At 37.2% G+C, this 134,152-nt stretch overlaps 1 protein-coding gene and 1 pseudogene across 2 annotated transcripts; one reads left to right on the top strand and one right to left on the bottom strand.

Moving 5' to 3' along the window:
- The first annotated feature begins 12,614 nt into the window (after window positions 1-12,614).
- TFEC (transcription factor EC) lies at window positions 12,615-89,730 on the top strand. 2 transcript variants are annotated; one of them, XM_023760065.1, is made up of 7 exons: window positions 12,615-12,674; window positions 45,244-45,471; window positions 74,610-74,724; window positions 76,861-76,917; window positions 80,099-80,174; window positions 87,668-87,815; window positions 89,380-89,730. In XM_023760065.1, exons 2-7 carry the CDS (start codon window positions 45,292-45,294, stop codon window positions 89,569-89,571), a joined length of 768 nt encoding a protein of 255 aa, XP_023615833.1. In that variant the 5' UTR covers window positions 12,615-12,674; window positions 45,244-45,291; the 3' UTR covers window positions 89,572-89,730. The 2 variants fall into 2 exon arrangements, with proteins under 2 accessions (XP_023615833.1, XP_006096289.2); XM_006096227.3 differs by having other exon boundaries at window positions 89,175-89,730.
- Window positions 26,734-28,001, bottom strand: LOC102424110 (annotated as a pseudogene).
- Window positions 89,731-134,152: the final 44,422 nt, after the last annotated feature.

Here is a 134,152-nt window from a genome sequence, read left to right as displayed (position 1 = left end):
ATTCCTTTGTTTATTTCCACACCATAAAGCACTTACTGACCATAGTGAATTTCGACACCACCACATTTCTTGTCAACAAGAGTATGAGTTATCCTTAAAAGAACACTTATACCTGCTTTATTCTACTCTTAATCTTACCCCCTCTCTCCTCCTCCTTCTACTTATTACCTTACTTTGTCAGAATGTAATTTTAGCAGAGTTAAAACTAATAAACATTATAAATTAAAACAAGAAGTGTGCATTGGTAATCCTTTTGTATGCATGGACATTATTTAAACCTCTAAAAGAATAAAAGAAACCTTAAAAAAGAAAATAGTTGTACATATTTCTTTATTTTGTATCTCTGATCTTATTACTCATTCCAGTTTTCTTCCTTGAAAAATCATTGTATTGTTCTAATTCTTATAGTTTTCTCAGGAAAACTTCATGTTTGCTTGTAGCAAAATTTGAATTGGTAAAATTTCATTCTCATATTTTTATGCTCCTCTGAAAAAATGCTCCCTTTGCAGATAAATTCTGGAAGGTATGTTCAGTATAGAACAAAAATCATAATACTGATAAGCATGTGTACTCTTAAATAGAGCTTTTCTTCCAGTTTAGTTATTTTCTCCCCAAATTATGATAATCTAAATTATCACCTTTGACTGTCTATCTGCTCCCCCTCCTATTTCTGTGCCCATGCTTCATTCTTATTTGTATTTACAATAAAATAGTTGAATAAAGCTCATAGCTTCTTATTGGATGGACTGATTTGTTTCTTAGGTGACATTATAGAAGAACTGATCTTTACTAAAGAGTGATTCCCTTGAAAAGGTTGATTATTAAAAACTATTAGGAGAGTATTATAGTCATTGGTCTTAGTAATAAATATCCTAGTTCTCTCTTCTCTCAACACATGGTAGAACTGCAGGTTAATTTCCTTGGAAGAAGGCATGGTCATTGACAGCTTTGGCACATGAATGATGAATGGAACTTATGAGTATCACTTCCTGCAGAAGCTTTACGAACCTGCATACCACTCTTCTTATCCTGTTTCCCTGCCTCAGTGGCATGGAGATGGAGCCTCCAGATCCTGGGTCCCCCACTAATCCATACTGGACATGTAGAGTATGAAACAACATTTTGTTTTTAACTCTTTGTGGCTTTGGGGAGTTGTTTGTTACAACAACATATTCCATCCTCCCCTGTTTGACAGAGAGCAATTGTACAATTTTGGCAGACTGTAGAGTCTTGTCATTTTTCTAATCTCCAGGGAGCTGAAGTGTCAGTCATGGGAGATGCCATCTCATTTGGAGTATCCTAACATTGCAAAGGAAGAAGCTTTATACTTTTATATATGTTATGGATAATACATCATCTCGTTTGAGCATAGCAGTGCTCAGATTAAATGGCAGTCTCCATGGAATATTTTTGATTTATCAAATTTATGTATAATAATCCCTTCCCAATTTTAGCTATATTTTTCTGTCTTTACCTTAAAGATTCATTACCTTCAAAATGAAAATGCTTTTGGGAGGGAGAATATTTTATGTCTCATCAATCATTTATACCTTAGTGAATAAAGTGTATAATGAATTAATTATAGAGTTTTCTAAAAATAGTTTTAGATAGTGGTAAAGTGGGAGATGATATGGCATCATGGCACCTGTCTGACAAAAGGGAAAAGGACATAGATATTGCATACTAAAGACATATTTCGCCTACTCTATAAATTTCAAAAGGGCTGGCTCTTTGTTTAATACTCCAGTGTATGCCAAGATTAAATATAAGCTCTAGTGAAATCTTAAAGCCCTTGGCATCATGGAATAATTAAATTATATTAATGTCTTTAAGGTTTCTAGAGACTCCTTGTTCTTCAAAACTGAGTTGGGAACAAACTTAGGAAAGTCACTTGATTCTCTGGATTGAATTTACCCATTTCTTTTGGAACAATGATAAGTGTTGACATAGATGGATTAATGAGTTGATATTTCTTAAGTTCACTGAGGTAGATAAAGAGCATTTCGGAAGTGAAAAAGCATGAGTATTGTGATTATACATATAGTGATGTGCACATTTGATAATCTTGCACATCACTATATGCATAATGCTTGGTGTGCTTCTTGTTAAGGATATAACTTCAGTAGAATAAAACTTAAGTGCAGTTTTAAAATATATATATTTTTAAATTTGCGAATACTATACTTACTAGAGTGATAGTAAAATAGTAAAAATATAGATGTTTAAAAATGTTAGTATTTTAGTGAATGAACTCCTATAAGTTAGATGTATGTAGTTCTTTTTTAAAAAAGTTTTTAAATTGATTTTTTAGAGAGAGGGCAAGGGAGAGGGAGAAAGAGCAACATCAACATGAGGGCAAAACATCGCTCGCTGCCTCCTGAACGCCCCCTACTGGGGGTTGAGCCTGCAGTGTGCCCTGACTCAGAATCAAACCAGCAAACTGTCAGTGCATGAGAAGATGCCCAAACAACTAACTGATCCACAGCAGTCAGAGCTAGATGTATAGAGTTCTTAAATGATACTGAAATTCAAGATCATATTTGACATATAGTGTTTTTCTTAAACTACTATTTAGACAGACTCTGGAGTTAGGTAAAAACAGGGAACATTCATTTTCTAACTTCTGCACTTCCCCAAACTGGTAATGAAATCAGACTTTTGAATAATCGATATCAATTATTTGCTAAGTGACTTCTCTCTGAAAGTATAATTCATACTCATGAGTGACATAAATTATATGCTCACATCTGATTTTATTTGATTATTTCCAATGGTAACATTGATCTTGGACTTCCTGTCCAAACTTCCTGGAAGAGATATACATTTTCCTTTGGTTTACTTGATTCCTTTTTTAAAAGATAAGCTAGGGCCCTAGCCAGTTTGGCTCAGTGGATAGAGTGTCAGACTGGGGACTGAAGGGTTCCAGGTTCAATTCTGGTCAAGGGCACATGCCTGGGTTGCGGGCTCAATCCCCAGTGTGGAATGTACAGGAGGCAGCCAATCAATGATTCTATCTCACCATTGATATTTCCATTTCTTTCTCCCTCTCTCTTCCTCTCTGAAATCAATAAAAATATTAAAAAATAAAAAAATAAAAGATAAGCTAGGTTTTTTTCAGCGTTACAGGGGTGGGGAATGCCCAGCCCAAGGGCCACATAAGGCCTGAAAAATCATTTGGTCTGGCCCTGCCAAGGCATTAGGGATGAGTTAATTAAATATTTGACCAAATATAGCAGGCTATTTTTTAAGTTGATAATTTTGTATAGCCCTTGAATGATGCTATACATATTTAAATGGCCTTTACCAGAAAAAAGTTTCCTCATTCCTGGTAACATATTGGAAGTTTTTCATAAATTAATGATTGTCTTTAACTTGGCTACTTGTTGGTAAGATTAAAGGCATATTTATGGGTATATAGATTCTCAACATCCCAGGTGCAGATTATCTACACTAATAAAAGAGAAACATGCAAATTGGTGTCACTCCACTATGCCCACCAGCCAATCAGATGAGTATGCAAATTAACCCAATAAAGATGGAAGTTAATTTGCATATGCAGGTGCGGAGTGAAGACTAGATGGAAGCCAAGCGCTGCAGAAGAGAGCAAAGCTGCGGAGAAGCAAGCGGGGTGGCGGAGGCGGGAGGGAAGCAAGCGGGGCGGCAGAGGCGGGAGTGAAGCCCGCCTTGGTGGGTTTCACTCCCTTCTCTGCTTCACTCCGGCTGCAGGAAGCCCTATTCTTGCAGGAATCTTCCTGTAACAGGCCTCTAGTATATATATTCAACTGCCATTCAAAGGATTTTTTAAAATAACCCTTTTAAAAAATTATTTTTATTGTTGAGATTATTCCAGATGTCCTGATTTTTCTCCCTTTTGCCCCCCTCCACCTGGCTCCCCACTCATTGATTACAATGGCATTGTAGTATAGTTTGATATCTGGTATTGTGATTCCTAAAAGTTTGTTCTTCTTTCCCAAGATTGCTGTGGCTATTTGGCATCTTTATTGGTTCCATATACATTTTTTGGATTATATGTTCTAGATCTGAGAAATATGCCATTGGTATTTTAATAGGGATTGTGCTGAATCTATAGATTGCTTTGGGTAGCATGGACATTTTTATGATGTTAATTCTTCTAATCCATGAACACAGTATATTCTTCCACTTGTTTGTATCTTCTTCTATCTCTTTATTAAATATCCTATAGTTTTCCAAGTACAGGTTTTTTACCTCCTTGGTTAAGTTTATTCCTACGTATCTTCTTCTTATTATTATTTTGCAATGGTAAATGGGAGTGTGTTTTTTTGTTTGTTTTGTTTTGTTTAGTTTCTCCTTCTGAGAGTTCATTATTGGTGTATAAAAACGCCATCAATTTCTGAATGTTAACTTGTTTCCTGCTACTTTGCCGAATTCTTTTATTAAATCTAGTAGTTTTTTGTGGAGTCTTTAGGGTTTTCTATGTACAATATCATGCCATCTGTGAATAATGAGAGTTTTACTTTCTCCTTTCCATTTTGGATGCCTTTCATTTTTTCTTCTTGTCTGATTGCTATGGCTAGGACTTCTAGTACGATATTGAATAAGAATGGTAAAAGCAGACAACCCTTGCTTGTTCCTGTCCTTAAGGAAATGCTTTTAGTTTTTGCCCATTGAGCATGATGCTGACTACAGGTTTGTCATATATGCCCTTAATTATGTTGGGGTATTTCCTTGTATTCTCACTTTGTTGAGAGAGTTTTTCAAAAATAGGTGCTAGATTTTGTCGAAGGTGTTGCTTGTACTGCAACAACTGATATGATTATGTGATTTTTATCCTTTGTTAATGTGACGAATAATATTTATTGATTTGTGACTAGTGTACCAGCCTTGCATCCCCAGAATCAATTCCACTTGATCATGGTGTGTGATATTTTAATGTATTGCTGTATTCAATTTGGTAATATTACGTTGAGGATTTTAGCATCTATGTTCATCAGGGATATTGACCTGTAATTTTGCTTGTTTGTGGTATCTTTATCTGGTTTTGGAATTAGGGTAAAGCTGGCTTCATAAAAAGCTTGGGATTTTTTGGAAGTATTTTAGGACGATAGATGTTACTTCTTTGAATGTTTGGCAAAACTCTCCAGTGAAGCCATAAGGACTAGGAATTTTGTTTGCTGTGAGTTTTTTGATTACTGCTTTAATTTACTAGTTGTTGTCAGCCTATTCAGGTTTTCTGATGCCTCCTAATTGAGTTTTAGAAGACTGTATGTTTCCAAGAATTTGTCCATTTTACCCAGTTGTCCAGTTTGTTGACATATAGTTATTTATTGTATTTTCTTCACACCCTTTGTAATTCTGTGGTGCCAGTTGTTATATCGCTCCTCTGATCTATCTCTTCCTTACACTCCTCCAGGAGTCTTTTAAATATAGTTAGAGGTTCCTATATTGGCTGCTTATAGGTTTACCAAGGTTGTATCCTCCTCTTGAAATGACCCATTTAGTATTATGTAGTGACCTTTTTTGTCTCTTTTATGAAGTCTATTTTGTCTGATATAAGTATTGCTATCTCTTTTTTTTTCATTTCCATTTGCATGGAAAATTTTTTTACATATCTTCACTTTCATCCTGTGTGCCTTTTGTTATTTATTTGGATTATCTCTCTTTGTTTCTTGGTGAGTCTGGCTAGTGGTTCATCAATATTGTTTTCATTGATCTTTTGTGTGTGTGTGCATGGTTTTTTTTTCTCTCTATGTCATTTATTTTTGCTCTTATCTTTATTATTTCCTTCCTTCTAAATCATCTGGGCTTTTCTTTCTAATTCTTTAGTTGTAGATTAGATGGTTTATTTTAGCTTCTTTTGCAGTGTCCCATAGATTTGGGGTTGTTGTGTGTTCATTTTCATTTGTTTCCAGGATGTTTTTATATTTCTTCCTTGATCTCACTGTTAACCAATTCATTGATAGTTTAACACTACTTAGCTTCCATGTGTTTGAATGGTTTTTTTGAGTTTTTTTAAAAAATTATAGTTGATTTCTCATTTCATGCCCTGTGATGAGAAAATGCTTGATATGATTTCAATCTTTTTGAACTTACAAAATTTGCTTTTTTTGTCTTAATATGTGGTGTATGTTTGAGAATGTTTCATGTGCACTTCAGAAGCACATATATTTGGCAGCTTTGGGATGAAATGTTCTATAAATATTAATTAAATCCATCTGATCTAGTGTTTTGTTTAAAGTCACTTCAAATATATATATATATATATATATTTGAATGTATACAGCTTACCTGGTGGTCAGGGCACTCTCACATGGGAGGAGCTCTGCTCAGCCACAAGCCAGGCTGATGGCTGCCAGTACAGCGGTGGTGGTGGGAGCCTCTCCTGCCTCCTCAGCAGCGCTAAGGATGTCCGACTGCAGTTTAGGCCTGCTCCCCGCTGGCAAGTGGACATCCCCCTAGGGCTGCCGGGCTGCCAGAGGGATGTCTGATTGCCATCTTAGGCCCAATCCCCCAGGGAGCGGGCCTAAGCCAGCAGATAGTCATCCCCTGAGGGGTCCCAGACTGCGAGAGGGCACAGGCCGGGCTGAGGGACCCCCCCCCCCCCCGAGGCACAAATTTTACCTTGATCTCTTGGTTCATAGGTCGATGCTCAACCACTGAGCCATGCCAGTCAGGCTAAGGTCACTTTTTCCTTGTTGATTTTTTGTCTGGAAAGATATACCCAGTGATGTCAGTGGGGTGTTACAGTCCCCAGCTATGACTGTATCACTGTCTATCTCTTCCTTAAGCTCCCCCATGAGTCTTTTAAATATATTTAGGTGTTTCTATATTGGCTGCATATTGGTTTACTAAGGTTATATCTTCTTCTTGGAATGATCCATTTAGTATTATGTAGTGACCTTTTTTGTCTCTTTTATGGCCTTTGTTTTAAAGTCTATTTTGTCTGATATAAGTATTGCTATCTCATTTTTTTTTCATTTCCATTTGCTTGGAAAATTTTTTTACGTATCTTTACTTTCATCCTGTGTGTCTTTTGTTCTGAGGTGGGTCTCTTGTAGACAGCTTACCTGTGGGTCATATTTTCTTATCCATTCAGCTACCCTATGTCATTTCATTGGAACGTTTAATCCATTTACATAAAGGTCATTATTGATAGGTACTTATTTATGTCCATTTTCTTTTTTAAAATTTATCTTTATTGTTGAAAATATTACCAATATCCTCACATCCTCTCCCCCCGCCGTCCAACATTTACACCCTCCACTCTGCTCTAACCCCTTCCCCAGGCCTTCTGCACACTACTGTCTGTCCATGGGCTATGTATATATGCATATAAGTTCATTGGTTAATCTCTTCCCACCCCATACCCTTTCCCTCTGAAATACATCAGTTTGTTGCATGCTTCAATGTCTCTGGATCCTTTTTGTTTGTCAGTTTATTTTATTCATTAGAAATCACACCTAAGTGAGCTCATGTGATACTTCTTTTCCTGACTTATTTCATTTAGCAGCTTAGCATAATACTCTCCAGGTCCCTTCATGCTGTCTTAAAGGGTGAGATCCTTCTCTTTATTTGCAGCTGCATAGTATTCCATTGTGCAAATGTATCCCCATTTTTTAATCCATTCACCTACTGCTGGACACATGGCTGTTTCCAGATCTTAGCTATTGTAAATAATGCTGCTATGAAGATAGGAGTGCATATATTCTTTCTGATTGGTGTTTTTGGCTTCTTAGGATATATTCTTAGGATATATATTCTATCACTGGGTCAAATAGCATTTTAATTTTTTAAGGAAACTCCACATGCCATTTTCATCCTCTAAGCCTATGTTCCCCTTTCTCTATTTTTTCTTACAATAGTCCCTTTAGCATATCTTGCAATAGTTGTTTAGTAGTAATAAACTTATTTAGTCTTTTTTTGTCTGGGAAGTTCCCTATTTCACTTTCAATTTTGAATGATAGCCTTGATAGATAGAGTAGTCTTGGTTTCAGATATTTGCTTTTCATTACTTTGAATACTTCATGCCATTCCCATCTTGCCTGCAGTGTTTCTGTTGAGAAATCTGCTGACAGACTTATGGAAGCACTCTTGGAGTAACTGCCTCTATCTCTCTTGTTGCCCCAATGGTTCTCTCTTTGTCTTTAATGTTTGCCATTTAATTATGATGTGTCTCTTTGTGTTCAACTTGATTAGGACTCTCTGTGCTTCCCGAACTTGTGTGACTTTTTTCCTTCATCAGGTTAGGGAAATTTTCTTTCACGATTTCCTCAAACATCATCTCTATCTCTTACTTAACTTATTTTCCCTGGGGTACCCCTATGATGTGGATGTTGTTCTGTTTCTTGTTGTCCCATAGTTGCCTTAAATTCTTCTCATGCTTTTTAAGAGTGTTTTTTTTCTTTTTGCTGCTCTAATTTAGTGTTTTTATTTTCTACCATGTCTTCCAAATTTCTGATTCAATCCTCTGCTTCATCAAGCCTGCTTTTAATTCCTTCTAGTGTACTTGTGTTGGCAGAAATATTAGTATTCATCTTTCACTAGTTCTTATTCATGGTTTCTATGTCTTTTTTCATGATGTAGTTCCTACTATGTTCATTGTAGTTATCACTAAGTTCCTTGAGCGTCCTTATAACCATTACTCTGAACTCTATGTCTGATAAATTGCTTACCTCCATCCCATTTAGGTCTTTTTTTGAAGATTCCTCCTTTTCTTTCATTTGGAGTTTTTTTTTCTTTGTCTCCCAATTTTAGTTGTTTCTTTGTGTTTGTCTCCATGTATAGATATACCTACTATGTCTCCTATTCTTTGTGGGGTGGCCTTTTATAGTAATGTCTTGTGGGAACCAGTGATGTGGTTTCATTAAACTCTTGTGCTGGATGCTCTGGGAGGGACCCTTTTGTGGGTTATTTGGGTTTTCCTCTTGTAATTGGCTCTGAATTGTTGTTTTCCCATTCTTGGTTGGGATCTTATCTCAGGCTGGCTAACTGTGAGTCTCAATACATACCACATTGTGTGAGCTATTGTACAGGTCCTGACAGGACAAAACTAACCAGAAAACAAGTGGAAACATACAAAAGAACCAGATGACAATAGCAAAATAACCACAAAGTAGAAGAGAACAGGGAAAGGGAAAAGAGAACAAGAATAATAAGTGAAAAAGAAAGAAAAAATTAATAATAATAATACAATAAAAATAAAAAGAATACTAGGAGAGAAAAGGGGAAGAAAAATTCTTAAAAGAAAGAAGGGAGAGAAACAAATAAGAATAAAGGAAAACCATTAAAAAAGAATAGAAGAGCCCTAACTGGTTTGGCTCAGTGGATAGAGTGTTGGCCTGTGTACTGAAGGGTCTCAGGTTCAATTCTGGTCAAGGGCATGTACCTTGGTTGTGGGCACATCTCCATTAGGGGGTGTGCAGGAGGCAACTGATAGATGTTTCTCTCTCATTGATGTTACTAACTCTCTATTTCTCTCCCTTCCTCTCTGTAAAAAAATCAATAAAAAATATATAAAAAGAATAGAAGAAAGAGAAAAGAATTATGAAAAGGTAAAAAGAAAAGAAGAAAAATAAAGTGAAAGAAAGAAGAGAAAACAGTAAGTAGAATAAGAAAAGGAAAGAGGCAAATAAGAAATATGAAAGAAACAAGAAAGAAAAGAGAAAAAATAACAACAATAATAATATCCAAACAAAAAAAAAATAATAATGAAACAACAACAACAACAACAAAAAACCGACCAAGTGAAGTTTGTCTGGACAGATTTCAGTGCCTGCTTGGATTTCCCATTGTATCCTGCTCTTGTGTTGTCTGAGGCTGTTTGTATGCTGGTTTCAGAACTTCCTGGAGATATGTTTTTGCTAGCCAATGTCAGAAGTTGTCCACATTTAGCTCTTAGCACCCTGTTCAAAGCTTCAAGTGACTCACAGCATGTGGCTGCCTCCACTGGACTTGGTTGCCTATGAGAGGGGCCAAGCTGAGCTCCTAGGCTGGTTTTTTAGCATCAGGGAGAAAATGGCTACTAAAATATTGGAGGGGATGACTCAGTACAGGTATCCTGGCTGCCACCCTCTGTGTGGCTCTCCCTAACTCCTTCCGCCCCTGTCTCTCCTCTGGCAACTTCAGTATGCACTGCTCTCCCGCTACAGAAACCTATGGTGAGTGTCTGGAAAGGAAAATCCTATGTGCCAGTTCTTTAAAAAAGTAGATTTATCTCCAAGGACTCAGTTCCCTGGCTGATAGAAGCCTGGTGGCTGGTTGCTGTGTGGGTGCTGATCCCGGCTCTGGGTATCCGGACTTGGGAGCCCTTCCTGGAGTCCAGGCCTCTCTCCTCTCTGGGGGAATCCTCCCCACCATTGGCCCTTTGTTCTTGGGAGTAGGGATAGAGCCTTCTGCTTCCCGCCCTTCCTACTAGTCTAGAGGTGGTTTCTGCCCTCCCTTGTTTAAAAGTCTCCTCAGCTTGTCTTCATCTGGTATTTCAGGGTGAATATTCCCCAATTTAGTTTTAATTCCAGTTAGATTTTGGGAGGAGGTGGGAGAAAGGTCTACCCACTCTGCTGCCATCTTCTAATCCTCAACAGTGACCTTTTACCTTTGGGACTTGGATGAAAGCAATCTTAATAACAATAATGTATTATTTTTCCTTTTGGAAGGGCTAATATTCCATCTTCTCATCTGCTTTTTACTTACTCGCAGAATTACTTTTTAAGTTAATTTCCAAAGTGTGTTAGCTGCCACTTGGCAGGCAGCCATTTTTCCTATATGAACTGTTAACATTTTTTACTTAAACATTATTTAACGTAGACATTATCTATTATTGATTACCTTATTGCTCTCAAATATGTTTGACTTTAGAAAAGAAACAATCCCTTTTCTAGACATTGCTTACTTCAATATCCTATATTCTCCCAAAATCAGATGTAAGAAAATAATCCTTTGATTCTTTACATTTTTTTGTGGTTATTTTATATATAACCCATTAGATTACTATTTTTTTTTCTGTCTTTAACTAATTTAAACCATAGGTAATTTATCTTCCCACATTCTATTAGATTTTAATCTCTTTCAGGGTAATGGGAATAACTGTTTGTCTTTGTCTTCTAGTGCCTGATACATGGTAGATATTCAATAGAAGTTCATTAATAAATGAATGAATGAGTGAATGAATAAATAAATGTGGTATTAGTTTTGATGGAGAGGTTAATATGAAGGATATTAAGCCTTGTTGTTTAATATATACTGTCTACTGTGTGACAGGATCAATTCTAAGTACTTGGAGCAGAAGCCAGTCCTGCTCTGTCTGTACTTCCATTTCCCCTTACCATTTCAGCGAGTGAGATCCTGTCATCCAACAGCCTGCAAGAGAAGTTCTGTCAGAGGGCTGCCCTCAGCATGAAGGATCCACTCTGCTCATGTGTAACTTGGGCAGGATGAGTGCCTTTTTTAAAAGACAAAGGCAAGAGAAATTTGAACATAACCTTTGCATGAAACTTCAGTAATTAATATGAATGTTTTGCTTCACATATATTGTTTTTAAGTATAAGTAAAATAAGCAAATGGTGTAATTCTTACCAAGTGAAGGCAGCTTTTCACAGCACAAATTATAGTTTGGGAACGAAGTTGTATCTTTTGATTTATTAAAGTTCATGCAGATAACTACTATATAGAATGAGACCTCTTTAGTCATTTCATTTGTGAAGGCAGTGAGTTAAAAAAAAGTCCCTTAAAAATACTGGGTTATGAAAAATAATATAAATCAGACATCTTATAAGCTAAATTATATACTACATCTATATGAGAAGATAAAATATTCTTGGATAAGATACATATTTTTCTGGAGTCACACTGAGAGGAAAATTATATGTAAGGAAAATGTGATTATATGAAATATGGGGAATTTGATGGCCTTGAGTAAAAACTCAAAATGTAGTAATATTCTAAAGAAAGGTGCAATTCTTTTTTAAAAAGATATATTTTTATTGATTTCAGAGAGAAAGTGAGAGGAAGAGAGAGACTGAAACATCAATGATGAAAGAGAATCATTGATTGGCTGCCTCCTGCATGCCCCCCATTGGGGATCAAGCCTGCAACCAGGGCATGTGCCCTTGACTGGAATTGAACCTGGGACCCTTGAGTCCACAGGCCAATGCTTTCTTCACTGAGTTAGGGCGAGAAAACTGCAATGATTAAAATTGAAAATTGGTGTGGGTCAGTTTGTTAAAAAAAATGTTAAATGTGAGGCTTAACAATAAATGTGGAATCTTACGTCCATTTTTATAACAGTCATATAATTCTTGTGCATATTCTGGACAGAAATGTTACTTATGGGGCAATAATGGAATATACGAGAGCTTTTACTGTGGCCACTGCACTGTGCTAGAGTAGTTTTGTTGGAGTGCTGTTTCTCAACTTGGTAGCATACTTTAGATAAAGAAAGGAACTTCCCTTACTTGAAACTGCTGTGTCATTTCTTCTTCCTTAACTGAAATCCCAACCAAGGTTCAGGAAATGCCCTAATGAGCCACTTCTCTTTTCTCTTTCCTCCACTAACCGGATTTCAACCACTCCAAATTATTCATGATCAGTTCTTTTACTGTGGTTGTCTCTTTGGCATGGTGCTTATGTTATGGGAAGAGGGGTTATACTTTGGTGCTGTTTGTAGAAGTGATAACAGTGATAGAATCCAATCATTGCTGGTAGGTAACTAAACTAGCAAGTTAATCTTCTGTACTTTAAACAAATGTTGAAAAGGAGTCTAATCAATATCTATTTTACTTTGATATGTGTGGCTTGTTTATAATTGTGGTTTCATTTTGCATGATCAGTAGGCATCAGGATATTAGAGTAGTCAACTGTAGCTTGCTGTAATTTGGGTAAAATATACCTGAAACTCAATGTCTTATGTTAACAAGATGGAGAAATCACTGTTTTAGTTCATGATAACCAAAACAATTTCTTCTTCCAGTTTGATAATCTCAATTATTTACTAAGTTGGAACATAATTTAACATTTTATGGCATCTTATATATTATTTTATGAGTAAATGATAATTTCTGTTTATATTTTAACAATATATATTTCATTGGCTTTTAAATGTAGGAAAATATTACTGCTCATAGCAGAAATAACACCAGATAGTACTTTAGCATATGGTATTTTCCTGGGGTTAAATGTTCTTTTGGGTTTATAATGAAGATTTGGATCCAGAAAGTTTGTGTAGGAGATGTCAAGAATTCCAAAGCAATAATTGTTTACAGTAATAGTTTCTATTATAATAATGAAACTTGGAGTGGAGACTTGAAAGTTATATATTTGAATATATACACATACCTATCTGCACATATATTTTATATATATTTGTTTATATGAAAAATAATTTCATACTTTTAATATTGTCTTAAAATGTTTTATTGGAAATAGACATTTTGAGAAAAATAAACCTGAGGTAATCTTTAATTCATTTCAGGTAACATATTAGTAAGTTGCTTACTAGAAACTTTATTTAAACTTAAAGAGACTGAAAGAAACTTCACAATTCTTCCCTGCTCAGACTGTATCAACAAAGCAAAGTGAAACAGAATATGGAGTTCATTATCAAGATTATTCAGTCAGTCCTGCTTCACTTCTATTTTAGATGAATCTGAACATAGTTTTATACTTTTGAATAGCTTTTGAATTAGTACTAAATCTTTTATTATTTTGGTGGAAGCTATCTTAAAGCCAAACTTTGTGATATCCATCCTCAGAATTAAAAAATATATTTTTTTAGCTACAAAGCAAATGGGATATATATATACTTTTCATGTTTTCTATTTCTTTGGTTTTAATTATTATTATAATCATTTTTAATTTCCAGTTCCATTCCAAAGAAGTATGTATGAGTAAATTTTGTTGAACTGAAACTTGGATCTGATGTCAAAAATGAAATAAGCTGAAAAATGTTTCTTAAAAGCCAGCTTAATTTTAATGATTGTGGCACAAGTGTTTGTTATAAGTTCTAGAAAGACAAATTATGAGGCCTTTAAATATGATGCACACTTCCCGTATAAGTAAAATTTTTTGAAATTATGATAATTAACACAGTGGACATAGAAAATAAATTTGAAAACAGTGGTTTAAGTAGCTATACAGAGGAAATAAGGGAAGGAAAAACGGAAAAAAAATCTTATCCAGTAATTCCAAACAAACTAATGAAATATGTTTCAAAGGGAATGATAGCTATTGATAAAATAATGAATATATGATACATGTGGAAATGCAATCATTCAATTCTTTATAAGTCAACTTACAAATAAAATTATATGAAATCAGCTAGACATGCCAGATTCTTTATGGAGGTAAATTTAATTAATTTTATAGTAAAAAGAAAAAATAGATTAAGCAATGGAGTGAAAACAGATCCAGAAAGTTAATGTTTACAAATAGCAGATCACAATTTTTTTTTCCTATTTGGCAAAACAAAACAAATGTATAATGCAAAATATAGTTCCTGTGCAGGTTTTACTGATTATATTTATTAAGGTCAGAAAGAAGGATCTGTGAGGCATAGAGCGGATGTGTGAGCAAAGCTGAAAGAATCACACGTGTCCTCAAAAACATAACCTACCAGGGAAGAGCTTAACAGTAGTCTTGAAGAAAAAATGAATAACAAGAAACTAATGTACAGAAGTATTTCTTATTTTATAGAGTTGTGAATTACCAGCCAGTTACAGAATCTGTGGGTGGCGTGGAGGTGTTTGGCAATATATCAACATCTGGCAAATATTACTTTGCCTGTGAGACCTAGAGGATGACAGATAATTTTGTGATTCTGTTAAATTTTATTTTTGGAGCATAGAAAGCCTAGATAACTGTATCAACAAAAATAGAATAGTGTGAGAATGTATTACAGGTAGTTTATGTTAAACATTAGGAAAACTGGAGGAATCATTATTGAAAAGCTAAATAGTAAGGTAGTTTGTGGAATTTCCTCAGGTGACCTGTTTTAAGAATAGATTGGTCAAGGAGAGAAAGCCCTTCTTTCTGATTTTGTAATTGCTCTCAGGATACAGAGAGAGGTTGGGGCTAATGATTGTCACTTTTCTTTTTTCTCTCTTCAGTTATGAAAGAATAGGTGGAATTCAAAAGTAGAATTTAAAATTCTTACACAACAATTTCAAATAAAAGAAGCAAAGAGTCTAGGAAATAGAGATTGAGTTTTAATAAGGATTCCCATGCCTCCTTCATATTCACACCATGTGAGAATGTTTCAAATCTTCTCTTGCCTCTCCTGAAACACTCCTCCTCAGCCTGCGTACTAGAACAGAGTGTGGTTCACTCTCTAGCTTCTTCCACTGGCCAGAGATCCTTTCATTCCGCTCTTAGTTCCTTTCTTATTTCTTACTGTGTGAACATGTTTCCAATACAGAAGTTCATATGCACATGAACAAATTAAGTTCTGAAACATATTCAGCTTCCCTTAGATATATTTCCATCCAGATAAAAATTTGAGCCAGAACTTTCATATATATTTTGCTATATCCTTTTCTCCCTCTTGCCAAAACTCATTCTCTCCAACATCTTTTCCCACTCCCCCAAATTTAGACCAGTGCCGACTACGTTGAAAATCTGGTAGGTAATGATCTCATCAAGTGTCTTTAGGGAATTTTTCAGCAGCTAAGATGTTTACACTCTTTGCTTCTTTTGATCCTGTACAAATTCAAATGGATTTGATCCTACTGAACAATCTGAGGTCTGTAACAGTTTTGTAAGCAGCATTTTTTTTTAACATCAGACTTTAAATTCTGGTAAACTTTTAGGTTTCTTAATTAATCGTAGTCTAAGAGGCATCATCCTTTAGTTATACTCTCAAATGTTTCTCTCCACTTAATCACTTTTCCTTTTCTGTAGCTTATTATTGCCCTTCACATGTGAAAGGCACTTTTCGAATGATGGATACTTTTATCATTCCATCAGTACTATACCTACTATTATATGTTCTTTGCATAATCATATCAACCTTCTCTACTTTTTCTCTGCTCTCAAATTTTAAAACATCAATAGTTTTTATTGCAAATAAAAAAACAATTTTTTATTAGCTTTTTGAATGCTTCTTGTGGACATGTAAGTGTAGAAACAAGTCAGGGGCGGAGTCTGCCCAAATGAGATGACTGATAACCTCATCCTCTGGAGAATGTAGAAAATGTGTGATTTTGTCTTGAGCAATCACTTAGTTAATATCTATATAAGTGTACTTAAGTTTAAGGTATAAGTAGAGGCATGTACCATGTACTACACTAGATTCTGAGGATACGCTATGTAAGATATATGACCTGCCAAGGAGCAACTGCATTTCACCAATTAATCATACTGGAAAGTGCTACAAAAAGTGTATGTGAATTTGCTATTAGTCTGGAGTTTTGCAACCATCAAAATATGATGGTTTAAGTAGATATTGAAAAATAATTAGCTATTTTCTAGGCAAGAAAAGGACAAGAGAAAGACATCAAAGCAAAACTAGCATGGAGTTGTAAAAAGCGGCACATTCACTGGTCTTTGATTAGAGCTTGGGATCTTCACAAGGGGAGTAGCTTGGTCTGACTGTGTTTCAGTGGGATATCTCTGTCCATTTGGAACACACACTAGAGTCCTTAATTTTTGATTTTGTTTATAGAGTGTACCTACTGTAAGAGAGCAAGGACAAGCATGTGTCTCTGGATAGTACTTTGCAAAGCGGTTGTCCCCCTGGCAAGAACAGAAGACAAGTATTTGGCTAAAAATATGATAGAACCTATTTCATAAGAAAATCAAAGGTGATGGACTATGTCATTTTTCACTCTAGAAAGAAGTACTTAAATGGAACATGGACGACTCCCAAAGCAGTGGAACAAGCAAATATTTGCAAGTGATTTAGTCATTTCTTTGTGATTGCTTGGCTTAGTCCTGATAGAACACACTGTGAAATAGGAAGTCAGTTCAGCATTTTTAGCTTGCTAATTTGCCATGTGACTTTGAGTATGTCTCTCTCTCTCTCTCTCTCTCTCTCTCTCTCTCTCTCTCTCGTGTGTGTGTGTGTGTGTGTGTGTGTGTGTGTGTGTGTGTTTGCTGAATATTTTCAGTTAAATTAATATCTAGCATCCTGTGTGGAGAGCAAAAGACTGGGATCTGGACTGAGTGTGAAGAAAGAGTCTAGTCGTGTTAAAGTTAGGTCTGCTGTGCCCGAAGAGCAGTGCTGCATTTATTCCTGGGATACCAAACTTATATTGAATATGGGAGCTCTAAGACTGGAAATACAGCTCAGTGCCTAAAGGTAGGACCTCTCTCCTTCTTCCTATGGGATCCAGGATCTCACATTTCAGATAGATTTTCAGAGCATGAAAGATAACCATAAACTACTATTTAATATATCTGGCCTTTCTTCCCATAATACCCTCTCCTGAAAACAACCTCGAAGGATGTTACCTTAGCCCAGAGTTCTCAGAGCAAAATTAAGTATAAAATGAATTTGGGAAGTAACCTTTAATTTGTTTTTTGTTTTATTTTTCTTTATAGGTCCCCTCTGCTCTTCCATATTTTCTAAAAATGTATTGCCAATTAATTTGTTACAACATGAAACACTGGTTATATTAAGTAGTATCTAAATTCACTTATATTCAGTCCTTTTGGACACACTCAGTGAAATGCATGACAAAACTCGCTGTAGTTTTCTAAATACAAAACAGACAGCAACAACAAAATAGCAAGCAAATATACTTCAAAATACACTAGTAGGAAATAATTTACAAAATAAATGTATACACGAAAATATTAAGTCCTCTCCTGGGATACATTGGAGTCAGTAAATGCTAACTTGCTTGAGTAGCAGTCATCTTAGAAGAGTTTTAATCAGTATCAGTATCAGCTATATTACCTGAAATCTTTTCTCTGTTCTCCACCAGTTGATAATAGCTAACATTGATTGGGCTCTAGTCAGGTACTAAAAGGCTTTACATGTATCACCTCTTTTGAGTCTGACAATACCCTTGAGGCAAAAGCTGTTATCTTTATTGTTCAGAAAGGTGAGGTTTCGGAAGGATACTTAACTTCCCCAAGGTGACCAGTGAGGAAGTGATGGAGCAGGGACCTGGATCTAGGTCTGTGTGGTGCTTAAACATAGGTAAATTATGCAATCATTTTTCCTCCCACTTTTAAATTTAAACTTCATCTTTGTTGTTCTTTTTCATTCATTTTGAACCCGAGCCGATCTTTATGCCGCAGAAGGAAAACAGTTCAAGAGAGAAGGGTTAGGGAAAATCAGAAAGTGCTGCGATGCTAAAAATGGTTCCTGGGCTTATGTATGGATAATGAGGTCTTTGACTGTGTTACATTTGCAAAAATAGCAGTTGCAGAGGTAACAAGGGACCAGAATAGATGGCTCCAATTCATAAAAGAAAGGGGCAGAGTGAAGACACTCATTAATGTTGAAGCAGTAGAAGGATAACTCGTGACAAATATCAAGTAGATTTGCTTCACTTTGGTCAGAGAAAGGTCATTGATTATTTTTGGTTAAACTGGTTCACAGAGGCCAGGTCTCCACTAAAAAAGGGAATTAATTGCTTCCATTTCCCACTAATTGCCTCAACATTTCCCTTTGCTTTGTCATTGGAGATTTGGTCAGACAGGCAAAAAGTCAAAAGTCAGAGTTTGATGGAATCTACATAAAAAGGGAATCTGAGGAGACCAAATTATGGCATTTGGTGTAATAATGATAATGATAGTTAGCATTTTTTCCTGGGAGTGCTGTAGATTTTTAGAGACCTTTTCAATCTTTAATCAGACCGTAGGGCACATTTAAGAGAGTTCACTGTTTTTATTTCCATCTGGAGGATAAGGCATCACAGAGAGATGAACCAACCTAGGGCAAGTCTCCTGAGATGCTAATCCTGTAAATTGGAGTATACTCTCCTATGTTGAGTTTTAGCTGGAAGCTCGGGCTCTTCCCCGTTATCATTCATTCAAGTTTCTTCAGAGTTTTTAGGGTTTTTGTACATTATCATCACATTACAACCTCTACCAATGACTGAAAAATCAGCCAAGAAATAGTGTGGAAGGTTTTGATGTTACCACAGTTGCTTAGTTTGAAGGCTATTAATTGATGCTACAGCCATCTTCAACTAACAAGACATTTGCCCGGCTCGTGTGGTTCAGTGGTTGAGTGTCAATCTAGGAACCGAGAGAGGTCACGGTTCGATTCAGGGTCAGGGTACCTGCCAGGGTTGTGGGTTCAATTCACTGTGGGGTACATGCAGGAGGCAGCAGATACCTGATTTTCTCCTGAGTTGATGTTTCTATCTCTCTACCCCTCTCCTTTACCTTCCTCTCAAATCAATAAAAACAGTTAACAAGTTAACAAGACATTCTCCTTTGTATTTGCTGAATTAACCAGTCTTTGAAATCTTGTCCAGCTCCACCAACACCCTTTGAGATATGTGAGTTTTATATTTCATACATTTTGCTTTATTCTTTTCGAACACAAAGTGGCGATATAGATAGTGGAAAGAACATGGGCTCTGAATATGATAGATCAGTGTTCAATCATTTTGGCTTCTCTGATTTATTTGTAACACCTTCAGAGATCCGATAGACAAGTTCTGTTCAGGAAGTCACAAGACTGTAATATCAACTACTCTTCTTTCCTTGAAGAACCAGAAATATATTATTAATTTATTACAATATAGGCTCTTAGAAACATGGTAAATTAGAATGAACATGGGTTTTAAAGCAAGCTCTGCCATAACCGCTTGTTTAATCCCAGATCGCTCATGTAATGTGATTGAAACTCAGTTTCTTCATATAAACCTGATATACCTTGTTGGGTTACTAGTATATGGTTATTAAATGTGACAGTGAAGGTGAAACACCTAGCTCAATGTCTGCATAGATGGGGACCTAGAAACTAGCCACATGCTTCTTAGTGTTATTATAAATAATAAAGATATTAAATGATGACACTATTAATTGCAGCAAGACCAAACAAACATAAGATGCTGCTATAAAAGAAGTTTAGTTCTTTATAAAAATACTTCATTTGAACAAGATGCTCTCACAGTTATAGTGAACTTGAGCTGGACTCTCTTCCTGTGGTCAGATGCCTCCTACAGCAAGTCCTCCTTACCCTACCTGATTAAAAGTGCTGTGCTCACGTGAAGTCATTTAGTCATCAGGCAGTCCTAGGAATTGAGTGGTATTATTGCACTCACTGTACAGGTGAGGGCATTTACATTTTGAGAGGGAAATATTCGACTCACAGGAACATAGATTGTCAGTGAGGAGCTCAAGTTTGAAGCCATGTGGGCTAATTCCCAAACCTGCTATTTCAATTGGTGCTCTAACAATGCTTTTGAGACATCAAATTGCAATTCAAGCTTGTCATTTGTGCAAGCTGAGAAATTAAATCGCCCTCACCCTCATTTTTAAATCAAGTAAGGGGATTCTTAAAGCTAGTAAGGGGATTCTTAAAGCTTATCTTTCTTCTGACAAAAAAGGCTATTCACAGTAAGAACAGAAAAGCATTATCAACAGTGACATCTATGTCGCCAAACTCTACATTAGGTTCTTTCTAAGAGCTTTAATTTAATTTTAAAAAGTATAACTAGCCGATTCGCTTATCAGGACACATGTCTCAGTCCTCTAACCGAGAAATGCTAGGAACTGGGCATATGGGTCCTTCCTGCTCCCATGGTGCTTTGCTCTAGCCTGCCCCTCCCCCTCGCCTCCCTCTGTACTTCTCAGGCAGGTCCAGTGAACCTTTCTGCCCAGTGTTGAAGCTGAGGACCAACTCTGAAGAGAGCCCTAATTATCAAACGATTTGCTCACAACTTTTTAGACTTGTTTCTTTTAAACAATGCCACTTAATAAAACTCCTTTCAAATACATAAACAGGGCATACCTACTAAAACAGGAAGAGCGAAGATTGGTTTGACTGTTTTGATGAACTCGACTGCTCAAGTCAGTCAAAAAGTAATCACCAGTTAAGCAAACCATTTTGACAGATTCTTGGCCCACTGTGACTGCTTGTTTGACTGGCTTGCCTGTCAGGTGAAAGTGGTCAGATTGACTGGAGACAATCTATCTGGAAAATTATCTTCGGAGGACGTGGGTGTCTGTACACCAGAATTTACTTTAAATAACTTTATTTGAAATCTGTACCTATTTTCCTGGGACCAGTGAGAGAAGTTTGAAAGTGACACATTGCAGCATTTGTCTTTCTAGAGTGAGATGTCTTTCCACTTGCTAGGGCTGGCAGTATATTTATAGGCTGGAAAATAATCACACATTTCCCTGTGCACAGATAGAGTTCAATTACATTGAAACTCTACCCTAACTTGGGCAAGCACTAACAAGGCATCATATCCTCTTCCTCTTCTGAAGGGTTGACGCTAGACATATGACAGCAAATGACTTCTCAGCAATCAGGTTACCAATCCAGTCACCAATTGTGGTAAGAAAAAGTTGACCTTGCCACTAATCATAGTTCTTCTTAGAAGAAGACTTTGAGAGAAGGAAAACACCACAAAAACAGCAAACAAAACCTTTGAGGAGGTAAGAGAATCTAGTTGCCATTATTATTTGAGCTGCTTTTAAAAATCAAGCCCATGTATGTATCCATGCGTATGTTCCCCTAGGAAATTTACTTTGAAACAAGCTTCCAAGTTTGGGCAAGACAAACACACCACTATAAATATGTGGAGAATGATGTATTCACACATTTATGGGGAGAATATAATAGGCTTGTTATCTGCTGTAAGCACAGTGTTATAAGGTGTGGCCTAAGTGGTTGAGTATCCTAGTCCATTTACATTGATCATTTGAAATATCCTGTTATTGTTTGAAAGACTTTCATGTGCTGCTTTCCAACACTCCTAAAATTCTAACTTTTTCCATGAAAATGTCTTGTACATGTGCAGGACTTAGATGCTACTCTGTGTACTTTTATTAAATAAGTTCAATGGTAAGATTAGATGGAAGTTAGGGCCAGAGTATCGGTAATGAATAACAGGATGGCACTGTTCTCAAAATAGCTTGCTTAGAAGTCATAGTTTCTTTTGTGTTAGAATCACTTGATGTATCATTCTATTTTTTAAAAAATTTTTGATTAATAGCAGGAAAGAAAGCTTACTTTAGCCTTGCTTTCAAAGTTTTTGCTTTTTTGTAATTTTATGATTGTTTTAAGCAATAAGCCCTTGGACCTGAGTAAAAGAAGCAAATTACATGTCATAGTTTAAAGAATGCTAGAGAGAGTCCATCAGGGTATACACATTTAAAATTTTATATGTTCACTACATGTTAGAATCATTACTAGTAATGTTTCAACGATCATCTTGATGCTTCAAATGTTTTACACCTTAAGGATCATTTCCTTTGGCTATGAAAATGTACAAATTTACCTCTCTGGCAACAACTCATGCTGCTGCCTGTTACATTGTTCCCTGTTCAGCATTCGGTATTATCATTTAAAGACATTTTTTAATTTGAAATGGAAACAGCTTCATTTTAATAATTATTCTGATGAAAAACAAAATCTCAGTCGTGAGACCAGTGAAGATTTGAAGCCTTGTTTTGCTTTAGAGCTCTTTAACCTATGCATTATCTTCACTTTCTGAAGTGTAGAGCATAGAGAACAATGCTGCTCACGTCACTGTTGTGAGGGTTACGTGAGGCAAGACTGGGTAGTGCTCCAAGTTCTGTGCCTGACACTAAGCAAAATTTCTATACTCACCAGCAATGTATGCCATTTTTATCACTCTGATTATTAACATAGTTTTTACTTTAAAAAATATATTTTATTGATTTCAGAGAGGAAAGGAGAGGGGGAGAAAGATAGAAACATCAATGATGAGAATCATTGATTGGCTTCTTTCTGTACGCCCCCTACTGGGGATCAAGCCTACAATCCCAGTATGTGCCCTTTACCAGAATCAAACCCAGGACCCTTCAGTCCAAAGGCTGACACTCTATCCACTGAGCCAAACCAGCTAGGGCAACATAGTTTTCACTTTAAAGAGAACACCAAAACAGAGATAAGCAGACATGGATGAGTTGATTTTTAACTTTGTGATACTCTAATAACTTTAGTTATCTCCTCAGTAAAAAGTGTTAAATAGGGGATCACAATCATAAGGGATCAAATATGAGATATATGAGATCATAAAAGGGATCCATGCATAAGAAAGTGCTGTGTAAATTGTAAAATGTTGTATAAAAACACATTTTACTGTAAGTCTTATTCACTTTATTGATTATTGCCTTTGGGTTCCATGCCAGTTGTTTGCCTTCCCTATAATTTTGTGGCCGCATATTTAAAAATTCAGTTTCAATGACAGAGAAGACACACCAACTGTGACTCTGATGGTGAAAATAATGAAAATGGTGGAAGTGTTTAAAAATCAAATGATTTATGCCATGCATCACTGTCTTTAAGTCCCATGAAAGCATCATATTTCAAGTTAAGAAAATGACCACCATTTTGTCATTGTAAAATATTCTATGAACAGTAAGGAAAGGGATTACAACCATGTTTGAAGCTGCAATTTAGGAGCTAATTTGCCATGGAGAAGGGGAAGCCTGTTTAATAGACAAGTACACGTTACCAATAAACCTTTTATGGCAGAATTTTTGCCACTACCAAGAAAGTGATCAGTATTAACAAGCATGAATATTTATGACAATTTTGAATGGTTTCCTAAGGAGGAAGGTATGTGAGCAATTGAAAGGAAGAATAAAAATGTTATAAAAGTCAATGGGGCCCTAGCTTGTTTGGCTCAGTGGATAGAGCATCAGCCTATGGACTGAAGGGTCCCAGGTTCAATTCTGGCCAAGGGTACATGCCCGGGTTGCAGACTCCGTCCCCAGTGGGGGCGTGCAGGAGGCAGCCAATCAATGATTCTCTCTCATCATTGATGTTTCTATCTCTTTCTCCCTTCCTCTTTGAAATCAATAAAAATAGATTTTAAAAAGAAAGTCAATGGGGAGAGGCTGTGAAGCACCTTGTTTCCCATGGACAGGAGCCTTCAGAGGATCCAATGTTCTGGGCTGGGACCACAGCTCTCAGCCTTCCAGTTCCCTTGCTCTCTCACTATTTATACTTTCTCTTTGACATGACTGAGTCTGTTAATCCACTGACTATTCAATTTTCTCACCTTTTGGTCTTTGTTCCCTTTCACATCCAGCCTTTGCCCCACTCATTCCAGGAAGTTCTCACAAGCAGAGTCCCTTCTTGCCCCATTGTTGTCTGTCATACCTGATAATCCTTGTTCAGCGCGGCCTCTTAGCTCAGCCTCCAGGCAGCTGCCAAAGAAAACGGTCCAGGACAATATGCAGATTGAGGACTTTACAAATTAGTGATCTTCAGTGTTAGTGGGACCTTCCTCTTCTCTTCTATTCCATTTAGTAGGTTTTGTACACTTTATGTCTCTCATCCAACTTTATATCTCATCACCTCTGTCCACACCCTCAGCAGATGAATTTGCCTATAAGTTTACTGAGAAAATCTAATTTAGAAAGAAAATATTTTCAACTCCCTCCTCAGAAATCAAAAAATATCTTTATTAAAACACATTCTTTCTTTTCCCGTTTCGTAGAAAGAAGATGCTTTTGTCAAAACTAGGTCCTCTGCTTTAGATCCATTCAACACCTATTTTTCAGTCACCTACTTAATCAGTCATTCTTTCTTGCTTGTATCTACTACCTCTCTTCAATTAAATGTTACCCTGTACATGTAAACATGAAGTCTCTCTCTACACACACACACGCACACACACACACAACAAAACAAAACAACACTCCCCATGTATTGACCCCAGAGCTATCTATGATAACTTAAGTCCCCCAAGACTTCTCATTTTATGGTCAAGCATTCCAAAAATTTTAAAGCTGATTAAGAGTATAAACTCTGGAAGTACACTTCCTAGGTTCAAATCTTGGCACTACTAGCTATGTGTCCTTTGACATATTACTTACCTTCTCTTTGCTTCAGTGTTTTCATCATTGAAATTAGAATGAGAATAGTTCTTACTCCATAGGATTGTTGAGACAATTAAAAAATTAATACATGTAAAATGCTTAGAATAGTTCTTGTCATAAAGTAAGCATCCAATGTGTTGTAATCACCATTGTTGTTGTTTTTTCTCATTCACTCATTTGTTTGTTTCAAAAATATTTATTTAGAACATGTCATATACTAGGTGCTGTGAACAATAAAGGATGTCTAATTATAAGTGAAAGAGACAATTTCTTTGTCCTAAACAAGCTTAGAATGTAGTTGGTAACATAGGTAACAAATAATCACATATGAATAATTAGAACAATGTGAACACCGCAAAGGATTGAGAAATGGAAAATATTAGGAAAGGATCCATTTAAACAAAGTAGTCAGGAGACTTTATAATCAAGTCTTGAGAGATTAGAAGTCAGTCTTTCAAAGAACCCTCCAGGTGCAAGTTTCAGGCATGGAAGAAAAAGGTGTGTCTGGAGGATAAATGGGGTGGGGGGAGTGTAGTGTTCATTTTATTACATTAACTAAAAATAAAAGTCCACTGTGGCTAGACCAAGTGAGCACAAGGGAGAGTGATATGAGATGAAGTTGGATAGGCAGGGAATCACCGATCCAACTTGTAGGCCATAACAAGCAAACTGGATTTTATTCTAGATGAAATGAGAAGCAATTGAAAGATTTTAAGCAGGAGGGAAGAGAAGACATTTTATGATTCTAAAAGTCGATTCTGAAGATATATGAAGAAGAATTGAGATTCCTTTTTTTTTTTTACAGTTGCATAATATTCCATGGTGTAAATATACCCACCCCGTTTTTATCCACTCATCTGCTGATGGGCACTTGGGCTGTTTCCAGATCTTAGCTATTGTAAATTGCTCTGCTATGAACATAGGGGTGCATACATTCTTTCTGATGGTGTTTCTGGATTCTTAGGATATATTCCTAGAAGTGGGATTACTGAGTGAAATGGCAGTTCCATTTTTAGTTTTCTGAGGAAACTTAACACTGTTTTCCACAGTGGCTGCACCAGTGCACCTGGGTTCCCTTTCTCTACAGCCTCACCAGCACTCATTGTTTGTTGATTTATTAAGAAGGATCTCTTACCTTTGAGACAGCACGGAAGGACCTGGAAAGTATTATGTTAAGTGAAATAAGCCGGTCAGAGAAAGACAAATCTCACATGATCTCACTCATATATTGAATCTAATGAACAAAATAAAGTGACAAACAAAATAGACCAGAGACATGGAAGCATAGAATGGATAGAGGATCTTTAGAGGGAAGGGGGTGGGGAGAAGAGGTGGGAAGAGATCAACCAAAAAACTTATATGCATATATACATAACCCGGGGATACAGACAATAGTGGGGTGAAGGCCTAGGGAGGGGACAGGAGTAGGGAGAATGGGGGTCATGGGGAAAAAGGGAACAATAATAAAGATAAATAAATAAAAAACACATAAATGGATATTAAAACCAAAAGACAAAATGTTTTTGTTTTTTTTGTATTTTAAAATAAAATAATCTAAAATAAGAACAGTTGAGGACAGCAATGGAGGGTGCTGGAAGATCAGCAGTGGAGGACTTATAGTTAGGGATGATGGTGGTTTGGACTAGAGCTCTGATAATAACAATAAGGGTAAATTCATTTGCGATACTTCTTTTTTCTCATTGCCTTTGATCATACTTTTATTCAAAATTGTCTGTCCACAGTGATTTGACCTTTATGGAAGAAACAAATTTAAGTTTATGCCACAGGCTTCTTTTCTGTGGTGGCTATCTATTCTGCGGGCTTCTTCTCAGCTGCTGATCTCTTGGTGGCTGCAGCCTTTTTCCCACCAAAGGCTTCTGCTTCTTAATGCCAACAGCCTTCTCTCCTTTCTCCCCGACCACAGGCTTCTGGCCTGGAAACCCTTCTCATCTGATTGGCTTCCAGTGCTGCTGCTGCTCATCCACCCACAGCTTGTGGTTCTTGGCCTGGCGAAGAATGGTGTTCCGGCGCATGGTCTTTTCATACGGGTTTAGCTTCAACATGATCCTCAGGCTTTTCAGTGGATTCTTCTTCAGGACCCTGTGGTGAATCTTCTTGCGTGGTGCTCGGAGGGCTCTTTGGATCTCTGGGCTTTTCAAGATTCTGCTCAGGTCTGTACTGAGCATCTTGAGCATGGGAAGGCTGTAGTTACTCTTGATGGAGGCAGCTCCACGCCAAGTGCCAACAGCTCATCTAACTTGCGGAAAGCACTTTCAGTCCAAATGCAGAAACGGCCCACATGCCCTCCAGGTGCAAGTTTCAAAATGTTCAGTTTGCTGACATTAAGCAGAGTAATTCCAGGGATGTTTCTGAAGGCTTTGATGGCACTGTTATCCTCATTATAGATGATGCAAGGTCCCCTGCGCTGGATATGACCACAGTTTCTCATTTTGTCCTTGCCAGCTCTCATTCACTAAGAGTCATAGATCTTTTTTGTATCATTTCAGGCCTTAAGTTTCTTAAGAAGCAAAACAGCCTCCTTGGTTTTCTTGTAGCCTTCTACTATATCGTCAACCACCAAAGGAAGTTCAGGAACTTCCTCAATGCGGTGACCTTTAGACATGACCAGTGCTGGGAAGGCTGAGGCAGCAAGGGCAGAGCAGATGGCATATCGTCTCTGTGTTGTGTTTACTCTGCGGTGCCAAGAGCGCCAGGTTTTGGTTGGTGCAAACATGTGGCCCCCACGACACATATTTCCAAAAGCACCCTGGTCAGAACGATGAGTTCCACCACCTCAGACTCTGGGAATTTGAGCCACAGCTCTGCCAGGACCCCAGGACTCAGCACTGGTTCGATGCCCTGCCAATTCACTGACAGCATAGGGCTGGTCTATTGTTTTTGGCAAGTTGGTGTGAAGAAAGTTCTCAACATCTGGTCGAATGGGAGCCTTGAACACGGCAGGCAAAGTGACATTTTTTGCCAGATGTTTCCCCCTTTTCAGAGTACACAGATATCAGTGGATGGGCACACGCCATGGCGGGGAGAGGGGAAGGCCACACTCCATTTGCCATACTTTTGAGAGCTAGCATGGACAGGCCGGATAATATGTGTGGGTGAGGAAAATAAAAGATACAAGGAAGACTATCCAATTTCTGAGTTGAGAAATTGGATGAATAATGATGCCATTAACTGAAGACTGGGGAGAAACAGGTTTTGAGGGAATAGTGAGTATTTGGGCATATAATTTTTAAATTTCAAGATATTTGTGAGTAATCTTTCTATCTCTGTCTCTCTCTCTCTCTCTCCCTTTCTCTCTCTCTCTTTCCGTGTGTGTGTGTGTGTGTGTCTTCCTCTCCCTCTAATATATACAAAGCTGAACCTGCAAAGAAAGAAAATTTAGGATTTACGTTCTGTTAGTGTGTAAATTGTATTTAAGCTGTGGGAATAGATGATATCAGCCACAGTGAAAAGAAGAGAGAAGGTGCCTAGTGAGGAGTCTTGCAACACCTCCAATTCACTTCTCAAGCCACTGTATTCCAGGGTCCATCCTCATGGGCCATCTGAACAGAAATGCAGATTTGGGAGTCAGGCATGTAGGAGGTGTTTGAAATCATGAGAACAGATGCTTCCTCTGAGAGAGTGTGGAGAGAGAAGAAAACGTGCAAGTGCTGAGCTCCCCTACCCACCCCCCCACCCGCCGTCTTCTTATTTACAATTCCCAATGCCCCTCCTGTCCCTGCAGGCTGACTGCAATTCTCACCATCCTCTGAGATCATTCTCCGAGGAACACTAGTGACCCAGTTATTCCCCAGTCTGTCAGCAATGTTTTCTGCTCTTCCTCTTCCCGCATCCCTGTAGCGTTGGACTTTCTAACCACTTCTTTCTTTCTTATTTTGTCTTTGTCATGTCACTCTGTACTAATTTTTAAAATATTTTTTTTGAGATTCCTTTAGTCTTTCCTGTGTATTACATGTTGGTGTTTCTCAGAGGTCTTTACTTCCTATTTTATCCTTTTAATTTTAATCCTTCATCCTGTGTAGCTTGATCTAAAACTCTGATTCAACGACTTCTTCTAAGCTGGCAACCAAATCTGTATTTCTAAATCCACACATTTAACTGTTTACCAGATCTCTGTCCTGGGAGACACTCAGATTTCATTGAAATTATATAATCTTTTCATTAAAACTTTGCCTCAATTCCTTATTTTGGTAACTGCTATCTTCTTCACCAGTTCCCCTTTCATACTTCAGCTTCTTATGTGACCCTTTCTTCCTCTTCACTATATGTATAAATGAATCAGAAGTCATATATATATATATATATATATAATTCCTCTATATCAGGGGTAATATTTGACTTATCTTTTCAATATTAAATACTATTGACTTTACTTGGAACCTTTATTCTTCTCTCCTGAAATATTAATGAAAACTCCTAAATATACTTTTTGCACCCAGTCTGGTTTTTCCATAATTCAGTCTCCATATTGTTGCCTGAAAGATATTTCTGAAATACTAGTTGATCATGTTACCATCTTGCTAAAAGCATTTTATGGTACATCAGGACTATAAGCTTAGGGTGATATTTATTCCTCTTTATGAGCTGACTTCTGTCTAGTTTTTCATTTTCATCTGTCCTCACCTATACTTTCTTGAGATTATACTAAAAGAGAAAGAAAGAAAGAAAGAAAGAAAGAAAGAAAGAAAGAAAGAAAGAAAGAAGAGGAAGAAAGAAGAAAGAAAGAAAGAAAGAAAGAAAGAGAAAACAAGGAAGGAAGGAAGGAAGGAAGGAAGGAAGGAAGGAAGGAAGGAAGGAAGGAAGGAAGGAAGGAAGAAAGAGAAAGGAAGGAAGGAAGGAAGGAAGGAAGGAAGGAAGGAAGGAAGGAAGGAAGACGGAAAAAGAGAAAGAAAAGAACAAAGGAAGGTAGAAAGGAAGGGAAGAAGGACATTTCGCCTTTATAACTTCTTTTACTGGACTATTCTAACAGCCTTGAGAAGTTAAAGGTGTTAGATTTAGAGAACTGACCTGGTAGGATTTTCTGCAGCTATGATAGGGAAATCTCATACTGCCATGCTTTCCGTGCAGGGTGTTTCTTAAAAGCCATCAACAAAATTCTTAGTGCTACAAGAATGAGAAAATAGAACTTGGAATCAAATTAAAAAGGAGTACATACATACTAGTTTTCTATTGCTGCTGCAATAAAATTCCACAACCTCAGACTTAAAATGACGCACGTTACCTTATTTAGAGGCAGGACTCTGCAATGTTTTTCACGGAGCCAAAATCAAAGTAGCACCAGGGCTGAGTTTCTTTCTGGAGGTTCTGGGAGAGAACCTTTTCCTCGCCTTTTCCAGCTTTAGAGGCCGCCCAGTTCCTTGGCTCCCTGTTTGTCACTGTGGCATCTGCTTCCAGAACCACGTCTCCTCCTGCTCAATTCTGACCCTCTGGTCTCCCTCTAATGAGGGCCCTCCCAGATGTTACATTGGGCCCATCCAGATAATACAAAATCATCTCTCCATCTAAAACTCCTCAATTTCATCACACTCACAGAGCCCCTTTTATAATGTAAGCTCACATAGCCACAGGTGGGAGTATTACTGTGCAGACATCTTTGTTGAGGAAGGCATTATTTTAACTACCACAGAATAACTGTAAATAATTGATAAAAGTTTAACAGACTAAAATATGTTATAATACATTTTTGTTTTCTCCTTTTAGTTTTCAATAAAAAAGTCTTATTTTAATTTGTTAGTCTGCTAAAATTGTATGGAAAATAGAATCCTGGATTTTCACCTCTGAAGTTACAGTAAAATACTTTCCACATATTCCAAAGCTACACTATTACCTACCATGTTGATTTTTTTTTATTTCTCAAAAGTAATTGGCACAAGAGAAAGTTCTTATTAATAACATTTTGTTATTCCAATTCTTGCTACCTTTTTATAGGCATTTGTTCATTTCTTAAATGTATCCCTGAGAGCGAGAAGTTAAAAAATACTAAATACAATAGACATGATATTTATATAGAACAAGCCAAGCTGAAAATAATACTTTCTCCCTTCACCTCCTTCCCCATCCACCCTTTCTCTCTTGTGAAAAGGAGTTAGAGATTCTTAGGAAAGAAACACAAAGGCAACAGCAATGGTATAAGGAAACTAAAATTTCCGCTGGGAAAAGGGGCTAGGACTCTTCAGTGCACATTTAATACATACATCTAGAGACTAAAGTGGAACAAGCACCTTAAAGAAAGACGAATCTAGAGTTAATATTTTCTGATGTTAGATTTTGATTGTAGCTATGTCCCATACTATAGGGAGATCTCAGATCTTGCAGCATCTGATGGTTACCAGACAGATGAAATAAAACACAAAATAAAACAAAAAAAATCATAAGTGAATCAAGTAAAACTACATTAAAAGTGGGAGGCAACTCCAAGGTTTTTCCACCAGGGAGTACAGGTGGTTGGTTCATATTTGTATTTGAATATAGAACATTTTTTTTTCAAATAGTGGGGGATGGAGTTAAGTTTTATTTTTCTTGTGAACTAATGATAAATAACTTGCAGTTGAACCTATTTGTAATCAAAGGACAAGAAGTTGAGTTCACTTTTTGCCAGTACAATTGTGAGGAAGTCAGACAATCTGTTTGCGCTTCAGTTTCTTCATCCATAAAATGAAGATAAAAGTCCTTACTCAAATCACTGGGATGTTTGATTCAACCTGTGATTGTGGCTACTATGATTTTGCATTCTGAGCTTTCAACTAGTCCATGAGGTCCTGTGATCAGTCTTCTTGATGAATTAATGTTTCATGGCAATGTACTTTCTGTAATGATAAAAAAATTAAAGCAGATGTATGTTTTTTTTATTATAAAAGAGCATTGCTCTTCAGTGACAAGGGTAAGGTAAAACTACAACAATGATATAACTGAAGGCCTTTCCTACAAGAACGCACAATCACTTGAAGAATTTGATTAATGGAGATAATGTAATAACAGATACATTTAGAACATAGAGACCCAAAAATCATCATATTTACTAGTTAAGTAAAACAAAGAGAATATAAATTTTACATTTTCCTACTGAGAAATGAAAGTAATATCTACAAAAATTGATTGATAGACATGTACTTATGTAACAAAGCCATTTTCCTTAGTTTGTCAATCAAAATGAATAATTTCAATGTCTCATTTTCTGCTAGATCATTTTAATATTTAACTACCTAAAATACCCCCAATCATATTCTTTAGAAAATGGTTAGACTGGAATTCTGCAGTTCTAATGATGACATTTTATTATGATAAAAATGACTTCATTAATTGATGATCATATATCAACTCATAAAGTAGATAAAATATTTTAAAAGTTTTCAAGTCTAAGATAGTATAAAGCCATTTGAAGTGTTTAGAAAATTTTTGAGAAATAAACATTTATAATTCTTTTATTTTTACAAAGTTGTGTATGAATTTCAATATAAATTTAACCACATTAATTGCCCACTTTCTTTTATAAAGTCTGTATATGTTTATAATCTATTGATATTTTGCCAAATCTAACCCTTAAGATATAATTAAAAAGGAAAAATACAATGTATTAGTAACAGGATGATACAAGAGATGGCAAGAATTGTAGGGAGGTTTGATTTTTATCCCACTTGTCCTTATGAGTGGCTTTGGTTCTATTTTAGAACATGTGAATTAAAAAAAAAATGCAGTTGATGACTTTCCAAGATATTTGATTTATGACCTTTTAAAAAATTCTGTCTTGTTTCTCCTTTATTCTCTGCATCCTTGAAAGAACATTCACAACTTCATAATGAAAATAATATCAAAAGGTTACTATACCGAGGATGAAAAAATAATACATTCAAGCATTTCATGAGAGCTGTTTTAAGTTGAAAGTAACTGTAAAGTATAAAGCATCATTTAAATGTAATTGTTGATTTCTGAAGCAAAATGTCTTTTGTTTTATAAAAATAGTCAGAATAAATATTAATGCTTAAACATTATTTCAGTCAGCTAAACATCTTCATGAAAAGAAATTTAAGAAATTTTACTGAATCTAGCTTAAGTAATTAACTTGTGCATTTCCATACTTATAGGAAACAATTGAGTTGTATGAGAAACTTCTAAAAAAGCATATAAATGGTAGTATTAACTTATTTAAATGTAGCTATTAGCACCAAATGCAAATATGACTAATAACACAAAATATAATGTTATACCTGGATAATTTATTCTTAAATAATGGAACAATACATTTTTTCCATCATAGAATTGGTTTACTGACTTGGAAAGGACATGTCTTTTTTTTTTTTAATCCTCACCTGTGGATATATTTTCATTGATTTTCAGAGAGAATGGAAGAGAGAGGGAAAGACAGAGAGAAATATCGATGTGAGAGAAACACATCGATTGGTTGCCTCCTGCACATGACCTGACCAGGGCCCAAGCCAGGGAGGAGCCAGCAACCAAGGTACATGCCCTTGACTGGAATTGAACCTCGGACGCCTCTGTCCGCAGGCCAATGCTCTATCCACTGAGCAACACCAGCTAGGGCTGGAAAGGACATATCTTCATCTCATTAGTTCTTTATATATTATCAAGAAAATTTATTTAAAAATATTATGTATTAAAATTAAAATTTTAATACATAATATTTTTGGAAAATAAGCAATTATATATTTCACTAGTTAAAAATCTAGTTGTGATGACCCACTTGAGTCTTTTATTTATGATATTATAAGATTAAATGAAAAAAATATATGCAAAGCATATAGCATAGTCCTTTCTACATACATTAACCCTCAATTTTTTGGACCTTGATTTAATAGACTTTGAATTTAACAGACAAAATTTCTGGTCCATATGTCACATGTGAAAATTAACACCCTGTTAATTTTAATATGCCAAGATTTGTTTATAATGAAATTAACTAGTTACTTTTTGTTATTAATTCATTGCTATTTTAACAAATTTTAGTGAATAGGCCATATGTTGGAAAAAACATTGTAGTAATTCCCCCGACATAAATATTAGATACCTACAACTACAATCTACATATTCTACATATTTAAATCCAAGAGTGACCATTGGTAAACAATGTTCAGCAAATGATTAGTACGTGATCACACCACATCACCTGTGGAAACTGGTTCTGTTGTCCAGAGGTGTGACTTTCTGCAGCAGATTTTTTTTTAAATTTATCTTTATTGTTGAAAGTATTACTGACATCCCCTCCTGCCCCATTGGTCCCGTCCACCTGGCACCCGCCCCCTCTAGGCCTACCACACTATTCTGTGTCCATGGGTTACACATATATGCATATATGTTCTTTGGTTCATCTCTTCCCTCCCCCTTCTCTCTGAGATTCCTCTGCAGCAGTTTTAACCGCCCCCGCCCCCAATGTTCCCACATGCACTGAACCATGCCCCAGCCCTGTGCATTTATTTACTGGAGGTGACTGGTAAATGCACACACTTACTGGGCTTTTCAGTATAAATTTACAGCAATGCATATAGAAAACTGTTCTGTGAAATTAAACTTTTCATACGTACTTAACTTTTTTAGACAGTGAAATGTCTTATTTAGTAGACTATTCTTTTTTTAAATTTACCTTCATTGCTGAAAGTATTACAGATGTCCTCCTTTTTCACCCCAATGACCCCTTCTAGTATTTACCTGACAATGTAACACACACAAACTTCAAATAAGCATTTTGCAAAATGTGTGAAACTAGTCAATGGAACCTAGGGGAAAATAGAGTTTAGAATCACAATAGATTTTCCTTAATGTAATTAGAACTTGGGAGTCTCCCCTGCTTTGTTCCAGGCCTCTCCTCTTACAATTTTGTACATCCTCTAATTATCATCTCATCAGTTATCACCTAAGTATAGATGTTACATAAATTGCATCCATAGCCCATACCTTACTTCTGATTTCCAGACCCAGCTGACCACCTTTGAAACATCACAAACTCAATGTATTCAAAATCAAACTTATGATTCTATCCCTAAGTCCCAGTCTTCTACATGGGCAAAACTATCCATTCAGCAACTTAAGCCAAAAAACTCAGGTATCATTTCTTAATCAATTTCTAACATCCGTGGAAACCAGCTACTTGTTTCCATGTGACCACTTTACCCTGATCACATGGACCTAGGACAAGCAGCTCTTGTTTCTTTCCTGGACTTTATCATTTTACACCCCTAACATTCACCCAACCAAACTACTATGACCCCTTCCTTATGATAAAGAAAAATAAGTTACCTTTCTGTACTTAAAGAATTTTATAGTCTTGTCCTACTGGCTTACCCACTTCCTAGCACATCATAATCTCTCTGCTCTAGTCCCATTATTTCCTTTCAGTGCGTTTTTCTCATCTTGCTTCCTCCCACCAGGGTTTTGCACACGCTGCTCCACTTCCCTGGAATGCTTTTCTATACTCTCCCTCTTGTTGCTTCCTGTCATACTCCAGATTCAGCCCTATCGTTCCTTCCTCAGGAAACTTACCCCTGACTTCTGTCTAATCTTTCTCTACATGCTCATACTTCCTATCATGTGTAGCACTTGAACATTTACAGTCATTTGAGTGATTGTTTGATTAAAAATCTGTCTCTTTCACCTCTCCATGAGCTATGTGAGGAGAGAGATTTTGCTCACCATGCTTGACTTTGCTCACCATAATTACCAACCCAAGTGGCTAGCAAATAGAGACATGCATATATTTGTTAAGCAAATGAACTAGTAAAATTAGTAACAGAGACTGACTTTTTTGCAGAAAATGACTATTATTTGAATGATTTGTTCCCATTTTTATCTAGGTCTTTCTGCTTGATTTTGTGAGAACTTTTGATGTCATCGGGTTTATTACATTGTGTTATAATTATATGTTTAATTATCTCTATCTCCTAATAGATTGTGAACTCTTTGAAGACTGGATTATGTCTGTTGTGTTCATAATTTTATTCCCAAAGTTTAAACAGTAACATAAAACCTAATGTGTGGTAGGCACTCAAAAATATTTATAGAATTAATGAATGCTAAATCTGTGAATACAATGTCAATATATTTTAAAGCATCGTGGCTTAAGATTTTTGTATGTTTCATATTAACTTATTCTGGTTATTGATGATGTTGCCAGTTGACATTAGTATGTGCATGGCTCTTGTATTATTTTGAGGCCAACATGAGCTGGTCAGTCTCGATGTGATTCTTGATTGATGTCTATGGTTCAAAAACTCCAAATATACATGCTCTTCCAAAACAGATTAGACTAAATAAACCACAGTTACTGCTGCTTTATCTAATTCTTTTAGAGGTATAAAATGGTAATTTTACTGAGATACTAACATAAACAAAACAATACAGTAGATGGAATTGGATTAATTATAAGAGATTACAAGGGAAGCTTAGACTTTCTAGTGCAAATATGAGTGCTTGTGGAGTGCAAGCATTTTTACTGCTAGAACACTATTGAATTAGGAAAACTCTGATCAGTAACATTCATGCCTCCTAAAGTCTTTTAAGTGTGTCCTCAGAGACACACTGTTGGAATTATCCACATTCAAATGACTGGGACTGAAGGAATATATTAGAATCATATTTTATATTAGTATCTTTCAAATAGTTTTGGATTATATAATACTCAACTGAAATATGCTGACATTTACTCAGAAGCTAAGTAAAACTTTTGATGAACTGGGCCGTACTTTGTTCAGTTGTTATATCTCAATCAGACAAGCTCGACTTTATAATTTTAGTTTTAGTCAAGATGAGATTTATGGGTATATAAATATCCAAAGACTACTGTGAAGAAAGTGAGAGTTGAAGAAATGAGTTATTAATCTTTACTACAGAACCTTAACAAATGTCATATAGCTTTTATAAGTAGATACCTAGGAGGTAGTAGATTCATAAGCCCCCCAAAATAGATTTCCTCTTATAAAGCTCTGATACTTGGAACATAATTAATAGTTACCTATTACTCACTTGTGAAGTCAAAGCTTTTACTTCATTTATTAAATTCAAGCTTTAGTACAAAATTAACAAAATTAAATACTGTCACAGTGAATGGGGATGTCTTCCTTGTGTGTGTGTGTGTGTGTGTGTGTGTGTGTGTGTGTGTGTGTGTTTGGTGACAATGAGTATGTTTTTATTCACTATCACCTGGTAAAATATTTACAAGAAATGTATTTCTGGCTGAATATATTTCTTTCTGTCCTTGCAGATAGCTATACATGCTTACTAGGTAGGTGCCCATGTTTGCTTGATTAATTTGTTTGACTAGTAAATTAATGGTGATAAAGAGTCTTGTTACTGAGCTAATTTCTTATATGATGTTTGTCATCACTTTTTAGTATTGAGTTTTAAAAGACTAGTACCCTGAAGGTGTTTCATCTCCTCCCAGGCTCCGTGAACTCTGTTTAGATAAGTGGTCTCCAGGTGGATGGTGACACATGGGTCACAGACCTGCTTTCGGTAGAGGCATGACTTTCCCAGAGGACTGGCTCTAACAAAGAGCAAACTCTCATTGTTTGCTGAGTGACTGTTGAAAGAATTAGCTGAGGGAGGGCTTTTACCATTATCTTATGTTTTCTTTATCAAAAGATAACATTTTAATAATTATCTTTATTGTTGAAAATATTACAGATGTCCCCCCATTTTCCCCCATTGGTTCCCTCCATCCTGCACCCACTCCTCCCAGGCCTTCACCACACTATTGTCTGTGTCCATGGGTTATGCACAAATGCATATAAGTTCCCCAGTTAATCTCTCCCCACCCACCTCCTACCCCTGCCTTCCCTCTGAGATTCATCAGTCTGTTCCATGCTTCTATGTTTCTGGATCTATTTTGTTCATCAGTTTATTTTGTTCATTGGATTCCACATATGAGTGAGATCATGTGATACTTATATTTCTCCTTTTGGCTTACTTTTTTTATGCTAAAAGGTAGCATTTTTAAAGAAGTTAAAATATATACAAGCTTTAATGAATATAAACACATAGCAATATTTAAGGAGCTATGATACAACTGGTAAATATGACATGTACACCTTATACACAGGGTTTGTGGAGTCCTCTAAAGGTTGTTTTTTTTCTTGTTTGACTATTTCTAAAATTTCCTTGTACAATATACTCTCCCTGTTGTGATCCACTGGATGGATTCTGAAACCCATATAAGAATTAGGTCAAAAGATGATAGTGTAGAACAGTGACAAATAAATTGGGGGATGATTCATGTATCTAAGAGCATAAGTTGAAAACCACTGTGTGAAGATGAGGATGACTGGACATGGGGACTTTGAGAGTCTTTCCAGTTGGCACTGCGTGGCTGGCTCACATTCCTTCTCAGCTCTTCCACCCAGCGGGACATTTTAAATCCAAATGCAAATAGGACCACCTGATATTTTGTTAGTATTAATTAATTTCTAACTACATATTTGCTAATTTGTAGAGTTGAAAACTTCCAAGACTGATCTTAACTTTGAGAGGAAAAAAAAGACACCAGGGATTTGATACTCTAAATCATCTTCTGTTGTTTAAACTGCTAATGTCAGAGAATGAGATCCCACTTTTCTCTATGGTATTAGGATGCTTTTGCATGAATTTCCTTCAACTCTCCCCAAAAAGCAAAATTCCTGTATCTAGTGTAGTTCAAAAAGCAAGACTAGAAAAGGGGAAAAAGTAGAGATCATAGATACATATATTTTGTGCTTGTGATTCCCCAATTATTTGTTTTCTACAACCATGACAATGCTTTTTTCTCTTCCTTTCTGAACAACTCCTTTCCTTTAGCTCATTGTACTTGCAGGAATTTGTGTGATTCTAATCATTTTTTAGTTCTATTTTTACTGTTGACACTATTACAACAGATGTCCCCCATTTTCCTTCCCTTTCACCTTCTCTTCCCAGCCTGTCCCCCTTCCCTCTGGTCATCACCACACTATTGTCTGTGTCTATGGGTTTACATATATGTTCTTTGGCTAATCTCTTCACCATTTCCATCCAATCCCAGACTCCTGCCTCCCCTCTGACAGCTGTTAGTCTGTTTCCATGTATCCATGCCTCTCTTTCTATATTGTCCATTATTTTATTTTGTTCATTAAATTCCATATATAAGTGAGATCATATGGTATTTGTTTTTCTCTGACTGTCTTCTTTCACTTAGCATAATAATCTCCAGGTCCATCCATGATATTGCAAAAGGTAAGATTTCTTTCTTTTTTATGGCTGCATAGTATTCTGTTGTGTAAATGTACCATAGCCTTTTTATCTACTCATCTACTGATGAACTCTTGAGCCATTTCCAGGTCTTAAATATTGTAAATAACGCTGCTATGAACATAGGGGTTCATATATTCTTTCTGAGTGGTGTTTTGGAATTCTTAAGATAAATACCTAGAAGTGGGATCACTGGGTCAAAAGGCAGTTCCATTTTTAATTTGTTGAGGAAACTTCATACTGTTTTCCACAGTGGCTGCACCAGTCTGCATTTCCATCAGCAGTGCACTAGGATTCCCTTTTCTCCACATCCTTGCTAGCACTTGTTGTTTGTTGATTTATTGAAGATAACCATTCTGGAAGGTATGAAATGATATGTCATTATGGTTTTAATTTGCATTTCTCTGATGATTAGTGACATTGAACATTTTTTCATATGTCTATTGGCCATCTGTATGTCCTCTTTGGAGAAACATCTATGCATGTCCTTTGCCCATTTTTTAAAATCCTCACTTGAGGAGATGTTTCCATTGATTTCAGAGAGAGAGGAAGGGAAAAAGAGAGAGAGACAGAGATAGAGAGAGACAGAAACACATAGAGAGAATCATAGATTTGAGAGAGAAACAACAATCAGTTGCCTCACGTATGCCCCCAAACCAGGGATCAAATCTGCAACCTAGGCATGTGCTCTGACAAGGAATCAAACACACAACATTTTGGTGCATGGGACGATGCTCCAACCGACTGAGCCACCCAGCCATGACACCTTTGCCCATTTTTTTTTTAGTTGGGTTGGTTGTCTTTCTGGTGTTGAGTTGTGTAAGTTCTTTATATACAGGGTATCTCAAAAAAGGCATACACATTTTAACAGCTGATAGATCAAATTTGAAAGTGAAAAGTATTTTAACAAAAACTGCCTTTATAATTATTCAAAGTATGTATATACATTTTTGGGGAAACCCTATAGTTTAGAAATCAACTCCTCATTAGATATATCATTGAAAATATGTTCTCCCATACAGTGGCTTCCCTTTTCATTTTGTAGATCGTTTCTTTTGCTGTGCAGAAGCTTTTTAGTTTGACGCAGTCCCATTTTTTTTAATTGGTTTGTTTTGTTTCTCTTTCCCTAGGAGATATAGCAACAAAAATATTGCTATGAAAGATGTCTGAGATTTTACTGCCTAGGTTTTCTTCTAGGATTTTTATGGTTCTGTGACTTACATTTAAGTCTTTTATACATTTTGAATTTATTCTTGTGCATGGTGTAAGTTGGTGGTCTACTTTCATTTTTTTTGCATGTGCATGTTCAATTTTCCAAACACCTTTATTGAAGAGATTGTCTTTCCTCCATTGTATTCTCTTGTCTCATTTGTCAAACATTAATTGACCATAAAGGCATCAGTTTATTTCTGGGTTCTCTGTTTTGTTCCATTGATCTATACTTAATTTTAAAAAATACTTCAGATTACTCAGTAAGCACAGTTTTGGGTTCTCTTATTAATGGGTCTAAGCAATTTTATAGCTCATTAATACATATATTTCTTTTTAATAAATTTATTGGGGTGACATTGGTTAATAAGATTATATACATTTAAAGTCTACAATATTGTAATACATCATCTGTATATTGCATTGTGAGCTTATAAATTTAATCCCCTTCCATCATCCTACTAATATATTGACTCCCTTTACTGTCTTCAACCATTCCCACCCCCTTCACCTCTGGTAACCACAATACCTATATTTGTGATTTTTTAAAAAAGACCTACATCTCTCTTAGAATATGGGAATTTGACTACATTTGAAACAGATTTCTTTAAAAATTTTTAAGTTAAGTTTTATATTTTTATAACTTCAAATAATGGAACTTAAAAAAACACATACCACACAATTCTATCTAAAGCCTAGTTTGAGATAATTTATGTATCCAAATATGGAGTCTTCAGGATAATTGGCTTTGAAAACACTACTCTGCCTTTGTAAGTGCTATCAAAGTTTCAGTCAGATCAGTACCAAATTATATATTTGGGCTTTTTACTCGAGCTGATTCATATTATTCTGTGGGCCTTTGATCAAAAATAAATATAGTGGATGTTATAGTGCATGGCCTAGATTTTCCCCTGCATGACTGTCCTGCCTCTGATTAAAGCACATGGAGCTGACATTTTGTACAAAACAATGGTCAAATATCTGTAATATCATAAGTTCTACTATATATATATATATATATATATATATATATATATATATATATATATGGTCCTTTTTCTTGGCTGCCAGGATGCTCATGAGTAAATTTTATATTAAATTACAATATTAATCTTCAGCCTACATTTTCTGGTGCAACTACCTCTCACAAACATTCACAGCTTCTATTTATTTACAATATTTCAACAAACAGGGATACTATAAATAAAAAATATATTTTAAGTGAAATAAAACAGATTTCTATACATAGAGAAAACCTTGGACTTAAACTGACCATTATTATATTTAGTTTCCAGTAGCAAAGTGATAATATTGAGACATAATGCATAGTTCTGGAGGTATGATTTACTTATTGTTTTCAATAGCAAAATTTCCCTATATGTAGATGGTCTTAATCTCTTTCACAGGTTAATGAATCAAATCACAACATATAGCTGCTTCAGCTTGCTAGATTAAGACTGTTACTCTGATAATGGTTTATCTGTTTCTGTTGTGGATTCCCAAAGCTCTCTAATGTCACTAAAGTTAATCATACACTCTACTTTGTTGACCCATTCATTCAATAATTCATTGAATACATGCAGTTTACATATTTTAAGAAGCCTATTGTGCGGCCCTATTTGGTTTGGCTCAGTGGATAGAGAGTCAGCCTGTGGACTGAGGGGTCCCAGGTTTGATTCTGGTCAAGGGCACATGCAGAAAGTAGCTGATCAATGATTTCTCTCATTATTGATGTTTCTATCTCTCTCTCCCTCTCTCATTATTGATGTTTCTATCTCTCTCTCCCTCTCCCTTCCTCTCTAAAATCAGTACAAACATAAAAAAGAAAAAAGAATCTGGGTTGTGTGTAGGAAATATGACAATATAGCAGCCAGCAAAGTAAACACAGTGCTAGCATTGGAGATCATGTATTTTTCTTTCCTGTCTAGACCATGCCTAGACTGCAAGGTCTTTGAAGGCAGACACTGCAACTATCTCCTTTCTACCTTCAGTGTACCATTCCGTACACACATTCTGGGCACTGAAAACATATTTCTTAAAAATTTTTTTTAAAAAATTTATTGATTTGAAAGAGAGAGATAGACTTTTTTTGTTTCACTTATTTATATATTCATTGGTGGATTCTTCTATGTGCCCTGTCTGGGGAATGAACCTGCAAACTTGGTGTACTGGGACAACACTCCAACCAACGGAGCTCCTGGGCTAGGGCAGAAAACGTATTTTTTACATAAGTGAATAAATGAACAATGGCAACCTATAGTTTCATTCACTTCATCCAGACAAATACTGGGACCTTCAGTGAAACAGCTCTAATACATAGTTTTATAGTTGTATCCTTAGATCCCAGGCAATGTAAAATTATTTTTAAATTGGCTCATATGATTGAACTGATGTTTTACGCTTAGTTGTGTCATTGTTCTGATATCAGTCCATGATTAGAAAACATAGAAATTTTTCTGGGCAGTAGCTTCATTCCATTCCATTGATTCTTTGTCTACTCTACTGAGCTTTTAGACTCTTCTGCTTCGTTTACAGGTGTTACATGGATTGGGTCCAAGTTAGTCTTCACTTTTGCCTGCTAAACATTTGGAATTCCTTAAGTAACCAATAATTTAGGCAGAATTAGAGTTGGTTCCATTTTATACTTTATTTTCTCTCTGTATAGAGTGGTCTAAAGAGGACATGGCAGTCTTGCTCTGAGAAAGGAAGGTATTTCTATGAGTTCCTTTTCACGACTTTGTGACTTCCAATGTCCTTTATTGTTTCATTTTTATATTTTGCATTTGAGATTTCCTTCTTTTCTCCTTATGCAAGACCATCTCCTTCCAACACCTGATTTATAACCGTTTTATCTTTTAATTAGTTTTTTATAACCACTTCTTTGTGTGGCATTTTAAATTTGTTGTATACATTACTGAGCCAATAAGTGTAATGTTTAAGATGACAGGGTCTGGATTCTGGCTTCATCCCTTTCTTGAGGAGTGGTAACATGTAGTCACTTTATCTCTAAGTCTCGGTGGCTTCATCTACATGCTGCAAGGGAACCTATCTCCTAAGGCTCTCCCAAGGATTAAATGAATGTGGGTAAATTGCTTAGCACAGTGGTTGGTAACTATTGCATATTATTGTCATTATTATTGCTTTTGTTGTAGTTGATATTAATAGTGCCTTAGATGGAAAACGTCTAGGGCCCTGGGATCACCTCTGTGACTTCTCTTGTGGTCCTGATGTAACACAAATGCAAGCACTCTAATGAAACTTTCCTAGCCAGTGGATGAAAAGTGAAAAATGAATTAGTTAATGCTATAAGTTCTGATTCAACATACTTTTTTTTAGAAGAGATATTTTCCATTTGTAGATATACAATGTACTCTAGCATTTAGTTACATTGTGTAAGAGATTCAGATTTGTGAATATGAAAATAGTACTTATAATGTATATTTCATAAATGCATCTAGATGAAGAAGAATAAACTTAAAACTGTAGGATAATCTAAACAGCTACCCTAAAAAATTACCCATGACATTTTAATGCAATGTTATTTTACCAGCACAAATTTAAAGTTCATAATAATATAATTAGTAACATGTAAAATCTTTATTACCAATCTTAATCTTTTGTTATATGACTGAAAATTATTTTATGGCAGTACAATTAAAATAATGCTAAAAATGTCAGCATAACAAAATTAAACTAAAGTAACTACTACAATATGGTACCCCAAACCAGCTAATTTAAATGCAAAATACTTCATAAATGCTATTTATCTGAATTAATGCATATTAAGGGCTTTAAGGAGTAGTTTGTGTAACTGAAATAAACAAAAAATAAGCACTGTGCAGCCATCTTTACTATTGTTTAACATGAGGGAAATATTAATTAGGTCTATAATAGGCCACTTGAGGAAAATGTATCCACATCACAGCTTAGTTAATATAAAGAGGGCTGGCAGGCTTTCCTGAGCTTTTAAGAGGAAAGCTTGAAATGCTTAAAGTTGTCCTCATACAAATAATGGTATGTTGTTAACTATGACAGCTAGACTCAAGATGCTCAGAATATTAAGTCTGTGATTTGAAAAAGGAGTTTCAAAATATTAGACCATTTTTTCTGTCATTCAGAATGACTCTCCCAAAGTTTTGTTTTTATAAAGTGGGAATATGGAAGGGTTTAAAAATAAGATTATTAAAAAATTTAAATATGCCTGGTATAGAAACTAAAAAATATAGAAAAGTGAAAATAATCACCTAGATTTTCACCACCCATAAAATACTACACTTAATATTTAGTATATATATTTCTTGTTTCTGCTCCTTCCTGGGTAATTTAAAAAATTAAATAAAAAATAGTTGTTATTATATCCTATAGAATATTTATATTTGTAATGTAAAGGAATCTAATGAAATACAAAAATCACTAATAATAATGAATCAACTGTACTTTCCTTGTATTATTTCAACCTTTCTTTTTGAGACCCTCAAAAAGTAATGCTAGTTATATGTTTATTCCCAATTTTGTTTTATTTGCATGTAATTTTGAGGGTTATTCTTAAAAACATGGCTAGCATTTAAACGATTTTAGTAAACTTTGAACCATAAATTTGAGAGAAACTAGATGTTATAGTGTGTTTATTGCCATCTATAATAATAAAAGCGTAAGATGCAAATAGTCTGAACGGCCAAACAGCGAAACAACTATCTGGACGACCTTCTGGATGACTCTCCAGATGAGCCGGGGCTGTGAGGGCCTACTCTTACACAATTTCGTGCATTGGGCGCCTAGTAATTCGATTATTGAGAATGGAACTTTGAAATGCCAGATGATGGTACACATAGCAGTTGTTTGTTTTATATTTTGTAGGTCCCCACACACCTGGAAAGTCCTGCCAGACATCAAGTAAAACCCTCCATGACCCTTGACCATCAGATCCTCAATCAGACTATTAAACGGTCCCACCCTTCAACGCAAAGCAGTGCGCTTGTGGTACAGCATGCACACCCGTCCCCGGAGAGTGACCCAGGCATCACTGGAAATCCACTCACCACGTTGCTAACTCTTAGGAAAGAAGATGACAATGTGGAATGGCATGTATGTCTAACAGCTGCTATGAAAATATATAATGAGTGTTTTTTTTAAGTATTCAAAGAAATTGAGGTTGACATTTTGATAGTAAAAATTCCAAATACAAATTCACTTAACAAAAGAGGTGTCTTAATTCATTAATTTGTAATAATTAGTTATGCACATTAATTATGCATAATGCAATATAAAATTTATGTCAATACTCATTTCAGATATGTATCAATATAAGTCAAAATAATCTCTAATATATGTTAAGAATATTTAGCTTTGGGGGGGCATGGAAAGATCTTTGCTATAAAGTGGAAAAAATGAAAATATTTTCTTTTTTAATAAAAGAGATTTCCCTCAGCTGAGAATCAAGCACAGTCCTTCACAAGTAGAGTATTCAGTAACCACTGAAAGACTTATGGGTCCATTGCACATACTGGAACCTAGACTCTTACCACTTTACTGATAATAAGCCAAAGTTTATTCTGGAGTTATTTGGCTTTTATTAATATAAACAACCTATACTTAGACTCTGTATGATAACCATTTAAAAATGTATTTTTTTCTTAAGTTTCAGGTATACAGCATAGTGATTAGACAATTATATAATTTAAAGTGTCCCTCCTCCCCCCAATATTTTCAGTACCCACCTGGCACCATATATACATAGTTATTATTGACTATACTCCCTATGCTGTGACTATTTTGTGACTATCCATTTGCACTTTTTGATCCCCTTAATATTTCACCCAATACCCCACCCCACCTCCTCTATGGCTACCATCAGTTTGTTCTCCATATCTATGAGTCTGTTTCTTTTGTGTTTGTTCATTTGTTTTGTCCTGTGAAATAATATGATATTTACATTTGTCTGCCTAACTTATTTCACTTAGCATAATACCCTCTAGGTCCATCCATTCTGTGGTAAATGGTAAGACTTCATTCTTTTATTAGTAGTCCAGTAATATTCTATTAATATTCATGTACTATTACTTCTATAGCCAATCTCTACTGATGGGCACTTGTGTTGCTTCCATATCTTGGTTATTGTAAATAATGCTGTTATGAACATAGAGGTGCATATGTTCTTCCTTTCTTTCTTTCTTTCTTCCTCCCTCCCTCCCTCCCTCCCTCCCTCCCTCCCTCCCTCCCTCCCTCCCTTCCTTCCTTCCTTCCTTCCTTCCTTCCTTCCTTCCTTCCTTCCTTCCTTCTTTTTTAATAAATGATGCATCTGTAATTTAAACCAGAATTTGCTAATAGATAGATAGATATTGTACATATGTGAGATAATATGTACAGATATATAGGCAATATATCTATATCTGTTTGCTTATTATTTTTTAAATTTAAATTGTTTATTGTTTAAAGTATTACATGAGTCATCTTTTCCCCCCCAATGACCTCTCCCTGGCTCCTCCCATCCCCCAGCACATGCCCTCATCTCCCTACTGTCTGTGTCCATTGGTTATGCTCATATGCATGCATACAAGTCCTTTGGTTGATCTCTTACACCCTTACCATCTGCCTTCCCTCATAGGTTGGACAGTCTGTTCAATGCTTCTATGTCTCTGGTTCTATTTTTGTTCACCAGTTTATGTTCATTATATGTTCTTTCAAATTAGTGTTTTGATTCCTTCAGATAAATTTCCAGAAGAGGAATTGCTGGGTCATAAGGCAGTTCCATTTTTAATTTTTTGAGGTAACTCCATACTGCTTTCCACAATGGCTGCACCAATGTATTCTCACCAATGGTGCATGAGGGTTCCCTTTTGTCATATAATTGCCAGCACTGGCTGTTTGTTGCTTTATTAATGACTAGAGGCCCAGCGCACAAAATTAGTACATGGGGGAGGGGTGTGTGTGTCCCTCAGCCCAGCCTGCACCCTCTCCAATCTGGGACATCCCCTCTCACAATCTAGGACTGCTGGGTCCCAACTGCTCACCTGCCTGCCTGCCTGATTGCCCCTAACCACTTCTGCCTGCCAGCCTGATCACCCCCTAACCACTCCCCTGCCAGCCTGATAGACGCCTAACTGCTTCCTTGCTGGCCTGGTCACCCTTAACTGCCCTCCTCTGCCGGCCATCTTGTGGTGGCCATTTTGTGTCCTCATGGGGGCAGCCATCTTGTGTGTTGGAGTGATGGTCAATTTGTATATTACCTCTTTATTATATAGGACTAGTGGCCCGGTGCATGAAATTCATGCATGGGGGGAGGGGGGGAGGGTGTTCCTCAGCTCGGCCTGCACCCTCTCCAATCTGGGACCCCTTGGGGGATGTTTTCAGGCTGGCCACACCCTCTTCAGTGTGGGGGTTCCCACTGGGGTGCCTGGCCAGCCTGGGTAAGGGGCTGAGGGCCATTTTCAGGCTGGCCATGCCTGCCCCCAACTGACTACCACTGATGGCCTGCTCACCCCGAATTGCCCCGCCCTCCCCCTCCGGCCTGATCACACCCAACGGCCCCCCCAACAGCCTGATCACCCACAACTGCCATCTCCTCTTGGCCTCTAACCGCCTCTACCTCAGCCCCGCCACCATGGCTTTGTCCAGAAGAAAGTCTGGAAGGTCTCCTGGAAGGACTCCTAGTCTAATTAGCATATTACCCTTTTATTAGTATAGATAGAGGCCTGGTGCATGGGTGGGGGCTGGCTGGTTTGCCCTGAAGGGTATCCCGGATCAGGTGGGGGTCCAAACTGGGGAAGGTGCCAGCCTGGGCATGGGGCTGGGGCAGTTTGCAGGCCAGCCACACCCCCATGGGTGAGGGTCCCCACTGGGGGGGCATGGCCAGCTTGGGTGAGGGGCTGAGGGCCGTTTACAGGCCCCTCCCTCAGACGCCGGCCCGGGCGACCCAAGCCTCCCACAAGCTCAGGCCAGCTCTGTGGCTGCCGCCCACAGGCCCCTCCTTTGGCAGCCAGCCCAGGCTGGTGGGAAGCTTGGCTTCCTCCATTGCCGGGGGAAACCCAAGCCTCCTGCCCACTCTGGCTGGCTCCGTGGCTGCTGCCATCTTTGTCCCGCTAATTTGCATATTCCTTCCTGATTGGCTGTCGGGTGTCATGGAGGTATGGTCAATTTACATATTTGTCTATTATTAGTGTAGATAGCCATTCTGAAAGGTATGAGGAGATAGTTCATTCTGGTTTTAATGTTTATTTCTCTGATGATTAGTGATGTTGAGCATCTTTTCAGATCTCTATGTATGTCATCTTTGGAGAAGTGTCTATTCAGATTATCTACTCATTTTTAATTGGATTGTTATTTTGGTGTTGAGTTGTATGAGTTCTTTATAAATTTGAATATAAACCCCTTATCAGATGTATCATTAGCAAATAGCTCCCCACATTCAGTAGATTGTATTTTTGTTTTGTTGATAGTTTTCTTTGCTGTAGAAAATCTTTTTAGTTTGTTGTAGTCCCATTTGTTTCTATTTTATTTATTTTTCCCTACTAGAGGGGATGTATCAGAAAAACAATTACTAAGAGAAATGTCAGAGATTTTACTTTCTATTTTTTTTCTAGTTTTATGGTTTTGAGTCTGACATTTATCTTTAATCCATTTTGAGATTTTCCTTGTATGTGATATAAGAAGGTGATCTAGTTTCATTTTTTATATGTACCTGTACAATTTATCAAAAATCACTTATCAGACTATCTTTACCCAATATTTCCTCTTGCTTCCTTTGTTAAATATTAATTAAACATATGGTTATGGGTTTATTTATGGGCTCTCTATTCTGTTCCATTGACCTATATGTCTGCTTTTATGCCAGTGCCATTCTGTTTTAATTACTAGCCTTGTAGTATCTATACTAATAAAAGGGTAATATGCTAATTAGACCGAAAGACCTTCCGGGAGACCCTCCGGCCATCTTTCCGGACAAAGCCATGTGGTGGGGCTGAGGTAGAGGTGGTTAGGGGCGATTGGGCCGGCAGGGGAGGGCAGTTGGGGGTGATCAGGCTGGAAGGGGAGTCTGTTAGGGTTGATCAGGCAGGCAGGCAGGTGAGCAGATTGGAGCCAGCGGTTCCGGATTGCGAGAGGGATGTCCAACTACCGATTTAGGCCAGATCCCACAAGGATCGGACATCCCCCGAGGGGTCCCCGATTGGAGAAGATGCAGGCTGGGCTGAGGGACACCCCCCCCCCCACATGATCTTTATGCACTGGGCCACTAATAATTTGATATCAGGTAGCCTGATACCTTTAACTTTGCTCTTCTTTCTCAAGTTTGCTGTGACTATTTTAAGTCTTTTAAGGTTTCACATAAATCTTTGGGTTATTTGTTCTAGTTCAGTGAAATACACCATTGGTATTTTTATAGGGAATTGTGTTGAACCTAAAGATTGCTTAGGTAATATAGACATTTAAATGATGTTAATTTCTTCTAAGTATAAAAATGATATATGCTTCCATTTTTTTTGTATCTTGTTTGATTTCTTTCTTCAAATATTACTATTTTTTGAGAACAGGTTCTTTACCTCCTTTGCTAAATCTATTTCTATGTATTTCATTATTTTTTGATATGATTATAAATGGATTTTTTTTTTAGTTTCCCTTGCTGATAGTTCTTTTTTTGTATACAAAAATATGATCCACTTCTTAATATTTCTTTTATATCCTGCTACATTTCTGAATTCATTGATCAGTTCTATTAGTTTTTTGGTAGAATCTTTAGGGTTCACTACATATAGTATCATGTCATCTGTAAATAATGGCAGTTTTACATCTTCTTTTCTTAATAGATGCCTTTTCCCCCTTTTCTTCTTATCTGATTGCTGTGACTAGGATTTCTAGTACTATCTATATATATATAAAAGCCAAGTGACTGGAATGACCAGAATGACCAGAATGACCGGTCGCTATGACGCACACTGCAGCTGGCCAACCGGCCCAATCGGGAGCAGGGCCAGCTGGCCAACCTCCCACAGCCCCGCCCCCTGGCCCTGATTGTCCAGATCGGGGAAGGCTGGCTGGACCCCACCCATGCACGAATTAGTGCACTGGGCCTCTAGTGTTGAATAATAGTGATGTAAATGAATAATCTCTGTCTAGTTTCTACTCTTAAGGGAGACACTTGCAGTTTTTCCCCATTAAGTATAATGTTAGTTGTGGGTTTGTCAGATATTGCTTTTATTATGTTGCATGATGATCCCTCTATTTGCACTTTCCTGATACTTTTTATCATTAATGGGTGCTCAGTTTTGTCAAATTTTCTACAGCTATTGATATGATCATATCATTTTTATCTTTCATTTTTGGAGAGAGAGGAAGGAAGAAGGATAGAGAGATAGAAACATCAATGAGAGAGAAACATCATCAATTGACTGCTTCCTGCATGCCCCTCCTGGGGATTGAGCCTGAAACCCGGGCATGTGCCCTGACCAGGAAGTGAACCAGCCACCAACCTCTTTGTTCATGGGTCAATTCTCAACCACTGAGACACACTAGTCAGACTCTTTCTTCTTCTTAAAGAAGTCCATTTAACATTTTTTGTAAAACTAGTTTGATGGTAATTAATTCCTTCAGCTTTTTCTTGTCGGCAAACTTCATTATTTCTCCTTCAATTTTAAATGATCATCAGTTACACTAATCTCGATTGTAGGTCCTTACTTTTCTTCACTTTGAATATTTCATGCCAAACCCAGCCTAAAATGGTTCTGTTGAGAAATCAGCTTACAGTTTAATTGGAGCTCTTTTGTAGGTAAGTAACTGTTCTATTTCAGCTTTTAGGATTTTCTTTTTGTCTTAGACCTCTGCCATTTTAATTATAATCTGTTTTGGTGTGTGCCTCTTTGAGTTCATCTTGTTTAGGACTACCTTTGTTTCATGGACTTGTGTGTCTTTTTTCTTCACCAGGTTAGAGAATCCATTGTTTTCAATCCCTTCCTCTCTCGCTTTTCCTTTTGGTACTCCTATGATGCAGATGTTGTTACTCATTATGGTGTCTCAGAGTTCCTTAAAATACCCTTATTTAAAAAAAATCTTTTTGCTGTTCTGATTCAGTGTTTTCTGTTGCCTTTTCTTACAAATTACTGATTCAATTACCTGCTTCAACTCATCTGCTGTTGATTCTTTCAAGCATTTGATTTATTTCAAATATTGTATTCTTCATTTCTGTCTGATTCTTTTTTATGGTTTCTGTGTCCCTTTTTATGCTTACTATCTCTTTAAATTTTCACTGAGTTCATCCATTCTTCCCCTAAGTCCCTTGAAAATCCTTATAATAATTTTTTTGAACTCTGTATCTGGCAGAGTACCTGCCACATTTCATTTAGTTCATTTTTTGGCAATTTCTCCTATTCTTTCATTTGGGGAATTCTTATTTGTCTCCCCATTTTGGCTGTCTCTATGTATTTGTTTGTGTATTAGGTAGATCTGCTATGTTTCCCAGTCTTGTTATGGTGACCTTATATTGTAGGTATCCTGTGGGGATCATTTGCACAGTCTCCCTGGTCACCTGAGCTAGGTGCTTCAGAAATGCTTTTTTGTGTGGGTTACGTGAGCCTGCTTGTGGTAGTTGTGTTTTGATTTTTGTTGGCCTGTTTGTGGATTGCCTTGACGCTTTTCTCACTGAAAGTGAAGATTGACCTGGACCACAGTGCACAAGCTGCTTTGCAATGACTGATCCCACAAAGTAAAATTAGCCCCTGCAGTGTCTGGTGCCTGCTGAGATTTTCCCTTGGGATGTGTCTCTTGTGGAGCTAATTGTGTCATGCTCTGATGTGGTCTGAATCCAACCACAAGGTAAATGTGTTGGTTCTGGAGCCTCTTGGGAGGGAATCTGGTGGAGGTCAGTGTCAGACACTGCCTGTGACTGGCTCTGTGCTACCTTTTAGGAGCTCCAAAGTGATCCACAAATTTGGCCACCTCTGCTAGGCCTGGGTGCACATGGGAGGGGCCAGGATTCAGACCATGGCTGACTGACATCAGCACTGAGTCCAGGTCAGGTCAGCAAAAGGCCCAAGGCACCCTGAAATCCACCTCTGTTTGCCAGACACCTGTTAGGCTCAGTCCTGAAAGAGCTTCTTGTGGTAAACAAATTCTATGAGGTAGTTTCTTAGTGAGTCACCAGGTAAGGGCCAGTGGTGTTTACCAGGTTGATACAGATTCAAACTTCATGCTAGTGCTGGGTCTAAGGCCATTCAGCAATTGTCCCAGAGTACACCATAGCCATCCACCAGCTGCCAGAGGCCCAAGGATCTTTATGGTAAGGCTGAGACTTAGAAAGTCATCAGGGTGAGGCCAGCAGTATTTATCAGGCTAAAAACCACCAAGATTTGGCCATGGGGAGGAAGGGCTCTACATAGGAATGGTGGCACCCATTAGGTGGGCAAGAGAAAGAAGGCCCTCAACCTAGAGCCACACAATTCTGTCTCTGACAGTCCCAGAGTTTGCCCAGACCTCCTCAAGAGTCCTCCATGAACGTCTTTACTGTGGGCCAAACTGGCGCAGGGGTCCTCAAACTACGGCCCGCGGGCCACATGCGGCCCGCAGAAAACATTTGTTTTTTTACTTCAAAATAAGATATGTGCAGTGTGCATAGGAATTTGTTCATAGTTTTTTTTTTTTAAACTATAGTCTGGTCCTCCAAAGGTCTGAGGGACAGTGAACTGGCCCCCTGTTTAAAAAGTTTGAGGACCCCTGGTACAGCATGCAGACTCCCACACAGGGTCCAAGCTTGGAAGAAAGGAGCCACAGGGAGTCAGAAGGGTGAAGCCTCGTCAGTTTCCCGTGTGCTGCCGTTTGATACTCAACCCAGTAAAGATGATATCGCTGGGTGGTGTAGAAGAAGGCCTCAGCCTAGGACCTTGCTGCTGTTCCATTAACCTTCTTCATAAAGCCACACTACCCAGTCCCTCCCTGCATGACTCTAGTTTGCTTTGATCTGCTTTCCCTCCGTGATGTTCAGGATGAGTGATCATGGGTGAGATTTTGTGTGCTGGCCCTTTAAGAGGGAGCCTGATTTTCTGGCAGAATCCTGTCATTCCCTAGCAAACAAATCCTTGCTGATTTTCACAGTCAGATGTTACATGGGCTCCTCTTCTTCTCTGGTTCTGGCTGAGGACCATGATTGAAGAATTCTTGCTCCTCAGGGCGGACCTTAGCAACTGAACTATCATTCGGATTTCTGATGGCCCCATGTGGATGTCAGGCCTTTTCTTTTCAGTGTCCACCCTTCCAGTGAGTCTCGATGGGGCTTTTTCTATAAAACCTTGGTTATAAGACAAAGGTTCAGCTAGTCTTTAGTTGGTTATGCAGGTTGATTGTTCCATAATTTAATTGTTCCATAATTTTGGTTTGGTCCTAGGAGGAGGTGAGTGTAACTTTCACCTACACTGCTGCCATCTTGGAAACTCCCTCAAGATATTTAGCTTTAATTTTAAAGGTTTTTGACTACATTAATTCACATTATTTATCAATAGTTATATTATCTTAAATACACATTAAAATAAAACAGGCAGAAGTTTGAATAGTAGTACATATGTGCTCTAGAAATGTTCATTAGAATAAGACTGGAATTATACATGGAATATTTTACTATTGATTATCTATTTATTCATTTCTACTTTTAAAAACTACTGTTTACTATGAGGCACTAAGAATGCAAAATAAATGAGGGTATCTAGCTTCAGGGAACTTATACTTATTGTGACTTAATTGTACGTGAGCCTTCAAAAAATGTCAAAGAATGAATCGAACTGGGAAACAACTAGAACTGGGGAAAAAAGATTTTTAATATCTCAGAAGAACTATATTAATAACTGAGCTTTCTATTCTTTCCTTTTTTTCTTCTTCTTTCCCCATTTGATTTGTTAGAAGGAGCCATGGTTCTATGATCTCTCAGGTTTAATTTCCCAATATACATTCCTGATGAATATTACTGATTTCAGGTCACTGCTTTTTAGATATTAAGTCCCTAGCCTCCAGCTATAAAAGAGTAATGCTTAATATCCTATTATTTGAATTCCAAATGATAAAGATTTTTATTGTGTGTACAAGTTTTATGTTAATCTGGAAGAGGTAAAAAACATAAGAATCTGGTATATTGTTTAATGAAATATAAAACAACCAAAAAACAAGATTCATTGAAATCCAAAACTGAATATAAATCTCTATATGTATATTTACTTAAACTTTTCAATAGTTGGTCTATAAGGAATCCTCCCTCCCAAATGTAGAACTAGATTCTCTAGTCACTCTATGAAGATCATAAAAATGTATGTAGAACGAAAATCATCTGTACAGTAAATATTAGAACTAACCCAGTACAATTTATCTTACAACCACGTTCTTCCAAAGTTCATTTCCTTGTGTGAGAGTTATTTCTAAAGGAAAAAGACAAATCCCAAAGGATATGCATATGCCAGCCAATTCTAGGCAGAAGCCAGAAATGATCTTATTATATGTCTTATGAAATATGTGTTCTAAAAAATAAGAATGAATAATTAACATATATCAGTCTTCTCAGTTTTTCTTAGTAAATGTTTTTATTGTTAGGCACACAACTTACTTTTTAAAAAGTAATAAGTTCATACATTATAAGAGAAATTAATGTGATCTTTGTGAGCTTTTAGGTGATATCGGCCAAAAGAAATTGCATGGCTTGGAAGGGTTGACACTCTAAAGTAGTCTAAGGGGAATGATCACATTGATTACAGACAAATTTTATTAGTCATTATACTTCAAAATATGTATATAGAAGTCTCTTCCATCATTGATGTTCTTTAAATCATAATTTAAATCAATGTTATAGTTTTAATCAGTGTGTGTTCTCTTTGAATTTGACTTGTGTATACATTTTCACATACTGCCATCATTCACATTCTGGTTATCTTTAAAAGCTAAGATGTAACCTATGTTTTGCAATATTCCAATATTCTTTGATTGGTGCTAGGAATCCATGTAACAATGCAGAACTTGTGCATTCTTTAGAGTCATACACTATGACTAGCTGTGTGCTCTCAGTTCTTAATCTTTCTCGTCAACATTTCTACACCTTGAAGAATTGTTTTGATGCTTACACTTTTTGTTGTTGTTATTAATTCTCACCAGGGAATATTTTTCCATTGATTTTTAGAGAAAGTGGAAGGGAGGGGAGAGACAGAAAGAGAGAAACATAGGGTGTCGAGGATCGAGCCTGCAGCTAAGGTATGTGTCCTAGACCAGAATTGAACTCAGCACCCTTCCTTTTGCAGGCTGATGCTCTATCCACTGAGATAAACCGACTAGGGCTGATACTTACATTTTTAAAGTTCTGAACCCAAGGGCAGTGTGGCGGCTCAGGAGATGGTGGATGTTGTCATCTTTTGGTGTTTCTTTCTCTTACGCTTGTCCTCCTGTGACATTAAGGAACATTTCATTAATTCAAAGAAGACCCCAGATCATAGCTACCACCAATAAGTCCTTGAGAGGATCCTTAGATTCAGGATTTGGGGGTTGGAACTAGGAGTAGCTTTGTGACTAAAGGCTTCTGAGACAATGAAATACAAAAATAAAAAGCGGCATTTTATAATATGGGTCTTTCCAGGATAAAATCCAAATTTGTACTCATGGCACTATGGACCCTTCTACATTTAACTCTTGTCTCCTGACCCACACTTATGATAGTGCTCTGTGTTTTATCCCTGTTGGTTTCAGCCATATGATTCTCACAGTGGCCATGTTTTCTCTTTTAATCTTTTCTTTACCAACTACCCATTCATTCTCCATTTGTCTGCATAATTTCAACTCACTCTTACAAATTCATTTCATGTTTCTTCTCTAGGGTGCTTTCCCTGGTGGTTCTCTGTGAGGAACTGGGTGCCTATTCTCTGGGTTTTTATAGTAACACATATTATCAAATGGATAAAAATTGAACTTATCAGAGGATTTTCACAGTACAACCTACACTTTAATTATTCATTGCCTTGTTTTTCTTATCTCCTGTACCTTTTAGGAGCTCCAAGTTGAGGGGAAGATGAAAAAAAGTAAGCACATAATTATAATATTATGTAGAAAGAGCAACGGTCTGTGTAGATAGGGACCGAGATATGCTGTTCTTATCAGAAGAATCAATAAGACTTAGAGCAGTGGTTCTCAACCTTGGCTGCACATTAGAATCACCTGGGAAACTTTTTAAAATCCTGATTTCTGGGCCTCATCCTCCAGAAATTCTGTTTCTTTGTTACTAATGTTGTGGCCCCACCCCATAACAAAGAAACAGAATTTTTGGAGGGTGAGGCCCAGAAATCAGGATTTTAAAAAGATTCCCAGGTGATTCTAATGTGCAGCCAAGGTTGAGAACCACTGACTTAGAGGAAAATGGCTACTGGGATACTGAGCAAGCTGAGATAGCATAAACCAAGAATAGAGATGGGAAACAGCATGAGGTGAGTAGAAAGTGAGAAGCAGATTATGCAGATGGTGGTAAAAAGAGAGGCCAGAGAAGCAGGCAATAGACAAATCACAGAAAGGCCGGTACTCTCTGTTAGACAATATCACATCCTTTAAGGGTTTAAATGTGGGGGCTGTACTGGCATAATCAGGTTTGGCTTTAATATCACTCTGTCAGCTATGTAGGAGAAGAAGCCTGAGTTGAGAAGTTATTTCTGTAGTGCAGGGAGAGATGATGAGGCCCTCTATTTGAACATGTTAGGACTGAAGTAGCTGTGAGACCACCATGTGGAGATGCTGGTGACAGATTCAAGTTTGCCTTGAGGAGAAATTATATAGACTGAAGGAAGAGATTTGAGAGTTGTCAGCATGCAGGTGATACTTGAAAACTTAAATGAGAGAGTGCCTGAAGAGCAAGAATCTACTGAGAAGAGTGGTGAACCGGGATAGGATTGAGGATATCACCAACATTTAAGGGTGCTCAAAGGAGAGGGGCCATCAAGATAATGTAAAAAGATAAGCAGTGTGGTGTCACTGGAGCTAAAGAAAGAGTTAGCTTAAAGAAGAAAGGAATGATCCACACACTCAAATGTTGCAGTTGAGCCTAGTAAAATAAGCACTGAAAAATATCTATTGAATTTGGAAGTCAAAAAGTCAAAGAAAATAGCAACCAAAGGGCTTTCTTTAGGATAGTAGGCAAAAGCCATTCCACCTTGAATTCAGAGTTTATAGCAGCAGGAGAAGTTGAACTCCATCGATATTTGGGATTGTTGTGCAGAAAGATAATAGGACATAAGCATAGAGAGTAATAAAATGAAAATTGTTCATTTTATCTGCCAGAAGGTCAAGATTGGATTTAAAGGAAGGTTGTATTTGATGAGTGAGATAATGGAATTCAGTTTTTAGAAATGGAGCAATTTAGAGGATGACATGACCCAAGGCATGGTATAGAGAATAGGTGAAGAGTTAAATTCAGATTTATAATGTTGATAGTGGTGAGCTACAATTTTCATCAATAATTGTTGCTTTATTTTTACATAAAATTCTGATGGTTGTTACTGTAGGTATTTTTAGGTGCATATGCCTTTATGATTGCTTGGAGTTATTTTTTCTTTAAAATCTTACCTTACATTTTCTATGGCTTAATACTAAAGTTGCTACTGTGGCTTTCCTTATAGTCATATTTGTGGTACAACTTTTTAGTTTGCTTTAAGCTTTCTCTATTGTTTTATTTTAAATGTATCTTTTATAAATATACTATTGCAATACCTTTCTAAAATCAAATTAGAGAGATTCTTGGTTATTTTGTTAACTTATTTGCATTTTTATAATTAGTGTACTATTAGGCTATAATAGTTATCTTTTTTATGCTTTTTTTAATTACCATACATTCTGTTTCCTTATTTGCCATCTTTTTTTTTCTATCCAGCATTGGACACATTACGTTTCTCTCTCTCTCTCTCTCTCTCTCTCTCTCTCTCTCTATATATATATATATATATATATATATATATATATATATAGAGGCCTGGTGCATGAAATTCATGCATGTGGTGGGGGAATGTCCCTCAGCCCAATCCAAACTATACCCTCTCCAATATAGGACCTCTTGGGGGATATCTGACTGCCAGTGGGATAAGGCCTAAACCGGCAGTTGGACATCCCTTTCACAATCCAGGACTGCTGGCTCCCAACTGCTCGCCTGCCTGCCTAATTGCCCCTAACTGCTTCTGCCTGCCAGCCTGTTCACCCCCTAACCACTCCCCTGCCAGCCTTATCGATGCCTAACTGCTTCCCTGCTGGCCCTATTGCCCCCAACTGCCCTCCCCTGCTGGCCCAATTGCTCCCCTGCAGGCCTGGTCACCCTCACTGCCCTCCCCTGCAGGCCTGGTTTCTCCCAACTGCCCTTACCTGCAGGCCTGGTCACCCTCACTGCCCTCCCCTGCAGGCCTGTTTTCTCCCAACTGCCCTTACCTGCAGGTCTGGTCACCCCTAACTGCCCTCCCCTGCTGGCCATCTTGTGGTGGCCATCTTGTGACCACATGGGGGTAGCCATCTTGTGTGAGGGTGTGACAGTCAATTTGCATATTACCTCTTTATTATATAGGATAATTTGTCAATTTATACCACAAAATTTTTACTGCTATTTACTCATTCTTTTTATCTTTTGTATTGATTTCATAGTTGTAGTTATCATCTGACTAAATTACCTCCTGAAAGAGTGTTTTTAAAAGTTTGTTTTTGCTTTAAAGCTTCTGAGTTCCTATGCCTAAGAAACATTTTATCTCACCCATAAACTTTCAGGATATATTCTTGGTTGTAAATGTTTAGGTTCAAAGTCACATACCTTCAATACTTCAAAAATTATCCATATTGTATTTGAGCACCCTGTGATATTGAAAAGCTTGATCCTTGGTCTTTTGTGGACTTTTACTTTTAAATCACTTGCATCTTATAAATGATTCCCTTTGTCCTTGAACCTCATACTTTCTACGTCTATTATCTCCATTTTGATTTTAGTCAAAATAACATGTTCTTTTTTGTATTTAATTATCTTCATCTATCACTTTAAGGGTGCTTATTTTGTAGATTTATAATTATGCTTTTGTCTGATCTGTTCATCCTATTTCATCTGTTGCAAAATGTTGTATTTGTTGGTTTTTTAAAAAAATATATTTTATTGATTTTTTACAGGTAGGAAGGGAGAGGAACAGAGAGTTAGAAACATCGATGAGAGAGAAACATCGATCAGCTGCCTCCTGCACAACCCCTATTGGGAATGTGCCTACAACCAAGGTACATGCCCTTGACCGGAATCGAACCTGGGACCCTTCAGTTTGCAGGCCGACGCTCTATCCACTGAGCCAAACCAGACAGGGCTATTTGTTGGTTTTTTAAAAATATCAATTAAATTCCAAGATATTTAACAATGAAGAGTCTTGGAAGCTGTAAAGCAAAGTTTTAGACTAGATCTTTAAATCAATAGGATAATAGAAGAACCAACTTCTTCAATAAATTAGGGGGAAAGATATTTATGTTGGTGGATGACAGAAATAAGAAATAAAGATGTTAAAGGCAAAAACAGAGCCTCCGAGGAGGATGGAACTGTCACATGTAGGAAAGAAAGGATTCTCTTTGAAAAAAGAGAAACCTTAGCATGGTTACAGGCAGAAGGGAAAAAAATAGAAATGCAAGAGACTGCGTTATTTATGGTGTAAGCATACAGGAAACATAAAGGGATGAATGACTTATTTGTAACTGTTACTGAAACTACCATAGTACCGCAAAGAAAAATATTTACCATAAGTGTGCTTAGCATCCTTCTTCCTTTAGGTCTTCTTCACATTTGTTTCGAACACATTTACTGTCCATTTAATGGCAGAAGGTGAATGAAAGAAATAGCATGACAAACAAAATAGAAGCAGAGGCATGGATACATAGGAAAAAAAAACTGACATATTAGAGTGGAGGGGGTTTGGGGGACTGGATGAAGAAGGTGTAGGGATAGCCCCAAACATATATACATAACACATCGACACAGTCAACAGTGTGGGGATAGCCAGAGGGAAAGGAGGTGGGGGCTCTGTGGAGGTGGGGACATTGCTTGGGGCACTGAGCACGTGATGCAGTGTGAAGATGATGTTTTATTGAGTTTTACACTTGAAACCTGCATGGTTTTGTGAACCAATGTCACCTTGACAAATTCAATGTCACACCAATAAAGTCAACTAAAAAATAATAAATTAAAAAATTCTCCCCTGGGAAAAGAAGAAATATCACAAAATTAAAATTTGAATTTAATGACACTACATAATATACTGTAAAACTTTCAGAGACTGGACAAACCAAAGAAACAAAACATGCATATTTATTATCCTAGATCCTCTTAATTCACATAGAATAACATCTAATGTTTAGACAATGGTCTAGAACTAAACTCTTGTATATGGTACTCACTAGCCATATATGGTTTTTAAAATTAATTTTAAATTAATTCAATGCAATCTTTAAAGATTGAGTAAAATTAAAAATTCAATTCCTCAGTTGCACTAGCCACATTTAAAAGCTCAGTAGCCATATGTGGTTAGTTGCTGCTGTATTGACAGCACAGATATAGGATATTCCCATTATTGCAGGAATTTTTGTAGGACAGCACTGGTCTAGAGGATTTTACAATGTAAGTTTCTTGTCTATTTTTCAACTTTGTCTGAAACCTCTCTTGCCCTTGCTCACTCCATTTCCTTCCCATTGGTCCTCTCACTCTCAAATACCCTGAGCTTGCTCCTAACTTAGGGTCTTGGTAGCTTTTGATTCCTTTCCAAAGTCTACCCTCCCCATGTTATTCATGCCTCTGTTCAAATATCAATAAATTCTTCTCCGACCAGTTTTTAAAACAACACTTTTCCCCATCAAGCTCTATTGACTTCCTGCTTTCATTTCTCCAAGCTGCTGTTATTAAGCTGTTTATTGTGTGTTTCCTTAATAGAGCTTGAGCTCCATGAGAGCACAGCCTTTGTGCCATGTGTTTCTAGACTTCCAGTATTTACAACAAGGTATTGCCATAAATATTGCTCAATAGCGTGCTGCTGAGGAAGCTGGAGAGCCTTGTGCTGCCGCAGCTGTGCTCACCAGCCATTAGCTGGTGCCCATTGGTCAGCTGAGCAGGGCTCCCACTGTGGGAGCGCACTAACCACCAGGGGGCAGCTCCTGTATTGAGCATCTGCCTCCTGGTGGTCAGTGCGCATCACAGCGACCTGTCAACCGTTTGTTAGGTCGTTCGATTGCTTAGGCTTTTGTATATATAGATTTTGCACCTACTTTTGACTGGCAGTTTTGTAAGTGTATTTTTCTCTAGTTCTCATATAAATAGGCAACACCTCTGGGGCAGTCTACTGTGTGCCCGTAGACACTGTACAGCTCCTTTGCTGTGTGGTCTCAATAGAAATGGGATGTTGGTTAGCTAACAATTATCCCAGACCACTGCACATAGGCTTAACTAAGACTCATGGTGTAACTTCTGTTCGTGGGAAACTTGGAAGCTGCTGACTTGTAGCTTGGATTACTTGTGGCCATTCTTCAAATTAATCTATTGAATGAAATAGTTCAAGATTTTCACAGATCTTTTTAGCCCACGTATTTCTGATCAAGAAATGAATTGAGTAGATTCATGAATTGAGTGACTGGACTCAGAATAATTAAACAGAAGTTACATTCAATTTTTATTTGATCAATAAATTTAACCACCTATAAATTAATTCTTACTGCAACAAGTATGTAAACAGGACTGGAAAGGGTCAAAAAGCAAGAAACATTTAAGCAAATTAATTGTGCTTTCATCAACAACTTACCCTTCCAGTTTTCCAATCTCCTTAGTGTGAATGGTATTTTCCCCTCCCCTATTTGGTAGTCATCTTCTCACATGATGATATCCTAGAGCTCATTATAACCAATTTCTCTATCCCATAACATTTTTATTTTACAGTTTTTGGCCATCACATTCTATTTTTTCCTTGTGTTCTTTCTTCACCAATTGTTGAAGCTGTGGGGACTCTATATCAATGGACTCTATCACTGTTTTCAATAGCTATTACTTCCAACTCACAACATTTTTAACCTTTCTTCCTTAACCTGCCTAGAGTCTTTGGTCAAGCACCATAACCAATACTCTTGCAAATGCTCTTAACATGTTATCAGTTTCTTTTATGTTATTCTCCTGACAAAACTCCAACCCTAGTTAAGCTTATTTCTCATCTTATACCACATCTTCATCTAAGCAGCAGGTGGATAAAATTTCACCACAACGCTCGTGGTACTCACCTTAAATACATCATCAAAGTTTTTCTGGGGTTCTCACTACTTCCAGATAATGCTATCACTATTCCCTGGCAAAAATTCCCATTAATTAAGACAACATTTTAATATCTCCTCTCTTTTCTCAAATCTCCATGATTCCTTGTCCATGCTCATTTTTTTCAGCTAATTTCTCTTTCACAACATATTTCAGAAAGAAAATATATGCAATCAGATTAGAATGTACTCACTAGCTTTTATCATCAGTCCTACTAAACCATTTGTATATGCTTTCATTTTTTGTGCCATCCCTTCTATAAAAATGGAATAATTGTCCTAGCTCATACTCTAAAACCAGCTCTACTACTTGTGTCGTACACCCCACTCATTCTTAAGAAAAGCAGTTTCCTTCTCTAAATAGCAACTCCTTCTCATATCATCAGTCTATTCTGATCTAATGGGTTATACATATTAGCATCACACTATTCTTTAATAAGGCTCTCTAAAAATAAAAACAAATGAACCAACTCCCTTTGGATATATTTTCTCTCTGCTTACCACACCATTGCATGACTCCCATTTTCAAAAAAAAAAAACTTACTGCTTTCATTTTTCACCCTGCCTCCATTTCTTCACCATTAATTCTCTACTCTCTGATAGAGCCATTGTCCTCACACTTCTAAAAGCAATCTTAAAACCAACCAATGTAAAAACAAAACAAAAACAAACGACCAAAAAACAATAAATGCAGAAGCCAACAATAAATTCTCCATTCTCAGCTGACTTGGCTTCTCAGTGGCATTTGCCATGTTTGACCACTGTCTCCCTCTCCAAGTACTACCAGGGATTCTGTGGCACCATATTTTCTGGGTTTACACCACCTTGCTGGTTCTTTCTCTAAGATTTGTCTAAGAGGATACACTCAAACTAACAGACCCTCTTTTCTCATGTATCTATACATCCCTATAGGTAATCTCAACACATTCCAAGCCTAGATTTCTCCCTTAGATGCTAGACTGATATATCTACTATTTACTTGACATCCTTGGTGTTTCTAAGTACAGCAAACTTAATATGACTGAAAAGAAGCTTTTTGTCTCCCCCAATCTGCTTTTAGCTCATCTTGAAACCCCCAAGTAATTTTCCCTCTCTTCTCTCTGACTCCCACACTTCCACATCTATCAATATGCCCTTCTAAACAGCATCCAAAACTGCCTGAATTGCACGGCTTCTTATCAGCTCCTCTGCTAAAACACTTTCCAGGCTACCATCATGTCTAACTTGAACTTCAGAAACAGACTCTAACCTAACTTCCCTGCTGATTCTTGCCCCTTATAACTCTTCTGTACACAGTAATCAGAATGATCCTCACAAAGCAAAAATTAGATCCTGTTTCTCTTTGCGTAACATTCTATTAACTTCCTGAAATCTTCAGAATATAATACAGACACTTTACTAGAGTCAGCACTTCCCTTTAACTTTGGGTTCTGGCCTTGATAGCCTTCTTTCTGCTCCTTGAACTCGGCAGCATATTATCATCTTAGGATCACTGAACTTCCTTCACTTGGCTTGGAATGCTTTTGTTCTAGATCTTTGATTGGAAGCCTTCTTTTGTTTCAGACATTTAGTCAATATCACCTTGTCAGAGAATCCTTCCACAATCACCCTTGCTAAAAAACACCATCCCATCACTCCCTAAACCAATATCTCATTTTCATTCCCTCTTTCATTTATGATTTGAGTAATAAAATTTATCCTATTTATTATTTTACTAGAGGCCCGATGCACGAAATTTGTGTAAGAGTAAGCTTTCTTTCACCCGGCTGCAGGCACCAGCTTCCCTCTGGCACCCGGGACCCGGGCTCCCCTCACAGCCCTGGCTTTGTCTGGAAGGTCATCCAGTCTAATTAGCATATCATGCTTTTATTATTATAGATGTACTTATCCCTAGATAATAAACTCCTTGAAAATAGTGTTTTTGTCTGTCTTGTTCACTGCTGTTTCTGGAGCCTAGGACAGTGACCTGTTCATTATTTAATTTTCAGTAGCCTGCACAATGCCTAGCACATCATAGGTACTAAGTAAATACATATTAAATACACACTATAAAATTCACACAGGGTATTGAAAACATTTTTCCTATTATACAGTACTAATTAGAATTTTTTTAATGGAAAAAAAGCAGTAGCAGTAAGGATAACAACAATTACAACAGCTACTATGCCTTGGGAACTTATGTGACAAAGACAGGGCAAAATGGTGAAAAATTGCACTTAATCAGTACAACAAACATACGCAATAGAGACTATTATTACCTATTACCAGTTTACAGATGAGGAAAGAGGTTTAGAGAAGTTCAGCCAGTCACTCAAGTCCATACTGATAGTGAACCACAGGGAAGCGGTTTAATCCAGTCCTGTATGATTCCAAATGCAACAAACCTACCCAATCAGCTGTGCCTGCAGCTTCCGAGGAAGTGTAGAACCTTGGTATTTGAAGGGACATCCGCCTGATCTGATCCTCTGCCACACGCCGGCTGAGTGCTTGTTGAGCCTCTGAGTTTAGATACGTTTCCCTGTAATTTCCACCCACTGGTCTAGTTTCACCCCTTCCTTTCAAGTGACATGGTTGTGCATAGTAAGTAATTTCTTTTATCATATACAGGTGTTTCTCAGTCAGGTGTCTGTCAGTGCTGGTGGCATTTGGCAATCTCAGTAAACTGTCATAGTTCAAGATGATTCCAGAGGGGAGGGCTGAGTAAATATTAACAACCCCCTGTGCTTGGTTGGAACTTGAAAGGACTGGCAACACCAACAAGCGAGCTTTTCTCTGTCACAGTCTAGACCAGATTAGTCTTAAAGTCCAAGGAAGAGCCAAAGTTCACCGCAGTGCAGACATTTCTGCACAGCGCTCCTGGTGATTGTGTGTAAGTTTAAGGAAAAGAAAATGATGAAGGAGAAAGAGAAAACCATTGCTATTGTGAAGGTTATAGACACTTCAAAGTTGAAACTGGTGAGCAAGTACATTTTGGCATTCTTTCAATGTTTGGAGATGAAACTACCTGAAATACTGAACTTAAACTGTATAAACTAATAGTCTGTGAAATAAGGAATGTATCGATCGAGCTTTGAAATGTATAATATGTAATCCACTGAATTAACAAGCTTGTTTACGGACAAGATAGTTTTTAGTGCTCAGAATGCAGTAAGCTTTTTTTTTTAGTAAAAAAAATTTGTGAAAAATAAAATAATGTTTTATTGTGACTGTTATCAAAAAGTGGAATTCCACTAATTATTTATTGCTGTGTTTACATTAAATTAATGACTTTTTTATTCACTTAGAACTACATAAATTATATGCATATAAAGTGTATGATACAAACGTATTTACAAGTCACTATTCTCAACCTTGTACTTTATCTTTTCTATTTGAATTATAAGCCAAACAAGTACAAGGGATCTCCCACTCCTGCTCCACATGTTATTTTCATTTACTCAGGATAGAATAATAATAATAACAATAACACAGTGGGACTTTTCAATGTTTGTCACTCAAACTTCATAGCTCTACTTTAGCAAATAAAGTTAGAGGGAGATCAACTGTGTGTGTCTTAAAACTGAAAAAAAAATAGTTGGATACATTTAAATGAATAAATACCCATAAGGACAGAAAATAATATTTAAATGCCAGCTTTTCAAGTATGCACACATTGTGTCTATAAGCTCCTCCACAGTGCTCCCTCTTTATGCCTGAAGTTTACCTTTATTTTTGGTCTACGGTTATTTTGTCTAATAGTCTCATGCTCACTTTGACCATTTTAGGTTCACAATGAATGTCTTCACAGAAAGGCAAAATAGAGAATCCAAAGAAATCAAAATTTTCTGTTTCCCATAAAGCTCACACTAAATATATAATATAGACATAGATATATAGATATCATGCATATACATACATATATAAGGGTTCAGGATTTTTACTTTTTTTACTATTTATATTGAAAAAATATCTGGAAATTATATATACATACTTTAACATACAAGGAAAGATATGTATATATAAGAAAATAATTTTCCTTATATGTATCTTTCCTTATATGTTAAAGTGTGTATACATCTTCTTATATCTTTCCTTATAATGAGATTATCTGGGAGATACTGGTAGTTATATCACATGCATTCACAAATATAGAATATGCATGGTACATATGTATATATTATATCTATATGCATATGTACAAACATATATCTCAAAAAAATTCTCTGGGTTTCAGATAAATAGTCAATTTTCAGAAATATGGTCAGTATAGACTATGGTGCCCTCTCTCTTGCTGAGTGACATACATGAATAGGGGTAGAACGATATATAAGTTAAAATTTTAAATCATGGCCAAGTTAATTAGTCTTATAAGGTTTTAGTGAAGAAAAATAAAGCAGACTGTCATGAGGAAGTGTGTTAGAGATGATTTGGATCTTAAATTGAGGTTAGAACATGGGTTGGATTTTGATACTTAATGAAGGAATGAGGACTTTGTGGTGCAGAAAACAGCAATTGGAAAGAATAAAACTGAGAAAATATGGCCCCGTGGATACTAACTTTTCTGAGCATTCAAAACAGTTCTTGCCATTAAAAATGTTACGGCAAGGACCCTTTCTATAATAGGGTCGGTAGTATAGAATCCAGCCTTTGTGTCAGACAGACCTAGGTTTAAATCCCAATTCCCCCATTTATTATTATTTTTAAAATTTATCTTTATTGTTTAAAGTATTACAGATGTCCCCCTTGTTGTTTTTTCCCCCCATTGAACCTCTCCACCCCACTCTCGCCCCTCCCAGGCCTTCACCACTCTATTTATGCATATAAGTTCCCCTGTTAATCAATCCCCCCTACCCCTCACACAGCCTTCCCTCTGAAATTTATCAGTCAGCTCCATGCTTCTGTCTCTGGATATATTTTATTCATCAGTTTATTTTGTTCATTAGATTCCACATATGAGTGAGATCATGTGATACTTATCTTTCTCTGACTGGTTTATTTTGCTTAGCATAATGCTCTCCAGGTTCATCCACGCTTTTGCAAATGGTCAGAGTTCTTTCTTTTTTATAGCCATGTAGTATTTCATTGTGTAAATGCACCACAGCTTTTTTAATCCACTCAACTACTGATGGGCACTTGGGCTATTTCCAAATCCTAGCCTTTGTAAAATGTGCTGCTATGAACATAGGGTGAATATATTTTTTCTGTTTGGTGTTTCAGGATTCTTAGGATATATTCCTAGAAGTGGGATCACTGGGTCAAATGAGAGTTCCATCCTGAATTTTTTTTTTGAGGAAACTCTATATTGTTTTTCACAGTGGCTGCCAACTTCCACCAAGCCCCTTATTTATATAACTGTGTGGCCTTGAGATAATTACTTAGGTTTTTTTTTAGAGTTTTAATTATTTTATATTTAAAATAGTAATTATGATGCCTCATAGAGCTATTATAAAGATTATTAGAGATGTTATTAGTTATTATTATAAAGCATGCTTAGCTTAATAGCTGGCAAAAATAAATACTCAACTATCTATGACAAAGTATATCTGTTATGATGTTTATATTTTATTATTATTTTTAAATATTCTATGTATGAATTCATAGATTCTTTGTGGAAATACTGTTCCCTTACCCTCTCCCTCCACTGGAGTCTGAAATCTTTTGTTGGAAGCCATGACTTAGGGTATGTGTATGTGGTGATGAGAAATCTTAAAAAAAACTTGACAATAGTGTTAAATAATGTTGACTAGATATGTAGGACCAATATAATTTTGAAAGCTAGATAAAAGAGTTTGAGTTTAATATATGAGTTAAAGAAAAGATATTTTATACTTTAGATTTTGAGCTAGAATAAATCATAGAAAGTTGTATATTTTAAACAGAAGTTGGTCTTAGAGGAGTAGTTGGGAATTGAGAGGATTGGAGGGATACTAGATAAAGGGACATAATTTATGCTTGTGGCCCTGCAGATCATGAGGTACAAGAACAGAGAAAACAATTTAAACTTATAAATTATCTTATATAATAAAAGCCCAGCGACCAAACGGTGGAAGGACCAGAACAAGCGGTCGACCAGTCACTATGACATGCACTGACCACCAGGGTGCAGATGCCCAATGCAGGAGCTGCCCCCTGGTGGTCAGTGCGCTTCCACAGGGGGAGTGCCGTTCTGCTGACTGGGATGAGCAACGCTCCCGATCCCCGCTGGCCATGCTTCCCACCAGTGCACAATCCTGTGCACCGGGCCTCTAGTTTAAAAAACAAAAAAACAAAACATGCAAAAGTGGGTAATAGATCAAATATAGTGTATAGAAAGGAAAGAGAAAAATCAGTTGGGAAAAGATGTGGAATTTTAGGTCAGATTACTTATGTTATCCTTCAGTATGTTTGGCCCAATAAGAGTAAATGGATATATGAACATTTTCGTTAGCTGTCTCTACAATAATTTCAGACGTAAATTTTATTTTTTTCATATGTAAGCATTGATTTTAAATATAGGCAAAGCTAAAGTTTTCTAGGATTATGAAAAATTGTCTTCTCAAAAACTAAGAGTTTTATTAAAAATGGGGTTGAATTCTATCAGATACTTTTTCTGAATCTACTGAGATGATCACAGATTTATTTTTATCTTTGAACATCCTAAAATGTATTTATGGGAAACACAACTTGATTATAGAAACTTATCCTGTTAAATTTTCTTGGATTCATATAGCTACTAAAATTTTGCTTAAGATTTATAGTCATAAGTGAAAAGGGCCTATAATTTTTCTTTTCATAATGTCTTTGTATGATTTAAGTCTCGTTGAATTGGGACATATTCCCTCTTGTCTCTGTTGTCTGGAAATGTTTGTACAAAATTGGGATTTTTTTTCTTGAAAATGTAACACTTTCGCCCATAAAACCATCATGTCCAGATTTTTTATGTACAATATGATCAAAGTTTATTTTGATAGCTTTAATAATCAAAAGACTGTTCAAGCTATTAATTTGTTCTTCAGTCAGCCCAACTAAATAATACTTTTTAAAATTTATCTTTAGTGTTGAAAGTAGTACAAATGTCTTTTTTTTCCCCATCGACCCCCTCCATCCTGCACCCACCCCTCTCAGGCCTTCACCACACTATTGTCTGTGTCCATAGGCTATGCATATATGCATATAAGTTATTTTTCAAGAAAAATATGCACTTTGTCTAAGCATTCACAAGCACTGGCAAATTATCGTGGGTAATATCTCTTATTACCTTTTAAATTATGGTAAAAATGTACATAAAATTTTCCGTTATATACAGTTTAAAGTGTATAATTCAGTGGCATTAAGTAAGTTGAAAATGCTGTGCAACCATCAACACTACTTCCAGAGTCTTTTCATCATCCCCAAACAGAAACTGCATCCATTAAACAATAGCCACCCATGTACCCCTGCCCCTCAGCCTCTAGTAAGTTCTACTTCCTGTCTGTATGATTTTGCCTAATTTGATACCTCTTATGAGGTATTATATGGAATCATATAATATTTGCTTTTTTTTCTGTCTGGCCTATTTTACTTAGCATAATGTTTAAAGATTCATCCATGTCATAACATGATCGGGATTTTATTTCTTTTTAAGGCTTTATAATATTCTGTTATAATATATAAATATTTTATTTATCCATTCATCTATTAATGGGCATTTAGGTTATTTCTATCCTTTGTCTACTATGAATAGTGTTAGTATAAACATTAGTGTGTAAGTATCTGTTTAGGTCTCTGCTTTTAATTTTTTTGGTATCCTAGTATTCATAGAGGTGGAATTGCTGTAATTCTACATTGAACTTTTTGAGAAAAGGTCATACTGTTTTCCACAATGGTTGCATCATTTCACTCCCAGCGGCAATGCACCAGGGTTCCAATTTCTCCACATTGTCACCACTTGTTATTTTCCTTTCATTTGATAAGTCATCTTAATGAGTGTGAAGTGGTATCTCATAATTTTTAAGATGACATTTTTTTTAATTTAAATTTTTTATTGCTGACACTCTGGGAGATGTCCCCTATTATCACGACCTTTGCCCTTCTCTACACAGTCCTCACCCCTGTCCCTGGGCCTCACCATACTATTGTCTGTGTTCATGGGCTATGCATATACTGTATGTTCTTTAGCAGCTCATCTCTTCACTTTCCTTTATCCATTCCCCCCACCACCTTCCCCTATGACATTTGTCAGTTTATTCCTATGCTTCTAGTTTGTTTGTCAGTTTATATTCTTCATTAGGTTCCACATATTAGTGAGAACATATGGTATTTGTTTTTCTATGACTGGCTTATTTCATTTAGTATAATAATCTCCAGATCCATCCATACTTATGCAAAAGGTAAGAGCTCCTTTTTTTTTTAACAGCTGTGTAGTATTCCATTGTGTAAATATACCACAGCATTTTATTCACTTATTTACTGATGGGCACTTGGGCTGTTTCCAGATCTTGGCTATTGTAAATAAGTCTGCTATGAACATAGGAGTGCATACATTCTTTCTGATTGGTGTTTGAGGATCCTTAAGATATATATTTAGAAGTGGGATTGCTGGGTCAAATGGGAGTTCCATTTTTAATTTTTTGAGGAAACTGGCATGGCTCAGGGGTTGAGTGTTGACCATACTATTTTCCACAGTGTCTGCACCAGTCTGCATTCCCACCAACAGTACACTAGGGTCCCAGTTTCTCCACTTCCCTGCCAGCATTTGTTTGTTGATTTATTGATAGTTGCCATTCTGAACAGTTGTGAGGTGATATCTCATTGTAGTTTTAATTTGCATCTCTCTGATGATTAATGACCTTGAGCATTTTTCCATATGTGTATCGGCCATCTGTATGTCCTGCTTGGAGAGGTTCTTTGCCCATTTTTATATTTGATTATCTGTCTTCCTTTTGTTGAGTTTTACAAGTTCTTTATATATTTTGGAGATTAACCCCTTATCAGATGAATCATTGGTGAATATGTTCCCTCATGCACTGGGTTCTCTTTTGGTTTTGTTGATGATTTAATTTGCTGTGTGAAGCTTCTTAGTTTGATGTAGTCTCCTTCATTTATTTCTTTTCCTTGTCCTCAGAGACTTATTGTAGCAAAAAGATTGCTACAAGAGATGTCTGAGATTTTACTGCCTATTGTTCTTCTAATATGGTTATGGTTTCATAGCTTACATATAAGTCTTTCACCCATTTTGAGTTTATTCTTCTTTATGGTGTAAGTTGGGGATCCAGTTTCTTTTTTTTTCTTTTTTTTTGCATTTACCTGTCCAATTTTTCAACATCATTTATTAAAGAGACTGTCTTGACTCCATTGTATGCTCTTGCCTCCTTTGTCAAATATTAATTGACTTATAAAGGCCATGGGTTGATTTCTGGGCTATTTTGTTCTATTGGTATGTATGCCTTTTCTTGTTCCAGAACCAAGCTGTTTTGATGACAGTTGCTTTGTAATATAGTTTGCTATACGGTATTGTGATATCTCCAACTTTTTTCTTCTTTCTCAAGATCGCTGATACTATTCAGGGTCTTTTTGGTCCCACATAGTTTTTGGAATATTTGTTCTAGATCTGTGAAAAATGCCATTAGTATTTTAATCGGAATTGCATTGAATATATAGATTGCTTTGAGTAGTATGGACATTTTAATGATGTTAATTTTGTACATCTTCCAACCCATGTACATGGTATACGCTTCCACTTGTTTGCATCTCCCTCAGTTTCTTTCTTCAGTGTCCTATAGTTTTCAGGCCTTTTACCCATTGGTTAAGTTTATTCCTAGGTATGTTATTTATTTGTTGTTATTGCAATGGAAATGGAATAGTTATCCAGCTGGCATGGCTCAGGGGTTGAGTGTTGACCTATGCACCAGGAGGTCATGGTTTGATTCCCGGTCAGGGCACATGCCTGGGTTGTGTGGGCTTGATCCCCAGTATGGGGCATGCTGGAGGCAGCCGGTCAATTATTCTTTCTCATTATTGATGTTAATATATCTCTCTCCCTCTCCCTTACTCTCTAAAATCAATAATTAAAACATATTGAAAAATTTTTTTTAAAGAAATGGGATTGTTTTATTATATTTTCCTGTGAGTTTATTATCTATACTAATAAAAGGGTAATGCGCTAATTAGACCGGATAGACCAGACGTCATTGTGGATGTCCTTCCTGACAAAGCCGGGACATGGCAGGCCTGCAAACCATCAGTGGTCCCTTGCCCAGGCCAGCCCAGCCCCTCCCAGAAGGGACCCCCCACCCAATCCGGCAAATTATTTCCCCATCCGGCAGGCCCTGATCGCCTGATGGCCACCTGCAGCGGGGGTGGGGCTGGTGAGCAGGTGGGAACAGCCAACTTCTCGGTCCCTTCCCCCGGCCATCAGGCACTGATCACCTGATGGCGAACGGAGAACTGGGGGTCAGTGGCGGCGGGGGGTGGGACCGGTTGTGAGCAGCTGGGGAAGATGGCCCTGATCGCAGGCCAGGCCTACGGACCATACCCTCACATGGATTTCATGTGCCGGGCCTCTAGTTGGTGTATAAAAATACCACCCATTTCTGGATATTAATTTTGTATCCTGCTACTTTGCTGAATTCATTTATTAGATCTAGTAATTTTTGGTGGAGTATTATGGTTTTCTATGTACAGTATCATGCCATCTGAAAAAAAAATGACAGTTTTACTCCCTCTTTTCTCATTTGGATGCCTTTTAATTTTTCTTCTTGTCTGATCATTGTGGCCAGGAATTCCAACACTACACTGAATAAGAGTGTTGAAAGTAGACATCCCTCTCTTGTTCCTAATTTTAAAGGAAACATTTTTAGCTTTTGCCCATTGAGTATGATATTGGTTATAGGTTTTTTTATACATGAGAAGATGCTAGGTATGCTTTCAATATGTAAATATCAATTGAATCTATCTGATCCAGTGTGTTATTTAAGCTCACTGTTTTCTTCTTAATTTTTTGTCTGGATGATTTATCCAGTTTTTATATTGGGGTGTTAAAGTCCCCTATTATGACACTATTGCTGCCAATCTCTCCCTTGAAGTCCACTAAGAGTTTTTGTGTGTTGTTTTTTTGTTTTGATATATTTAGGTGTTCCTATATTTGATGCATATGTTTTCAAGGTTTATTTCCTCATATTGCATAGATCCCTTTAGTATTAGGTAGTTACCTTTTTTTCTCTTTTATGGTCTTTGTTTTGAATTCTATTTTGTCAGTTGTAAGTATTGCTATACCAGGATTTTTGTTTGTTTATTTCCATTGCATGGAATATTTTTTTCTATCCCTTCACTTTCAGTCTGGGTGAAGACTTTTCTTCTGAGGTGGGTCTCTTGTACACAGCATATATACAGTCATGTTTTCTTATCCATTCAACTACCCTGTCTTTTGATTGGAGCATTTCTTCCATTTACATTTAAGGTTATTATTTACAAGAGGCCCGGTGCACAAAATTCCGGTGTCCCTCAGCCCAGATTGTGAGAGGGTGCAGGCCAGGCTGAGGGATCCCACCAGTGCACGGTCAGGGCTGGGGAGGGACACAGGAGATTGGCCAGCTGTGGAGGGATCATGGGAGGGCTCCAGAGTGTGTCTGGCCCACCTTGCTCAGTCCCAATTGGCCGGACCTCAGCAGCAAGCTAACCTACCAGTCGGAGCCTCTGCCCCATGCACATCATAGTGACTAGTTGACCGGTCAACTCTCTGCCCCCTGGTGGTGAGTGCATGTCATAGCAAGTGGTTAAGGGGCCTGAGCGTATTATGCTTTGATTGGTTAAATGGTCGACTAAACGATGGGACACTTTGCATATTAGGCTTTTATTACATAGGATAGGTACTTAAAAGTAAATTCATACTATTATTTAAAATTAAAATATATGCTATAAATTATTTTCAAATAGCAAATTTAAAATACACAACTAAATATACCAATGTCCACAGAAGTTTTAATTGATCATTTCTTTTTTCTCTAAAGTTATCTGGAAATATTTTGGATGTGTATAGTGGTGAGCAGGGAATTTCATCAGTTAATATGGGCCTTACAAATGCTTCCTGTTCGAGGAGTTTATCAATGAAAAAAGAAATTACAGGTAATGTTGTTTTTATAGTTTTATCCTTTTGTAGTCAACTATATAAGAAAGGTATGGCATATATTACCTAGCTAAATAAAAATGTAAAAGTATTAACAAATTTGTCAGTTAAAATGGGGAACATTTAGAGAGTATAACTTACAGTTCAATAAATATAAATATAAAGGTCTTTATGTAATATAGGCTAATTTTGATGTTAAATAGATGCAATTTGTTAACATGGTTGAAAAATAATAGATTAATAGATTGGGGAAATTAGTACTTTTGTATGTAGACTTTGATATAAAATAAGTAGTTAGATTTTCCCATTTAGCTTGTTTTAGGAATTTCTTAATAGACTCACATTTAATTTCTCAAGTGGATAAAAACACCTCTATTTTAAATAATATTTTTCAAAATTGTTACAGTTCAAAGGCATTATAGGACCATTGTCATGTTTCTTCAATATAGAGATGAGAAAACCAGTGGTTAGAGGAGTTATTTTCCTAAAATCATCCAGCTGAGTAGAGGAAGAAATGGATCAAACAAGGGTTCCTTGACTTATATGTCCAGTGTTAGTGTCTCCGTATGTGAATCTAATGAACAAAATAGATCCAGAAACATAGAAGCATGGGACAGACTGTCGGATCTCAGAGGGAAGGGGGGGGAGGGTGGGTGGGAAGAGATAAACCAAAGAACTTGTATGCATATATGCACAACCCATGGTCACAGTCAATAGGGTGGTGAAGGCCTGGGACAGGGGCAGGCTAGAAGAGGTCAGTGGGGTGGGTGGGGGGGAGACACATGTAATACTTTTAACAATAAAGATTAAAAAAAGAATAAAATAAAATTCAGTTGACATTTCTGTAATACATTTTTTTTAAGTTTGGAGCCCAAACATTGTTCTTTAATACGTTTTACACTATTAATATTAACATTTTTATTAAATATAATATGTCTATTCTGGAAGTCTAATCAATAACTCACAAATATCTATGTATTCAAATAATTTAAGCTAAAATTAATGACTATAGTTTGAAATGAACACATTTAAATAAATGTATTCATGCATTACTTAGTTTAAAAACTAGAATAATTCAAGGAACACTGTATTAATTATCTATTTCTATATAACAAATTATCCCCAAACATAGCAACTTGAAATAATAAACACTTATGATCTCACACAATCTCCATGGGGACAGAAATCCAGGGATGGCTTAGGAAATTGGTTCTAACTGAGTTTCTCATAAGCTATAGTCAAGATGTTTGCGGAGATAGACATTGGACACTAGCGTGGCTGGAGGATGTGTTCCCAAGGTGGTTTGCTCACAGGTCTTGAAAATGAGTGCTGCTCGTTGGCAAGTGATCCTGATAGTTAGCAATGTGGAGATCCGTAGGGCTGCTCAAATGTCATCATGACATGACAAGTGGTGACCCAAGACACAGCAAATTGGTAGCTGAAAATGTCTTTTATGACCCAGTCCTGGTACCCATATGCCATTTTCACAATATTCTATTGGTTTCACTGGTCAATCCCTATTAACATGAGAGGGAATTACCAAATCTGTGAATATCATGAATGAGAATCATTGTGGGCTATGTTGGAGGCTTTCACAAATGCTCACAACCACATAGCATATAAAGTGTCATTTATTGGAAGGGTGGAATTGTTTGATAGTAATATATAAAAAATGTACTTAGCTCCCAAACTTAGATTGTAGAAATCATAATTATTTATGAAAAATGTATGTTGTAGAAGTTTAGGTTGGAAAAAAAGTTGAATAGTCTTAAAGTTCTGGAAATAATAATGATTGAGCAGTTTAATATTTGCTGTGCATTATACCTCTTTTAATCATCTCAATATTATACCAGTTTTGAAGATGAATAGCCCGAGACACAGAAAATTTAGATAATAGATCACATGGCTATTAAACAGAGGGCCAGATTACAAATTCAGGTTTTACTACTCAAAGTCTAATGAGTTTGCCATTACCTCCTACTAAGAGTACTGTGCTTCATTTTCTAAATATCTGCATAAAAATATACCATTTGAAGCAAGTAATATTATATTTTTACCTAGTATTCCTAAATTATGTTGATTAAAGGGGTATGAAATAGGACTAAGAATTGTTTTAACTATCTTCCTTTTGATAGAAACTGATACTCGAGCTTTGGCCAAAGAGAGACAAAAAAAGGACAACCACAACCTCAGTGAGTATATTTTCCTTTTTTTCCAAACAAAATTAAGTAATGCAAGAGGTAATGCATGGAGGTAAAATGTGTGGTCATTCATTGTCGCTCCATAAGTATTTTGAGGTCATATGACAAAAATTAATAGCACATGCTCATACTTGAGCTATTTGGGGAAATTTAAATGATGTGGACTCTCAGAAAAGCTATACTCTTTTACAAAGTGAGGCATCTCAAATTCTCTACTTGATCACTTTAGCTCAAGAAGGCTGTGTGTGAAGGAGATGAGTGCATTTAGTTACATGTGAACTCTTGTGACTCAAAGGTGTACAAAGTTAAAAGTGACTTTAGAAAGTGTTCACCATTTAAATAACAAGAAACATAACTCCAGGTTCTTATCTTCCTGTCAATCTTCTCTTTCCTCCCTAATGATAGGTTATTTGAAAGGAATTACTTACGTTGGATTGCTGAATTCCACTTGTCCAAAAAAATGTCTCGGATGCCTTCCAAGGGGTCCAGTTTAACTCTGGTAACAGGTCCCATGAGATAAAGAAATACAAGCAAATGAAGCAGCGTAGCAGCAATGCTGAGCTAGGCAGTGTTTGGTCATCTTTCAAGTGCTTAACTGTCTCACCTGAGCTTGACCAATTGAGTGTGAAGCCTTTTTGTTCTGGGACCCGAATCACAAAATGAGGAAAGAATAATAAATAAATAATAAATAATAAATCCTCTAAAAATAATAAATCCTCTAGTGGCAGAGCAGGTACACTTTGATCCAGATTATGAGACAGGTAGAACATGAGTAAGGAGAGCTAATTATTGATAGAAAGAATTAATACATGAAGGAACCATGGGCTTCTCTCCTAGTTTTAGCCTGCTAATTATTACGCTCCTTGCTTTTTTCTTCACTCTTATGTCTACAGCTTAAACCACTGGCTATTTAATATAAAGTATGATAGGTGCCTGGTATGTCCATTATTGAAGTATTTTCTAATCTGGCTTTCCTTACTGATTAATCTTGCTTTTTGGAGATATCAGAGTTAAAACATTGATTCCCATTTTAAATATGAGGAATCTAGGACAACTCTTAAAATTTGTGAAGATTGTGTCAGGAAGACAGAAGTCCCACCTACCAGATGCCTTAGTATTTAAAAGCTAGAAATGCTAAAAAATAAAATAAAATGAAATCTTTTCTATCCTTCCTGAGGATTAGAAGGCCAGGTGTGAATTTAAAATTCTCAGATCCTCAGAGTTCTGAGTGGGAATGTTAGGGCGGGGAGATGTCAGCCCATCTCACCTGTCTTCACCCCATATTTCATTCTTACGTTACCTGTGGCCTCAGGCTTGAGTGTGAATACCTCATCCAACACATGGAAACTCCATGCAAATCTCTGCAAACAACTGCCCCTTGTCCACATCCTGGGCCTAGGGGTGAGCACACTGATGCCTCAGTCCCCCCTCGGGAAGAGGGACCTGGAGCGTGGCCTGCCCAGGCTCTGGAAGTGGGCCCAGGGTGTTTGCAAAGTACTCAGTGGTGTAGCTTAGAAGGGGCTCACTTGATATGCAAACATTGAGAAATTAAAGATCTCATTATAATTAGCCATTAAACATGTATTGAGCACAGTCTAAATTGAGTAGAAATCTTTGATATTTTACATACAGTGCATTGAAATAATAGATTTTTGAGAAATATTATAGGACTCCCCTCCCCTCCCCCTTATTCTGAGATAAAATTAGGAACATCCTTCATAGCTGTTACTCATTTCATGTTTTAAACTCTTTTTTATAATATAGGAGTGAGTATGTGTGAACATAGAACTATTAATAAGTTCTCACTGTGAAATATATATGTATTTTTTAACAGCTTTACCTTTGTTTATTTTCTTTTCAGTGTTTTTTTTTTAATGTTGTGTCATTGTTTTTTGAATCACATGTACAGGAAAAATAATATTGATAAAGAGGGAAAATAAACTCTCTCAAAAACCAATTATATTCTAATTTCAGAGGAATTTCAATGTATTATTCCTGAAGGTCAAATCCATTCATGGTAAATTGCTTTGTAGAGTAGGTTCACCAAGGCAATTGATAGTATTTCATGATTTTCCGTGTTTCTGGTAACAGATCTTAATTTTCAAACATGTATTGTTTGTTTTCCAATATTTTTATATATGATTTTCTTTTTCTTCCTGACATTTTTCTGTCTTCAGTTCCCTGTACCAGACTATAAGACTATACTCCATGACTGCTCTTAGAGGAGGGCAATATAGGAAACTACATATTTGTGTATCTGACAATTATTGAACATTTATTAGATAAATTTCCATTAGCAATGAATGCATAGAAATTCAAACAGTCTTTGAATAAGAACCCATATCAGTAGTTCTCAAAGTGTGGGCCCTAGACAAACAGCATGACCCAGAAGCTGGTTATAAATGCAAATTCATGGACCCCAACTGTGACCTACTAAAATCAGAATCTCTACATGTGGGGTACAAATCTATTTTAACAATACTCCCAGGTATGTCTGATGTACATCAAAGTTTGAAAATCACTGCTCTATATATTATTGAGAAAATTTAAATTAGAAAAATATATTTACAGTCTAATCACTATAGATTTATTTAGCCCCTCCTATATGCCAAGCACTCTAGGGTTATAAAAATGAGAAAGAAATTGTCTCTGCCCTCAAGGAGGTCATAGTCTAATTGGGCACATGCAGCTACTATGTGCCAAACTTTGTGTCGGGGCCGGAAGTATATAAGAAGAGTTAAGTATGGTGCAGACATCAAAAGATTATAATCCTTTGGACTGGCAAATGCATATGTGTGAAATAATTATATATATATACACACACACACACACACACACACACACACACACACACACATATATATATATATATATATATATATATATATGTATATCAGTATGAGTAAATATAATAGCATTTCAAGGAATGAAAAACATGTTTTGGGGAGGACATATCTTTAAAACATTGTGTATAATAGAAATATAATTCTGCTATTGTTATTTTCACTTTCAGAATAAAACATATTTACATTTTTATTTTATTTCTAAGAAATATTCTTTTAACTAAATGGAAATTTTCATTTATTGTTTTTAAAAATTATTAAGAAAGTTTACAGCTATTCAAAAGTGAATTGTATTTTAATGAGAACAATAAATAATTTTGTTTTAATAGTTGAAAGAAGAAGAAGGTATAATATTAACTACAGAATCAAGGAGCTTGGCACTCTTATTCCAAAGACTAATGACCCGTGAGTTCAACAATCATTTCTATAATAATGTTTTGGTTTTACTACCCCCCAAAGTGGGTGGGAGGGGAGAGGGTAGAGGAGGACTAATGACTAGGAAATTAAGCAGCTTATGGTAAAGATTAGGCTACTTCTGGTCTCATTTTAAAATATCTATTCAGGGCTGATTGTCATCAAGGTTGTTACTAGCAGTTGTCCTTTTGAGCTATAAAAAATAAGTAAATTAGTCTCCTCAGATTATGTGGGTCTTTCTGTGTGACACCAATATTAACAAATTTAACATCAGATGCTGTCCATGATACTGACTGCTATCTATACTCAATTTATGGTTATAACAATTTTTCCAAAGTAAGATTTATGTGTACATGAAAATTGCATTGTTGGATTTTCAGAGGTTCCATGTTTCTAGAGACATGCAAGTAAAAAAATAGAATTATATTATAAAAAAACATGTTGACTGATGCCAACCACTAATTGATTATCTTAATGAAATGTTTATTCAAGTTTTGGTATCATACAAAGTCAGTTAAACAGATGTTTGAGATTTTGCATTTCAACAAATAGTTGATTAAAGTATCAATTTAGAATGTTGAATGTTTCCCCAAAAACATAAAAACATGATCTGTAGCATCAATAATAACTTGAAAAATGTTTCATTCAAACTGAGAACTGGCCTCTCCAAATGCTGGCTATATATATATATATATATATATATATATATATATATATATATATATATATATGAAGTAATATGCAAATGAGGTCAGGACTCCATAACTGTCACGAACAGCTCAGGAGGAGGGGCCGGGCACAGCCCCAAGCCTGATAGAACAACATGCAGGTGTGGCCAGGAGCCTGAGAGATCAACACAGAGGGGCGTCTGCTCTGAGCCTTCACAGGCGGCTGGGGGCAGGCCCCCAGCGGGGAAACACACACACACACACACACACACACACACACACACACACACACACGAGGCACCTGCTCTGAGCCTCTGTGGCCAGACTGCCCATCAGTAGGACATCCCCTGAGGGCTCCCAGACTATGAGAGGGGGCAGGCTGGGCTGAGGGACCCCCCACCTTGCAGTGCATGAATTTCGTGCACTGGGCCTCTAGTCCTATATACTAAAGATGTAATATGCAAATGGTCATTACGCAGTGAAGCATAACAACCGACTGTGTAATGACCAGGTCACGGATCAGCAAGAGGGTGGGGCAGCGAGCTACAAGTGGGCGGTGGAGAGCTACAGGAGGGGGCAGGGCTCTTCTTATTAGTAGGAAGAGTAAACGTTTTCCTGATAGAAATTTTTTAACACTTAAAATATAAATGCACATATGTTACCAATTATTTTATGTAAATCAAAGGCCTTTTTATTTGAATATGTGTTTTAATTTTTATTTCCTTCAGAAACTGTACTAAAATGCATAGTAAACTTATTTTTATTTATTTATTATTTAAAAAAATATTTTTATTGATTTCAGAGAAGAAGGGAGAGGAAGAGAGAGATAGAAACATTACTGATGAGAATCATCGATCTGGTGCCTCCTGCACACCCCCCACTGGGGATCAAGCCCACAACCCGGGCATGTGCTCTTGACCAGAATCAAACCTGGGACCCTTCAGTTGGCAGGCCATGCTCTATCCACTGAGCCAAACTGGCTAAGGCCATAGTATATCTTCATTTATTTAAAATAAAACAAAAACTTAGAAAACACAAGCATAGATGGATTTTTAAAATATGTATACCCTAATAATTAGTGACATTGAGCATTTTTTCATATGTCTCTTGGCCATTTATATGTCCTCTTTAGAAAAGTGTCTATGAAGGTCCTCTGCCTATTTCTTAAAAATTGGTTTGTTTGTCTTCCTTTTGTTGAGTTATATGAGTACTTTATATATTTTGGAAATTAACCCCTTATCAGAGGATTAACAAAAATATATTTTTTAAAAAATTTAAAAACATGGATCATGAAATCAATCAAATGGGACAGATCCAGCATTTTTAAACAAAGAAGGAAGAATGACATTGAAACTATCAAAAGTATTACCTATTGCACCAAAGGAGGATAGTAATAACTTGTGAAACACGTCATAATTTTATGTACTGAGTCAATTTAGAAAAAATGTTTCTTATGTCAGATGCATTTGAAAAAGCGGGGAAGCCACAGATTTGCAGAAAGATTGCTGAATTGAATTAAGAGACCTGGGGCTCATCTTCTGAACACCACGTGCTCTTGGGCAAATAGCAGGAGCTGTGAAGTGCTTGACCACTGAGGACCCTTTCAGTTATGATTAGGAAAAACTTATGGGTTGGCTTAAGAAATCAAGGCTAAAAATCTAAAGACATTTTCAAATCTCTGAAGTTGCCATTTCTATATTTCAAATACATTCAGAAATTTTTATTTCTTTGTTAGGTCAAAATAGTAAGGTTAGAAATAGAAGTAATACAGTGAACAGCTGTAGTTAAGACATATAGGTTGAAAAAATTAAATAAAAATACAACAACAATGAGGGGATATCTTCTGACGATTGGTAAAAAATAAACCCAAATGAAACTAACAAACACAAAATGTGAAGAGCTTCTACTGGTGTGTGATTGTGGACTACTTTATATGTGCTTTTTATGAATTGTATTTACAAAAAAAGTCATATTTGACAGCAATCCTGAGAAAGAAGAATAAAGTTGGAGGGATCACAATACCAGATATCAAGCTATATTACCAAGACACGGTTCTCAAAACTGCCTGGTACTGGCACAAGAACAGACATATAGACCAATGGAATAGAATAGAGAACCCAGAAATTGACCCAAACCACTATGCCCAATTAGTATTTGACAAAGGAGGCATGAACATACAATGGAGCTAAGACAGTCTCTTCAATAAATGGTGTTGGGAAGTTTGGTCAGATACATGCAAAAAAATGAAACTAGATCACCGACTTACACCATACACAAAAATAAACTCAAAATGATAAAGGACTTAAATGTAAGATGGGAAACCATAAACATCCTACGAGATTCCATAGGCAGCGAAATAGCAGACATATGTCGAAGCAATATATTTACTGACACAGCTCCTAGGGCAATGGAGACTAAGGAGAAAATAAACAAATGGGACTGCATCAAAATAAAAAGCTTCTACACAGCAAAAGAAACCATCAACAAAACAATAAGAAAGCCCATCGCATGGGAGAACATATTTGCCAATGCTATTTCAGATAAGGATTTAATCTCCAAAATTTACAGGGAACTCATACAACTTAACAAAAGGAGGATAAATGATCCAATAAAAAAATGGGCAAAGGACCTAAGTAGACACTTTTCAAAAGAGGACATACAGAAGGCCAAGAGACATATGAAAACATTCTCACAGTCACTAATCATCCGAGAGATGCAAATCAAAACAACAATGAGATACCATCTCACACCTGTCAGAATGGCTATCATCAACAAATCAACAAACGACAAGTGCTGGAGAGGATGTGGAGAAAAAGAAACCCTCATGCACTGCTGGTGGGAATGCAGACTGGAGCAGCCACTGTGGAAGACAGTATGGAGTTTCCTCAAAAAGTTAAAAATGGAACTTCCATTTGAGCCAGTAATCCCATTTGTAGGACTATATCCCAAGAAACTAGAAACATCAATCAGAAAGGATATATGCACCCCTATGTTCATAGCAGCACAATTTACAATAGCTAAGATTTGGAAACAACCTAAGTGCCCATCAGCAGATGAGTGGATTAAAAAACTATGGTACACATACACAATGAAATACTATGCTGCTATAAAAAAGAATGAACTTTTACCATTTGCAACAGCATGGATGGAACTGGAGAGCATTATGCTAAGCGAAATAAGCCAGTTGGAGAAATATAATATCACATGATCTCACTCATATGTGGGATATAATGATCAACATAATCTGAGGATGAAAAATAGATCCAGAGACAAATGGCAGGTGAGGTGGGGGGGTGGTTAGAGAGCAACCAAAGGACTTATATACATGGACACAGGCACTGGGGCAGGGGTAGGGGGCTTGCTCGGGGTGGGAATGGTTGGGGGAGGGGGTCAATCGGGGAAAAAAGAGACATATGTAAAAGTTAAGATAATAAAAAAAGAAAAACTTCAGATGCAAAAAAGTCATATTAGTAAAAATAGAAAATATTATCAAAACATAAATTATTCTAATGATACCATAAAATTTTTATTTTTTCTACCCTTTAATTTGAAAAACCAATTATAGTGGTTTATTTTTTATGAAACTGTTTTCTTTTTCTCTATAGTCATAACATTCTCCTGCTTTTATATATGAACTAGAGTTCTGGTGCACAGATTCATGCACTGGTGGGGTCCCTTGTACTTGGGGGATGTCAGACTGCCAGTTTTGGCCCGATCCCTGTAGGCTAGGCTGAGGGACCCCACTGTTGCATGAATCCATGCACCAGGCCTCTAGTGTGCATATAAAATCTTTGGTTAATCTCTTCCCACCCCCCCTTCCCCCTTCCCTCTGAGATTCATCAGTCTGTTCCATGTTTCCAGCCTGTGCATTGAGTGTCTGCCCCCTGGTTGTCAGTGCACATCATAGCTACCGGTCAAATGGTCAAACGGTCAAAAGGTCGCTTAGACTAGAGGCCTGTCGATATATATAGACTAGAGGCTTGGTGCATGAAAATTCATGCACTTGGGGGTCCCTCAGTCCAGTCTGCACCCTCTCACAATCTGGGACCCCTCAGGTATGGTCCCTAGGCCTGGCCTGAGAATAGGGCTTATCGGGGTTTTCCTTCCCCTGGCTGCAGGCAGCTGGCCCCACCCCTGCTGCTGCCACTGCTTATCATCTGTGCAGCGCTTGCCCCTCTCCCCTGCCACCAGTGGCCTCCCTCTGCAGTCAACAGTCGTGGGGTGCGATAGCTTGGCTGGCCTGGCCCTCCCTCTTCAGGGTGATCACTGGCCGGCCGCACACCTGCCACAGAGTTGCTGCCGGTGGCCTGAGCCTCCCTCTTTCTTTGCTGGGGGGTGGGGCCAGCACTGTGAGGGGCTGTCTGCCTACCTGATCGCCCCTAACCACTTGCTTGCCTACCTGATCACCCCTAACCGCTGGTCTGCCTACCTAATCACCCCAAACCACTCTGCCTGCCTGCCTGATCACCCCTAACCACTTGCTTGGGGGCCATCTGCCTACCTGTTTGCCCCTAACTGCTCATCTGCCTACCTGATCATCCCTAACCACCTGCCTGCCTACCTGATCACCCCTAACCGCAGGTCTGCTACCTGATCACCCCTAATCACTGGTCTGCCTACCTGATCACTCCAAACTACTCTGCCTGCCTGCCTGATTGCCCCTAACCACTTGCTTGGGGGCAGGGCCATTCTGGTCTCTGGTTGTTCCGGTTGTTATGCTTATGGTGGCTGGCCTTTTATTATATAGGATGGTAATTGAGGTAGTACATGAAACCTAATAAGCCTTTTTCAATGTTCATCTAAGCAAGGAAAATCAAATCTGTCATGTTGACCACTTTTTTATTTAATGTTTTATTGTTTTGAAGTGGATATGCATTCCAAAGATGAAAACAGATTGTGCCTTTTCAATAGTTTTGCCTGGCCATACTTCTGCTTTAATATATGCACTTCTGTTGCCTGCTTTAAATTCATTCAAGTTCCTCAAAAGTTTTAAGTTCTTCAAAGAAAATTGTTTTGTAGAAAATGAAAAAGCAGTATCAACATTCATTCCTTAGGCATACCTTTACATGTGTTGGTGTTACTGTCATATAAGATGTTTTTAATGTCTGGCTTCTTGAATTTGTCTTGTGAGAGAGGTACACATCTCCTTAATAATTTTGGTAAACTTAAAATATATTAAGGAGAAATTTCATGTTTAAAATGACTTTAAAATAGAGTGAACTTTTTAAAATTGAGTACAAATTACATCATGTAGAAATTGAAGGCAGTCCCATTGGGTGGTCTCTACCACCATTTGGAAGATTTATTTTAGATCTAAATAAGCTGTGCTTTAAACTTCCAAGTTAGCTGGGTTATCTTTTTCATCTTAGTTCCTCTGTCCAAGTTTTTTCTTCCCATGAGAATAAATGAAAGAAAATTAGGGCCACGAGGCTCCCTACTGCTTAGAGTTTTAATTCACTACACTTTTCAGATACAAATACTTTCTTGGTTTAATGACAAAAGTAGCTGTTTTTTCCCTGCTTCACACCACCAGATCAGTGACTAGTGAGAGAAATGAGACCAACAGCTATTACAGCCCTAGAGAACTGACAAAGCATTTTCAAACTTGAGATAGACACCAAGTAGTTGGGCGCATTTCAGTAGAAGAAGGCTCCTCCAGTCCCTAAGAAACATGTTCACCTGATGGGTAGAACAATACAGCTCCCTTTAATTTGTTGAAATTAATGGAAATGTCATCTAACACGAACTTCCAATGATTCATATACAAGCCAGATTTTTTCTTAAAGTCTATTTTCTCACTTCTGATCACTTAGTAAATATATATTGAGCTCAAGATATTTTACTAAGGTCAGATAAACTAAAAATATATGCAGTGGAATAATTTTTTAAAAATTCCCTACATGCTTACTTTATGCTGTATTTAAAACACCTCATGACTAAATTGAAAATTCATCAAGGTTTCCCAAAAACTCAGGTTGATTTTTAGCACTTAGATTGGCCTCATTCTCCTCAAATATTATTAACTCTCAGATAATATTAAATTCACTGATGTGTGTTTTCAGATATTAAAATCAATAACTTGTTCTGTGATTTCAGATTCATCATATTCCTATTTCATAAATATGTTTAAGTAAATTTTGTTCTATGCTATAGCCTGAAAGGTTATCTGATAATGTTTAATTTATTTACTTATATGAAACTTATTTAAAAATAGGTATCCAGCTTTTTAAAAAAGCATTGATACTTTTGTGCAGAAAAATTTGCTTAATAATTCTAGAAAGTTTTGCTGTATTGCATAAAATGATGTTGCCAAATTCTGATTTGTTTCACAATCACTCAGGATCACCATTCAGGAGGGACTTTTTTTTTTCTTAGAAGCATAAAAGCAACCTTATTAGAAAGTAGGTACATTTGAAACGATCTTTAAAAATTTAGGCTTAAGTCCTCAATAATGTACATTTCCTAGTTCATTAATGCAGAAATACCACACATAGATTTTAATCTTGGAGTTAATAATAAAAGCAATTTTCACTAAAAATATAAAAACTGTAATGGTAGAATCATGATATTGCATTTAGCTCTCCCACAAAAAGTCACTTTATTACTTTCCTTTGACACTTATTTTCATTCTGGGATTAATTTTACTATATAAGGGCTCCTTAACTATTCTATTAAAATTTCTATTCAGAAGCAATAATATCTAAGAGTGAATAATAGTCATGTAAATCATTATTTCACATTAATGTAAAAGATTTTTAAGTTCTTATGAATTCTGCTGACATGCACAATTGTGAAAAGGTTATCTCTGTTCTACAGTGATATGCGCTGGAACAAAGGCACCATTCTGAAGGCATCAGTGGAGTACATCAAGTGGCTACAAAAGGAACAACAGAGAGCGCGGGAATTAGAGCACAGACAGAAGGAACTGGAGCAGGCGAACAGGCGGCTTCTGCTCAGAATTCAGGTTGTTATAAGAATGTTGCCACAAACCACGCGGCTGAACTCTGACTGACTTGTCATCGTTTTTATTCATTGGTCTCATTTATTTTTTTCTTATTAATAATTATTTTTTCCTTCTGGAGGACAACTTTATTGTCTTTTAGAAGTTCATGAATTGGGTTGTTTCAGTTAGGTTTTGATTAGAAATCTGGGGTTGAGAAGACTTTAAGAAAATAGAATGAATGACAACTACTTACAAAATGCAGAACATAGAATGAATTTTATAAATGCACATGATATTATTTCAGCCAAATAATAATAATGAAGTAGAACATGTGCTTCTCTACATAATACTGGACAGTATATTCTTCCTTCCCCTTTGACGTCTTTAGTAACATTGCTATGGATTCTATTGCCTCAAGCCATATTGTGCAGGTTTTATATTGTCACTTCTCATCTGTTCATGTGACACAAAATATTAAAATATGGGTTTTTATAACTCTCAAGTTGTTGTTTTTTAATGAGTATGCTTATAGCCAGGTAAACCATTTACTTTGTTTCCATGGAACTGTAATATAGTGAGAAATTAATCTGGAAAAATAAATGGAATCCCTAGAGGGTTTGCTCAATGGTTAGAGCATCAGCCCACGAACTGAAGGGTCATGGGTTTGATTCTGGTCAAGGGCACATACCTTGGTTGCAGGCTCAGTCCCCAGCCCGGTCAGGGTGTGTGTGGGAGACAACCAATTGATGTCTCTCACATCGATGTTTCTCTGTCTCTGTCTCTTCCCCTCCCCCTCCACTCTCTCTAAAAATCAATGGAAAAATATCCTCAGGTGATGACTAACAAGATAAAAAAAAGAAGCTTTTCTATTCACTTTAAATGTAGTCTGTGTCACTATGGGACCATAGTGTATTCCCTTATAGAACAAGGGGAGGGAAATTTTTTTAAAAAACTGCATATTTTGAGGGTTATTTTTTTAGTCAATAGAAATACAGCAAATTCTATTATTTGCAGGAATGTTTATAATTTACATTACTCTTCATTTTGAATACTTGTTAATATTTTGGTTCTATTATTTATTATGTAGAGTTAAGCCCACTTTCTTTTTAAAAATATATATATTTTTATTGATTTCAGAGAGGAAGGGAGATAGAGAGAGATAGAAACATCAATGATGAGGGAGAATCATTGACTGGCTGCCTCCCACATGTCCCCACTGGGGATCGAGCCTGCAATCCGGGCATGTGCCCTTGATCGGGATCAAACCCGGGACCCTTCAGTCTGCGGGCGGATGCTCTATCCACTGAGCCAAACCAGCTAAGGCTTGAGTTAAGTCCACTTTCAAAGTCATTATTTAATCATTATTGTTTGAAATTGCAGGAACTAGAAATACAGGCTCGTGCTCATGGTCTTCCATCCCTGGCTTCACTTGGCACCATTGATATGGATGCTCATGTCAACACACAGACCCCTCTTGAGCAGAATTCAGTAGACTACTGCCAACAGCCGACTCAGTTGCAGGGACTAAGCCCTGAGCTCTGTGACCAAGCTTTGTCCTTCTCCGATCCTTTGTCACACTTCACAGATCTGTCATTCAGTGCTGCTTCAAAAGAGGAACAAAGATTGGATGACATGCTACTGGACACCTTATCGCCTTTTGGGACAGACCCTCTACTTTCTGCCACTTCCCCTGAAGTTTCCAAAGAGAGCAGTAGGAGGAGCAGTCTCAGCTCAGATGATGGCGATGAGTTATAACAAAATACATACACTCAATTAATCAACCAGGAAACAATTCCATGCTGATGAAAAGCAATTATGTTCTTTGTTTCATATATTGCTTTGGCTCCACTTTTCTGAAAGGACTACCTTGTTCATGAAAAACCGATGGAGGAAATAACAACAGTATAATGAACGTACAGGAAGAAGACATACGGTGCTGAAGAATTATTGAGGGCTAAAAAAGATTTTTTCCTTGATTACAGAGTCCAATGTGCTTAACTTTTATTTTCTGGAAATAGCTCTCTACTTGACACACTAACAGACGGCAAAGAGTAAACCTAGAAATACACACACATTTTCTTAGTTACTCACTAATATCTCCTTCCTTTTTAACTCTTAAAACAGTTTTCAAGAATCATGCTCAATAGATACGGTAGTTTATTGCCTTTCTCCACTGTCTGGTTAAAAGACAGATTATCTATCACTCATAATTGAAAAGTGAATCTACAATAAACCTTAGAATTTTCTACAATAAATACAAATACTTATTTAAAAATTGTTTCTAAAAGTGTATGCTACTTTCTTTAGTCTGTTTAACTGCACAAATTCTAAAAGTATGTTTTCATATTTATGGAGACACTCCCTGTTTAAAAAAAGGAACATATTGAATACCTTCCTCAAGAATATAGATTCGAATTTTTGTCCCTTCACAAGACATACCCTAACATACATGTACACAATGCAGGTAGTATGTGTTTTTTCTTCACTTTTCTGCTTTACTATTTTGCATAAAAAATCACATTCCAAAATTTTTTCAAGAAGAGACATTGGATAATCTATTCAGCAAATGAACTTTAAAAAGGGTCCTGCTTCTATGACAATTTTTCAGGTATTTACAATTTATCACTATGTCCAGTATGGAATGTAAAATAATTAGTTGTTGATACAGTTTTGCTTCAAATTAACAAAATATTGAAAATTGAATTGCCAAGTAACAAAATAATTTGTAAAACAGAAACTCATACATTCAGCTCTGAGCTAAAGTTCTATTCTCATAGAACTTACAGTACTCTATGATTTTTGCTATCTTTGTTATTATTTGTTAAAAATATTTATATTTATGATGTTTTAATCAAATTTTTCTCTCTTGAGTTTGTTTTAGGATTGGGAACTGACTGACCAAATACATTGTTCTATGTTGCACCTCTGTGAGTGCTCATCTGCTCAATGAGTATTTATTGAGCAATACTCAAAAGTCCCGTGAAAATGTACAACAGATAAGAAGATGATACGGTCTTACCCCTCATGGAGTTAAAAGACAACATGAGAAACAACCAAAAAAAGATAAACAACATATAGAATTAAAGCCCGCATGGAGCAATATAGGGTAAAAATTACCAAGGGTCAGAAAAATGAAAATGGATGAAGTTTGGAGAATGACAAAAGTCTATGGGAAGAACATAATTCAACTTCTTTTAAAAGTATAAATTGAGTGAAGGGAAGTGAAGGTAGAGCAATGATATTAACCAAATGATAAAAATGAAAATAAGTGGAAGTATCCCAATGCGACATTATTAGAAATGGAACATTTATCTGGCCACCCTAGAAGATGCTTGTTAGGGAGTTCTGAAAAGTAATTTTATCAACAGGTTGTGAAAGCCCTTGAAAACTAGGATGAAATGACATAGTAGAAATCTAATATTTTATTAGGAGGTAGAAGTCTAAATATTAAAATGCTTTGGCATATTACTTACATGATTGAGATGTAATCTTTCATGCATATTAACTTGGTGATAAATTTTTCAAAGAGTACTTTAAGTATTACTCATATGGAAAATATACATCATCACAAAATTTGAGACTAATGATGATGAAAGAGGGAAAGCATTACATCCTTATGGTATAATAATTATCTCAGGCTTAGTTTATAACATTAGATTGGAGATTGGATAATTAATTTTCATTGACATGGAAAAAATATTTCTTAATTTATAGAAACAGGCATTAAAACCAGATAGATAAATTCACCTATAATATGCCATGTGAAAGAAAGCAATAAGATAAGATATACTTCCTCAAGAATATTTAGGAGAAGATTATATACTTTTAACTTTATGACAAAATTAGACTTTTCTACCTACAGTGATAATTTAACATTGAAAATTATAGAGAAGCAAAATGTTTTTGGGTCAATGGAAAACATATCATGCATAGATCGAGGCTAATTTCTGTTCTCATATTATCCATTATTATCTTTTCTTCATAGTCTGAAAAGACTTGCATGGATAATGCATTATCATGTTTCCACTCCAAATACTATACTACCTAGCCCTGAAATCCATTTCTTATATCTTAGCTAATTGTAATAACTTGACACCAGATGGTAGAGTCTGGACAAAAGAGATCTGGAAAGAGAATCAATATTTGTTGCTACTTGCAGATTATAATAGCTATTAGGAGATTATAAAATGGCTAATGATTTTTTAAAGATTGAGTAAGAGTGGTTCTGTGTCACAAGTTATAGACCTTCTCTCCAGAAAAATACAGAATTGTATATACAGTCAAAAATATGCATGCACAAAGTAGTTTTAGCCTGGCCATTGTTGCTCAGTGGTTAAGTGTCTACCTATAAACCAGGAGGTCACAGCTTGATTACAGGTCAGGTTACATGCCTGGTTTGCGGGCTTGAGCCCTGGGAGAGTTTGGGGGGAGAGGGCATGCAGGAGGCAGCCAATCAATGATTCTCTATCATCACTGATGTTTCTATCTCTCTTTCCCTCTCTCTGAAATCAATAAAAAACATATTTTAAAAAAGAGAGATTTCAAGGACCCCCTACATATCTCCATGGATCCCAGGTGAAAAATTCCTGCATCAGGTCTGTTACTTTAATATATAGCATGCAGCTATGTATCCATCAAGAGCTGAGAACACAGTTAATGTTACATGTAATAATGGAGGAAGGAGCCCGAGTTATCTGAATATCATCATCCCAACATCAGTAACTATGCACAGGGAAGTAAAAGTGTACCAAACACTAGACCGTCTACTAAGGGAGGTGCTCACTTAGAAAATAGTCCCCTTTCAAACACCCTGCTATGTATGTATGACTCTTGCTACATATTTATGTTAAATATTTATGGGTCAGTTTCTCTGACTACGGGATGTTGCAAACATCTGACAATATCATTTGAAATGGGTAAAAGTAAAAGTTATGAAAATCCTAAAGTAAAATTATTTGAGTAGATAAGAATCATGAATGAACCTTTGGAAAATTGTCTATAATATTTTTGCAGAAATTAGACTTATCTTAACATTGAAAGAGTAATATTGTTCATCAAACAATGTTATCACAAAAAGCATTAGCTAACACTGGATTATTAATACACAATCAAGCTGTTCATTCAAAGAGTTAATGCATGTGTACAATATCATGTCATCTGTGAATGACAGTTTTACTTCCTCCTTGGCAGTTTGGATACTTTATATATTTTCTTCTTGTCTGATCATTGAGGCTAGTACTTTGAGTACTATATTAAATAATAGTGGTGAGAGCGGACATCCCTAAATTGTTCCTGTTCTTTAGTTTTTGCCCATTGAGTATGATGTTGGCTGTTGGTTTGTCATATATGTCCTTTATTATGTTGAGATATGCTCCCTCTATTCCCACTTTGCTGAGAGTTTTTATCAAAAAGTGTTGGATTTTGTTGAATACCTTTTCTCTGTCTATTGATATGATCATATGATTTTTGTCTTCCAATTTGTTTATGTGATGTATCACATTTATTGATTTGTGAATGGGGGGTGGAGGGAAGAGATTGACTGGGGAACTTATATCCATATGTCCATAGCCCATGGACAGAGACAATAGTGTGGCAAAGGCTTGGGAGGGCAGGTGTAGGGAGGAGGGGGGTTAATGGAGAAAAGAAACACAAAATAAACAATAAAGATAAATTTTTAAAAAGAATTAATGAATAATTGCAATGAAAGTTAAAATTTTTTGAAAAATAAGATTAATTTTGTTTCTATTATGTTTAATTGTCTTTGAATGATAATGTCCTATCCAATCTAGTTCTCTATTTATTCTAAAATATTGGCCACCTTTTCATCGATTTAAACAAAGCAACCTTCCCAACTCCCAATGATATTAACAAAGACCTCTTATGAATTGATATAGACATTCATAATTTCTATTTTGTTCTTTCTTCTCAAACTTTTTCCTTAGCTGAAGAAGAATATATTAAATGACCACATTTCTTCAGTTTACAGATATGATATCAGTGATATTAACCTTTTTATGTGGTAGAAACCTCTAAATAATAAATAGTGAGATGAGCTGAGGATATTGATAAATAGACTTCCTCCTCCTTTTTAAACTCATTTTCCACTCAGATAACTGTAAATAAAATATCTAATAGCTCCTGCTTAAAAAATTAGACACAATGAGTTTCTTCATTTGGTATGCTCACTTACCTTTATGTGGGGGAGAAGTTAGACTTCACAATGAAATAAAGAATGTATTCTTCCTCTGTTTTGATAGATTGAGTCATATTGGCATTTTCTTATACTTCAAGGTATTTTGAAAATACTTTTTACTGTTCTCATTTTGTGGAATTTTAACATTTAAATAAATTAATGTTATAACTAAATGTTTCAATGTTTTTACAATATCTTTAGGCTGATATTTACTGACCTTTTAATATCTAAGATGTAGATGAAAACTGGAATCCATTAGTCATTTTGCTATGCTATGAGCACTAGATCAGCTATCTGTGTTTCTTGACATCACCTGAAGGATTGAGTTTTATTTCAGTGTTGATAATGGCACAGCCTGTATATGCTACACGAAATTATATTATCTGCCCCTCCAGTGCCCTGCATGGTGACAAGTATAAGATGTCCATCTGAGTTACTGCAAGTTACACATACAGAGATTTTATTATATTTACTTAATACATACTGACCACATTCAGAGTGTTGCTGACCTAATATGTCATATGACCTTCCTGTAATCATTATTCATTACGTACACTCATATTTTATCATTTGTATGATTTCAATTTTTAAACAAAGAAATTACTTAAAATTATAAAACTAGTCTAACTTTTTTCTGTTCTACTTCTTTTTCCCCCTGAGGTTCATAGAGAATTTGAGCGTATAAGAGATTATTGGAAAATAGTTATTTTGGTTTAAAAAAAATCTCCCACTGGATTCAACCTATTTAATGATGAAAAACTATCTGCTGCTTTATAAATAAAAGGGAACTTTTTATCTTCTTGTAAAAGGATTTGTGCATGTATCTCTACATATCCAAATGATTTCTATTATGCTTTTATTGATGAAATCCTCACTGAAATGTATTTTCTCTGCATTTATCCAGCCAGCTTCAAGAATATACTTAAAGACTTTTGCCTTAGCCGATTTGGCTCAATGGATAGAGCGTCGGCCTTCAGACTCAAGGGTCCCAAGTTCGATTCCGGTCAAGAGCATGTACCTTGGTTGCGGGTACATCCCTAGTTGGGGGTGTGCAAGAGGCAGCTGATCGATGTTTCTCTCTCATCGATGTTTCTAACTCTCTATTCCTCTCCCTTCCTCTCTGTAAAAAATCAATAAAATATATATTAAAAAAATAAAGACTTTTGTTTTTGCAATGGTACCTCTCCCATTCTCGCACTACCATTTTATTTTTAAAATTTTGTGTTTTCAACTTTTCTTTTTCCAGAGAAATAAATTTTGTGTGTTATTTAAAGCTGGTGGTTATATATAACAAACAAAATAGAAACTATGCAAAGTAAAGGGAAGACTTTGTTGAAGAATTATGTAATTGGGAAGCTAATATTATATTATCCTTTAATACATTACTTCTAAAGTTTAAAAGCTAAGTAAATTCAAAGATCTTATCTAATCACATTGCAGTGTTTACAGTATACGAGGCTAAAATTAATTCATTTATTTAATCTTAATAATAACAATGCAGTTTAAAATCTCCTACTTTAATACCATATTATACATATGAAGAACTGAAGTAATACTCTTATGATTTAAATCTAACATTGGTTAGATGAAGATAACTAACATTGTTAGTGTAATAGGACTATAGAATTTGTAATTATTGCTATTTTTTCTTTTTAATAACACAGTAACTGGTTTTACTTTCTGAGAAAATGAAGAACACTGGTGTAATCTAATACATACATGGATCATTATACATATACTTTTAAAAATGTACCAATGTACCAACATTTTCTTTGCTTATATTAAATGAAAGCATAGAATTATCAAATGTTTAACATATTTTTTTATTCTCCCTTTGTATATAGATAGTACTAGGAAGTACAGAATGTTGGTTAGTTATCTGAAAGGATACTTAACAGCCATGAGACTTCTCAATTGACAACTGCTCACTACAGAGCCCATGATGAAAATGATGATCCAATACTTCCCTACTCATGAAATAATAGTTACATTAGCTAATATGCTATCTTGCCATCTGCTTCTCCATGCTGTTATGGTTTTGATTTATGAAAAAAAATATTTGTTAAAATGTTGCAAAGCTTCTAACAACTATAATAGTAGCAGTAAAAACATGAAGAAACTCCACAAAATGTTTTAATATACTAGGTGGTCCCCAGACAATCTAGGATAAATAGCATGCTGTATTTTAATATGTAAAACACTTTAAGTTGCTAATTGGTATTGACTAGACATATCCCTTGATAATAAAATTAATAAGAATTTCAGTTAAATGTTAAGACAATAGTATGTAATATGATGTTTATGATTTTTTCTACATATTTGTGTCAAAATTAGTAAAACAGCACAGATTTGAGTTGACTATAAAAGATGATATTCTATGTGAAATGTAGGTTCATTTTTTAAAGTTATGCATGTTTTTCTTAAGGCATTGTTAGTGCCAAAATTACTAATTAATAAAGGAATTTTTCTGTGGAAATGAATAACCAATCTAATACAGGTAAAAATAAGTCAGGGTGATTTTTTACATTCTATAGACAGAAATGTTGGATGGCTGGGAAAAAATTATACTTGACTGTTTATCGTATGTGTATGTACATGTATGGTGTATTTGCGGATAGACGTGTGTCCTTATGGGAACTTATAAAATGTTTTCTTATTTCTTGATATTAGAAAGGACTCTACATATAAAACTATGTTATTCTTTGCTTGAACATATATCTAGGCAGTATTTGGAGCTATCCTCAAATCAGTTCAGTTAGAAACCTACCTATACACACATACACCTTACATTGAGTTTAGTTAAAAACATAAAGAAGATGAAAACTCTAATAGTTTTTAATATTTTGTTAAAGTAAGTGACTTATACAGCTATAAGCTATTTAGATAGAACCAAGTATTGATTTTATTGACCATCAGAAGAAATATTAAAACCAACCTGAAATGTTATTTTTGTTATCACCTGCAGAGTTCTAGCTATGGGTGGTTAAGTAGGTAAATACAATACAGCATATTGGTTAAGTAATGGATAGCCATCAGGTTATATAAATGTCTGTTTCATTAATTGGTGCCATCAGGCAAGAATACAACTATCTAGATGGTGGTGATTTTGATAGAATAGACCACATTATGGTTAAGTATATAATTCACGTAATAAGTAAAAGGTGCCCACAGGCTATTGTTCCTAGCATGGATTAAAATTTACATATTGCTTCTCCTATGTCAAAACATCTGGTGCCTGCAAATGCTAACATTTTGCTAAACCGTTTCAGAAGCCTGGAGAAGTGGATTGGAAACACTGCATGTAAATCATACAAGCATTATCATGGAATCACAGCTATGTTCCAAAAATTAAATTGCTGCAGGCAATAGTATAGTCAAGATTATATTTATTTGCTTACACAAATGAAAGCTGATGCTGTGGATATCTGTGGAGAAACATGACGTTTGAGCTATATGATTATCTCTTCCAAAACACTTATTTTGTATAATTACATAGAACAAGTAGGTTCCAAAGTCCTCAAAACTTTACAATCATCTATGTTAGAAGAAATATGCAGTTGTATAAAACTCATTCTGAGATTTCTAAGGATGAGAAGAAGTAGATAATTGAGACTTTATTCATTAAGGAATTAAATTTCTATTTATTCATTGGTAAATATGAAAAGTAGGTCAGGGATACAGATGAATTACATTTTCTACACAGGTCCCCAATCAATAAAGATAGTCTTCACAACATCTTAGTCTGGCCTTCTGTTTTTTAATCTAACAAGGCCACTTCAATATTTTTCTTACTATCCAAGTCAACAGTTAATATGATCATGATCCTTGCTGACTGCAGCAGCTAGCTGCTTCTTGAGATCTTTGTATTGCTGTTTTTTATAGCCATGCATACATTACTTTCCTCATTAGATGGCTGGGAAACCAAAACTATGCCTTAGCTTCTCCTATATTCCACATAACTTAGCGCAGTGTCTTGCTTAACATGTTATTTCCTTAATAAATTATTAAATGATGGTTAATTATAGGTAAGGGAAGTGTGAATTGTCAAATTCTTTAAATAATGAAATGATGCTCACTCAAGGCTGTGAACATTCATTGACATGAATTTCTTCCAATCTTTTTTTTATCAGTTCTTTCCATTGCAGTGAGATAAGTATTTGTGTCTCCTGTTGGCTTACCTAAATGAAAATAGTATCAAATGTAGCAACAATGGGTATAGATAAATCTTTTGCTCTACAATTCATCCACTAATTCATCCACTGTTTCCACAAAGAACAGTGGTTATTGCTGAGGGGAATATAAAAGATGATCTTTTAATAAAGCGTAGGAAGTGTATGCTGGCAGAATCTGCATGGTATGGAAGCACAAACCAGCTAATCGGGCCAGTCTCAGAGAACCTGAGTCCTAGGGCACAGTTGGGGCTAACCTGGAATGAGATGGGGAGGTGAGAGAGAGAGACTGGAGAGTGTTATTTAAGCAGAGGCAACCAGTCAGATTACTACTACTGACTCAGAAGGCCCATATTACTTTTAGTAGATAGAATATAACTCTTTGAGGTAAAAAAAAAATTGGATTTATTTGGAGCAGCCATAAAATCTCATTTATCACACAAAATTTAGGTTTTCAGGCCCTTAGTGGCAGGATTGTTGTGTCATTAGTCTTACACCCAGAGTAAGACAGCTCATATTTCAGTGTGTGTATGTGTGCATGTGCGTGTGCTTATATGCATGCATACATATGTGCTGTGTGCGCAGGGGTGAGGGGGAGAAGGAATTAGTATACTGATATGATGAACAAAGGTACTGCTCTCAAGTAGCTTTGCCATTACTCACTTCTTTCCAAACATGGGATCAGGTTTTTGTTTATTCTTGTAAGTATTAAGCATGTAGTGCAACCTTATGCTTAGAGCCAGGACCCTGTTCACATATCTATGAATGCACAACAGTACTCAATAGCACCTAGCCTCTTTTTATTAATATTCTACACATATTATTTAAGAAACCTAATGTGTGAAGAAAACTGTACAAGTAGAAAAGTATACTATATCCTTCACTGGGACAACTCAATATAATAAAGGTTTTAATTCTCCCTAAATTAACATAAGTTTTATAAATACTAATAGGCTTTTGTAAGTTAGACAAGTTTATATTAAACTGTATAAGGAAACATCTGAGAGAGAAGAGCAATTAGGGAAGCAAGGGCTACCAGATTAAAATATATCTTAAAGTCTCACTAATTAACATTGTGGTATGGGACACGAATAAACAGTCCGAATGACAGAAATAAGCCTGAATGCATATTGGAATTAAAAATAGAGGGGGCATTGTAAATAAGTAGAGAAGATACTGTTCTATAGATGGTATTGGAATTACACAAAATGCCCATCTATATGAGAATTGTGGTACATTCATAAAATGGATTACTATGTCCCTGTGATGATAAATGAAGGGGGGAAAAACAACTCTGTTTTGATAAGGAAAGTTCTCCATGATTTTTTATTAAGTAATAATATATGAATATATGGTATTGAGTTGCATGTATAGGATGGTCTCTTCGGGGTGATAAGGAAAGACAGAAATATGGACTTATATTTGCCATATATGCAAAATAAACTGTTGACAGATATACAAGAACCTAATAACTGTTTTAAAGAGAAAGCAGACATGAGAATATTTTCACTAAATATCTTTTTTATTTCTTTTGAAAAAATAGAAGCATATAAATATGTTATTTACTCAAAGAAAAATTTTAAATGAATGGTATGTTTATACAACAGTCCCTCATATTCATAGTTTCAGTTTTTGAAGTTCCAGTTACCTATGGTCAACGGTAGTTCAAAAATATTAAATGGAGAATTCCAGAAATGCACAATTCAGAAGTTTTAAATTGCACACTGCTCTGAGTAGTGTGATGATTCTCACGTGGGCTGGCTCCATCTCACCCTCACGGGAATTATCTCTTTGCCCAGTGTCTCTATGCTGTTGATGCTCCCTATACCCTTCCATTAGTCATGTATTGCCCTCTTGGTTATCATGTTGACTGTCGCAGTATTGCAGTGCTTGTGTTCAAGTAACTCTTATTTTACCTAATAATGGCTCCAAATTGCAAGAGTGGTGATGCTGGCAATTCAGATATGCCAGAGAAAAGCCATAAAGTGCTTCCTTTAAGTGAGAAGGTGAAAGTTATTAACTTAATAAGGCATTTTTATCATCTCACGACATCACAAGAAGAAGGGTAATGGGATATAATATTTTTAAAATATATTTTTATTAATTTCTGAGAGGAAGGGAGAGAGATAGAAACATCAATGATGAGAGAGAATCACTGATTGGCTGCCTCCTTCATGCCCCTTACTGGGGATTGAGCCTGCAACCCTGGTATGTGCCCTGGCTGGCAATTGAACCGTGACCTCCTGGTTCATAGGTTAACACTCAACCACTGAGCCACACAGGCTGGGCTATTTAATATTTTGACAGAGACCACACCAACACAACTTTTATTACAGTATATTGTTATAATTTTTTATTTTATTATTAGGTATTATTTTTAATATCTTTTGTGCCTAATCTGTAAATTATACTTTATCATAGTTATTTATGTTATACAGGAAAAAACATAGTATATATAGGGTTCAGTACTATCTGCAGTTTCAGGCATCCACTGAAAGTCTTGGAACATATCCCAAACACATAAGGGGGAACTACAGTATTAATGGTTTATTGCTTACGTTGCCTTTTTCCATTCTCTTCATTCACCCACAGTACTTTCTGTAATCTTGGCTTTCCAGTCCTTTCCACTAGTGACAATTCTACCTTTCTTGTTTGAAGACAGGAAAGGCAAATGAAGCAACATAGAAGTGAAGTTTTTGCACTTATTTTTACTGGGGATACTTAGAAATAAGTAGATCTTCACCCTGATATAAACATTAGCTTAAAGAGCTTAGGGTGGGTAAAATAATGGCTCCCAAAGAGTGTGGTTAGCACCTGGTGTCTAGGATAATTCTTGACTCAGCTACATGTATGTATTGAATGTCTTTGTCTGCCAAATATCTTGCAAATAGATATGACTCAAGAGTATTAGGAAGCATTTACTACATATATGTCTAAAGGATACTCTAAAACATTTGAATATTGGTAGAAGCAGTTAGGGCAGTGGTTCTCAACCTTCTGGCCCTTTAAATACAGTTCCTCATATTGTGACCCAACCATAAAATTATTTTCATTGCTACTTCATAACTGTAATGTTGCTACTGTTATGAATCGTAATGTAAATATCTGATATGCAGGATGGTCTTAGGTGACCCCTGTGAAAGGGTCGTTCGACCGCCAAAGGGGTCGCGACCCACAGGTTGAGAACTGCTGATTTAGGGCCTTCTTCAACAATATGGAAATAGCATAGATAGACCATTTTCATTCCGGCCCTTTCCCCATGGGAAGCAGCTGTGTCCACTTGGTAGCACTGATTCCATACCGAGTTTCAAGCGTGGGTTCTGGCAGTAGGGATTGGTTCAGGTAACCCAGACAAACAATTGCTTTGTGGCTTTGCTTGGCAACATAGTTGGATCAAGGAAGGTAAAGTTCAAGAAGCTCAGAACGTTTAATAGTTTGGGAAAGTGATTTGTTTGCTGTCTTTCCCTGTTTGTGAATACGGCAGCATATGGGAGCAGTTAATGCTGGCAGCCATCTCGTCGTCTGGCAGGAATGTCAGCCTGAGGACAACGTTGACATTTGTGGGGAGGAAGGAGCTTTGTGAATTCCAGAGGAACAAGCCCGGATTGCTAACCGAATCCCATCCCAATCCTGGCCTATCATGTGTCTTCTTAAATTCTGTAGTTTTTTAAAGAAAGGTCTCCTTTACTGTTTCAACCAGTTTGGGTGGGGATTTCTGTTACTGGCAGGTGTAAAGATACTAACCGATACACCAGAACCGAGGGAACTAATCTTCTGACAGACTGGCCACATGTATGAGATCTTGCTCCCCTGCCTTGTCCCCCTGCCTGCCTGATTGCCCAGAACCTCTCTGCCTGCCTGCCTGATCGCCCAGAACCTCTCTGCCTGCCTGCCTGATTGCTCCTAACTGCTCTCCCCTGTCGGCCTGTCACCTGCAGAGTAGCAGACTATGACTCCCAGGTATTGGTGTTTAAAATGGGGAGCAGGAGGACAAGAAATTCTCCATCGGAGCTCTTTGCAGGCCTCACAGAATCATTCATGTACGGAAATACCTAAATTCCTTCAGCTTGAGATCTGTGCATGAGGACACTTAGGTGTCAGACAGCTCTTTTATCTTTTCAAACAAAGCAGAACTTGGTCACACTTTTTTGTGTCCTCATTAATGTGAGTAGATTATTTCTCCTATTGGTAAAAAATAACTTGATTTATGTCACTTAGAAAGTGTTCACTTGATATTCACAGAAATGCAAGTAATCTCCAGGTCTATCCATGTTGTCGCAAAAGGCAAGAGTTCCTTCTTTTGTGTTGAGTGAATGTACAACAGCTTTTTTTATATCCACTCATCTGCTAATAGGCATTTGGGCTGTTTCCAGATCTTAGCTATTGTTAATAACACTGCTATGAACTATGGGTCCATATATTCGTTCTGATTAGTGTTTTGGGTTTCTTAGGATATATTCCCAGAAGTGGGGTCACTGGGTCCAAAGGCAGCTCCATTTTTGATATTTTGAGGAAACTCCTTACTGCATTCCTTTTTCTTGCCTGATTGGTTCATTGGTTAGAACTCACAGTGGGAACTGAACAATCTTTAGGGTAGTAAAGGTTTAGTATTTCACCATTGAATATGTTTGCTAGAGATGTTTTATAGATACTCTTTTGCAGGTTGTGTAAGTTCTTCCTGTATTAGTTATCTATTGCTACATAAAAAAAAAAAATTACACCGAAACTTAATGGTTTAAGCAACACCATTTATTTCCCAGTTTCTGTGGGTCAGAAATCCAGGCATGACTTAGCAATATCTTTGGACTCTGGATCTCTACAGAGGCTGCATTCATCTCAAGGTTCAACTGGGAAAGAGCCACTTCCTAGCTCACTCATCTGGATGTTTGTCCTGAAATGTAGTTGAAATACTTGGAAACAGTTTGATCCTTTTGAGTCTTACTGTATGTTTTTTGGGAGTCTGGAGCAGTGCACATTGTAGGGCAAAATATTCCTCACTACTTTACACAAACCCTGCGATGAATGAGTTTTTTCACAAACTGTTTCAGAAGGCAAGTTAAAATTTGGACCCAGTTAAAGTGGAGAGTCCTTGGTAGACATCTTATGCATTAAGTTGAGAACGTCTATGCATTAGGAGTAAGTATACTGTCCCATGCTACTATGGATCTGCCTTTGGGATAACAGCAGTGCTGAATCATACTCACTTTAATAAAGCCTAAAACCAAGTCTTGACAGCTGCAATTCACCCTTTAATAATTTAATATTTTAACAAAATAAAAATGTTATTTCTCTAGAGGGAAATAAAATAATACAGAGTTTCTTCTACTATATTTTAACAATGCTTGGAATATAATCCAATGTTACTAGACAAGTGAAGTAGCACAAAAAAGTTACTGATAAATGAGAGATTTTTAAAAAGTCAATAGGAGTCAACCCAGGGAAAACCCTGATATTGGATTTAGCAGAAAATAACTTAAAAAAAATAACTTTTCCATTATTTTTTACAATTGCAAAAAGTATATTTTGAATGTAGAAGCTAGTTAAAAACTTTTGTGTTTTTTTTTTCTTTTCCTGTGGTAACAACTCTATGTTCTCATAGGTAAATGAATGACTGTGTAATAGTAGGGTGAGCCTCAGAAAATAAAAAGGGACAAACAACATTTATACAGTTAAATAATGTGTTATCCTTGTTTAAATTGCAATTTTAAGTATAAATGAAATACAATTTTATGTCTATCACATTAAGAAAGAAGAAAGCAGGAATTATTATGTCATTCTTTTATTAGGTTGGAGGGTTTAAATTCTATATATTCAAGCAACGTGGCCTTATATCAGACATATTAAAATCCTTAACATATTTGACACTGATTTCACCTTTAGGAGTATATCTTAAAAAACCAAGTTCAAGTACAACAAAAATTTATGTGTAAATATGTTTATTCTAACCTTATTAATAAGAACATAATGTGTATAAAACATACAATTTTGAAAATTAAACAATTAATTATTTCTATTATAACATATAGTCATTGAAAATATTTGAATAATTATTTAAAATAAAAATATAACTGCATATGTATATAATTTATACACATACTTGTGCATATATATATATAGTCAATATAACTTACTATATACACATATGCATATATGTATGTGATCATATATATAATAGGCATAGTACATTCTCAAATATTTAAATAAAATTATATAACAAAATTAGAAAAGTATATAACAATATTAATATTGATTATTTTTGGCTTTAAGACTATAATTCAAAATTATTATTTTCTTATACACATGTTTCTGTATTTCCAAACATTCCCATAGTGCTAGAATGTCTTATACTCCTCTCACACACTCAGAATTTCTTACTTTCCCATCCTTGTGCCTTAATTAAGGTCCTCCAAAATGGTCATCTTTCCTACCTCTGTAAGCTGATTAATCTTCATGGATCATTTCAAATTCATTTTCTCCAAGAAGTGTTCTGCAGAATCTGGAAGTTTATAAACTGTCATATACCTTATCTTTACCTTCTTTATGGCCTTATCACTTTCCATCTTGGATTATAACTACATATATATATCCTATATAATAAAAGCTTAATATGCAAATAAACCAAACGGCGGAATGACTGGTGGAACGACCAGTCGCTATGACACGCACTGAACACCAAGGGGTAGATGCTCAATGCAGGAGTTGCCCACAGCCTGCAGGCCCCAGGTCAGCCAAGGTGAGTGCCAGCGGGAGCCACCAATTGCCCTGCCAGTTGCCCCACAGAGGGAGGTGACCAGCGGCAGTGGTGGGGGGAGGGGCCGGTGAGTAGGTGCACCAGGCTGGCCAAGGCGGGTGCCAGTGGGGGCCCCCAATCACCCTGCTGGTTGTCCCAAAGATCGGCCCTGATTGCCAGCCAGAACTAGGGACCCTACTCATGCACAAATTTTGTGCATCAGGCCTCTAGTCTCTATATATAAAAGCCTAAGTGACCATTACCTACTGGTCGACCAGTCGCTATGATGCACACTGACCACCAGGGGACAGACGCTCAATGCAGGAGCTGCCTCCTGGTGGTCAGTGAGCTCCCACAGCAGGAGCACCACTCAACCAGAAGCCGGGCTCATGGCTGGCAAGTGCAGCTGTGGTGGTGGGAGCCTCTCCCACCTTGGAAGCAGCGCTAATGAGTGGTGGCAGCGGCAGCTGCAGGTACAGAGGAGCCCGGGTGGGAGCGGCACAACACCCGGCCCCAGCTCGGGGCTCCTCCCTGGCCACCTGCCACTTAGTGCACTGCTACATCCCATGTACTCCATAAGCCTGTAGTTACAATTTCCAGAGAACAGTTGAAGTGCAGATACTTGGAGTAACCAGGATGAGCCTGATAAGGCTGCTGGGTTCCTGAAACTGCCTCGGGCATCGAGATCAAATCTCATCCCTTACTGATTGCCCTGGAGCTACAGTGGAAGGCAGCAATACAACAGTGGCCACAAGGTGGCAACTGACAATTGGGGTGAAAGTCAAAGAGAGATGGATCTGAAGGTTGGAGGTGTGTGCAACAGAGCATCCCTGATCCCCAAGATCCCTAACTTTGTATTGTTCACCTTGGAGCATCTCTTAACCAGCTCTGAGCGGTGGAAAGCATCCAGCACAGCCCAAGGTGTCCACTGGGGACCTCCCAGCTGGCAAGGCGTGACCCTGACTGCAGAAGGGACATTTGGAAATATTTTTTCAGAAAGCTGCTGGGAGGACAGACTCCCCGCGTGACTTCCCAGCAGCTCATGGGAACATGGAAAGTCCCCAGGCATATGGGTGCAGACTCCCGATTTCCTTTCAATGTGCACGAATTCATGCACCATGCCACTAGTAATTTCCAGGAAGTCACTTGAAAATAATCTATATATAGGAATCACTGCGTTTGCACATAAATATAAATAGTTTGTTTGGCAATTAATTATTATTCTTGTCTTAAGAAATAAGATTAGAATAAATCTATTTCAGTGGAAAGGGAAATATGGCAGCTAGAAGCCTAAATTAATAAGACATGGCTCTGACAGTGATAATCCAGATAAATAATTCTGAAGTGCTGTTTGATTTTTGGGAAATTAGGAGTAAGCTATGGGTAGATAGCCATTGTTGGTTAATGCCTAGGAGAGAAAGATAGTAGATGCTCCAGGTTTAACCTCTTTTAGAATATTACTTGGAATTGACTTCATTTATGGAAATGAATCTAAAAAGAGACACAGAACATGCCTACAATATTCTGAAATTATTTGTGGTAGCCCAATATATGATATTTTACTTTCTTTCTTCCCCACTCATTTCATTTTATTTTATTTAAAACAGAACATAAATTTACCCCATTGAGCTATTGCCTAAATCTGCTTCTGTATTTGAGTGTTTATGTACTCTGATTCTGCAACCAAAGTCTCTCACTATCCATGACCCACTAACCATTTCTCTCACTCTCATCCTAACTGCTCCCAATTTAGACAGTACTGTAATTCACAACAGAAAAGTAAGCATTCTAGAACCACAGAGCAATTTCACTGGGAGAAAGATACAGCTGTCTGACACGTGGACCCTCTGGTCAATGAGCTAGCAGTCAGATTCACCTGTAAGCCACTCTCATGTTCAGTTGTCCAATGGACAGCTCAATCTTGGACACTGATGAACTTACAGGTAGAGTGTCATATTTGGGCAGCTTCATGCCTGTTATGGTAGAAGGGTTGTTGGAATCAGTCACAGGATAACACATTTGCTATGAATTAAAATATTTGTCATAGCTTTAAGACACAAATAGTTTGTCCTAAACATATATTTTATTTTTGTTGTGGTAATCTATCCTTATATTAAAAACAATAGTGACATGGGTATGTAATGCATAGCATAGCTACTAAGTGAGTAAATCTTACAAGTTTTCATCAGAAGAAAAAAAAATGTTGCCAGGCAAGCACCCCACTCCCAGCACAGACTGAGTGTGCTATGCTGCCAGCTCAGACAGAGCCACAGCCCAGTGTGTGCTACGCACCTGGCAGAGACAGAGCCTTGGGCCGGTGGGTGCTCTGCCACCAGCACAGACAGAGCCTTCAGTTGGTGTGCATGCTTCCCCAGGCACAGATAGAACTGTCATCTGGCACATACGCTACCCTCAGCTCAGATCAGAGCTGCTGGTGTGACCTGGTGTGCCCAACCGCAGGTCACAAGACCACATTGCCAGCAGGACCTAGGGCACCATCCCACCTTAGGGGCATCTGAGAGATGCAAATCAAAATGACAATTCGGTACCATCTCACACTTGTCAGAATGGCTATCATCAACAAATCAACAAATGACAAGTGCTGGTGAGGATGTGGAGAAAAAAGAACCCTGGTGCAGTGCTGGTGAGAATGCAGACTGGTGCAGCCACTATGGAAGACAGTATGGAGTTTCCTCAAAAAATTAAAAATGGAACTTCCATTTGACCCAGTAATCCCACTTCTAGGAACATATCCCAAGAAATCAGAAACACCAATCAGAAAGGATATATGCATCCCTATGATCTTAGCAGCACAATTTACAATAGCTAAGATTTGGAAACAGCCTAAGTGATCATCAGCAGATGAGTGGATTAAAAAACGGTGGTACATCTACACAATGGAATACTATGCTGCTGTAAAATGGACACCTACCATTTGCAATAGCATGGTTGGAACTGGAGAACATTATGCTAAGCGAAATAAGCCAGTTGGAGGGAAAAAAATATCATATGATCTCATTCATTTTTGGAAATAATGAACAACATAATCTGATGAACAAAAATAGATCCAAAGACATAGAAGCATTGAACAGACTGTGAATCTTCACAGGGAAGGCAGGGGTGGTTGCATAGAAGTATAGCTAATGGACACAGATTTTAGGGGGCTGAGGGCATGTGCTGGGGGTTTGGGGTTCACAAGGGGAAAAAAGGAGACATATGTAATACTTGAAACCATAAAGAATTTTGAAAGATAAATAAAAAGTAAAAAAAAAATAAGAAAAAAATGGTGAAGAAAAAATGTTTATAACTGTGTCTGATGAGAATGTTAACTAGACCCCTTGTGGTGATTATTTTGCAATATATTCAAATATTGAATCATTATGTTGTATAGCCAATATTAATATAGTATTACTACAGGATTGGTGCATGAAAAACTTGCACTGGAGGGCAGGTCCCTCAGCCCGGCCTGTGCCCTCTCGCAGTCCGGGACCTCTCACTCCTTACTTCCCGCCTGCTGGCTACTCCTTAGTGCTGCTGTGGAGATGGTAGTTGCTTCCACAACCACCGTTGCACTTGCCAGCTGTGAGCCCGGCTTCTGGCTGAGTGGTGCTCCCTCTGTGGGAGCACACTGACCACCAGGAGGCAGCTCCTACATTGAGTGTCTGCTCTCTGGTGGTCAGTGGGCATCATAGAAACCCATCATTCTGGTTGTTCTGCCATAATGGTCGCTTAGGCTTTTATTATATAGACTAGAGGCCCGATGCATGAGAGTTGTGTGAGAGTAGGCCTTCATAGCCTTGGCGGCTGCCTCGATCCCTCCCTCGCAACCATGGCGGCTGCCTTGATCCCTCCCTTTCAGCCGCAGCGGCTGCCTTGATCCCTTGCAGTTATGGAGGCTGCCTCAATCCCACGGCTGCAGCCCTAGCTTTGTCTGGAAGGTTGTCCGGAAGGACATATGGATGCCCATTTGGTCAATTTGCATATTATGCTTTTATTATTATAGATATATCAATTATATCTCAATAAATATAATGATGTCAATTATTATTAAAGTTCGATAAGTGATTCTACAGTTTACTGATACATAGGAGTAAAACATTGGACAACTATTTTAATCGAACCAGATGCTGACAAAAGAAACAACAGTCCCAAAGGTGTCACTAGCCCCAAGAAGAGCAAACCAAGACTTAATTGCAACTTCAGCTTCTCACAGGAGTGTGGCCTTAGATCAATCAGTCTGGAAATTCCTGACCAACAGTGATGTAATTTTGTTTCCTTAAAGAGAGGCGCCCTAGCCTGAAATAATCTTTTCTTTTCTTCTGCTAATAAGTTTCTTTCCTCACTCAGTTTCTCCCCATAACAACTTCCTGCTTTGTACAATTTATTGGATGAGATTCTCCCCAATTCATGAATTGTTCAATAAAGACAGTTAGATCTTAAAATTTTCTTGGTTGAAGTTTTTACATTAACAGACTTGGTGGCAGTGGTGGGACCAAAGGAGACTTCCCGAAGCTTTGAGGACAAAAAAATGTAGAAATGTAGGCATGGTGGTCACCGGCCCTTTGAGTTCTCTTTCTTGCTGTTTCCAAGGACAACTGGTATCTTTCTTCTAGTTCTGAGCTCCACTTTGTACTGAGCAACCAATCTTATTGGCTTTTCATTCCAGGAGTTAGCAAGCAGATGGTTCCATATGGAACACAAATCCTTAGTTCTTGGCTCATTCTTCAATTTCCCAATTGTTTGGAATTCTTCCCAGATTTCATGTTGGGAACTTCTGGTAATAGCTGTAGTTCACCATGTATTTGGAATCAGTCTGCAGTTCCCATCCTTTGGGGTTTTCTCGTTCAGTTCTACTTTTTTTTAATGGCAAAACATAGTCTTTTTAAAAAAATCATTTTTATTTTCCAATTACAGTTGATATACAATACTAGTTTCAGGTGTATACCCCAATGATTAGACATTATATAACTTTCTAACTGATCATCCCAATAAATTTCATACCCATCTGATACCATACATAGTTATTAGAATATTATTGACTATATTCCCTATGCTGTACTTTATATTCCCATAACAACCAATTTGTACTTCTTAATCCCTTCACCTTTCCACCAATTTCCCCCAACCCCCCTCCTATCTGGCAACTATCAGAGTGTTCGCTATATCTATGAGTATGTTACTGTCTGTTTGTACCTTTATTATGGTTTTTAGATTCAATTGTTGATAGATATGTATTTATTGCCATTTTATTGTTCATAATATTGACCTCTTCTTCTTCCTCCTCCTCCTCCTCCTCCTCCTCCTCCTCCTCCTCCTCCTCCTCCTCCTCCTCCTTCTTCTTCTTCTTCTTCTTCTTCTTCTTCTTCTTCTTCTTCTTCTTCTTCTTCTTCTTTTTTCTTTTCTTCTTCTTCTCCTGACACTTTACCATTTCATGTAATTCTGGTTTGGTGGTGTTGAACTCCTTTTCTTTGTCTGGGTAGCTCTTTGTATGTCCGTTGATTCTAAATAATAACTTTACTGGGTAGTGTAATCTTGGTTTTAGCTCTTTACTTTTCATCACTTTGGATATTTCTTGCCAATCTCTTCTGACCTGCAAAGTTTCTCTTGAGAACTCAGCTCACAGTCTTATAGGAGCTCCCTTGGAAGTAACTAACTGCTTTTCTCTTGCTCCTTTTCAGATTCTTTTTTTGTCTTTAATCTTTTGCATTTTAGTTATAATATGTTCTGGTGTGGGCCTCTTTGGGTTCTTCTTGTTTAGGACTCTCTGTACTTCCTGGACTTATATATCTATTTCCTTCACAAGATTAAGAGAGTTTTCTGTCATTTTTTTCAAATAGGTTTTCAATTTCTTACTCTCTCTCTTCTCCTTCTGGCACCCCTATGATGTGAATGTTGGTATGCTTGAAGTTGTCCCAAAGACTCTGCATTATGCTCATTTAAATTTTTTTTTCTTAATGCTGTTCTGATGAGGTGTTTTTTGCTTCCTTATCTTTCAAGTTGCTGATTTAATTCTTGGCTTTATCTACTCTATTGTTGATTCCCTGTGAAGTATTCTTCATTTCAATTGGTGTATCCTTCATTTCCGACTCATTCTTTTTTTTTTATGATTTCTATGTCTTTTTTCATGCTGTTGAAGTTCTTACTAAGTTCCTTGAGCATCTTGATCACAATTGTTTGAACTCTGTGTCTGATAATTTGCTTGCCTCTATTTCCTTTAGTTATTTTTCTGGAGATTTTCCTGTTTTTCATTTGGGACCTATTTCTTTGTCTGCATGTTTTGGTTTTCCTGTTTGTTTCTATGTATTAGTTAGAGCAGCGATGTCTCTCAGAGTAGGTAGAGTGGCCTTTGCAGTTGGTTTCCTATAGGGCCCAGTGGTGCAGCCTCCATTTTTACGCAAGGTGAGCATTCCAGGTGTGCTCCAGTGTGGGCTGTGTGAATTGACCTCTTCTAGTTGAGCCTTTATTTCCACTGGTTTTACTGGGAGGAATTAAATCCCAGGCCAGTTGGCTGCAATAGCTGGTTGTGACTACAGCAAAAGAGCTGCTGTGAAGGAGTTGACCCTGTGAGTAGGACTTGTTTTGGTGGGCATTTGGTACTCATCAAGTCTGCCCTTTGAATATGTCACTGATGTTGGTTGTATGGTTGTAATCTGGCATGCTCTGAAGCTGTCCACCAGATGCACTGGTGCTTAGGCCTCCCAGGAGATGCAACATCAGTCACCACCCCTTGCCCTGCCTGGGGCCACCTGGCATGGGCTACATAGTGATCTACAGATGGCTACTACTTGGATGTACTGAACAATCGTGTACCCAGGAAAGGATGTACCCAAGCTGCAAATCATGGAAGGCTGAAACTAGTGATAGGCCTGGGGCCTCTAAATAGGTGGTATGGGGTATGTAGAGGCCATATGCTGCTTATTTTAAAGATTTTAGGCAAGTCCAAAGCACTAGGCAAGAGAGACAAATTGTATCGAAAAGCCACTGGAAACAGCTTGGATGAGCCCAAAATTTGGGTGATGCATGGTCTCAGGGAATCACCAGGGCAGAGAAAAAAGTGTGATCCAGGTATTGGAGACTCAGATATGGCCACCACCTGTGAGGTGTGTGTGTGTGTGTGTGCAGGGGAGTGGAGGTGGTGTTCCAGAAAAGGAATAATTTCCTCTGCCAACACGTCTGTCTGGCAGAAAGCCGTCACACCCAGCTCTTGTTCAGATGCCAGACAATTCAATTTCTCCCCATATGTTCCTGGTTCCTTTCAAGCTGCTGCCCCAGCACTGAAGCTCTGAAGGTGTGAGTCTGAGTAAGTCTGTGTGTGGGCCCTTTAAGAGGAACTGCTTGGAACTCCAGCAGCCCTCCTTCTTACTCAGCTACAATATCTGCTGGTTTTTATAGCAAGAAGCTATGAGTATTTCTCTTCCTGGCATTGGAAACCTGGGCTTGGAGGCCTGGTGTGGGGCAAGGACCCCCTCACTCTTACCCACAGCCAAGATATCCCTCCGGATTTTAAAATAGAACATGTGGGCATGGAACCAGCCCATTTTTCATCTTTGTTCCTCCTACCAGTGTCAATGTGGCTTCTTCTTTAAACCCCTAGTTGTAGGACTTCCATTCAGGTGGTTCTGAATGATGGTTGTTCTGTACTTTAGTTGTAATTTTGATGTAATCACGGGAGGTTTCAGGTACTATGTTTACCTATGCCACCATCTTGACCAGAAGTCTGGTTCTGATATTTTAGTTTTGCTATGAAAAAATTAAAATAGCAGATGGAAGAACTGTTGGTCATCAATACAGGGCACCTACGTTGGTCACACATACACATACACTAGTACAATTTACTCATAATAACAGAAGGATACAGCTAAATACTAGTAGTCTAGAAGACTAGAATCCCTCTTTATCATCAAAAAAGTGCCCAGAATTGTTGAAGAACTGACATTATCATTTTATTTTCCCCAAAGAGAAACTTGTAACAAAGATTATTTCAGAGCCTCTGGATGCTTATGTGCCTACAAAAACCAGTCAGTTCATCAGAAAAATACATCCATTATAGTTATAATTTTATTGTAGAAAGCGCTACCAGATTGAATGATCTTTTATACTCCTCAGCTCATACTGTCATAGTCATTGTGGTGTTATATCTTTTTGATTGTGTGATAATTAACCTTATCAAGTTTTCTGGTAGCCCATATGCAGATAGACTTTTTTGCTTCTAGCAATTGGGTTAAGTATGACCTGTCAGAATATTTTAACTATTATGGTCTACTCTCAGAGCCCACAAATGCTTTCTCAAGAATGACGGATAGTCTACAACTCTGGATTTCTTTTTTTATCCATGACACTTCTTTAGTAACAGAAGTCTGAAAATAACCAAGGAAAAAAACCCCAAACATTTCCATATGTGTTTTTTGTAATACTTTATCCCCAATTACAAATAATAATACCAGCATGTGGTACAGAATTCTAATTATATAATCCAGTCTTAGTGTTTTACTGCCATTCATAAACTGCTTCAGCAGAACTACCTGTGATTTACAGCATCAATAGAACCCTTTAAATTACATCCTATATTATGTTGTAGGGCATGTATTGCCCTATGGTCTTGCATGCAATGTCAGAGACAGAGGGACCAAGAAATGGAGAATTGTGATTTCACTGTAAATCAAAAGCTAAGTGTTGTTTATGAGCCCTGAGGTTTTAGCACATGATATTATTTCACTTTTTTTTTTCTTACAGAAGCTAACCTGATGTGGGACAAAATTAGACACACACTTGTTTATACTGTAATTAGCATAAATAAGTAAAGGAAGATACTAAAGTTTTAATTTATTTTCCTGAAATTAGTCTTTTATTTTAAAAATTGCCTGGATCTTTTACTATAAGAATCGAGAGATGTTGAAAGATTATATATATATATACATATATATATATATATATATATACAAAACTCTGTATAATACATTGTGAGCACTTTATAAACATTTGCTGAATTTTTCATTAGGTTTAAAAATAAAATTTCCAAACCAAACTAATCTATTAAATTTTATTTAACAAATAAAATTAAACAATGCAAGTTTCCCTTGAGAAGTGATCTATAATCACTGATGAATTTGTTTTATTTTTTAAAACACATCATGGCTAAATATTTGAAGTGTTCAAATAATATTTAATGATTTATTTTCACTCAGTATGACAACTGTTCTTGATGAAAGCATTTTAGGGTAGCTTGACCTTGATTTTTTACATAATAAAGATGTCTTTTGACCTCAGATTTCCCCACGAAGCTGAGCCTATTAATAATCCATAGTAGTAAGAGATAAGAGAAGTAATAATTTGTGATTCAAATGAAAGCATTTCATTCAAGCAGAATCAGATTTACTTACCTGGAGGTAAAATAGTATAAGAGACAGACAAAGTCAGGGTGAAAAGTCAGAAAAAAACCACACAAATACTTTTGGTATTATAACAATTACTTACCCCTAGCTCACACATAAGAAGGGATGCTTGCTTCCTGGTGGACATTATATTGTATCTTCCATTTGTGGTTTTTATGTCTCCAAATCCTGTTCATACCATAAGCAGCAACATTATGAAATATCCATCAATAATAATATGTATACTGATGAAAAAAAACCATGTAAAATATAGGTGCTCAAGCCTATTTGAGTTTACTTCATCACTAAAGAAGTTGGCTAAGAAATTAAATGGAGTTATTTCTATATTCTGTGTCTAATGGGGTGTATGAGTTATTTTTACATTCTATGTGCCTAATATTTACCTGCAGGCGTACATTAAATAAATCTGAAATAGCTATGGCTATTTAAAATTGACAGAATTGAACCTATGCAGAGAGCAGTTGATCTTCAACTGACACAAACCAGCCAGTCTCTTAATGTTACTCTAAGGAATTTTAAAGTGACTCTGTTAAAGCTGAGGTTATTTGCCTTGGGGATGCCTAATGGAAGGGTTATTATAACACTGTCCACAAACAGGGGCCTTGAGAGAGTCAGACCCTAGCACTCCATTGGGCCATTGTCATGTTACAGGGACTCCCAGGCTAAAGGTCATATCTCACCCTTAATATTTAACTATAGATACTTGACGAAAGCAGAAAACACTTTATTGCCAATGATGGCTGCTGCTCAATTCATAAGAACCTTTACAAAGTCATGCTAATTCTCAGCCTTCTTAGAATGCATGGTAACCTTTCATAAATCCATCTTTTTTTTAGATGTCCTTGGAACTGCCAGTTATAAAACTACAAATGATTTATAATGCAAAATGGGACTGATTCGCTGGAAGATTAGGGCTCGATGTACTAAAATGACTAAGATTATAGCTAACAAAAGGCATAAAATGCATAGATAAATCACTATTGAAGTAGCTCAAGATTATTTTAAAAATCCTTAGTAAACGCTGAAAACAATAAGGAAAACTTATGTTTATAATATTGCAAGAACAATTTACTTCATGAAGATAATGGAACAGAATTCCTGTGTGGGTCAGCTGGAAGCAGATAGCAAGCCGGTGATGCTTTGATTTTTTCCAGGCATTCGAATTTTTTTCTATCATTTTTTTTACATGTAAACTTATGGACTGGGTTTTTTAAATCTTTAAGGAATACTCAATGAGTTAAACTTAATTATATATTATTTTATTCTTAACTATCAAAACCAAATCAATGAAATGCCTTTTTCTCTTAACATATCAAAAAGGAATCACAAATTAAAAGCTAATGATGTTGAGGGAGAGGAAGGAGAGGAAGATGAAGGAAAATATTAATGGAATACTGATGGATTCCAACCTTCTTTTTTAATTTTCTCAAATCCCTGGGAACAAGTTGCAATCTATTTTTCCCCCCTCTGGTGCTCAGTCACCCTCTTTTCTCTCCTTTACATCATGGTTCTCATCTTATTTTCAGGGGAAATACAATAGGAAAAGAATCTCTGCCCCTTTATGTTTCAAATTCATTTTTATCTCGTCCTGTCTCAACAAAAACTTCATGGAATCAACACCAAAGTGCTCTGTGGAACAAAAGAAAAACCTGCTCCCTTAGCTCTGCTGGGAGCTGGGGAATTCTATGTTTTTCCCCCTTTCTGTCTATTGGGCTTAGAGATTACATTGTGTCTCTCTGTGAATATGGGCTGTTACCATTTACCAACATGTATCTGTTTACTTTCTCTTGTTTAAAAAAAGAAAAAAAACAGGTAAGCAAAGTGTGGGTTTGAGATGTTTGGGTGGATTAAATGGGCATTTTTGACATGACCTCCCCTTTGGCATGTTTAATTGTGATGTTTAATGAATATCCTTGCAGTTTAAGACAACACTTTTAAAATAAAATTATTTCCTAATGATGACCTGAACCCTGGCACTCAATGGGAGAATCGGCAGAATCCATGGGATCATGTTCAGAATTAGCATTCTCTATTGTAATTTTGTCCCTGTTTATTTTTAAATTTTCTTGTTTTAATGGAAAGAGAAGACAATGCTCAGTTTTAAGTGTTAAAATTTGTTTTATTACAATAAAATTAAATATGTGCACACACACAAATAAAGCCTAATGAAAAAGATTCCCTACTTAATCTCTAACTGCTGATATGACTTGTATTCACAGGATAAGTTGGGGCTATTTATTTAAGCAATATGCACCAATGGATGTTTTCAACTGCCTTTTTTCAGATAAAATAAAAGTTAGGAATTAATTTGAGGCAAAACTAGTACACCTAAGCTTTTGAATAGTACTTAAAGAAATGAGTTAAATACTACTTCTTTGTGCAATTTTGAATAACCTACATGATAAACCACTTCCCCACTATACTTTCCAATATCAAATATAAGCCTGCCTCTGAGACCATCAGGACAGTAGGAGGACCTTGGAGATCCAACATGACCTTCTGGAGCAGTGGTTCTCAACCTTCTGGCCCTTTAAATACAGTTCCTCATGTTGTGACCCAACCATAAAATTATTTTCGTTGCTACTTCATAACTGTAATGTTGCTACTGTTATGAATCGTAATGTAAATATCTGATATGCAGGATGGTCTTAGGCGACTCCTGTGAAAGGGTCCTTCGACCGCCAAAGGGGTCGCGACCCACAGGTTGAGAACCGCTGCTTACAATAGCTCCATTTTCCATGCCTTGGTTCGGTTTGCATCCTAGTCCTCTTTCCTCCATACATCCTCTGCTAGAATTAATTCCTCCCATTTTATTTTCAATTTTCTTCTCAATGAGTGTTCAGTAAAAATTAGATCAAGCCCATGGCCGTGATTCTGCTAAATGTGTGTGTGTGTGTATGTGTGTGTGTGGGGGGCGGGGAGGGGGGGCGCGGCAAAGAGGGGGAGAGACCAACTTAAAATCAATTGAAACCTTCAATTTTAGTCCTTCATTTACATTCAGAGATCTTGAGAGACATAAGCCTTTCAATATTACTAACCTAGAACTAGAATTACAATAAAGACTGTTTTGTAGAGGAAGTATTATTTGAAATAGCAAATAATACATTTTTGGAGAATCTCAAAGTTTTTCTATGAATAGTTGCATTTGTTAGATCAAATTTACTCAAAGTAGAAAGCTCATTTCAGAAAATTTCTGGATACTATGATGGCTGCTGCTCAATTCATAAGAACCTTTACAACAAGCATGTCGAACTTGCTGCCCGCGGGCCACACGTGGCCCACAATGAATATTTTTGTGGCCCAGCCAATATAACGGTATGTAAGAAATATTTTAATATAAATTTCATAACTTAATTTTTACAATATCCTGTTATACATAATTATTAATAACGAACTACAACGTTCGCTAATGATTACTATAATCGTGTTGCATTCATTTCCCTCACTCACCTTACGCACAGCCGCACCATTTCTCTCCACTAATACTAGCAGCTAATATTTTAGCAGCTGATTGCCACGTCATTTGTCTTGGACTGACTTGTTTGGTGCGTGCAACAGGAAATATTTTGCTTTCAGAGAACAAGAAAAATAGGTTTATTTGTGTTACGCTTATTAATTTGTGCAGTTATTCAGTGTCTGGTAAGTTAATGTTCAAGAAAAAAATATTAATTTTTATTAAAAATTTCTATTATTTTATGTTAACAATTACTCATTTATTTCAGCCCTTTGTATGCAGCATGTCTCTATTGAAATAAACCTATGTTTCTATGAAAATTGAAGCTTTTGGTTTTTTGTGGCCCATGTAAGCTTAAACCTTGTTTATTTGGTCCAGGTAAGCCTTTGAGTTTGACATGCTTGCTTTACAAAGTCTAAAGTTTGTTAGCTATACAAATATTTGACAAAAGCATAAAAGAATATTTTTCTTTTCTTGCTTATTTTTTCAAGTGCCATAAAATATGTTATCATCTTTATAGTGATGTCATATGGAGAATATTAAAACAGATGGTGTTTTCAGTATGTGGGTAAAAAAAAATCTCAGAGCTTACTAGCAGCCCTAAAACCAAATGCCAAAAAATCAAAACACTATATTAAGACTAAGTAGTCTGTTACAGGTAGGCTAGGCCCCTCTGCAGGCCAAGGCATATTTTACCTGTCACTTGGTTGCCTTATTCTCATTTCTCACTCAGTCCATCTTATGAAATGATTAGGTGGTTGGGTGTAAAAAGCAATGTAGTCTGCGGTTAAGCTACTGAGCCAAGAAAAATGTCTTTTTCCAGATATTTTTAGCATCAGTCTACGTTTTTATTTAATTCAAGATTAGCTTAACATTTATTTATTCACTGGAGTCAAAAAAATGGACATTTTTTAGATTCTCTGAGCATTTGACCTGCAATGTCTATCTCACGCACTCATTCATTCACTCACTCAGTGTTTATTATCTTCCATGTATCAGCAACTCCTCCAGGTGCTGCAGGCAAACAGAGGAACCATTCAGTGCCCCCTTTTTAAAAGCTCTAATAATCATCTTGGCATTGTACCTTCATCAAATGACTTGATCTTCCTCACCTTCATGTTTGACTCTTGTCTTCAACCTTCACTGATATACTTTCATTGAAAAGAATAAGTACATTGGCCCTTCCATTATTAAACTGTGGATTCTGGGTGGATACAGGGAGTGTTAAGCCTCATCATTTTTATAACCCCATGTTAATTTTCAATAAAAATTTGTAGATGTTATTAAAAAGGGAAAAGATGGCGGCGGCCTAATAGGCATATCTTTCTCCCACCTCCTCCCAGGGCCAGACTGGAAATAAAATTAAATTGGGGAACATTCACCTGGAATTACCAACTGAGGTCCAGCTGAGGACGAGACATATCAAGGAAGACAGAAAACACCTGGAGACAGGTAGGAAGGGCGGGATTGCAAGAGGGGCTGACCCAGCTTCACAGGAGGCAGGCCGAGAGTGAAGACAGATCTCTCAGCCACGGGAGGATTTTCTTCCCGAGGAGATCAAGGCCAGGAACCCAGGCTGGGCCCCACAGCTCAGAGCAACAGAGCCATGAACAGCAGCCCACGTAACATCCAGTCATGAAAGGTGGCAGGGCTTCTAAACTAAAACAGAATTTTTAGACTGGAACCTGGATTATTTGTCTGCTGGAGTCAAAGAATGACTCCACGGACAGAAGTTGGTATAGCAAAGGTGGAGATTTATGGAAGAACAAGTACAGACTCCCACGTGCGGAAGGAGAAGAGTCCCACAGTACAGACTCCCACGTGCGGAAGGAGAAGAGTCCCACAGAACGGACTCCCACGTGGGGAGGGGGAAGAGTCCCACAGAACGGACTCCTACATGGGGCGGGGGAAGAGTCCCACAGAACGGACTCCCACGTGGGCAGGGGAAAGGGTCCCACTGAGTTCCCTTCCCCTCTGGCTTATAAAGGCTGCAGATCCTGGTGCCTTGATATCCCCACTGATTGGTCACTATTCCCTTGGACTGGTTACTATTGTAACTCCTGGGCTCAAAGGTCGAACCTCACATGGGATATGTAAGGTTCTCCACCCCTTCACCCCCCATTCCTTATTGTTTTCCTATTCCCTTTGGGCTTTCTTCTTCTCCTTCTGGATGAAGGGCTACCTTCTCTTTATTCTGTAAATATAGACCTTTTGCTGTTCCCAGCTCCCTCATTCTATGGAAATGTACCTGTTGCAGCTTTTCAGCTCCCCCATTCTATGGAAATGTACCTTCTGCTACTCTGCAGCCCTGTGTTTCTTCCATGGGCCCCTTAATTTCTAAAATTTCCTAAAACCTGTCTTCACCCCTAAAAATTCCTGTTTCATAGCCATGAGAGGGCAGGGGGTGGGGGTGGGGGAGTCCGGGGTGCCAGGGGAGGACTGGGGCCAGTCGGAGATAAACCCTCAGTTTTGTTTTGGTTTTAAACTCAAAGCACAGAGTTTTCATATGCAGCTGCTCACCTGAGGCTTTGGTGGAGGGAGGGTGGTGAGGCCTTGAGGTTCCCAAGGAGAGGTTGAGGTGGGAAGCATTGAGGGAACACGTGCAAATGCAGCAGCCTGGAGACCTGAATGCTGTCATACCCCCAAACCATAATGGCTATGTTTCCTGAGAGTGCTAGCCCTTCCTAGAAGCCACAGCTCAGGAAAAACAACTGCCCTAGGTAATATAGCCCACCCCACCCTTAGGAGCCCTGCCTGCATCTCACCTTTTGCAGAGGAGATAGCAGCAAAGGCTAAGCCTATGGGTTTGAACATCTCAGGGAGCACCAGTCACTGCCCGGGGGGTGGGCCTATCTACCCCACTGTCCCTGGAACCTGACTGGTGGTTCCCCCACATGGAAGAGCTGATAGAAACTATGTAGCATTGAGGTGATCCCACTGGACTGCATACAAGGATATCTGCCCCCCAAGGATAGGAAGATATTCTGGGGCACTCTCAGAGGGGTAACTCTGGGACTGGGGAACACACACCATGTTCCCTGAAATCTTTATAGCACCTCCCCTCACGTGAGACCCAGAAGTCTATGCTCCCCATTTCACCTAAAGCCCTTCCAGAAACAATCTTTGGAGTGATTAAGACTGAAAATTGGGCCCTAGCTGGATGGACTCAGTGGATAGAGCTTTGGCCTGAGGACTGAAGGGTCCCAAGTTCGATGCTGGTCAAGGGCACGTACCTCAGTTGCAGACTCTATCCCCGACCCTGGTTGGGGCATGTGTCTCTCTCACATGGACATTTCTCTTTCTCTGTCTCTCCCCCTCCTTTCCACTCTCTCTAAAAATTAATGGAAAAATATCTTCAAGTCATGATTAGCAACAACAGCAACAAAAAGGTTGATAACTGGCTGGCAGGTGAAGGCAGTGGAGGTGAAGCTGGGGACCTGGGGAAGTTAGCTGACCCATCCCCGAGTGCTCTGCTGCTAACAACAGGCATTACAGTGCAGCTTGGCCCCTCTGGCACACAGACAAGTCCTGTGGAGACAGACACAAACTGTGGATCACTTGAGGCTTCAAACAGGTTGCTGGGAGCCAAAGAAGGACAGTTTCTGACAGTGGTGAGCATCTAAGTACATCCCGGGAGGCCCAGAGTTGGTAGACAAGTCAGTCAGCCTCAGATATCAGAAGAGTAGGATTAAGAAGGGAGTTTCAAGGAGGCACTAAACTCTGCTGAGATGAATGCCACTTCACTTTCTTTCCCTTATCTTATATTTCTGATTTATTGATTTGTTATAATTTTAGTTTCCATTTTTTCTTTCATATATCTAATGTTTATGTTCCCTTTTCTTGCTCTATTTTTTTCTTCTTGTTCCTGCTTTTGACTCCTTTTTCCTTTTCTTATTTTTTGTTTATCTGCTTTCTCCTCTATTTTTCTTTTCAATGTTTTCTTTCCTCTTATTTTCACAGTGTATTTCTTCCCCTCTTCTTTATTACTATTTTCTTTATTTCAACTCTGCCCATTCATATTTATTTTTATTCCTCCTTTCTTCTCCTCCTATTATTCTTTCTTTCTTTTCTTCTATAATTCTTGTTCCTTTTCCTCTTTACTAATTGTCTCCTCTTTTGTGGTTGTTTTTATTGTTGTTCTAGGGGTCTTGTGTATGCTTTTTTTTCATTCATTTCTTATTTTGCTGTGTTTTGTTTTGTTCTGTCAGCACCTGCACAACAGCTCACATGATGTAGCTAAGGGTGAGCCTCATAGTCAGCCAGGCTAAGAGGAGATTCCATCCACCAGTGGGACAACAACATTTAAGATCTAATTACAAAAGGGAGCACAAATTACTCACACATGGGACATTCCTATAGTACCCAGCTCAGAAGATCTAAGAGACTGCACCACTGGTCTCAGAAATCACTTACTACATAAGGCTACCCCATGAAAACTGGGAGGCATACATAGCAGTTTGATCACATCCTATGTAATAAAAGCCTAATATGCTAATGATATGCTAAGGCTGCTCAACCATTCACTATGATGTGCACTCACCACCAGGGGGCAGACACGCTCCAACTGGTAGGTTAATTTGCTGCTGGGGTCTGGCCGATCGGGACTGAGCAAGATGGGCTGGACATGCCCTGGAGCCCTCCCATGGTCCCTCCCCAGCTTGCCAACCTCTTGCATCCCTCCCCAGCCCCAATCATGCACCAGTGGGGTCCCTTGGCCTGGCCTGCACCCTCTGGCAATCGGGACCCCTTGAGGGATGTTGGAGAGCCTGTTTCGACCTGATCCTGCAGGCCAGGCCGAGGGACCCCACTGGTGCACAAATTTGTGCACTGAGCCTCTAGTATATATATATACAACTACAAAGGGACAACAACAAAAATATGAAGACAAAGAAGCAATCACAAAATGAAAGAAAATGAAGAATCACCAGAAAAAGAACTAAATAAAATGGTGAAAAGCAATTTGACAGATAAAGAATTCAAAGTAATGGTTATGAGGGTGCTCAAACAACTTAGCACACACAACATCTAGCTGTGAAAGCAGCAGGGTTGCTGTCTATCAGGGATAGATGGCTGGAAATGCGGGCATCCTCTTAAAGGGCCAACACACAAAATTTTGTGTGCAGCTACTCACCTTGGGCTCTGGCAGAGGAATGACAGAGTGGACTGGAACTATGTGAGCAGAAGTCAGGTTTGGATGTATGGGGCTAGAGTTTAGAAGACAGACATCCCAATTTCCAGTGCTGAATCATTCCTTCATACTGTAGAGGACATCTATCTCTGGTGGACCTTTACCATCCACACAGCTTTTGCCTGTGGGAGAAGCAATTGCCCCACCCTACTGGAAAACCCCTTGACCCACCCTATGGAGTTTCTGAGGCTCATTAAGAGACTGAGAATAAAAATCAGCCTGCAGGCAGAAGCATTGTCCTCATCCTGTTGGAAAATAGCCTGAGACTAATCAAGACAGAATAACAATCGGATTGCAGTCAGAAATGGGTCTCTGGAGTCTTTGAGTCTTTGCCTGATGTAATTCTAGGTCTGGGTCTAGGAAAAGCACACATTGCTGCACATCTTGTTCTTTCCAAAGGCACGCAGCCCCAGCAAATTGAGCCACAAGCTGTGGGTTGCTGACAGCTCTAAACAGGGTGCTCAGGGCCAGTCACAAACAGCTTCTGCCATTGTCCTGCTCTAGAGATTGGGAGTCATAGCTGATCTACTTAATATGTAGACTCAAACCAAAAGAGGAAGCTAAAATGGGGGAGACAAGGAAACAAGCCCCAAATGAAAGAACAAGGGAATTCTTTAGAAGAAAAGCTAAATAAAATGGAGATGAGAAATTTATCAGATATAGAGTTCAGAATAATAATGGCAAGGATGAGAAAAGATATAATAACTATGAAAAAAAGGCACTGGGAAATAAATAATGACATAGCTATAATAAAGAACACATTGGAAGGAATACACAGCAGGTTAGGGGAAGCTGAAGATCAAATTAGTGAATTATAAGACTGTAGAAAAAAAATCACTCAATTAGAGAACCAAAAAGAAAGAAAACAAAACAAAAAAGGAGTACAACTTAAGGGAGCTGTGGGACAACATGAAATGTAACAATATTCACATCATAGGAATACAAGAAGAGGAAGAAAGTGAGAAAGGGATAGAAAATATGTTTGAAGATACAATGGCAGAAAACTTCCCTAACCTAGTGAAGAAGAAAGTCATACAAGTTCAGAAGGCACAGAGAGTCCCAAGCAAGAAGAACCCAAAGAGGCCCATGACCAGACACATCATAATTAAAATGACAAAAATTAAGGACAAGGAGATAATTTTAAAGGCAGCAAGAGAAAAGCAATTTGTTACTTACAAAGGAGCTGCCATAAGGCTGTCAGCTGATTTCTCATCCAAAACTACAGGTCAGAAGGAAATGGCAGGAAGTATTCAAGGTAATGAAAAGCAAGGATCTGAAACCAAGATTAGTATATTTAGCAAGACCATCATTCAAAATAGACGGTGAAATAAAAAGTTTCAAAGGCTAAAGTTTATCACCACCAAACCAGCATGAAAGAAATGCTAAAGGGACTACTGTAATGAAAAGAAGAAATAGAGAAACACAAGTAAAAATAATTAAAATGGTAATAAATAAGTACCTAATAATAATAACCTTAAATGCAAATGGATTAAATGCTCCAATCAAAAGACATAGGGTAGGGAGGATATAACCTTGGTAAACATATATGCATCCAATATAGGAGCACTTAAATCTATAAAAAAATAGTGGAGGACTTTAAAGGAGAGATTGACAGCAATACAGTCATAGTAGAGGACTTTTACACCCTTCTGACTTCACTGGATAGATCTTCCAAACAAAAATTGAACAAAGAAACAGTGAATTTAAATGACACAATGGATCACATGGATTTAATTAACATTTATTAAAAAAATTTCAACCCAAAGCTGCAGAATATATGTTCTTCTTAAGTGCACATGGTTCATTCTCAAAGATAGCCCACATGTTAGAACACAAAACAAGACTCTACAAGTTCAAGAAGTTTGAAATTATACCAAGCATATTCTCAGATCAAAATGGAATGAAATTAAAAAATAACTACAGTAAAAACACCCAAAAGCATCCAAACACATGGAGGCTAAATAACATGTTATTAAACAGTGAATGAGTTACCAGTGAGATCAAGAAATAAATAAAAGATTTCCTGGGAACAAATTAAAATGAACACATACCCCAAATCTTTGGGAAACAGCAAAAGCAATCCTGAGAGGGAAATGCATAAAACCACAGGCCTACCTCAAAAACAAGAAAAATTAATAATAAGCTATTTAACCCTACAACTTAAAAAATTAGAGAGAAAACAACAAGAAAACCAAGAGATAGTAGAAGGAAGAAAGTAATAAAGATTAGAGCAGGAATAAATGACATAGAGACAAAATAATATAAAAGATCAATGAAACCAAGGGCTGGTTCATTGAAAAGATAGTAAGATTGATGAACCTTTAGCTAGACTCATCAAGAAACAAAGAGGGAGGATCCAAATAAATAAAATCAGAAATGAAAGCAGAGAAGTAACAACTGACACCACAGAAATACAAAGGATTTTAAGAAAATACTATGAACAAATAGGTATATGCCAACAAACTCGACAGTGCAGATGAAACTGACAAATTCCTAGAAAAATACAATCTTCCAAAACTGAATCAGGAAGAATCAGAAAAACTGACTAGGCAAATAACAACTGATTAAATTGAAGCAGTAATAAAAACAAAAAATACACAAAACAAAACAAACAAACTCCCAGCAAACAAAAGCCTTGGTCTGGATTGTTTAACAGGGGAGTATTACCAAACATTCAAAGAAAACTAATACCTATTCTCCTCAAACTATTTTAAAAAATCCAAGAGGAAGGAACACTGCCATCCTGTTTTTATGAGGCCAGAATTATCCTAATTCCAAAACCATATAAAGAGACTACAAAGAAAGAATTAAAGGCCAATATAAGTGATGAACATAGATGCTAAAATCCTCAATGAAATATTAACAAATTGGATTCAGCAATAAATTAAAAAGATCATATGCCATGACCAAGTAGGACTTATTCCAGGGATGCAAGGCTGGTACAATATTCGCAAATCAATAAATGGGATACATCACATAAACAAATTGAAAGACAAAAATTACATGATCATATCAGTAGACACAGAAAGACCATTTGACAAAATCCAATACCCTTTTTTGGTAAAAACTCTCAGCAAAGTGGGAATAGAGGATCATGCCTCAACGTAATAAAGGCCATATATGACAAACCCACAGCCAACATCACACTCAATGGGCAAAAACTAAAACTATTTTCCCTAAGAACAGGAACAAGACAGGGATGAGTGCTTTCACATTCTTATTCAATATAGTACTGGAAGTGCTAGCCATAGTGATCAGACAAGAAGAAAACATAAAAAGATATTCAAATTGAAAAGGAGGAAGTAAAACTTTCATTATTTGCAGATGACATGATATTTACATAAAAAAATGCTAAAGACTCAACCAAAAAACTACTAGATTTAATCAATGAATGCAGCATTGTGGCAGGATACAAAACTAACATGCATAAATTGATGGCATTTTTATACATCTATAATGAACTCTCAGAAAGAAAAACTAAAAAAAACCCACAATCACATTTGCTATTGTAACAAAAAAAGTAAGATACTTAGGAATAAACTTAACAAAGGAAGTAAAACACCTGTACTCAGAAAAATACAGAACATTGAAAAAAAAGATAGAAGAAGATATAAACAAGTGGAAGAATATACATATTACATATACATATATTGCATATTTCACAGATCTAGAACAAATACTCCAAAAATTTATATGGGACCAAAAAGACCCCAAGTAGCGGCAACAATCTTGAGAAAGAACCAAGTTAGAGGGTTCACGTTACTGGTTATCAAGCTCTGCTACAAAGCCATTGTAATCAAAACAGCTTGGTAATGACATAAGAACAGGCATATAGGTCAGTAGGGACAGCACAGAAGACCCAGAATTCAACACAAGAAATAATGCTCAATTAGTATTTAACAAAGGAGGCAAAAGCATACAATGGAATACAGACAGTCTCATAGATGGTGTTTGGAAAATTAGACTGGTACATGCAAAAAAATGAAACTAGACCACCAACTTACATCATACACACGAATAAACTAAAAATGGATAAAAGACTTAAGTGTAACTTGTGAAACCATAAAAATCCTAGAAAAAAACCACAGATAGCAAAATATCAGACATCTCACATAGCAGAATTTTCACTGTTAAAACGCCTTGGGAAAGAGAAACAAAGGAAAAATAAACAAATGGGAATACATAAAAATAAAAATCTTCTGCACAGCAAAAGACACCATCAACAGAATGAAAAGGGAACCCACTATATGGAAGAACATATTTACCATCTGATAAGGGGTTAATTTTTCCAAAATATATAAAGTACTCATACATCTCAACAAAAGGAAAACAAATTCAATTAAAAAAATGGACAGATGACCTAAATCAAACAGGACATACAGATGGCCAAGAAACATATGAAAAAATGCTCTAAGTTACTAATCATCAGAAAGATGTAAATTAAAACAACAATGAGATACCACCTCACACCTACCAGAATGGCTACCATCAATAAATCAGCAAACAACAAGTACTGGTGAGGATGTGGAGAAAAACAAACCCTAGTACACTACTGGTGGGAATGCAGACTGGTGCAGCCACTGTGCAAAACTGTGAAGTTTCCTCAAAAAATTAAAAATGGAACTGCTATTTGACCCAGTCATCCCACTTCTAGGAATATATCCTAAGAAACCAGAAACTACTATCAGAAAAAAATATGAACCCCTATGTTCATAGCAGCATTATTTACAATAACTAATATCTGGAAACAGCCCGAGTGCCCATCAGTAGATGAGTGGATAAAAATGTTGTGGTACATTTACACAATGGGATACTTTGCAGATATAAAAAAGAAGGATCTCTTACCCTCTGAGACAACATGGAGGGACCTGGAGAGTATTATGCTAAGTGAAATAAGCCAGTCAGAATAAGACAAATACCACATGTGGAATGTAATGAATAAAATAAACTGACAAACAAAATCGATGGATGCAACAACAGACTGATGATTCTCAGAGGAAAGGTGGGAGGGGGGCAGCATGAGAAATGATTAACCAAAGAACTTATATGCATATGTGAATAACCCATGGACCCAGCTAATTGTGTGGTGAAGGCTTGGTGAGGGGCAGGAGGAGGAGGAGGGGGTCAATAGGAGAAACAAAGGGACATCTGTAATACTTTCAGTGACATAATTAAATGTTAAAACAATAAAATAAAACTTTGTAGAATAAATGGATGAATGAATAAATGCATAAGTAAATAAACAAATACACTGCAGCAGAATTATACTTGATTTGTGATCGGCAGCTTTCTGGTCTTCAATCTGAGATATTCAAACACACCAATGGCCTCATATTTCATATCATCACAAACACTATTCTACCCTAAATCTTAATTTGGGGAAACTTTAAAAAAAGGCAGAAGGAAAAGCTTATGATTCTTTATTTTTACGTATATTTTTATTGATTTTTTAGAGAGAGAAGAAGGGAGGGGCATAGAGAGATATAAACATCAATATAAACATCACTGATCAGCTGCTTCCTACTGGGGATGGAAGCTCCAACCCAGGCATATGCCCTGACCTGGACCCAAACTGGTGACCTCTTGGTTCCTGGGTCACTGCTCAACCACTGAGCCACACCAACACGGATTATGATTCTTTAGAATACTTTATTGTAGCTCTGGCTGGCTTGGCTCAGTTGATAGAGCATCGGTCTGTGGACTGAAGGGTCCCAGGTTCGATTCCAGCCGAGGGCACATGCCTGGGTTATGGGCTGGATCCCCAGTGGGGGGCGTGCAGGAGACAACCAATCAATGATTCTCTGTCATCATTGGTGTTTCTAACTCTCTCTCCTTCTCCCTTTCTCTCTGAAATCAATAAAAGTATATTTAAAAAAAATTTTTTTTAAATACTTTATTGTACACACAAGATGCCATCATCACCCCACTCCCCTACCCATCAAACCTCTTGTCACAAAACAGAAATTTTGAGTAACATATTTTTTCTTTTTTTCATTTTAATGCAGATCCAGCCTGTTAAGCATAGTGCTATATGTAGACTGGATTAAAGCAAGCAGTGTTCTACTACTTCAGAATAGTAGATTTCTCCTGAAAAATGGAAAGTAAGCCTGATGTTTAACTCTAGTAAAAGACATGAATTAAGTTGTAAATTATAATAATTTACATCTTAAGAACATTTCCTACCAGAATATTCTTGTTGACAATACAGAGATAGCTCTGCTTAGTAAGTGCTTAAATAATTCCTGTTGAATGAACCAGACCTCATATATCATTCTTTCCTCTGAAATTCCTTGAGAATGAAAACCCTAGAACCATTGGTAGTTACACACCCTAGCCCTCTTTGTTATAATGGCATCTGGGGGCATGAAATCACTTATTGGGTATAAGATGTTGTTGAACATCAATTGGCCACAGCTGCTTTATTGGTAAAGGGCAGGAACTATGCATTGGTCAAGTCAAGATTTGGGTTAGTCTCATCCACAATTCAGTGTGAGTCATTTGTGTGACTATAGTAGGTTCCAAAGCAATGGATGCAGGATGTGTAAGCTAGAGGGAATTCAAGTAGAGCCATCAATTCTGTTAAGCAGAGGTTTTCGATTCTAAAAGTATCCTACAGCTTCTATATTCATATTAGGTGCATATGTTACTTTGTATTTCTTTGATGCATTCTATCTTTACATAAATATTTGCACAGGGGAAATCGTGATATATGTTGCAGATAAAGAAACCAAAGCACAGGAGAGTTAGGGACCTAGGAAAGCACTATTTACTGGCAGTGCTGCTGAAATGAGAATGCTCAGATCAAGTATCACCTTTCCACTGATGTTTATTTTTCCCGAGTACTTTTTTTTGTTTATTAAAAACTTTTTAAAATTACATTTATTGTGGTGACATCCTATCTAATAAAGAGGTAATATGCAAATTGACCATCACTCCAACACACAAGATGGCTGCCCCCATGTGGTCAAAGATGGCTGGCAGGGGAGGGCAGTTGGCGGGAACCAGGCCTGCAGGGGAGGGCAGTTAGGGGTGACTGGGCCTGCAAGGGAGGGCAGTTGGGGACCAGGCCTGCAAGGGAGGGAGGGCAGTTGGGAGGGTCTAGGCCTGCAGGGGAGGGAGGGCAGTTGGGGGGATCCAGGCCTGCAAGGGAGGGCAGTTGAGGGTGACCAGGCCAATAGGGGAGGGCAGTTTGGGGTGACCCGGCCTGCAGGGGTGGGAAGTTGGGGGGACCAGGACAACAGGGGATGGCAGTTGGGGTGACCAGGCCAGCAGGGGAGAGCATTTGGAGGGTACCAGGCCTGCAGGGGAGGGAAGTTATGTGTGGCCAGGCTGGCAATGGAGGGCAGTTAGGGGCAATTGGGCTGGCAGGGGAGCAGTTAGGCATCGATCAGGCTGGCAGGGGAGTGGTTAGGGGGTGATCAGGCTGCCAGACAGAAGCGGTTAGGGGTAATCAGGCAGGCAGGCAAACGAGCGGTTGGGAGCCAGCAGTCCTGGATTGTGAGAGTGATGTCCAACTGCCCGTTTAGGCCCAATCCCAGTCGGACATCCCTCGAGGGGTCCCAGATTGGAGAGGGTGCAGGCTGGGCTGAGCAACACCCCCATCCCCCCTCCCCCCTCCCCCCCCCCCGCCCCCGTGCACGAATTTCGTGTACCAGGCCTCTATTTGGTTAATAAGATTATATAGGGCTCAAGTGTACATTTCCAGACACATAATCTGTAATATTGCATTGTGTGTCCACCATCCACAGTAAAATCATCTTCCATTACCTTATATTTGACTCCCCTTCCCTTTACTACCCTGCAACTCCATCCCCTCTGGTAACCGCCATACTGTTGTCTGTATCTATGAGGTTTTCTGCTTGTTTGTTTGTTTGTTGCTTTCAGTTTTATATGCCACATGTGAGTGAAATCATATGGTTCTTGACTTTTTATGTCTGACTTATTTTTCTTAGTATGATATTTTTAAGATCCATCCATGTTGTTAGAAATGGCAGTATTTCTCCTTTTCTTACAGTTGAATAGTATTCCATTGTATACATGTATCACATCTTTATCCATTCATCTGTCTAATGACATGTCATTATTTTCCATGTCATGGCCACTATGAATAATGCTAATATGAACATAGAGGTATATATACAGTATATATATATATATATCTTTGTGAATAAAAATGTTTTCATTTTTTCTTTGTAATAACACATCTTATGCCTACTTGGTAGAATTGAAAAAAGGGTGGGGATGACATTAAATAGTGTAAAATGATAAATCCTGAACTAATTTGCTGCAACCTAAAAGAAGAGTAGATAAAAATACAGCCCCAAACAGAAAAAAACAAAATTAAAAATAAGGCACACATTTAGTACAGACTCGATTCTAATTTTCTTCCTGCCTTCTTTCTTTATTTCCCATTGTTTGCAGGCAAATAAGCAACAGAAAGGGTAATAGAAGTTTATAAATATTAATAATTAAGACAGAGGCTGCTGGAGTACCAGGCATGCCTCTTAAAGAGCCCACACACAGACTCACTGAGACTCACTCTCTCTGAGTTCCAGCACTGATGTAGCAGCCCTAAAGGCATCAGGATGAGAGCTGGGTGTCTGGAAATGGGAGAGGGTCAGCTTTCTCCCAGACAAAAGTGCTCGTAGAGGCCATTTTTTTTTTGTTTTCTGAGACCTTCTGCAACACGGCTGGCAGATGGGTGCCACATCTGAGTCCCTGTCAACCTGGATATCACCATTCCTCCCAACCTGGTGATTCCCTGAGACCCCACCCTACCAATTTGTTGGCCCACCCAAGCTATTTCCAGTGTCTTTTCCATACAAATGGCCTGTCTTGGCTCAGGCTTCAGACTTTCATAAAATCTCTCAAACAAGAAGCATCTGGCCTGTGAATGCCCCTGTACATCTTGCTAAATGGCCCTAGGTCCAGCATTAGCTGCTGCAAGCCTTTGTTCATAACTTGGCCTCTTCTGGGCACCTCTAAGCCCAGCACAAGTAGCAGCTATCTGCAAATCACGTTGTAGCTTATGCCGGTGGCCCCAGGCAAAATAGAAGCAATGGCTGATCTTGTCATGTACCTCCTGGGAGTCCCAGAGCCAGTGCACTGGGTAAACAGCTTCAGACTATGTCGAAGCACCACCCAACCACCTCCACAGGGACACACTTAAGGGGCAGAGTCATCAGGCACCAGAAACCCACTGAAGTAAATTATGCTACATGGATGGGCTCTGGAACAGCTAATCCTTCAGGTTCGTCCTAACCAGTCCTTGAAGCTGATCATTCTGGGAGGATAACGCCCCCCTCCCTGCCCCCACATTTATGTGCCAATAACAATCAAGGCTCAACTACAACAGGTGGGTGTGCATAGCCCAGCCTGGGGGAGGGGGAAGGGTGGCACACCTGGAGTGTCCAGCTTGGATGATTGAAGAGGCAGTGCCACTGATCCCAACAGAACACCTACTACATAGGCCACTCTACAAATCCTAGTATATTAGGTAGCAGCTCTACTTAATATATAGATACAAACCCAAGGATGCTGCCAAAATTAGAAGACCAATAATCATGTCCCAAATGAAAGGACAGACAAAACTCCAGAAAAAGAACTAAATAAAATAGGAGACAAGGAATCTACTAGATGCAAAGTTCAAATCACTGCTTATAAGATTGCTCAATGAACTTAGGGGAAGAGTAGATGAATTTAGATCTTCAAGAGCCTGGAGACCATAAAAAAGAACCAGTCAGAAATGAAGGATACACTAAAATAAAAAATAATTTACAGGGAATCAACAGTAGAGTAAATGAAGCAGATAATCAAATCCATGATTTGGAAGATAAAGCAGCAAAAAACACCCGAACAAAACAGCAAAAAGAAAAAAAACATTTTTTTAAAGATAGTGTAAGAAGCCTCTCTGACAACTTCAAGCATACCAACATTTGTATCACAGGGGTGTCAGAAGGAGAAGAGAGAGAGAGCAAAAAATTGAAAAACTATTTTCAAAATTAATGACAAGAGGACTTCTTTAACACGGTGAAAGAAATAGACATACAAGTCCAGAAAGCAGAAAGAGCCCCAAACAAGATAAAACCTTAGAGGTGCCCAGAAGAGGCCAAATTATGATAAACAAACCCAAGATAAAAAACAAACCTATAGCTCCAAAGAGGTTCACCCCAAGACAGATCACATGTTAAAGACAGAATCTTAAAAGCAACAAAAGAAAAGTAAGGGAGCTCCCATAAGACTATGAGCTGATTTCTCAACAGAAACTTTTCTGGCTAGAAGGGATTGGCAAGAAATATTCAAAGTGATGAAAAGAAAGGACCTGCAACTAAGATTACACTACCCAGCAAAGTTATCATTTAGAATAGGAAGACAGATAAAGAGCTTTACAGACTAGAAAAAAAAAAGCAAAAGAAGTTCATCATCACCAAACCAGTATCACATGAAATGTTAAAGCGTCTTCTTTAAGAAAAATAAGTAAAAAAAAAGAAAGATAAAAATATGAACAATAAAATGGCAATAAATACATATCAATCAACAACTGAATCTAAAAAACAAAATAAATGAAAAAGTAGAATATAAACAGACTGATAGTTACAGTAGAGAACATTTTGACTGTTGCCAGATGGGAAGAGGGTTGGGAGCTTGGGTGAAAAATGTGAAGGGATTAAGAAGTACAAATTGAAAGGGAAGGTGGTGGTGGGGGGACGATAAGAGATCAACCGAGGGACTTGTATGCATACATATGAGAATATGAGAATAACCAATGGACATAGACAGTAGGGGGGTAGGGGCATGTGCTGGGGGGTGGGAGCAGTTGGGGAGAGGTCAATGGGGGAAAAAGGAGACTCATGTAATACTTTAAACAATAAAGAATTTTTTAAAAAAGAAGTACAAATTGGTAATAACATAATAGTCATAGGGATGTAAAACACAGCATAGAGAGTAAAGTCAATAATATTCTAATAACTATCCATAGTTTCAGTTGGGATTAAGATATATTGGGATGATGACTTAGTCAGTTATATAATGTCTAATGGCTGGGGTGTGCTCCTGAAACTAATATAATATTGTATGTTAACTGTAATAAAAAAATTGAAATGATAAAAAAGATAGGTCTGCAACATACCTAAAATAAGAATAAGATTTTATTTGCAGAGCTATTGCCTGTTGCTCATTGGCAAGTGGGTACAGGCCTGTGCACATGTGTGTGTGTGTGTGTGTGTGTGTGTG

The sequence above is a fragment of the Myotis lucifugus genome, unplaced genomic scaffold, assembly GCF_000147115.1.
Source record: "Myotis lucifugus unplaced genomic scaffold, Myoluc2.0 scaffold_171, whole genome shotgun sequence".
Taxonomy (NCBI): domain Eukaryota; kingdom Metazoa; phylum Chordata; class Mammalia; order Chiroptera; family Vespertilionidae; genus Myotis; species Myotis lucifugus.
This window is presented reverse-complemented; position numbering and strand designations above follow the sequence as displayed.

Bases quoted from the DNA above. Each gene is read 5' to 3' on its own strand.
- TFEC (XM_006096227.3), top strand. From the start codon at position 45,292: ATGACCCTTGACCATCAGATCCTCAATCAGACTATTAAACGGTCCCAC. The intron at 45,472-74,609 runs GTATGTCTAACA...TTTTCTCTAAAG, and splicing joins ATGACAATGTGGAATGGCAT to TTATCTGGAAATATTTTGGA. The intron at 80,175-87,667 runs GTGAGTTCAACA...TCTGTTCTACAG, and splicing joins ATTCCAAAGACTAATGACCC to TGATATGCGCTGGAACAAAG.